The sequence below is a fragment of the Notamacropus eugenii genome, chromosome 1 (genome assembly GCF_028372415.1).
Source record: "Notamacropus eugenii isolate mMacEug1 chromosome 1, mMacEug1.pri_v2, whole genome shotgun sequence".
Taxonomy (NCBI): Eukaryota; Metazoa; Chordata; class Mammalia; order Diprotodontia; family Macropodidae; genus Notamacropus; species Notamacropus eugenii.
The window spans coordinates 54,111,489-54,233,384 of record NC_092872.1 but is presented as its reverse complement, the minus strand read 5'-3'; the positions used below and the strand labels follow the sequence as shown (position 1 = coordinate 54,233,384).

Below are 121,896 nucleotides of genomic sequence, written 5' to 3'. Positions count from 1 at the left end.
CACATGTACAGAAATATTTATAGCAGCTCTTTTTTGTCATGGCAAAGAATTGGAAATTTGGGGGGATGCCCAGAAATTGGGGAATGACTGAACAAGTTGTGATATATGAATATAATGGAATACTCTTGTGCTATAAGAAATGACAAGTAGATTGATTTCAGAAAAAAAATCTGGAAAGATTTATGTGAATTGATGCTGAGCAAAGTAAGCAGAACCAGAACATTGTACACAGTAAGAGTAACATTGTTTAGTGATCAACTATGAATGACTTAGCTATTCTCCACAATACAATAATCCAAGACAATTCCAAAAGACTCATGATGTAAAATGCTATCCAGTTCCAGAGAAAGAACTATGGAGTCTGAATGCAGATCAGAGCATACTATTTTCACTTTTTTTGTAGTTTTTTCTTTCTCATGGTTTTTCACTTTTGTTCTGATTCTTCATTCATAACATGACTAATGAGGCAGAAATACGTTTAATATGATTGCACATGTATAATCTAGAACGGTTTGCTTGCTGTCTTGGGGAAGGAGGAAAGAGGGGAAGGAGAAAGATTTGGAACCCAAAATCTTATAAAAAAGAATGTTGAAATTTATCTTTACATATAATTGGAAAAAAAATACTATTAAGTAAGGGGAAAACACTTTAAAAACAGAGAGCAAAGTACAATTTGATAAAAAATTCACAGGATACTGTCAGAGGAACACAAAATTTAACTCCCCTAGAAATATCAAGTGAGAGCTTAAGTGAAAGAAAATCTTTCCAGTAATTGACATATTAAAAAGGTCCAGTTTGAATCATACAGCATTTTTCACTGTGAATGATAATTGAGGCTGAAATATTGAAGAAAATTTTTAACTCCTTAAAAATCTAAATTGTCCAAATCATAAAAGAGGTATTAAGCCTCATTAAAGAAACAACTCCTTAAAAATTAGAACTGGTCAAGTGGAAGCTAATGATTCCATGAGACATGAAGAAACAATAAAACAAAGTCAAAAGACTAAAAAAAAAATAGATGAAAATGTGAACTGTCTCATAGGAAAAAGAACTGATTTGGAAAATAGATCAAGGAGAGATAATTCAAGAATTACTGAATCACCTGAAAGCCTCGATCAGAATTTAAAAGTCATCTCTAAGTGGGGTAATGGTTAATCTGGCCATCTTTCTCACAAGCACGTTATTGTCATTGGTCATTTTTACCACTGTATTATGATTGATTACCTTGTTAATCAACTGCATAGCAAATAACTTTAATGTTGTTCATCTATGGAGATGAAAGGTTTTGATAGAAAGATATGCGCAACTGTTTATGAGAAAAGAGGTTTCTCTAGTTTGTTAAATAATATCTAATAAATTTGGGTAGGGACTCTGAGCTAACTGATAAATAAGAACAAGATTGCAATTTTATTAATTAATGAAAAAATATCTAAACATGTTTCTGAATTGCCCTGGAAATCAGGATAATGAGAAGGAATATGTTAAGGAGTCAAGTAGCAGGCTGAGAGGTGATCAACACATGAGGTTGCTCTGCCCCATGCACATGTTGTACTTCATTATGTTTCACTTTAAGAAAGAACTTCCTAACAATTTGAGTCATTCAAATGTGAGATGGGCTACCTCAGGAGGTAGTGAGTTATCTAATTCCTTGAGGTCTTTGAGTTGAATTTGTCTTATCCTTTTCTCAAGGAAGTTGAGGTTGTCTTAACCATTTTTCAAGGATGAGCAGTTCTGCTCAAGCATGAATAGTAAAAGATAAGAGTAACAACTCATAGTTCTATTGTGTTTTTTTTTTAAGGTTCAGAAAGTGCTTTTCTAACAAGTACATGAGGGAGGCAACGACAGTACCATTTTCACATGAAGGAAGAAATTAAAATTCAGACAACAACTTGCTTAAAGTTACATAGCTAAGAAACATTCAAGGGCAGAATTCAAACCAAGATTTTCTGAATCTTGTTTCAGTGCTCTAAATATCTGATGCTGAGATTTTTAGGAATAGGAATATGGCGTTAACTAGCTAGACCATGGCGGGGTCTAGTTCTGACATGGAGGTTCTAGGCAGGCCTGGAAGGATGCAACTGTACCCAAAGTGAGGTAACTGAGAAATTGCTACTCTTCTCAGATGCTACTGTACATCGGAAAGATTGTTCCAAATAATTAAAAATAAGAAAAATATAAATCAAAACAATGATGAGGTTTTACCTTCTGCCTGGCAAAGTGGCAAATGTGAGCAAAGATGGAAATAATCAATGTTAGGGGTGCTATGGAAATATAGGCACACTAATTCACTGCTTGAAGAGCTGTGAATTGGTCCAAAAATTCTGTAAAAACAACTTGAAATTATGCTTTAAAAAAAGCAACTAAAATATCTGTGTCCTTTGATCACACAATCCCGCTGCTAGGAATGTGCACCAAGGAGATCAAAGATAGAAAAGTTCCATGGCAACACTTTTTATAGTAGCAAAGATCTGGAAAACGAGATAGATGCCCATTGATTGTGGACTAGCTAAATTGTGGCACATGAATATAATAGAATATTATTGTGTTATAAGAAATAAAGAGTATGAAATCTTCAAAGAAACATGGGAAGACTGGTTGGAATTGATACAGAATAAATTAACTAGAACTAGGAAAACATTGAAATCTTCAAAGAAGCATGGGAAGACCGACTGGAACTGACACAGAATAAATTAACTAGAACTAGGAAAACAAAGTAAAGATTTCATATTCATTATTTTTTATAATACAATAATATTCTGTTATATTCATGTACCACAATTTAGCTATTCTACAGTCAATGGGCATCTAATTATAATGACCAGGCCTAAACCTAGAGATGAGATGAAAAAATGTCTCTCACGTCTTTGAGAGGTAGAGAACTATGAGTGTGGAAATTTGCGTATACTGTAAGACTTCATAGTTGAATAATTTTACTTTCTTTTTGTGTTTCTTCTTATAAGAGAAAAGATAACAAGGAAGAAAGGATACATTTGGAAATGCCGGTCATGTAAAAACAAAATCCTAAAATTAAAAAAAAAAGCTTCAGATGACACATTTCTTATGGGTTTGGGGTATACTGCATCCCTACCTATGAGGCTTATAACATGAGGTTTTTATTTTTGCCCACAAGGTGGTCTGCTAGCGTATCTCCTACCAAAGTCTCTTCTCAAGGTCTCCCTCCACTGCAGGTCCTCACTTAATCAAATTAATCTTTAAAAATTGATTTGTGTTTGGAGAGGGAATTTTCTTGATTCTTCCCATCAGAGTGGGGACCCAATGAGGACAGGGATAGGTCTCCTATGTCATTTCTTCAGAGATTAAAGGGCTCTGTGGCCAGTAGTTGCTTTTTAAAAGATGTTGGCTAGAGGGCATGAGTTTTGTGGTACTTTCTCAGTTGTCAGTGGGCCTGGTGTTAGGAGGGTATTAAAGACCCAGAGAAAGGACCACCCTTCTTCACAAATTCCCATTTTGACACTAGGTGGCACCAAATAACCACAGAGAAGAGAGTGAGCAGTAGTTGGTCCAGACCAATCTTTCCTACAGCGTCTAGCCCTGATGCAGCCTCTTTCTCCTCTCCTATTACCCACACTGAGAAAGACTGTGAGAAGAATCTAAGAGTTTCATTCCAATGCATTGAATAGAGCGTCAGATTAGGGGTCAGGAAGACCTGAGTTCAAATACTGCCCTAGATACTTAGTAGCTGTGTGACCTTGGGCAAGTCACTTGTCCTTGGTTTCTGCACCTGTAAAAATTAGGATTATAATAGCATCTATCTCGAAAGGTTGTTGTGAGGATCAAATGAGATAATATTGTAAAGTGCTCTGAAAATCTTAAAGCCTGAAATATGGTTACTGACGCTGTTATTATCCCCAAGATCTCAGGAACGACTGAGCAGCAGTAAAATGGGCATGCAGTTTTTGTATGAAGGTTGGGGATCGAGGGGGAAGGGGTCAGAGTATAGTTGTGGGAATGGGTGCCAGCCAGTAGCTTCTGATCCCTGGGATTTACATTCCAGGGATTTCTCCCTCAGTCATCCTAGCTTCAGCTTCACCCAGTCCTTCCTTCCTCCTCTCCATCCCATTCTATTCTCTCACTCCTGAGAGGGAGGTGGGAAGATAGGTCCTAAGAGCCACATGGATGAGAAGGAAGGAGAGAGCCAGGCTTCCTTCCTGTGACTGGCCAGACCCTGCGCTTCCTGTACCTCTGTTTTCCTGTTTGCAAACTTTTTATGATGACAGGACCCTTTCCAAGTTACAGATTACAAACCACAGAATATCAGAGCTGGAAAAGACTTTAGAGATCATCCAGTTCAACTCCCCTTATTGTACAGAGGAGGAAATGGAGTCCAAAGACAGCAGTGTCAAGTCTAATTTGACTAGAATAACATGAAGAGATAGAAATGAGGCTAGAGCTCTGATCTCCTATTTGTTAGGCTAGGTCTCCTTCTACTTTCCACCTTGAAGGCAACAACCACTGTCCACAAAGCTCCTTCATCTCTGGAGAAATAACACAGGAGATTTGGCCCTACCCTTCTAGTGCCTCTAGGCTGAAGGGAGATTCAGGGCATACTCATGAAAAAACTAAGAGAATTCCCTCCCCAAATACAAATGTAAATCAGATTGGAACCCAAATCTCCTGACCAAGTCCAATGTACCTTTACATTATAAGTGATTTCCAACCCTTTTGAGTAAGAGGACAGGGTTTTTAACATCAAAATTTTTTGACATGTGTGCCCCTACACATACAAGAGTAGTTATGCTACTAATTTCAAATGACTGAAAAAAAAAACCCACAATGACAAAAACCTACTTTGATTTCAGTAACATTTTGAATCTGTATTTTTCTGATGACAGCATTTATACATGTTTGGGGAAAAAAGTAATATTTGTATGTGAAAGATGTCTTCAGTCTAAAGAAGTTATCTTTTCTTATTGGTGGATAAAGGTCCCCTTGCAAAAAAGAAAGAAAAGAACAGTGATTTTTAAAAGTGAGTTACAAAACTACAGAACTTCAGATTGGGAAGGGAAATTAGTAACCCTCTAGTTCAACCTGTGCAGAAATAAAGAATCCCCACCATATATAACACACCTGAGGAGTTGTCAACCATCCTCCAGTAGAGGTCAAAGACCTCCAACTCATTGCTTCCTGAGGTGGCACATTCTACTTTTGGATAATTAAAGTTTTTCTTTAAATCAAGCCTACATTTTTCTCCTTGCTCCTAGCTCCTAATTCTGCCCTCTGGAGCCAAAGAGAACCAATCTTTCTAGTAGTCTTTTCTTCTCCTAGCTAAACAGCCCCAGTTCAGGAAAGACTTTTTTAAAGGAAGTGAGTTTTGAGTAGGTTTATAGAAGGAGATCGGAGACTGTTGGGAGAGTAATTGAGATGGAAAGAGTGCCTGGAAGTCACCTATGAGTAAGGGCTGAGCAACAGGTCATTCTTATGTGAGCTTACCTGGCTTCTTCCGAGTTCAGGAGGGGTTTATCTGGTTTAACCAGCTTCTCTGCTTTAGGGAGGGATATGAGCAAGGGGGAAGGGGAAGAGGGAAGGTTCAGGATGAGGAACTGGTTTCTCTAGTCTTGAAACCCTTGAATAGGGTCAAGTCAACAATATGAATCAATTATAAGCACAGACTACCTTCCTAGACAGTCCCCTTTTCATACTCTGATCCAGCCATCTCTGCCCATTGACTTACTCTCTAATTCAGCATTCTACCTCCACTCCCAAGTCTTTGTTCAGGAGGAAAATAGTCCTTCCTCACTTCTGCCTCTAAGAATCACTGGCTTCTTTCAAGGTTCAGCTCATGTGCCACCTCCTACTGGACACCTTTCTTTATCCCTCTAGGTGTTAGCCCTCTCTCCCTCCTTCTCTTACCTTACATTGGCTTCTCTGTTCACAAGTTGTATCCCAAGCAGAATGAAGACAGGGACTGAGGGAAGGGAGATTTTGTTTTTTCCCCTTTTTGTCTTTCTAATCATTGCACATAGTTAGACCTTTAGTAAATGCGTTTTTAATGGCTTTAAGCCATCAAATAACTGTTTAATAGCACTGACAAGTCTCCCAACTCTCTGCCTTTTCACTGGCTGTCCCTTATACCTAGAACACTCTCCTTTCTCACGTCCACCTCATGGGCTTCCCTGGTTTCCCTCATGACTCAGCTTAAATCCTACCTCTTTCAGGAGACCTTTCCCAGTATCCTTCTCTCTGAAGTTATGAGATTACCTCCTCTATCTATATATCCATACACACATATACACACACACACACACACACACACACACACATATATAGTATATGTGTTATATGTGTGTGTGTGTACATCTCACATATGCATGGTTGTTTGCATTTTGTCTCTCCCATTAGAAGGTGACCTCTATAAGGTCAGCAATTGAGTTTTTGACTTTCTTAGTATTCTCTAGTATTTTCAGCACAGTGACTGGCTTGTAGTAAGCCTTTAACAAATGCTTATTGACCGGCTGTTTAATTGAATCATTGAAACAAAGGGGTAATAAAGAAGACAAACAAAGAAGCAACTTGGCCTCGCTCTTGTGTGGTGGCCTCAGGCTGCCAGGACTTCCCAGTTCTAGTTCCCTGCCCAATCTTTCTATACTTGGGCAGTATTCCAGGATTCTAGTCTGAGGTTGCGAGGTTCGGTGGAGGAAAACCTGGACTAGGAGACAAAAGACTTGGGTTCTGGACCTGGGGGTGCTGCTGCTGTTCGGTCGTGGTCTACTCTTTGTGACCCCTTTTGGGGTTTTCTTGGCAAAGATACTGGAGAGGTTTTGCCATTTCTTTCTCCAGCTCATTTTACAGATGAGGAAAGAGACTTCTCTTCACTCTTTCATTGCCCTCTAATGGAGGCTATGTCTGCCTGCTCCCTTGTGAAGGAACAGCTTAGGTGGCCCCGATCCCAGGGGGGCCAGAGGAAAGGATGACAACTTCACTTCAGTCCATCAAGGCAGCAGACATCATTTTATTTTTTAAATATGTAAATAAAATTGTTTGCACCTTGTGATTCCTTTTTCCAATATATAATCCTCTTTAATTGGGTCAGAAAGGTAACCATACATCTAGGGGTTTTAAAGGGCAGAAGAAACTTCGACAATGTTTTGATTAAGTAGTGGGCCAGTCAAGTAATGGATCAGTCTGATGGTAAAAAAGCTCTAGCCAAGAGTATTAGGAGAGATAGGAAGCCAAGGAAGGAAGCAAGCTTTGAGAAATACAACCCCTTCTACTAGAAAACAGTATTGGTTATGGGATTTAGAGAGGACTCTTGGTAACCAAGAGCTGTGAATTTAGTGACCCTTTGGTCACAGATGTTACTGTCCCCATGCCTCCCTATCATTGTTTCAACATACTCTTCCCAAGGACCTCCTGTGTATATTTGTGAGAAAATGTATTTCACACCTTTGAGAGAATTCTCTATGACACCTTAATAAATGCTTTTTTCTAAATACAATAGGAGTGAGAAGTGTAGTAGGAGTAGTCCTGGAGGGGATAGTTTCCCTACTCTGAGGGAAGTGCCATCCCTCCCTTCGAGAGCTTCTGCCTTGTGGATAGTAATGATCAGATCGAGGGCCCGGGGAACATACCAATTATTGAGTACAGCAATTTACTCACATTGCCCCTTACTAGAGCAGGTGAGGCCTAGGACAAGAAATATATCACCTTCTTCCATCCCCCAGGGAACTGGCCCTAATACCAACATTAAAGACTTTGGTTCTAGCTCTGTTTGGAGAATAAGGTCTATCCAAGCCTAAAGCATTTGATCTATATACTGAAGGATCCCTGGGAACACAATCCTCCTTCTTAATCCCCCTTGGGTCAGTGTGGCACTCTCTTTTTGTCCTTTTTCCTCTCTCAGGTTCCCTTGCTGAGAATAGAGCACATTAAAAGTATGAGGGCAATACTGGCGTCTCCTTCCTGGAATCTCTTTGGGACCGACTCCAGGAAGGAGGGACTTTTTTTTTTTTAACAAACATATAAGGGAAGTGGCCCCTCAATATATCTCTGATTTCCAGTTTGCCTCTCTAGAGATTTCAGAGAATTTCCTTTCGGATGAGATCAGGATCTCTCTCTCTCTCTCTCTCTCTCTCTCTCTGTTGAATTCTTCCACCAGAAGAACTTATTCCCTCTGTGTATTTTCTGGTATATTCTAATCTATATAAATTCTCTGATTTCTGTTTGCTCTTAGCTTAGATAAATGGGTTTATTTGGTAGTAAGGGACCAAGCTGGAAGATAAAGCCTGGCATACCCTCCCCTTAAGGGAGAAAGTGCCTTTTTATTCTGAATCAATCCTAACTGTAGACTAGCAATATTTAACAGGTCAGGTAGATATATTTCTAGTTCATGTGGCCCCTTAGGTCCTCAGGTGTGGCCCTTTGAACCCAAACTTCACAGAACAAATCCTCTTAATAAAAGCATTTGTTCTGTGAAGTGTGGATTCAGCTAAAGGGGCGCACTTGAGGACCTAGCCTCGAGGCTGAAGGTTGCCCAGCCTTGTTCTAGCCTGTTAGCCCTCTCTCAGAGAAGAGGAACATTGGGACCACAATGTTAAAGTTAATATGCATGAAAACAACCAGATGGGAGTCATCTATTCACAGTTTCAGATACAATCCTGCTTTCTGGCCTTCTTTGTATAGCACATGCTTGCTTATCGATGCTTTTCTAGTTACAATGACAACATTTTTTAAAAAGAGGACAGGAGGTGACCAAGGAGGCAGGAGGAGAGAGCGGGGAGAGGGGCTAAAGCAGATGGGGCCTGAGGGGGGTCTGAGGCGGTGAAGTTGAAGGGGCTCCTTCTGAAGAGGCGGAGACGGAGGGCAGGTGGGGACCGGGCAGGGCAGGGGGCTGGAGGCTGGAGGCTGGAGACACGGACCGGGCCAGCCCTCCCTCAGGGCAGAGTCCAGGGCAGGTCATGTCACCAGGCCGGACGCCAGGTCCTCCTCTGCAGCCAAGGACGGACACACGCGCAGGACGTGTGGAGTGAGGTCTGAGGAGGAGGAGGGCTGAGCAAGGCTGATCTGTGCGGACGGGGGAGGAGGAGGCGGAATAGGGGGGCTGGGAGGAGGCAGGGTGTCCCCGGGCTGGGGCAAAGGGACAAGGGACCGTGAGCGCCCAGAGGGGGCGGGGGGATCCCCGAGGCTAAGGAGGACTAGGAGGGCCTGGGCAAGGGAAGAAGTGGGGAGGTCCTTGGGGTGGAGATGTGGGGGTGCAGACAAGGCGTGGGGAATCCTTGAGGCAACCAGGGCCAGGAGGGTCTGGGGGGGATTGAGAAGGGAGGTCCCTGAGGCTGAGGTGAAAGACAAATGGTACATAGAGGGGCTAAGGAGGTGGGAGTCCATGAGGTGCAGAGACGGGGGGCGTCCCTAGGGCTGGGGGTGTGGGGGCACTAGGGAGACAGGGGGCGTCCCTAGGGCGGGGGGTGTGGGGGCACTGGGGAGACAGGGGGCGTCCCTAGGGCGGGGGGTGTGGGGGCACTGGGGAGACAGGGGGCGTCCCTAGGGCGGGGGGTGTGGGGGCACTGAGAGGCTAGGGGGTGTTTGGGGCTGGGACGAAGGTGCAGGTCGCTGAGGAGGTGTATGGGGAGGGGGAGTCTTCGGGGGTAGTCTGAGACGCTTAGGGCAGTCCTCCTCGCCCCACCCCCCTCGAAGAGCATCCTGGGGCATGTAGTCACAATCCCACCACACGCACTCTTTTCTTCAAGGTCTAGCCCCGGACAGGCTCTCGGCCCCTCAATTAGCAACATGAACACCTTGAGCTCTGAAGTGGGATGGAGAACATCCATCCCTACTTGGGAACTTCCAAAGACAACCCGCCACAAGAACAACTACAACTCCCAGCATGCCCCTGCACGTCCTGGGATGGCCCGCTCCCCAGCTTCCGCTCCGGCCTCCTCCTAGCTTTCTGGGACTTGTAGTCTCAGCGAGCGATTCACAGAGCCGCTTTCGCTCCCGGCACGCCGTAGCCGCCGGACCCCTTATGGGGGGCTACGCTACGGAGGCGGCGTAAGGCCGGGTTACTGGACTCCCGAGCGCGCTCGGCTGGGCTCCCCAGGCTGAGGCAGAGGAAACAGTTTCTAAAGCGGCCGGGCTAGCGGCACCGAGCCGAGCCGAGTAGCAGCGCGGGGAGGGAGGCGGGTGGGCGGCCGGCAGGGGCGGCGCAGCTCTCCCGGCTCTCTCCGGAGGCAGAAGTTGTGGCGCGGCGCCCGACCGCCGGTGGAGGGAGGCCCGGGGGTCGGGGCCGGGCCCGGCTGGGCTGGGGGGCCCGGGGCCGCGGGGCGTCCGCAGGCGCCTCGGGACCGCGCGGGTGAGTGCGTCCCGGAGCCGGGGCTCTGCGGGCTCCAGGCAGGGCCTCGGCCGCCCCCCTCGGCTCCCCCGGGGGCCGCCGAGCCCCGCCGAGCCCAGCCTGGTCCGCCGCCGCCGCGCGCCGGGGCCGGGCCGGGGAGGAGGGCGGGAGGGAGGGAGGGGATCCGCACCGCAGCCAGGCCCCTCCCCTCCGCACCCCCTCCCCGCCCCCGGCCCTCCCTCCGGCCGCCCGAGCTCCGGACCTGGGACCCGGAGGAAACGCGGGCTAAGTGAAACTGTTGCAGCCCCGGCCCGGGCCGCCCCGCCCGGCGCGAGCTCCGTCCGTCCCTCGGCCCGGCCGTCCGCCCCGCCGCTGCCGGCGCTCCTGGGCATCCCGAAAAGTCGGCAGGAGGTAGTGCTCGTTTCTTTACCGCCAGAGCCCGTCGTTACTGTTGCTGTCGTCTTCCCGAACTTGCCCGTCCGATCGGGAGGGGAGAAGGATGCCCCGGGGATGGTGGCCGGACCCCGCAGCCCGGGGCGGGCTCCGCTTCGGGGACCTGGGTCCCTGAGGATGGAGCGGATGCTCGGTGACCGTGGCTGGGGAGCGGGGCAGGCGGCCAGCCCGCCCTGGGTAACCCGGGGGCTTCCAGGGCACGGAGCTGGGGGGGCGGAGAGGGCTTGGAGCCTGGGCCAGAGCAAATGGCCAGAGGGAGGACCTCTGTGGCCTCTGGCCAGATGTCACCTGGAAGGCTCCGGGGACCAGCCACAAGGCGTTCTCCCACTGGGGGTTCTCACCTGGTGCTGTCCTTGCTTGTCCTTATTCCTCAAGTACTGTTTTCCTTTATTAATTTATTCCTTTTGGGGGAGGGGGAGGGGAACCATCGTCCAGATTTCTAGTTCCCCAAGTCAACCTAAGAGGAAGTTTGAAGCCTTCATTCCACATCCAGACCCTGTGACTCAGGAACTGTGGGAGGCCCCACAGGCTGGGGGCCCATCCTGTGTGGGGGCTTCCAGTCCTTCCTCTTTTCTTATTTCCTGGTTTGTCTTTGGGGACCAAGGGCACCTTGCAGTGTTTCTGAAGAACTTAGTATTGATTAGAACAACGTTTACCAGGGTCATGGGGCTGCTGCCATAGCCCTTGGACTTCAGAGTCCTTCCGGGATAACAGCATAAAAAGACCGTTCTAATGGAGAGAGGGAAAGAATGAACTATCTTTGTTTTAGGAAGGGTAAATCAGGCCTGAGCCTGACCAGATCTGGGAACCCAACTGGAGTAGCGAGATCCAGTGGTTTTTGCTGTAGACAGTAGGACCGAGTAAGTGGTTTTAGGGACCCCAAAATGAACTCCTGGTCTAGAATGGCTTTTCCTGAAAGAGTTTGGAGTTTCAGTGCTGCGACTAGTGAGGTTTTATGTAGACATCTGTGCTAAGCAGGGTGAGGGAAAGTATACTCTGTGATCTGGGTCATTGATCTCTATGAAACTGGGTCTCTACGGCAGAATATCTCATTTGTGGGAGCTCAGAAGTAATTTATTTAGTGGCTACTTCTGAGTGGTGTGGTGGAAAGAACGCTGTATTGGGAGTGGAGAGACTTGTGTCCAGCTTCTGCTACTAACCATTGGGGTGGCTTTGGGTGAGTCATTTGACCTCATTGAGACTCCTATTATCTTTGAAAGGTGCCCTACTTGGATCACGAGGTTTTATTATTTGTTTGTTTTGGGGAGGGATAAGTAAAGTGTTTTATAAACCATGAAGTCCTGAATAAATGTGAGCTGCTATTAGGATTATTGTTGTTAGAGCCAAAGTTGACCATTCCTTAGCAAGTGTGGAAACTGCCCCTGTAAAATATCAGCCTGGGGTATTAAGCCAGTTTGGATTGTGGGGAGGAGAGTGTACAGGAGAGAATAGGGGGAAATTTTCTTTCTTTTTTTTTTCCTCAGTTCTAAGTGACTCAGATGGAAAGAGGGTAGAGAACAATATTATCTTCTGGTGCCTGAGTCAGCAGAGAGAGTGAATCCATCACCCAATAGTTGCGGTTAAGATGACTCCATAATGAACAGATGACTGGTGGAAGCTGATATGGCAAGGACAGGTCTTAGGGTCGTGTATCCCTTTGTGTTTCACTTGTCCAAAATTCGTCGTCTTCTTTCCCTTCCAAGCCTGAGAATCCCTCAAGCTGCTTATCTTTCCAACTTCCTTATGGTTGAGAAGACTGGATTGTATTATACTTTGTGTGTGACCTTGTAGAAGATGGACTTTTTATGGAGAAGCAGGACATCTTTGGTTCCTAGATCCAAGATTCAGGGGCTGTAGGATTTTAAAACAAGACATCTGTGTTCTTCAGCTTCTCTTTAAAGTAGTACCTGCTTTTGTTCTTCTAAGACTCAGAGTTTTGGAGATCCAAAGCCACCCATTTTACAGAGGTGCAGACTGCAGCCCGGAGAGATAAAATGATAGATATGTCAGTGGTTGCAGAGCTAGAATTAAAAATCATGTCTCTCAAATCCCAGCCTAAAGATCTGTTCCATTGTACCTTGCTGTCTTGTAGAGATGTTGGAAAGACAAACAAAGTCATGTGAAAGTAATTTGAATTCAAAGGAAAAAAATAGTAATGAATGGTAGTAGTATTATTACTGACCAGTGTCTGTTAAACATCACACCTTAGTTTAACTGTCTTCTGACCTTGGTATGGCTGAGATTGCTGGAAGGTAATTGCCCAGTGATACGATGGCAGGAATATTATATGCTTCCAAATTCCCAAATACCTACGACAGGCACATAGTAAATCTTAACTGAGATTTGTTGAATGAACAATTCACTTCTTGCCACCTGTTTGGTCTGGTTATCTCTTAAATCAGAGGGAATTATTCTTTAGCAAGATGAATTATCCCGAATAATTTGTTCCTCCTCCTCATCTAGGGTACTTGAAATCCCTCACTCCCTCACCTCAGTGCTTCCTCTTACACACAACCTGCTATGATCCCCTCTCTTTGCAGTTACTCGGTATATATTTTTGTATTTGTTTACTTAAACACATCATAGTGTAGTAAAGAGGAGGACTTAGAAAGTCAGTAAATCAGGAAGAGCAGAGTTTGAGTCTTTCCTTTGGTGTTTAATAGCTATGTGACCTTGGGCAAGTCACTTAACCGCTCAGTGTCAGAGTTGAACTGTATGGTTCCCTTTCAGCTCTCCATCTATAATCCTATGATTTTTGGACATGTTTTATGTTCCATTAGAATGGAAACTCCATGAGGGAAGTTGTGTTTTGTCTTTGTATCCTTAGTGTCCAGTAATGCATCTGAATAAACATTTGTGCAATTGATTTAGCATTTGTGGAAAGTGTGGTGCCAGGGAAAGAGCTTAGAGTTAGGAATCTAGTCCTGGTCATATCATTAATTGTGTAATATTGGGCAAGTTAGGTCACCATATGGGACCTTTATGGAATGTTTATTTCTTCCCCTATCCAAGTGAGGTTGCTTCCAGCTTTAATGGTCAGTGAACTTCTATGAATATGTTACACATTTCTGGATTGTAGTAAATTATTGGAGGGAGGGGTGTCTATGGATAACTGATTTTTAAGTGATTTGGAATGCTAACTTTCTTATTCTTTTGGGATGGTTATCTCTTTTTTGGAACTCAGGGCAGATCTGGGCCAAGCAGAAGGCCATTATTTTTGGGCTCATTTGTTGGCATGGGAAGTAGAAGGGTAGGAACCCCCCCCCAGCCCCTTGCTCTGAGAAAAATAATGGAACATGCCTGTCTTTTCATCTCCTAGGATAGGGTAGACATGTCTGAGTTGACTTTGTTGTGCCCATCTTTTGTCCTTCCTGCCTTATTGTGCAGTTACTTCTAGGTCACTTGTCTTACCTGCTGTATTGGAGCCCCAAAGTGAATGAAGTTGGTGATGGATAAGAACACAGATGCACAGTGTTGCCTACTGGATGCATAGATATCAGTCTACCCCTTTTATTCCTTTCAGGAAATTGCTGTATGTTGCTTTTTACTTCTACAAACAGTCAACTGAGTTCTAGGCCTGGAGTTGCAAGGGCTTGGTTTTGCATTCTGGATTCACCCGTTTGGATCAGCAAGAACCCGGCATACACAGAGGACCTGCTGTACAGGTTCTTGGATCTGCTTTTCTAAAAGGAAAGCAGTTTTTGAGGGGTCAGCAATCTATTTTAATCAAGCACATGTATCATTCACTTAGTTCAGGGGAAAAAGTCAGCACCCTCAACTTCAGGGAAAATACAAGCAGAAATTACAAATAGAAAGACCAACAGACAGGGCTTCCAGTTGTCTGACCATAGACAATACATACATCATTACCAGAGAGAGAAGCACCAACATCTGGGTTTTCAAAGCCAGGGGCTTCTTAAAACGGCTGCCCAGCGTCTCATGAGGCACTCCAAAGCCCCAAAGCAAAACCCACCTCAGAGTATATGTACTCTTTTCACAACTTTCATGACCCAGTGCCTTATTAGAAGGCCTGTTAATGGGTGGGAAGATCTTTAACTGTTCCCCACCCACCATTACCTTTACATTAACCTTATACCCTTACTGACTGTGTGACCTTAGGCAAGACACTTGACCTTTCCAAGGCTGAGTTTGCTCATCTGTAAATTGAAGAGAATACCCCTCTCACAAGCTTCTGCTATGGGTCAAATGAGAAAGCGCTTGACAGTCATAAAGGACAGCATAAAAATCAGCTGCTGCTGTTTCGGTGCCGGACGTGGTGCTTTTTAGTCTGTGGCAGTTTCTTGGGTTCTTCCAGTTGGTGTTGAGATGCCCCGTGTGCTAAACAGGGCTGTTTGTTCTTTGTTCTTGAAGAGGACCTTGACCTCAGGAAGGTGTTTTATGATTTACTAGTGAATTAGATTTAAGTGAGAATGAACTGTGCAGAATCACCAGCCTCACTCTTTCCTCCAGAGCCATCCGGGCCCAGTGACCAGATATAGGTCATAATGACAAGACATGGTCCTGGATGCGTTGGGAAACCTTGGCCTTTTTAAGCTAAGGTCTTCCCAAGTTCTCACGTTGAGTGAGAGTTAAGTAGGGTACTGAGTGTGGAGAAGCAAGATCAGATAGAGGAGCCCCCTGCAGGGCAAGGATTTTGCTTGAGGTGTTTCATTGTTCTTTGGCCTAAAGCTTTTATGTGATAGCTTCTAGAACTCCCTATATTGTCTGAAAAAAAATGTAGACCTTTCCCAGGTATGAGGGTGTTGCAATAATGGTGTTTTGGAGGAGGAGGGGAAATCTAGTTTGAAATTGCTGGGGGAGCATATCTAAGAACAAAGATATGCCCAGAAGCATAAGAGTTTGGGTCTGTTAAAGCGTACATCTTAAATGTTCAGCTAAGCCTTCTTGCTGTCTTGTCACCATGCAGACTGCTCTGTGACTATCATCTTCATCCCCTCTCACAGGAACCTTGGACTCCACCCCTGGGAGCCCTCCACACAATCCTGATAGGTGAACTTTTGCCTTATTTTGTCAGGGCCTAGGCTTTCATGTTACTTTCTGCTGTCTCTTCATTATATTTCCTCTCCAAGGTCTCCCCAACACTTCCCAACACTCCTCTGTGTATCTGTCTCTATATCTAATTTTTATAAGATTGAATGAAAATTTGCCAATGATCTTACTCCTTCAGTCACTGTTAATTATCTGGCCATTTTATCCAGTTTGGTAGACTTTTCTAACTCCCTAGCAGTTGAGAGGAAGCTATGATGACTGCTGTCCCACCAACTCTTTCCTCGGGATCTAGGACTTTGACGTGGGTTAGTAAAACAATCAGCCTGAAGGACATGCTTGAATGGGAGCTGGAAGATATCGAAAGACAGACGAGTCGATAGCACTTGTTTTAAAATGTCACTGGTGTGTCTGCACTCAATGGAAGACAATCATTGCTGGCTTCCTGGTTCCTCTGACTTTATGACTCTCATAAAGAGTGGCTGAGTGGTCATTTGCTAAGGGCACCTTTCCTTCTCTTTCCCTTATTCCACATTTCTCAGGAACATTGTAAATTTCCCTTCTCACCCTGAAATCCCTCACCCCCATGTTTCTTGAGCTTTGAGTTACTTTGAAGATACTGACTTTCTTTTGTGGTTTAATGAAAACATTTTAGCACTTGATCTGGAGAGGGAGTGAGAGGAGCCTTGGACTTGGAGCCAGTGCCCTAGCTATGACTACGCTGCCCTATTGAGGTCATAGAAAAAGCACTGGACTTGAAGCCGGGAGAGCTCATACTTCATTTTTCTTTTGTCTTTAAATTGTGTGGCCCTCCCTGTATTGGACCACTATGTGGTATGAAGCAGAAATCTCAAGTTCTGTCTCCTACCAGAGGTGGGGAACATGCAGCCTTGAGGCCGCTATGTGGCTCTCTAGGTCCTCAGGTGCAGCCCTTTGACTGAATCCAAATATTACAGAACCATTCCTTTTAAGGGGATTTGTTCTGTGAAGTTTGGACTCAATCGCAGGGTCTCACCTGAGACCAAAGGGCAACATTCGGCCTCAAGGCTACAGGTTCACCACCCCTGGATGTGGATCTATATCTTCCTTTAACTACTTGCTGTGGGTTGTAAGATTGTAAGAGAAATTGTAGATTGGTCCTGTCTACCTTACAGATTTTTTTAGTCATTAGCAATTCTAGACCAGTAAAGCAAAGCTTCTGTCAGCTCCTCTGTGTCTTCCTTCACAACTTAGGACTAGGTTTCAAGTTTCATTTTTGGGCTTCTGAGAATGCTTTCCCTGCCATTGTACCTATTATTTCAAAGAGACCTATTTCCTCCTGCTTCCCTGGCACATAAATCCAGATGACTCAGTGAATGAATTGAGAATCCCCTGCCAACAGACGTTGCCTGTGGGCTAACCATAACCTAGAGAAATCTCAGGCTCAAAGAAATACTTTGAATAGAATTATTTTAGTACTGCAAAGAATAGTAATTTTACTGGTATGGATGCTCCCTCCACCAACATAGATTGCAACCTCTTCTCACATTAGTAGATAATTTTGGTGAGTTATTGTGGCCAAAATAATCATGCTCTTGCCAGCTTCTCCAAAAGAAATTGACTTATTGTCAGACAATAGATAATAGCCTTCCATCTTGGTAGGACCTACTAACATAGCCTTTAGGAGACCAAGGTCACCTCTTACCTCCATGCCACAAAGTGCCAAAGTGGACTTGAGTGGAGGTTAAAGATGATTAGAAGATTGAAAACTGATTCTGAGGAGGTAAGCTGAATGTAAGGAAACTTCAAACCTAACTTTGAGTACTTAGCTTCACTCAGGCTCTGAGATTTGGAAGGAGTTCTGGTTTGACCCATTACCTTAAAAGACATGGTAACTCACGGCACTGAGTTTTATAGTGTTTCTGGGTCACAGTTTCCCCATCTGAAAAATGAGATTAAATAGCACTCATGTGTTTGCAAGGAGACATTAATGATTGTAAAGTGCCAGGCCAATAAAGACAGCTATAGAAATGCCAGATAACAATGGTGATTGTCTTAGAACTTGTTTTAGCCCCATCGTCAGTTGGGAATCTTGAGGATTTGAGGGTTTGGATGCTTCTATTCAGGTTTGCTAACATAAAGTGCTAATTAGTTGTGTTTTTCAAAACCACAGCCATCAGCTTTTATTCTTTCATTTTGATCTTAGGTAACTAGTTTTCATTTCTCAGCAAAATCTCTCCAATTCATTCACCAGAGGTCAGAAGTTGTCAGATGGTGTGATCTTCCTAGCATTAGAAATAAACCATTAATGAGCAGTGCTTCCTCATAAAGATATTCTGTCCAATTTATCATCGGTGTTTTGTATCTCTAATGATTCCTGTACAGTCTTGCACCACCCTTGTTTGCCTAGAGTGAAGGAGATGTGGCACCAAATGAAGAGATGGGCTTGAAGTATCTCCTTTTTTTTTTTTTTTAAGGAAGGAAGTAGATCAGGAGCATAGTAAGAAGCAATGTATCCTCTTCCAAACTGAACATGAAGCCACTCCTGCTTTTATTTTGTTTAAAGACCCAAATAAAAGAAAAGCCACCCTCATCCGTGAAGTTTCACTTATCATCATCAATACTGTAATAAACCTTTGACCCCAGCCAAGATCACTTATGTTTTTTGACTTTATCTACAGCATGCAGTTAAGTTTTATTGGTACTCTTTGTTTTTTATATCATGTTTTTTTCCTTTATTATTATTAATTTATTTGATTTCAGTTTCATGTTATTTCTAGATATTCCAAAGCCACCAGTAAGTACTCTTTTGTAATAAAGAAAAGCAGACAAAACCAACTAACACTGACCTTAGCTGAAAATGCTTACCACATTCTTCACCCATAGTCCCAGACTTCTCCAACAAAAGGAGAGAATGGTGTGTTTCATCATCTACTGTGCAGGTCCAAGATCGATAATTATAATTATCCAGAGTTTAGCTGCTTTTTGTTGTTCTTTTTGTTTAGCCATTATGTGTGTTATTTTTCTGGTTCTGCATATTCCTCTCACCATCATTTTATTTAGAACTTCCCTTGTTTCTCAGAATTACTTGTGCTTGTTATTTCTTATGGTGCAGTAACATTGTATATCACTTACATGCCACATTTTGTTCAGCCATGCCCCAGTCATTGAATACTCATTCTGTTTTCAATTTTGGGGGAGTTCTCATTTTTAAAAAATGTACTTTTTGTGGGAGCCCTTGTTTTTGTTCCTTTTTGTCCATCACCTAGAACCCATAGTGTGGTCACAGCTGGTACAATTCTCTCTGTCCTCATGAGCTTTGTCTGTTGATCTTCTGGGGATGGTTTATAGATGTTTTGGCAAATCAGTTCTGTTGGTATTCATAGACCTTAGATTTAGAGGTCATGTAGTCCAATCCACACCCAAATCATAATTCTGTTATTGGCACTCACACAAGTACTCACCTAACCTCTGCTTAAAGACCTCAGAATGATTTGGACCTGATTACCCCTAGTGCTCCATGGCATTGAGTTCATTTGTTGTCCAAGGCCCATTATTCCTCTTCTTTTTTTTTTAATTAAAATTTTTTTCAATTATCAAGCATTTATTTTTTCTTCCTGCTCCTTCCCTTCCTCAAATTCTCTCCCATTCCCCCAACCAAAAAGAAAAAAAAAGGAAGAAATGTGCAGCATATTCAGGCAAAACTATTTCCATATTAGACATGTTGTGGCTCTGCTTCCTGTAGGAAGAGTGAAGGGTACAGCCGTATTCTCTTGAAATTTATGAGACCCCTCCGATCTTAGAAGCTCACCAAGCCCCTTGTACTAATTTAGAACTTTGCCCTTGATCTTTCTGGACACTGAAATTGTGTGAGTATAGAACCAAGGTAGTCTATTTGGCTCTTAAACAGAGGCAGCTGTGTTTTCCTGGATTGGTTAAGCCAATGCTGCTGCTCTTCCTAACTACTTTGTGTTCCCCTTGGCTTTCTAGTCCTCTCTGGTTGGCTGAGGACAGATTGAACTTCAAAAGACAAAGTCCCCAGGAGGGCATGTTCAGCTTCAGTTTTGCGTATCTAAACGTTGCTCCTTTCTTTTCATGAAGCTCATTTACAATGCCACCCTCCCCATTTTGGCGTATGAGTGAACTGATTAGGTTTTTTTGAAGCATACACTGTATCAAATCTTTAGATTTTTTTCTGAAGGAGGATCTTATTCATTGTGCTAACTTGTTCCACTAGTTGAACACCCCATCTCCCAGTGTCTCTACACTGGCCCCCCTACTGTCTAAAATGCACAGCCTTCTACCTCCTCCTCCCAGAGTCCCTTTCTTCCTTTAAAATGCAGCATGGGCATCTTCATGAAGTCTTTCTCGATCCCACAATGGCTAGGGCTCACTCCAGACTACCTTATATTTAATGACTTTGCATATATTTGTATTTATTCATTTTATATTCATGCCTTTTATGTACACATTTAGTACGTATCTGTTATCTCTCCTATTAGAATGTAAGCTTATTTTGAGTAGGCATTGCTTCATTCTTTGCACTTGTATCCTCAGAATGTAGCGCAGTGTGTGGCAGCTGGTCGGTACTTAATAAATTCCTGTTGATTAATACTTTAAAAATTATAAAAGGCTGATGGATATTGCGCTGAAATTTGTGCTTTGCACTTTTGGTCATTTCAGTGGGATTGGAGGGGTTCTCCCACAGGACCCTTTCTCCCTCTTATTTGGATCCTGTACGCCCTGCAGCATTGTTTTGCTATCAGTGAAATTTACTTTGAAACATTCACTAACTTTTTAAGAATGCACTTTTTAAGTGATTAACCTGGGAATTTAATGTTTCTGTCCAGAGCCAACCCTGTTTCTGCAATAGGTAATTGCTTGCTAAGGTGTTCCATGCCCTTTCCCTTAAGTAAACATGGAATGTGTTAGGGGGTGCAGAAAAAAAGCATTATATATGCCTTATAGTATGTATAGTATGCAAAAAATCAAAGCCTTCCACACACATAAATACAAAATGATTCTTCATATTGAAAAATAATCCCAGTTTTTTTAGTCGGCTTCTTAGTGCATTTCAAATGTTTTGATTTCAGAGTGGTCCAGGTAATAAAATTGGCTATTAAAACATTCTTCTTGCTTCTAGCTTCTTTCTTCTGATACCAAATTAATCTTAAAGTACAGGTCTGATTTTTGACACTCTACTGTTTAAAGAACCTCAGGGGCTCCCTGTAGTCTGCTATATTAAGACCATACTGCTTTACCTGATATCCCAGGACCACTATAGTTTGACTTTAACCTAGTTTTGCAATTTTATCTCATACCACTTACCTTCATTAACCACATACTTCATCTAAATTGATTTGCTTATTGTTCTAAAGACACCTATTGCACTTTTCTGTCTCTGAAATCTTGTTCCTTTGACTTGACCCTCCATCTACTTCTATTGTAATTGCATCCATCCATCCTTTAAGAAGATATAAATGAAATGATACTTCCTCAATGGAATTTCCTCATCCTCCCTACTTCAGAAATAATCTTCCCTTTTTCCTTGGAATTATCAGAGCATTGTTACTTTCTTTTACAGACTTACTTTCTATTTTTTTTACTGAAGCTATTTATATATGTTTCTTCTCTTTCCTATTGTCAACTCATTGAGGGCAGGCACTATGTTTGGTTCATCTGTCTCCCCTAGTAACTGACAGTGCTCTGTACCACACCTGCCATGTGGCCCACAACACTCTTCGGTGTTGGAGAAACCACTTATAGTGTAATTGGGAAATATTTAACAAAACAAATAGAAATACAGTAAAACTTGGATAATAATATATTTTAAAATTAAGTCAGTAAGTGGTCTCCAAGGATTCTTTTGTACAGATTAGTGACCATGTTCCCCTTTGAGTTTTGACACCACTGCTCTGCACTATACAGTTAATTTGTTTATTGTTGAGTTGATAGGAATTACACCCTGATAACCTACTTTAGCATTTAATGAAAACTTAAACAGCATTATCCAGCATCTTCTTGGCTGCTCTGCTGTTGAGAGACTTTACAGGTAGCTTATTCTAGATTAACTTGCAGTGACAAACAAGGAAGTCGTGAAATCCCATTCATTTACTAAGATGTCACTTCTCCTCTGTTTTCCCCCTTAAGTTTTTGTCTTCTTTGTATCACATTGCTAGTACATGTTTAACTCTGCATGATACCACTAGCATTTTCAACAGTTGTTTCCCTTTTCTCCTCTTCACTTCAGAATGCCCCAACTGGGCCCCATTCCTTGTTTGCCAGATTCCTTTCCAGCTGTTATAGTTTTTAAGACCCCCAAGTGAATGACAACAGATGGTGCCCCCACCCCTAGCCAGCTTTAAGAAACAGGTCTCGTAGATTGAGTGCAGGCAAATAAGTCAAGGGACATGGATTCTGTTCCTTACTCTGCCACTGACTTTCTGGGTGGCTTTGGACCAGACTTTATAACCTTTTGGTGCCTTTTGTAGAAGGCAGATTCTGCTTGTATCCTATTTCACAGGGGTCCTGGAAGAAATAATTAACCGAGAAGTGCTTTGAAAAAAAGTACTGAGTTACCCCTTGTGGCCCTGCCTCTATCCTCTCCTGCTGGTTGACTATGTATGTACCATCCTTTCCTTCCCACTCCATTACCTTTCTTTGTCAGGCTTGACAGCTTGCATCTCCAACAGATGCAACAGACTCTTGGGGTGAGGTTGTAAAACCTTTGGTCTAGGTGGCATCAACCAACCCTTCTCTGACAACATACTCTTGCCTTCCCAGCCAGTATTGCATCTTCCCAGCAGAACATGAATTTTGGGAATGTGATTTGGATCAGAGGAACTGGGCTAAGTTGACATGTCCCCAGCCTTCTTTCCAGAGTTGCCTTTTGGCTGTGATTGGTTGTTAGTAGATCGGGTGGAGGGGGAATGCTTAAATAAGTGACCCTAATTATGTGTGCTGCCTGTTGGGAACAGGTAGAAAAACCCTAAGGAGAAGTTCTAGGAGAGCATAAGATTATGAACTGGGTAAAGCGTGATGAGATTGAACAAGACTCTGAGGTTTGACCTCAGACAGAAGCTTGGCATGTGTTAATTGGGCCAACATGGGAGGATGTCAGCAGGATCCCTGGAGAAGTCCTGAATAAATCCTAAAATTCTATCAATGTTATGCAAAGGAGAGGACTTAGAAAGTTCCTTTTCCTGTGAATGTTGTCCTGATGTTTCTGGTTCCTTTGAGGCCTGCTGAATTTAGGGCAAAACTTGAGGGTCAGTCCATATGGTGATAAGAAAATTACTATTTTAGAATTCTCTTGACTCTCACACCAACGGTACATAATTATAATAGCTTTGTACTTCCAAACCTCTTTCCTCACTTGCCACTCTGTGAGGTGGGTAGTAGAAGTACTAGTGTTCCCATTTTGCCTATGAGGAAACTGAGGTTTAGAGAGGTGAAGTGATTTTCCCAAGATTACACCCTTGATCCTGCCAGTGAACACACTAGTGCTTGATCCCCTATGCTGGGCTGCTTTCCTATACAATTACAATGACTCACAGGACAGAGAACATTGGAAGTTTACAAACTAGTATTCCCAAACTGTTATTAGGCCATGGCCTACATCTTTTCCCATCACAGTCTAAAAAAAAAATTAAAGCATATTGAAGATACTGTGAATTTGGCAGAGAGGGAATGGGCATTTTTGGCCAGGACTGAGACCCTAGGGCTGAGGGGAGGAACTTTGAGCTTGAAGTCTGTCTTAGCAGCCTGAGTAAGGCACATTTTATCCTTCTCTAGCTTCTCTCCTTCTCCAAAGTGGAACTTTGTGTGGGATGGTGAAAGCTTCATTAGTATTCCTGAAGTCATTTGGAAACATAAATGTGATTACTAATTATTGTTGTTGTGACTTTGGCGGTGGGCTTGTTATTTGATAAGGAAAGTAGCTTATAGAGTTAGTCCTGTGGACAATGAATGGCATGTTTTGAGATTACAGGGCTGTGCTGCCAAAAAATTTTGCAGAAGTTAATTGTCTTGATGTCATTGACAAGCTTTGTGTGAGATTGAGTGTTAGATACTAGTAGTGATGTAGAAGTACTTAATGGGAGCCTCTTTCTACTACCATCCTTGAATGTATTGGAAATAGACTGTGGGTCTCAGCTTTAGTTCATTTAGAAACTGTATACTTGATAATGTCTCTCTTTTTTTCCATGAACAACTGTTCTTTGGGTGGGTTATATTTCTGCTTTCACAACAAAGCATTTGATTCTTTACAGGTACTGAGGTATCAATGAGTTCTCATGTTCTTCTTGAATCCATTTTAATTAACACCTTGAACATATGCCACAATGACTGTCCTGCCTCCGTATTTACTTTAGTCCAAATCTAGGCCACTGGTCCTATGAACAACTAGGGCAGTGACTCCAGAAGGAGGGCATAAAGAGGAGCATTTCAGGAAAGCACTGGATTCTGTGGCAGCAAAGAGACTTTTCTATAACCTGAAAGCTCACAATGCTCTGTAAGTCATAGCTTATGGTCAGCAGTTGAGTCTCTCCTAAAGCAGCCAGAACTCTTGACTTTGGCAACATAAAAGGCTACTCATTACATTTTGAATGATGGAGCACAGACCTGAGCATTGACAGCCCTGTAGGGTAGAGAAGAGTATAGCCTTTGGGTAAGATGGGTAAGAAGTGCAGTACAGTGGGCTTCTAGACCAGGTGGTTAGGGTCACTACTCCTGAAAGCTCATTCTGCCTAAGGAGACTTTCTCATATGGAAATTATGAGCATTGAGCGAACTGCTCCATCTTGTAACTCAATTCTGAATCTAGTTCAGTTCCTTTTCTGTTCAGTTAAGGGTCCAGTCCAATTTCTGTCTTGTGAGAAAACTTTATTCCATTATGGGAATTGTGAAAAAACTCTTTATTGTGTTGTTTGAACCTAGCCCTGTGTGGCTGGGAAGCTGGATTACCTGTTGCTTAGAGACCCTTAACTCAGAACCTAGATTTTGCTGACCAGAAACCCAATCAGATCAGAAGGTTGATACATGAGGAGTTTTATCACAATTATACATCTCAAGTGACCCCTGTATACATGTCGTATCTGAAACCTGTCCCCATTCTGGTCAGTCAAGTACTGTTTTCTTGTATCTTTGATAGAATATAGACAGTTGGGGGAAAGTGGAACACCTCGTTTTCTGATATTGGGGAATTGCACTTGTTTGCTCTTCCTCTCCTAATTTAGAAAGTCCCTAATCTCTCCTCCAGTTAGAAATTAGATGACCTAACCTTGTATCCTGGTTTGTATTCTGTTAATTATTTTCCTTTAATGCATAAAAATCTGCCTCCCCCTATATTCAGGGCCCAGTTCCAAGCTGAGGAGTCTTGGTCCCAATTTGTTATACAGTTGGCATATATTGCTTAATAAATCACTGTGCTTGGAAGCCTGAAACTTTAGACATTTTGATCACTCATCACACTCAATTTCACATTTGAGTGGTTGTTGGCCATCACTCTCATATCTGTAAGTGGTATGAAAGGGACCAAAACCAGTCCAAAGAACAGAAGTGGGTGTACACGCATCAAAGCATTTCTCACCTGTGCCTTCCAGGCAAGGTACAACTTTGGAAGATTTTGTTCTTTAATTGGTTTTCTTAGTTAAATAAAACTTCTTAAGAAATAGCATTGAATGACATTAAGAATCTTCTCTTTGAGAGACATTGTGCTAGGCATTGGGAGAGATATAATGATAAGGCATATTCCTTTTCTCAGGAAGCTTATAGTTGGTACAACATGTACTCAGATAAATATCTGCATTATAATATAGTTTGGCTTCTGGAGGGTATCGTCTGCACATTGGTCTACAAAGGATATTAGTAACCATCTGGTTGCTGAGAACTGATGACAGCCCCTGACCCTGCTGGATGATGAGAGCTGTGCCTTTGCAAGAGAATTCATATTGATTGGCTTAGAGATAAAACTCTTATTTGGCAGAATTGCAACATAAATGTTTTATTTTTCCACATACACACACTTAATTTCATTTAATATTTGTACTAAAGCATGTGCATAATGCATATTTCTTTTAATGTCCCTTGTGTATTGATTGCTTTACTAAAGTTTGCCGTATATAGAAGTGACTCTGAATTTTCAAGGTTTACCAGCAGGGAGAAACCTCTGGTAAATCTTAACAAGCTTGTAAGGCTTGAATTGTGTTCATCAGAGTATCAGCCCAGAGAAGTTCAGAGAGGCTTATCAGCAGGTTGGGCAACCAGTAATGATTTTTTTTCACCACAGCACTTCATGAAGATGCCAGGCTAATAAGGTGTAGAGGGTCTCTAATCCATTTCAGCAGAATGAATAATGCATCATTGAAATAATGATTCCATTAAGTATCAAATTCTGCCTTAGGTTAGGTCACTAGCAGTGACCTAACTGGTAGTCAAAGGGTATGTATCTTATGCTCTGTCTGAGATCATATGCTTAAGGTTAACATGGATGGTTTTTTAAGCACATACTTGTGGGTATTGAACACTTTTTGATGATGATCCCATGACTCTTAGGGATGTCTTTTGAAGCTTTGTGAGGCTAGGTGGGAATGCTGTTTGGTTAGATGGGGAATAAAAGTGACTTCCTATTGGTACAATTTTTGTGAAGTAATAGAATTGTTCCTACATGGTTATTTGCATGTTGTCTTCCCCAATGACAGTGAACTCCTCAAGAGCAGGGATTCTCTTTTATCATTCTTTCTATTTCCAGTGTTTAGCACAGTGCCTGGCATATAGTAGGTACTTAATAAGTGTTTATTGACTACCTGGATACGATTTTGAAGGAATATTCTAGTCAATCAGCTTGTTTTCCCATAACATTCCATCTAAATTACCTTGACCAATGTGTTTTTATCTTATTTTTAAAGAATCCGTAGAGGATTCCACCATGACCCCTCATAACCTGCTAAAATATTGAATAGTTTTCTCTGTCCAAGTTTTCCCTTATTATCTGCCCTAAAGAAATACATCTTGTTCTGTATGCTGTGCTGTATTAGTGCATATGGAGAACAACTTATTTCTATTTCTGCATGAAAGTCCTTCTTAGACCTACAACAGTTAAACTTTCCCACTTCTCTTTTTCTAGTAAAATAATCTCAAATCTTTTCCCCTTTCCCCAGAGGTCTTTCTTCGCAACTCTTTAATCATCTTTGCCACCTTTCTCGGAGGCCTTGCCAAATTTTCTTTTTCATTTATTGTAGATATCTCCAGCTTGCTCAGAACAGGTTAGGTTCTGGGATACCAATCCTTTTAGAGTGAGTCTCTTCTCAAATGTATGTATTAAACTCTGACTAAATAATGGTTGTTTTGAGTCTGAAGTAAGACATTTCCATGAGTGGTCTGAGAGGTAGACCAGAGCAGAGATTGTAGAAGAAAGCAGATTTTTTTAAACTTAGCATAATAAAGTGCACATTTCTGTACTAACTGGTACAGTGCTTGGCGCCTAAAAGGCACTTAATAAATGCTTGTTAATTGATTTTTGTACAATAGGCCAGAAAAGGTGCATTATTCTTTCAAGAGTTTGTGCAGACAAAACTTTTCGCATATCACACCACTCCTGTACTATCGTTGGAGAAATCTGATGGATATTATTGAGGATACTCTGCAGCTGCATTCAGCAGGCATTTGGCCTCTTTATAGGTCAAAGTCGACAGTTACTCAGCTTGTGACCGAGCCTCCTGTTCTCTCAACTGCGTGTCCAGACTTTAGGCACTTGTAGTTAAAGAACTTTGAACAGTTATCCTTCCTTAGGCAGCCATAGGCTCACATCCATTTTGCAATACCTCATTGCTTAATATGGACTGCAGTGGTGCCAGTTTTGTTTCTAAGTCTTAGCTAATTTCCTGTCTGATTTATGGCTTTGAATCTGATTTTTAAACCCACTTAAGCTGTCTGGCTGAAGACCATGCTCCCTGCACTTCAGCCATCATCCCTCGAACTGGACACTTGGACTCTGCCCCGGCATCTGGGTTGTCGTAAGTGAGTTTTTGCTTTATCTTGCCTAGAACTGAGCTGTGATACCGCTTTCCAGACATTTCCAAACTATAACGCTACATGTGTACCGTGCCCACCTTTCTAGCTTTTTTGGTTGTTCCCTGCCCCTTATCCCTTTAGAATGTAAGCTCCTTGAGTACCTGGGCTGCCTTGCTCTATTGTCTCCATGTCTTAATGCTTAGTACAGTCCCCTAACACATAGTATGCACTTAAGCTTGATTGTAATCACCTTCCTCATCTCTAAAAAACCACAATGGGGAGAGTCCTCACGGAGATTGCTGTCTTGTTTTCCCTGAGCCCTAGGAACATTTCCTTGAGCTTGTATTTTTAAGAGACTCTTCAAAGCCTAATTCTCTGATTCAAGCCTTTTTCTGAAATATGAGCAGGATAGAAAGGTCTCTTTTTGCCTCTCCACTCAGCAATTGAATGAGTTGGGGAGGAGGGACTTTTATTTGTTGTTTTAAAAACTGCTTTGAGGGGTTCTCGGACTTTTTACTTGAGTATAACCTTGGGATAAATCATAAACCCCTCAGAATCAGTACCATGCCTTTTATTTATACTTTAATGACTAGTAGCAGGCTATAGTGCACAAAAATGTTTGCTTGATTAGCATGATAGAATCAGCTGTGAAGTGACAATTGGCTTTTCTCTTGTAATTTTCAGAAGGCAAAAGTTTCATAAATCTTTATTTCCCAGTATTGGAAATAAAAATAGTGAAAAAAAAAAAAGTTGTTTTTCCATCTTCCTCTTCTCTTAGGTTGCCTTCAAAGCTCTCTTCCTGGTACGCTTCTTCTTCTTTTTTTAAACCACTTGAAAGTGGCTGCTCCATGGAAGAATAATGCAGATGTCAGTTATTTAACTGTAGTCAATTTAGAAAGAATGGGAGTATAGGGCTGGCCTCCCACATATACTAGGCATAAAAACATACATGCCCCAGGAAGATGAGTAAAGCAAATTAAAGAAATTCGTTAAAAGAAATTCAAACGCCTATGTATTTTTTTCACAATTGAACCCTGCTTCCTGACTCTAGAACTTTTTTGTTTCTTGGACCTCTTTTGCAATCTCATGAAACTTGAAGATCCAATTTCAGAATAATGTTTTTAAATAATTAGGAAGGAAATGCTAAATTTCAGGTAGAAGTTAGTGAAAATAGAGATGTAATTTTTTCCATCCAAGTTAATGAGTACTTTGAAATCTATTCCTGGAGTCCTCTCCCAATTCAAAGTGAAGAATCCCTGCTCTGGATCATGATTCTTTGCTTGCCCCTTGGGTCTGTTTTTGGTCTTGTCACTAACTCAATCCTGACACTACTTTTTGCCTCTGATGACTCAACTCAGCTCCCTGTATCCTACTTACTGATTCTAACCTATTGAATATATATGTCAGGGCTTTACTTGCCCTGGAACTTCCTGACTTTGGCCTTTCCATGGTCTCCAACCGGAAGTTTCATCTTGTGCACTGAAAATTCTCAGCTTTAGACCATGTTAGGTCATGGGCCCTTTGGGGTCAGTTGGAAGGAATAATATCTTTCTCAAAGTTGGATTGGATAGACTGGTCATATTTAGGTGTTACCTTATTTTGAATAGGGCACAGGACTTCCTTTCTAATATAATGCTGTAGGATGAGAGGAGAAATTTGATAACAGTTCATCAGAGATGGTTGGCAGCAGGGATCTGAAGAAACTCATGCTATGACCTAACAGTGATCGCATCTGGGGCACATGTGTGGAAGGTGTTCACTGGGTGACCTGGCTCAAAGCAGGAAATACTATTGTATTATACCTTACCAGCATCTAGCCCCAAAAGGGACAACTTCTTTAGCAGTAGAAAGAGAGAACACCAAGGCTCTTGTGTCATGTACAAAATGTGAAAACTCCTTTTTTCTTATAACAGGTTAATCATACCAAAATTATAGTAATTTTGTGTAACACATTTTAATGATTATAATTAAATTAAAATTTATAATAATTTTTTGGATTGGGACTACTTAGTGATAGCATGGAAAAGAGTACTGGACTTGAAGTTAGAAGAATGGAGTCTGAATCCTTATTGTGACATTTCCTAGACTTCAGATGAATGTGGATGAGTCCTTTAACTTCTCTAGGCCATCAGTTTCTTAATCTGTAAAATGGGAGTAATGATAATGATGTTTGCAGCTTTCTACCTCAATAGAGTTTTTGTGAAGAAAGGACTTATGGAAGTATGAGCTGATTTTTTTATTGATTTTACTGATTTTATTGGGTCCTAGGTGGGATGACGTGTATGAGATCAGATTACTTTACCACATTTATCAGTTTTCTGTTGCCCTTCCCACAGAGCAGGGACGTAGTAATTAGTAGTTGTAAACTTCTTGGGCAGGCTATCTTCTGTCCTGCTCCGTGCTTAGGACAGTGTCTTGCATACAGTAGATACCCTATAACTATTTGTTAAATGGATGTAATGATGCATTGATAATCAGAGAACACCTTTTCAACTTCGGTTTTTCAGGGATTTGGCCTCTGTGATAACCAAGACTTTGTAATGTCCTTGACCTTTCTTTCTTTGGCTACATGTTTGGTCTAGCTATTGGTGAAGCTTTGGTTTGTGGTTTGCAGTAGTCCTAGATTATTTGCAGCAGACCCCTGAGACACCATCTCAACTGGTCCAGCTAGTTCATCAGTTGTTTCAGCTTTGATTTAGGAAGTAGGATCATCCATAACTCAGTCAATAGTATTTATTACCTCCCAGATGTACTTATCACATTTTAGCTTGTATTATTAGTATGTATTTTATCTCCCCTATCAGATTGTAAGTTCTTCAAGGTCTTTTTTTTTTTACCTTTTTTTCCCCATCTTTGAAATCCCAATACTTATTGTAAGTGTACGTAGTTGAATTGGATATCCTGATCGTATTTAGGTGTTACCTTATTTTGACTAGGGCAGAGAAGTTCTTTCCAATAGAATGCTGTAGGATGAATGGAGAAATTTGATAGCAGTTTATCAGCGATAATTGGCAGCATGAATATGAAGATACTCATGCTTTGATCTAACAGTGAAGCATCTTGATCACACTCATGAAAGGTCAGGGTCACAGATCCTGTTTCCAATTACCTTTTCAAGGAGAAAAAGAAAATAAGACAAAACTCCTCTGAAGCTGCAGAATGCACCCTTTGATCCAGGCCAGTGGTTTGTGAAGAGGGTGGAACTGTAGTATGCAAATGTATCATCATTACTGAAAAAGGACAACTGAGAAGGAGCACTGATCTGGGGGCTAGAAGAACAAAGTTTCATTCCTAGCTCTGAAACAAACTAGTAGTAAGACCTTGGGTAAGTCACTTCCCCTAATCATAGCCTTACTTCCCTCATTTGCAAAACAAGAGAATTGAACTAGATGCTCTCCAAGACTCCTTTCCTCTTAATCTAAATTTCCATCCATTTATGAGACATGGAGTTTTGAAACCCTGCTGACCCATCTTTTTGACCATGAGTTAATAGTATCATCTTATAGAAAGGAGAACATCTTTTTTTTTCAGTGCTTGCCTGTATGGAGAGGGTTAACTATATCTGTAGCCATAGCTATATAATTTATTTTCTTTTATTTTGCAATGATATTTTTATTGACAAGCAGTGTCACAAAAGATGTTTTCATAAGACAGAAAAAGACAGAAAGTGTGGACAAGATAATATAAATTAATATTTCTCACCTTCATCTTCCCCCTCAATACTATCTGTTTGAACCTCTTCATAATCCTTTCTAAGACAACCATGTCCTTATGTGCTTCAGAGCCCTATCCCCTCTCTATCCTTTCCTCTACATGCTGTTGAACAATGGTATGGTTGGCATACATCAAGTTAAACTTGTGGTCCAAGAAAGCCCAGGTCTCAACAACTGAAGAAGAAGTGTTGTTCAGCATTCATACATCCCTGATACAGTTTGGCTAGGTCTACCAGGAAACCTAGTGCAAGGATGGTCATCAGTGCCAACTCTGAAGTCAGTTGGGCACCAGTCCACAAACTGGATGCCATGCCTTGCCTTGATGGTGGCAGTAACATTTTTGGGGAAACCACATCACTACAATATAATAGTCAGTAAGCCATGTCTTTACTGTAGTGTGGATTATACTTCACCATGTGGCTAGCTGGCTCAGAAAAAGCATTAGTGATCTCTTCTACAGTCAGCTACTCGTGGGAGACTTTCTCAAGCAGAAACAATTGGAGCTTCTGTGGCCAGGAGAAAGTGAATCTTGGGATATGAGATTGGTCTGGAATTCTGTCACATTGAGATTCAGGACACAAAAATCAGAGAAAAGCAGTGATAGAAGACAAAATTTAATTAAGGTGATTCAAGTTAGTATAACTTGAGTGTTTAATGTTTAGGTAGCCTGATCATCTATGATGAAGGCATAATCAGTGCTTCGTGTTGGTGTGAGTGATCAGAATGTAGCTGTAGGGCTCAGCTATAGCTGTGGAAACCTGGGTCAGTGGAGAAGTCTAGTTTTCACTCTGTGCCATAATGAAGAAACAGCAGACACCTGAAACCAGAACCAGTCCTCCCATGAAAACTCTGGAAAACAAAGAAGCCTTGAAGACCTCCACACAGATTAGCAAGCTTCTGAATCCTTTCCCAAACAAGGTCAATGATGCCAATAGTGGAGGGACCTCAAGTATGGTCATTAGCAGCATCTTCCTTGTTGGTGATCAGCTGCTCAGGTTGGAAACTAGCAGGAGGTTCCAGTATGAGCTTCATCAATGACGGTTGGTTCTATTTCTGCAAATACTGCTCTGGGGACCTGTTTATTAGAGCCTGTTTCACTGACAATGCTGAAGGAATCATCTTCTCCCTCAATGGTCTTGTCACATGGTATCAAACCATTAGACTGAATATCATTTTCCAAGCAATACAGCTTCCAGCAGGCATCACCAATCAGGACAGGTCAGCCCATGTATGGAGATAGTCCCTGCATGGCCTTTGTCAGGTGAGCAGAGGGCCTGCAGAGACAAGAAGAAGTGGAAGGGAAGAGAGAAGCAACCCTGTTGGAGGGAGGAGTTCTCAGAAAGAAAAGTTTGTGAGAGCTATCTATCTATATTTTCCTCTCTTCCTCTCCATCCCTCTCCTTTTTATTTTTCCCTCTATATATGTGTGTGCATATTTACATATACATACACACATGTACACATAAGGCCCAATTTAGAAACCTTTAAATACTGCTGTATGTATAATTTTGGGGGGGGGGTGAGGGAGGGTGGTGGTGTTGGACAGACCTCTGACTTCATTGCTGTAGGGAATTCCTCGTGAAGCACATCCCTTCTATCTCTGCTGATTGGCAAGTGCTTTGCAGCTAATAATTAGAGGAGTTTCAGTGGCCACAGAGAAGTTGATTGATTTGCCCAGAATCAATGGCCATTATATGTCAGAGGTGATTGATTCTTGAACCCAAGTCTTCCTGCCTCTGAGGCAGGTTGGACACTCTGCCAGCTGCTTCCCCAACTTGTTACATACTTACAAACACTCAGGCATATATCTTCACTCTAAATGCATGTGAGGATTAAGAGGTATTCATATGGTACTACATGATAGGGTTTTGTGAGGGTGTTATGCAGTTGAAATTGGTTTCAGTAAATGGGGAAAAACCTAAGGGTCCTACCCAGCTGTCTCTAAGATGTAGAAATTGAATTGATAAGTATTTGGAAATTAGAAACCTGGATGAAAGTTTATGGTAATTAGAGCACTGTTGCCTGGTATATTGGGGTTTTTTCTTCCTTTTCTGTGACAGCTTTTATGATACTTAGATCTTCCTAATGAGGCACATCACACCAACCCACACTTGTTTTTGTTAGCACTTTATACAACATTCAGATGCTGTAGGTTAACATTAGAAATGCCAGTACTCTTTTTATATTAGCATTTTCTCCTGATGACCTAAGTGTCTGCTGGGTTTTTGAAGTGTTGGTCTTTTAGGTCAGATGCAGTTGCCACTGGTTAAACTCATCTGGCCAAACCATGGTAACTTTATGTGTACCACAGGGGAGAAGCTTTCACATTGTTATTCTTAGTAGAGAGAATCTTTTGTATTTCTAGAGACATTGATTTGTGTGAATTTGCCAAGTATATAATGTTCTTTTTAGGTTTCTCCTGGGAGTGCTCTACAAGGCTCATTCCAGACCTGACAATTGTGTGACTGTTATAATCACCCTTGCATTGGACAGGGGAGTATACAGTTGGTGAAGATCTGTAATGATGAGCCAAGGTGTACGCTTTCAGGCTCTTTGTTGGCTTTTTTTGGAGTAAAATACCTGAGTGGCCTTTATGCACGCTGGACATCTATCTTATTCATGAATCGATTTGAATGGTGACTTCCAGAGAAATCCTCTGTTTTAATTACCTTTCTGCCTTGTGCTTCTATAGAGGATATTAGACTGTCAACCAAGCATATGAACCTGATCATAACATTGAGAAAGAAGCCGCTGTGGACATCTAAGAAATCAGTAGTTCAGAATTAAAAGATTGGTGATTTAGCACTCATCTACTGTTAATTGGTTGTTTAAGAGCACGAGAAGTCAGTTTGTACATGCTTTTATCTTCAACCCCACTGTCTTTGTCCTGAAGTGTGTTAGAACAGTAACTTTCTTCTTTGGCCATTCTGGTTCTCCAACACTTAATCCAGTGATTTAAAAAAGACTTTCCTCCTCCCTTCTCCAATGACATTTAGTGTCATTCAGTGTCTACCCTTTGTATCCCCAAGATTTGCAACACAGGATATTTGCTTCTATGGATATTGTGTTGTTGGGGAATATGTAGACTTTATGGACACTTTCCCAAAGAGTATGTTCATGGACTTATTTCTGTAGCCCTAAGGTTAGAGTTTTGTTGTTACAGACATCCAGGAGAGTGAGTGTACGGAATAAGGAGTGCCTTATCTCTCTTCAGACAATGGATTTCCTCAGCAGGCTCCTCTAAGAAACTGGAAAGAAAATAGGAAGTATGATTCAGTCTCTAAATAGGCAGTGTGGGACTGATGAGGGCTGCAGTCCTCCACCATTTCCAAACCTCTTAAGTCTTAGACTTGACAATACAGTCATCTCATTTGTATTTGTCAGTATTCTTTATATGTTTCTTTCCTCTTCAAAGCCCTTCTCTGCTTAACATAGCAATCTTTACCTCTGATCTGTTTCAGGAGAAGGGCACTGGTGGAGCAAATGTGGGTGTCTCCTGTAGCTCTAGCTGTATGACTGTTCAAAGCAAGTGTCCTCTCCTGGAGGTGACAGGTGTCATTATAGAAAGGGTTGGTGAGAAAGACCCGCACATTTCTTTGGGGCAGAATCTTCTTACCAAATGAAAACCCTTCTGTGAAAGAGTTGTGGGGCTTGCTGCATCATGGCGTAGCTGCCTTAAATTTGTCACATCTTGTTTGTGGGCATTGGCTCTATTTATCTTTTGGAGGGAGTGAATGTTATCTAGAGAGGGGAGGATTTCTCTTCTCTTTTTCTAAGGGAGATAATGAGGTGTCCATAGTAAGGAGCTCTATTGTTTGGCTTCTGCTGTCACCACAGACCAGATTTTTGAGATGACAGTTGTGTTTGTGTGTATATGTTTTTTAACTTTTTAAGGAAAGGGCTTTGGAATCATCTCTAATTGGATTTTTTTTCCTCCTATGTTTCTGACTGAAACATCTCCCTCCTCTGCTTTCTTAGCCAGAAATCTCCTTTCCTCTATCTTCTCTCTGAGTTCTGGTAGAAGATATTTGGTTAAGTCTGCAGCCTCAGAGAAAGCTTAGTTGGTATGGGGCCACTTAAACCATTTCTCTTCTGGGAAGTGGATTTAGGAAGATTAAGCATCAGTGTTATTCGTAATAATAGTAATAACCCAGATGTCTGTAAAGCCTTACAAAGTACTTTCCTCACAGCAGTCATGTGAGGTAGATAGTTCAAGTAGAGTAGCATTTCCCTTTTATACATGAAGCAACTGAACCTGCAAGAGACTAAATGACTTGTGTGTAGTCCTAAAGCACATGAGAGAGAGTTGGAACCAGGATGCAAATCCAGTCTTCTGATTCCACTGCTCATTTGTCCTCCACCAGCTTCAGGGGAAAGGTTTTGTGTTTCGCTGGTTTCCCAGAGCAGTGGGCTGTGGAGGTGGAAAGGGCATGAGGACCTGGTGAAAGAACTAGGAGCAGCTATTGAAGCCTGCCAGGGGGAGAGAACATTCCACTCCCTAAGACACCCATTTTGCTTCCCACTTTCCTCCTCCCACTGAAAAACAGGTCTAAGCTTCAATTTCTTTCTCTAAGGAGGAAGAGGGAAAAAAAGTAGTAAATTACTGGAGGCTTGAAAGTGAGGGAAGGATAAAATCAATTTCTTATTTGGAAAATAACATTTCAGAAGCAATTAATGAGAACCTGTGAAAACTGGTCATTATTGTGTTTAGAAATGATAAAAGAAAGGAACGTTCCCTATTGGTTTGTTGTTCCCCCTTTCTCCCCCCATTCTTTTCTTCCTCTTTCAAGCCCTCCTAGAGCCTTCTTCCTGCTGCCTCCTGCCAGGGATCCTGCCAAGCTGGGGCATTTTGCTGTTCACCATTTATGTGGTGATTTGTTGGAGGAGGTGGAGTGGAAACTGGAACGTGCCCACCCGAACCTTGCTTCTCACTCTTTCTTTCCCACTCCATTTCTGCTCTGAGATTTTTGCCTCCTCTCTTGTTAAAATATAACAGTGCTGTTTTTCTCTGTTGGGAGCAACCCTCTGCTTCACATAGGGAGGGAGGGAGGAGGATGGGAGAAGAGATGCTTCCTGATTCGGGAATTTTACAAACCAGTGAATGTGAGGTGCTTCAGTGCAAAAGCTGCCTTGGTTTTGTTTTGTGAGAGGCAAATTCAGGTGATGAGTTACTCTCGCTGGTTCAGTTTTATTTTAACCCATTATTCTCCAGCAGCCTTAGGCTTAGGGAGTAACTGAATTCTGTGCAGTCCCAAGTTTGTGGAACAATTTGGCTCATTTATTTGTAAATTTGAATTATTTTTCTCTTGAAACAGACCGCATTCATTCGGTAACATTTATTAAGCATCTATTATGTTCAGCATGCTGTGCTGAGGATAGGAGGATTACAAAGAAAAATAAAGATATCTTGAGTTAGGGAACATACAGTTTGTCAGCTTCCTAGAACAGTCTTGTTGCAAGATCTAGACTGATCAGAGATAAGTTCCATTGACCAGAGAGCAGTCTCTGTTTTACAGAACAATTGCTGGTGTGAAACTCAATCTGTCCCAAGAGTAACTCCAGCTTAACTTGGGTTATCCTGTGTCTATTTATAGCTCTCCTTCCACACCCAGCACTGCCACAAGCAGAATTTTGTTCCTAAGCAGCCTTAAGGCGAGGCCTCCTGGCCAGTCTTTTTCTTGGCTGGAGTAACTGACTTTTTTTTTTCCCTCTTGGATTGACTTTGTAAAGACTGATGGTCAAGAAAGGCAAGGAGTGGGTGACTAGGAGGTGTAGAGGAAGGGAACAGAGAAAGATGAGAATCAGAGAGGAGCCACAGCAGTGTTTGCCGGAGGGGGCCACATCTATTCAAGAGATCTTGATCCCCTGGAGTCCTTCTTTGCTTGTTCCTCAGCCCTGCAGTGTGAGTCCTATAATATGATACTACTAAAGACAGTGCCTGGAGCTCGAAGTATAGCAGTAGTCTTATATTCCTAATTTTCAGTCCAATTCAACAAACATTTATTAAATTCTGCTAAAGCGCATGTGCTCAAAGATGAAACAAGGCAGCCATTCTCAAGGAGCTTACAGTCTATTACAGGAGAACTAGGACATGTCTGTGGATAGCTGCAATACAAATTAGAATGTGGTGAGGGCAAAGGAAAAGTTCAGACAAAATATTAGGAGAGATCATTCCCAACTGTAGGGGTGGAGAAAGCTTTCTGCAGGAAGTTACCTGGGTTGGTCCTTGGAGGAAGGAAAGGATTTCAAGGGAGGTTGAGGGGAGGGGAGATGTGAAATGGAGGAGATCCCTTTTTAGACATAGGGGATGTCATTAACAAAGGCACAGAGTCGGGCATAGGGCAGGAGGAGGGACAACCAGAAATTCAGTTTGGAATGTAGAATACATGAAAAGGTATAGATATGTAAGTCTGGAAAGAGCTTTGAATGCCAGATGAAGGATTCTCATTAAGGGAATAATGAAAGGGCAGTGTTTTGGGAGGGGCTAAGAATTGACTTATTTTCAAGAGGGAAACATCAAGGTACCAGATAGGATGATACTCTCCTCAGATTTTATAATAATGAGAACTACTGAGTTTTCTCACTTTGATCAGCTACGCTGCTAGAAATCCAACTCCTTTCTACTGTAGAAAGTGGTAACTAAAGTGATGCTTTTCTAGAAAAGAAGGATGCGGTCCTTTTCTTACTGACCTGTGATATTGTACCATTTTTTATTAGAATTTTTACCCCAGATGCGTATGTGTGATGTGAATTATTGTATATTTTCAAAGAGGAAAGGACACAGTTATCTTTGGTTCTTTCACTTTTGAATGAAAAGTACCATCTGTTTGCTGTCAAAAGTGAATCAGAGTAGTCTTCTTTGTCGCTTTCCAGAATTGTGAAGCTTTACCTGAGAAGTCTAAGGCATTTGCAGCCTGCTTAAGTCTGTTAACTTTCTTTAAATCTGTTTTTGAGTTTATTTCTATTCCTTCCTTACATGTAAAGTAAGGAAGTAAGTAGCTTTCCCCACTCGTTAGTCCCACCTTGGCTGGAAATCGCCAAATTTGATGATTAAATGTTTCCTGGGCCTTGAGGCAACAGGACCACTGGAGGTTTGGATAGTTTGGGCATAATGAATGTTGTCAAAATTGTAAATAGGAATTTGTTCTCTGAAACAATCGATAGCTCCTAAAGTATCTTCAGTTCCAATTTTTATTCTTAAGTTATTGCCCATTACAAGATAAATAAACTACCTATTTGATAATTTTACATTCTAAAAACTGATGGTAAGAGAAGAAAGTCAATGGCAGATTTTTATTTATCACTTAGATGTAAGACTCCATTCAGTCAATTAATTTTGAAGGAATAATAAACCCCCTTCCTTATTTTATTCAGTCTCTCATTCTAGCACATGGACTTTAGAGTTTACTAAATAGGGAAGGGAAATCTGGGGAAAAGAAATTACTTTCTAGTTGTTCGAGAAGTTGAGGTGGATGTTGTCCATGAACCTTACCTGAATACCTTGGCCACTAAGCAGCATGACTTATTGGGAAGTACGTTGGGAGGAAGAAGGCAGGAGTCCTGGGCTTGATTCCTTGATCTGATCATTTATTAGCTTTCTGAGTAGGTCACCTACTTTTCTGGACCTCAGTTTCTTCACCTGTAAAGTAGTGATTAAAGGCTGCTGTCAAAAAAGTGCTTTGTAAAGTGTAAAGCATTCTATAAATGGAAATGGGTCCTCTTAGTCACACGAGTAATAATCTGTCAGCCTTCCCGACCTCTCAAGCCACATGCGAAAGAACAGACTGACATCCTTCAGCTTCTCACTCTTGATCCCTTGGATCCAGCCTGACTCTCAAGAGCTGCATTTTCCATGGTCTTTGTCTCTTTGAATGCATGAAATAGATTCTTCCTAAAGGTCTTTCTGAATCATGGTGGGGAGGTGGATAAGCTCAGCTATGCTAATTTTTACCTTTGTTTCTCCTTTTTAGCTCAATTATATTCCCTTGATCCTTTATTCTGTCATAAATCTAAATGATGTAATTCCTTTTCCTCCAATCAGAAACAAAAGTGTTGGTTTATTTATTTATTCAAACTCTTTGTATTTACCTGTTCAGAAAGATGCATGGCTGTGTTAGAATGACAATAAGAGAGAATGCTGTAGTTCTTTCAAGGCTTGCAGAGTACTTTATCGAGACCATTCATGTACAACTGGACAAGACCTTTGAGTTCAGTCCTCCAATTTAATAGATGAGAAAAGTGAAACCTAGAAAAGGGAAGTGACTTTCAAGGATCTGAATTAAAGTCTTCTAAAGCCAGTACCTTTTCCCCTGTACCATACTGCCTTTATTACATATGCTGTATTATCTAATCTGGTTCTCACAACTTTGGAGAAAGCATGCTTTGGAGAAGCAGCATGGCATAAAGAAAGCTGGCCTCAGTGTCAGGAAGGCTTGGATTCAAATTCTGTGTCTGATCCATGCTGGCTGTGACCTGTGCAAGTCACTACCTCTCAGTGCCACAGGCAACACTCTAATATTATGAGTTGTAAGCCAGTTGCTGGTCTCTATTGGTAGAGTGAGTTTACTCATTCTCCCTACAAGGATGAAATCATAGATCTAGTAAAATAAATACCATCTCTCTCTCTCTCTCTCTCACTTTCTCTTTCTCTCTCTTACACACACACACACACACACACACACACATACACACACACACACACACACATACACACACACACACCACATACATCAAAACCCTTAAAACTTCCCTGTGAGGTAGGTACTGTAGGTATTATTTCCCCTGTTTTACAAATGAAGAAATTCAAGATTAGTGAGCTTACATGACTTGCTTGTCTGTTCTCTGTCATGTAGCTGGTAAGTATATGAGCCAGGATTGAAACCCAGGTATTCTGAGTTCCAAACCCTGGGAACTATACCATGCTACCTCCCTTCAAAACAGACAATGAGAGGACTGGGTCATATTTTTTTATGAGAAAGGGTAGAGTAAGGGGGTGGAGAAATTAAAATTCTTGTAATTTTGACTTTTCCTGGAGATGAAGGCAATGTCTTCACTGATTTGGAAGCATTGTGTAAAATGCCAGGTTGAGTTTGGTTGGAAGAGTTGTGTGTGTGTGTGTGTGTGTGTGTGTGTGTGTGCACGTGCATGTATGCACACACACAAATGCACACACATACCCATATGCACATATATGTATAAACGTGTGTACACATACATGTATATATTGTGTACCAATTGAATTGAAATAATAATGTCATTACATTGGCCCTACTGCCTCTACCAGTGCTGGTGTTAGTCATAGGAACTCATAGCATGGAGGCCTATTGCTCTGCAGTATGACTTACGGACTATTCAGGACCCCTGTGCCCACCCTTTCAGTTACATGCCTTTATCTTTACGACTCCAAATCTTAAAACTTTGACTAATCTGGTTACCCTTAGTATGCAAGCATGGTCCCTTCAGAGAATTCTTCATGAAGCTTCTGAAAACTTTATTCATTTAAATCATACTTTGTTTCTTTTCTCTTTTTTTCTTCTTTTTTTTCTTTTCTCTTTTTTTTTTTACTTTAATCAGAATCGACCTCCCTTTCTCCAGTGTTGGAAACTTTCTGCCTGTCCATGCCTCCAATCCTCACCCTTTCCACCTGACTACACACGCCTGGACCTAATCTGGGATAATTCTTGGCTTGGCCCAGGTTGGGGGTAACATGGGGAGCTCAGCTTCCTCGTTGGCTGCAGAGACGGAATCAGACCATGGCTTCACTAGCCCATCCTATCCCGGGCACCCGGCTACAGGCTGGTATAGGAGTAGCCACAGTGGTCCTGTGTGGGAAAGTGCCCTAATAACACGGCAGCATCAGCACTTACATCCCAGGGCACGAAGGTAAGAAAGTAGGGGAAGGAGGCTTGTGACATACCTCTCAAATGGTCCCCCACCCCAAGACAGTGGCATAGCAGGGCTGGAACCAGCTTCAGCCCTGGGGGAGGGGATCTGTTCCCCAAAGGAGACCATAAAAAAAGAAGAGGAGAGATTCCTCAGAACAAACCCCTCACGAAGGAAGTTTTTATATTTTCCTTTGTGCTTCTTTTTATTCCTTGTCATCAAAGTATCTGTAGATAAATCGTATTCCTATTTCTCCAGAGCCTTGTGTATTGACTTATTTTCAAGCACCAAGATCACTGGTGCATAGTTCTCCACTGTTATTTCCATCTTGCCCAAAGGAAGTCTGAGAACTCCCTAAGAAACATACATGCTGTTTTTTTACTGGCTGTTTTCTTAGGTTTTTTCCCACCAGAGATGCCTTTCAAGTCTTACCTTCCATTAGCTTACTGGCTATTTTAAGCCTTTTCTGCTTCCCTCTTTCCCCGAACTATGCCATTTGGGGAGATTGGTTCCTGGAGGTTGTCTAGCCCTCTCTTTCATCCCAGGCTAGTTGAGAGGTATGTTGAAGGCATTTTAATATGCTGGCCCTTGCTGCTGAGGCTGCCATGTTTGTGCTCACCATCTGTGGGGGCTCGAAGAAATGCCTGCCTTTTTAATACATGCTTACTTCAAGAGAGAGAAGACTGGTTCTACTTGGATCCGAATAGTGGGAATGCTTTTTAGAAATAGCAGCTCGCTTTCTCCAGGGCTTGGGCACTGGTGTGGCCTTGTGTGGAGACTGCTACTGTCACTGTGGGAGTGTTCTGGCTGGACTTGTCTTGTTGATGTAGCTGTTTTGCCTTTTCTCTCAGCTGCTGAGGTCATTGCATGCTAGAGCCTCTTCAAGGGTTCACTGTTTGGACTTGATCAAATCTATCTCTGCCTTATTTCTGTGAAGAAATATTTTATTTAAAGATTTTAACCAGTGATGGTTAGGGCCTTACATATCCCACTTTCTCTTTTAATTGGTAACTTATGCCATTCATTTTCATCTGTTTACTTCTTTGTAAGGACAGCTGGATTTATGCTTTTCTAGATTCTGAGATTTTATTTCAAACCTTGGGAGAAAGCACAGACCATTAGCCCTCACCCCATTTGAGATGTCTGATCCCCATACCCCACAGACCAGGCCTGAGACCAGGTGAGAATTGCCTGGATGAATGCTCCCATAGCTAGAATTGATCAATTAATCAACAAAGATTTAAGTGCCTGCTCTGTGACAGGCACTGTTCTATGTGCTAGGGATGCAAAAACATAAATAAAACAGTCCTTGCCTTCAAGGAGCTTATAATTTATAGGGAGAGACAACATACACACACACACACACACACACACACACACACACACACACACACACACACACACACACACACACACACACACACACACACAGTAATTGGGAGGTGCAGCTACTAGCAACTGAGGGGATCCAGAAAGGTAGTGGTTGGTATTTGAGCTGAGTTTGAAAGAAACGAATAATTCTTTAGAGGCAGAGGTGAGGAGAGAGTCCATCAGTGCCCCAGAGCACTGTTTTGGGGGAGTTTTCTCATAGCCCCTGAGTTTGATCTTATACCATCTGAATTAGACTGTGCTAAAGAGAAGAGTGATGTTGTTTGGAGTATGTTAGAATTTCTGAAGAGGGCTCTATTTTCTTTCAAATCAGGGGTTTTGGATTTCTGGGTAAAGCTACCCCAAGACAGCTTGACCACAAATTCTCTGCTGTGATCAGGGGGAGAGAAGATGCCACTGGATTGCATGTCATTTCAGAACTCCAGAGAAATGCAATGGCTTTTTGTTGGGGAGTGTATTACTCTCCACTGCTGTCTCATCAGCAGATCAGAACTGGCCCTGCGCTCCCACCATGGACATTGAAGATCTTAGACAAGTGAGGGGAAACCGAACAAAGAGCCCCTGAGTTTCTTATCCTCTGTTCAGCTGATACCTGACTTCTCTTTGGAGTAAAGGATACCGAGTGACTTTTAGAAGCGTCTGCAGTGCGTGTCATCTTTTCAGCCTATCTATCAAAGAATTTACTGTTCTCAGGTGAAACAATACAGAATGAAATTTCAGGCAAACCTGTGTTCTGTATTTGGAAATACGTAGTTGTGGGTTGTTTGTTTTTTTTTTTTTTTAAGTTAATAGAGAAATGTTCAGCCCTGTTGGTTCTGTTAGCTTGGCCCTGTGGCCTGCTAGTCCCTGGGGCCCATTGAACAGGAAGGAAGTGGACTAAGTTATAGTCAATTTGAGACTGCTGCAGTGTTCAGGGATTGATTTGACTTTTCCTGCTGATTTCCCGTCTGTGTACCCAGCCCTCAAGATAACATTCCTGCTGATCTTTCCAGTGGTTCTCCAACAAATTAAGTACATGCTTTTTAGTCTGTCATTCAAGGCCTTTGACATTGTAACCCTAACCTACCTTTCCTCATTTACTACTCCTTTCAATGTACTGTATAATGTAACCAAGCTAGACTACTCACTATTTTATTAATATGTCACCTGCTTTTTGAACTCTGTGCTCTTAACCTGTATCTTTCCTTGTGCTTTACCTCTGCCTGTTCAAACTTTCCCTTATTCTTCAAGGTCCATCTCAGATACTACCTCCTCCATGAGACTTTCTCTGATCCCCTCCTAATTGGCAGTTAATCTCTCTGTCTTTTAACTATTTTTATATATATATATATTTATATATTTAACTATTTTCTTACATACCTAATTACTAGGTCCTAGCACTTTGTTTACTCATTTGTCTTATAGTCTGCTCAGAGGACTTGAGTTTAAATCTTGGGTCTGTTGTTCACTAGTTATGACCCTGGATCACTTGACCTTTCTGGGCCTTGGTTTCTGCCTTTGTTTGGACTAGGTGCCTTCTTCAGTGGTTCTTTCCATCTCTAAATCCTATGAACCTATTTTGTTATGTTTATTATCTGTATGTATTATTTCTCTATTAGATTAGATGTTTTTGAACACAAGGATTATGTCTTCCTAAAGGAGTTGTCTAAAATTAGAATGATCTGTCTATAGAAATAGTAAATTTCCCTTCTCTGGAAGTCTTCAAACCAAGGCTGGATGGCCATTTGTTGGATCTGACATAGAGTGGTTCTGGGGTTGGATATTCGTTGGAGTAGATGGCTTCTAAGGTGCCTTCCATTGTTGATGTTCTGGGATTCTCATTCATCCTGTCTCCTTCAGAATACCTTGCTTCCATGAAACAGACACTGGGTAAACATTAAATGTTTGTTGAATGAATGAATGAATGCTGTGCTTCACTCTAGAGTCCACATCTCTTAGGAAACACAAATAGTTTAGGGAAGGGATTGGTCGTGTGTATACATATTGGCTTTATTTTGGACTCTAGGACAGAGTATTTTAGGGGGTAAGAATTCATTGTTCCAATGTCCTGAAGATGTTCCAGGGTGTTGGGTATTCTTTGCTGGATACCCTGAGCACCTGCCTTCTCAGAAAGAGAAGGAGAAAAGAACACTCCCCCATTAAAAGAAAGAACGTGAGGATCTAGGCAGCTCCTGAGGCCCTGTCCAGCTCATTTGACAAGGCATTGGTCAGAGAGAACAAGAGTGCTCTAGTTCCTGCATCTTTCTGCAAAATTTCCTGGGTCTGCAAAGCTGAAAAGGTGACGTGGGGATGCTTGGATTTTCCATTGCCATCTGACTCCTCTTCCCTCTGTCACCAGCTATTTTCCTGAGCATCTTTGAGCCAATAAGATTCCTTGTGTTACTCTGATTAGAGAAAGTGACTTATGAAGGGAGGGGCACTGGCCATGCTCAGGTCACTTTTCGGTGTCAGGATTGGGGTGTGAGCTCAAAGGAGTCCCCATGTAGCATCATTGTGCCCTAGGCTGAGCAAAGCTTACCAAGTTGGATGATGATGATAACACATTTTTACCTTTTTAAAATAACAATTCTGTAAAGAAAAGTGATATCAGTATCATTAACTCCATTTTTAGATGAGGAAACTTTGAAAGGTAAAGTAGCTTGCCTATAATCACAAAACTGTCTGACATGATTCAAACTCAAGTCTTCTGCCTCTGTTATGTCATATTGCCCCAGGCGGAAGGTTAAATTGAGTCACAGTAAAGGAGCAGAAAATGCTCTCTTAATTTAGTTGAACATCTGATCATGTATTCATTGAGATAGTATTGAATATTGATGAAGATTCTTCTCTTATCACTGGAAAAAAGTGAGATTGAGGGCTTCCTCTGTACAGGTGAGAGCAGAGGTTAGAAGGAATCTAGTCACCTCTTCTGTGTAGAACTCAAAGTCAACCTGGCTTATTACATTGAGTGCTGCTCTTGTAATCCAAGATCTGGATTCAGATTCCACTCCAGATAATTAACTCTAATATAGTCATGGGCAAGTCATTTCAGTCTCTCAGAAGCTCACTTTGTAAAATAGGGATATAATATTTATACTCTATATAGTGTGCAAGCTCTTTAAGGTTAGAGACGTGTGTTTTTGGTTTTTTATCCTCATAGATATTTGTTGAATTTTTAAATACCCGAACTTCATAGTGTTGTTGTGAACAAAGCACTTTTTGACTCTTAAAGTGCTATATAAATATGAATTGTAATTAATGGAGATAGGGAACTGTTTCTGCTTTAGGCATTTCACTGTAGTCCTGAGGTAGTCATTCAGAGGTTGTACTAGACTATAGATAGATGGCAGGGTGCTGGCGAGGCTTGGGGAGTGATGGGGGAGGTCTGGAAGGGAAGGAGCTCATCTCTTGCCTTAGAGCTAATCTTGGATTTGGGGAATAACCCTGATTAAGGCAGAGAGCATGGAAAGGGTAATCCAGGATTTTCATTCCAGTTGGAGGGTCAGTTTAGGTCAGAAGATAGGTGTATACATACAAACACACGCATATGTACGCACACACGCATATGTACGCACACACACATATATATATACATACATACTAAGACAGATTTTCAGGTAACAACATTGAAGTAACTATGACTTCTCACTAGTAAGATTTCTTTTGTTACTTGTGTCTTGGTTTGTTAAATCTTAATTTAGGTTTCTAAAGTAACAAGTAGATTAACCTTTGAATTCTGAAAGCTTTTATTTGCTACTTGAAATAAAATTTTTCTATACATACACACACTGTATACACACATATGTGTATATTTTATATGTGTAATATATACACATACATATATATGAGCTATAGATAGTTAACAGTAAACAAACAAGCATACATTACATGTGGTGTTGAGAAACCATCAGAACTGAAGAGGAAGGCCACAGTAAAATAACTACATAGCCATTGTGGCCTTTGTAACTTTGAAAGCTGTCAGTAGAAAGGATATCATAGTAAATGTGTAGCCTTGTAACATTGAAAGGCTCTTGTTCATGGGTGCATATTGAGGTAAGTGGTTTTATGTCTGGGCTGATGATCTCTCTCTTTCTGATTCACTGACTCTCCGTCTTCTCTCTCTCACCCCCTTTTTTCTGTCTCTGTATGTCTCTCTATCTGTCTGAATCCTCCCCACTCCCCCAGCGATATCATATCTCTGATTTAATTATCACATCTCTGACTGAAGTCCAGGTGTCACACAGGCCATTGACAGCTTACCAAGCAGCTCTGCCAGGCTGCTGTTCTCCTGGAGGCCATGGTAGTACCTAGTTGTGCCTTTCAGAGATTCATTTACCCATATTTGGCACAGTTCAGCATAACCCTGTAGAATATCCGAATTAGGGCATTTCTGGCCAGTCAGCTGATGGAACTCCAAGTGGCAGGCCTTGACCAATCCAGCAGGGCATGAGAGAGGCAAATGCCCAGGGGGAGTTCTCCCACTGCCTAAATTGAGTGTGTGAACATCAAAAAACACTGAAGTAATAAAATATATAAGATAAACATTAAGTGTGTGAGATCCACTTAATTTATCTGTCCAATACAATTTCCCAGCTTGTTAACAGGTTACAAGCGGATTCCCTAAAAGAATCTGAGCACTCTTGAGACGCCTTTATAGGGCAGACCACCTGAATTCTACTTCAGACTGCCTCCGTGACTTTGAAAAGTGGGACTGAGAGAACCACCTTGCCCCTTAGGATGAAGTCTCTGTTTCTGGAACTCTTTTTTTGGGTAGGACTTCCTAAGAAGCCAGTCTATCCATCCCCTTTACTTGGGTGATGAAATCTAACATTAACATTAGTTTTAGTCTCAACTCTGCCACTGAACACTGGACCTCAATTCTTTCACCTCCAAGATGATGATAGCATGTCATTTAAAGCTGCGTGCCTGCCACAGCAGTAGGGTTGGCTTTTCCAGGCTGCTTGCTGGAGCCCTTCTCTGTTGCCAGGGGTCAGATAGGATATAAAGTAGAAAGAAAACACATCTTTCTTGGTGCTTGAGAGACTGAAGTTTGGAATTTTAAGCCAGGTAAAGAAAAGTTTGTGAAAGAAGTAGAAGGGAACTTTCAGGGCTCCACTGGATATAAAGGAGCCTCTTTTAGAAATATGACTTGATGAGACCTTCTTTCTGCCATGCTTCTGTTGGATGTTGGATTAGTAGAGTGATTCAAAACCCTGAGTGAATATACAGGATCATGATCATGTGCCCATCTTCATTCCACTGGGAAGCAAATGATCTGGGAGCATCCTTCTACCTATTATACATTTGTGGAGATGGGGTTATCTTAGGAACACTTAGTCACTTAGTAATACAACTCAGTCTCTGACTTTTGGCTCCTAGACTAGTAGGACCAGGTCCTTGCACCATGTAATTATGATTTTCCTTCAGTAGAGTCAAGAGAGAGCATAAACAAAGCAGAACGGGGCGAGTATATGGGAACCTTTTGTTATCACACTCCTCAGTGCTATGGGAAGTCATAATGGGGAATAGGGACTTCTGGTAGAACCATGGCCTAGGGATGTATAGAGATAGAGAGACTGTTCCCTCTGAACACATGCCATGCACCTAAGTTCTGATGCCCTCATGGGTACATGGACAGCTGATGATGGCATTTTAGAGAGATTGGTGTTTGGCTCATACCATCCTGCCTGCTGCTCCTTGATGGGATGTTGGATGATGGGACAATGTCATGATAGGAGTCCAGCAGTATGGAATCCAGAATGAGTCTGGACAGCCTAGGCCTGTTGGATTCTCCCTTGCAGCCAGGGTAAACAAGCTTTTAGTTGGTTTTCTTTTTTCCTTGCATGCTGACAGCTGATGTTGATGTAAATGGCAGTGTTACTGGATTTTCTTTAAGCACAATAGGTTTTTTGGTTCAAAGTGCCCTAGGCATGTGTCATGTGAAGTAGAACCAGGTCTGAGTGGAATACAGGAAAGATAAGTAGCTAGAAATGTCTCTGGGTTATTAGGTAGAACCCTGAGTGATTGGAGCAGACGTTTGAGGAGTTAACGCTGCTACCAGTGACCCATTTTCCCCTCTTTTTCCCTTGCATATTTTGTTTAGCAACATGACGCATTTCTCCTTTAGTCCCAGCAGAGCTAGAAATAGTCAGCAAGGATAGCCCATGTCCTTGTTGCCAAGGCCCCAGAGCCAATATATGCGCCTTCTTGGACTAAAGCCAGAAGGTACCTGGTTATTCTCTGTCATTTGAGAGACTCCCCACTTGCCGTGATTTCTGATCTTCTGACCACTGCTCCTGCTTTGACTTGGGAGAACAACACTGCTCCGTCCGTTTGGCTGGCCACACATCTGTGACCTGCCTGTCACTTTCAGGCCCTGACCAACTCAACAGATGATATTTTCTGCCTCCAGTTCTTCCAAGTCTTCAGTTGTGTTATTGTCTTCATTCCTTTCTCCCCATTCAGATGTTGAGTAGACATACAAATGGACAGGAAAAAATAAGGAAGAGGGGGTGTTAGGAGCCCGGAGCCCAGATCCAGAGATGGGGTCATCCTCATCTCAGAAAGTGTTTGCCTCAAGATCCAATTTTTATTTGATGTCCATTGATGCAGGGGTAATAAAAGTTCTCCATCCCTGGGGATTTTCCAGCTGAGGTTGGTAGCTTGTCGGGAATGTTGTAGATGAGATTCATGTTTCAGGTAGGGGCTGGATTTAGGTGGCCCTCTGAGAACAAAGATGACTCAACCCCTGCTTCTCTGTTTGTTTCAACTTGGGCCAGTCATTTAATTCTCCCCATTCATAAAACAGAGCTAGAAGTATGGGCAGGCATAGGATGAAAAAAACTGCAGGCACTTTGCAGAAGATAATGGACGTTAACAGCTTTGGTAATAGTGCCACAAAATAACAAGTGATGGGGGCTAGCAGGAGTGGTTCTGGGCAAGAAACGTTGGCCGATGGGATGCGGTGACTCATGGATGACTCTCTTAAAGCTTTTTCCATTTCCATTTAGTTGTGGCAGTGAACCATATGTCCATGTTATTTAAGTAAAAATTATGATGTCATTTATTTATTTGTGTTATTTAAAGCTAAAGGAGCTTCCTTGGAGCTCCTGGGAATTCACTCACCGTAAAAAATGGCTTATGTGATGTGAGGAGAGGGGAAGGGGACAGATGCTAGGTTTGTGCCTCTTTAGATGTTGCTAGCCACCTGGCTAAGCAGGGCTTTGTCTAGAGGCAGTGGATTTGATCAGAGAGGGGAAGGATTGACTTTCTTTGGCAAGTACTTTTTGAAAATATCCCATCATGGCTGGTGGCACATACCCCAAACCTGCATGGTCTGCATGGTATATAGGGAGTTGTCTGTAATAGGTTCACGTGGCCTAATATAGAGGAAAGAATAGAGGGAGTAACACCTCATAAGGGCCAGGTAATTAGTCAGGCCCACACTACCTGGCTGATGTTCAGGCTCCGAGATCTTGTCAAGTCGAATGAAAGGGAAACCTAATTGAGCTTGGCACTGGTTGAAGACGGTGGAGAAAGGCGTTTTGAACATAAATGTGATTCCACCTGAACTGAATCCTCTGATTTATCAGTGGTACTACCAAGTGACCTGGAGATACCACTTCTTCCCAGACTTGTGTTTGAAGAACTTAGGGCTATTAAAAGTCCATGTATATTCTGCTAACATGTTCCCTCCTCTTCCAGAAATAGTCATTGATTGGCTTTTTTGCTTTCTAGCCTTTTTCATGCAGTTGTTGAGACAGGTGTCATGTCCTACTCCACAGGTGGTGACATTTTGGGAAAGCTGATCAGTAGGCAGGTGGATCCTGATAGATGTTTCTCTGACAGGCGCTATCCTTCAATATTTATCGAGTACCCACTGCTTGCAAGACATAGAGGAGGAGGTTGGAGGAGAATCTTCTGGGGACTGCACATTTAAACAGAAGGCCCAATTCATGACCTTGAGCAGACTACTTGAATGAAACTAACCAGTACTGTTAAAGATGAGGAAAAGATCTAGGAGAGGATAGAGGACAAAAGGGGGTAAATGATAGAAAGCAAAGAATTGGAATGTGTGATGGTAGTGGGGAGGGGGATCTGTTACAGTTCTCCAGCTGCCTGGTCCACCTGCTTTATTTCCATTATATTTTGGGTAGTCTCTGCTACAGAGTATAGCAGCTCCTGACTTTCCTTTTGCCCAATCCTTCCTCTGCCAAATCTCCGACCTATTCACTGAGTGAGTCAGAGGGAATTACCAGTGGTTTAGAAGTTTATTTGTTTGAATATCCTTTTGCCTGTGCCTAATCCTGGAGTATGAATCTGGAGGCATTGGGTTCTTCAAGCTTCCTTACATCAATGTTGTTTGTGCTCTGAGACTGTCCATTAAATTTTGATGTGTTAGGTCCTTGGCTGTTGTTCTGCTACTTTTGTAAGATGAATTAGAAAAGGTGATAAAACTCCTTGGAGAATGACCATGTGTAAGTACATAGTGCTCTGCCATCTTCTATCTTCCTGGATTCTATTTCCAGAGCTTTATTTTCTCTTCTTTCACTTCTTCTGTCCCTCCACCCCCAGCAAAATAGTAATTGCTGTACGAACAGAGCTGTCTGTGGTTTATTGATGCTTCCATAAAGGCAGAAATCGGGTCTTTTGCCTATTGCAGCCCCTGTTGCACACTCTACAGGAGTCTAAGAGCATCTACCACATGAGGGCGGGGAGTGGCTCTTGACTATCTCTTCCCCAGGATCAGCGGCTCACTCATTATGCCCCACCATTACCCTAGTCCCACTGAGCTTCACTGCTCTTGCCACACAGAGTGCGAGATGAATTTCTTAGTTGCTAGTTTGCCTCACTGCTAATTTGGCCTTGACGTCCATCCTGTTTCCTTGTAGCTCCTGCTCTAGTCTCATTTCCACTTTAGTTGTTTTTGTCTGTTCCTAATGCTTGGTGGTTTTGAAAATTGGTTAGTGGTAAGGGGAAGTGTGTGATTTGGAGCAGGTCACTTCCTTTCTGAAGTCCTCAGTTTTCTCTTTTATACAATCAGAGAATGGTACGGAGCACTTTCAGTCTGGTCCATCTAGCATTTATTAATCACTGCTTTATGCCAGACAATGTGGACAACACTGGGGATACAGAGACAAACAACCTGTAGTATAGGTATAGGAAGAACCTGAGTCTTGGAGATTAAACCTGTGGTCACACAACTAATTAGTAAGTTTTGGGGACAGAACTAGGTCCAGTTCTTGCCTGGATCCCAAGCCTGCTCCACTTCTCTAACTACACTTCCACCTCCATGTCCAGAGCTTCCTTTCCTTTTAGCTCTGAAGTAGACTGTAGAAATTCACGGTTTACTGCTAAGACTTACATGAACTGATGCAAAGTGAAGTCAGAACCAGAAGAATATTGTATACAGTAACAGCGTACTGTATGATGATAGACTGTGAATGACTTAGCTGTTCTCAGCAATACAACAATCCAAGACAATTCCAAAGGGCTCATGATGAAAAATGCTGTCCACCTCCAGAGAAAGAACTGATGGCATCTGAATGCAGGTCAAAGCATGCCTTTTTCAGTTTTTTTTTGGTGGGGGAGGGATCTGTGTTTTCTTTCACAATATGATTAATATGGAAATGTTTTGCATGATTGCACATGTGTAATCTATACCAAATTGTTTACTGGCTCAGGGAGGGGGGAAGGGAAGGAAGAAGTAAAATAATTTGGAATTCAGAATTTTAAAAAGTGAATGTTAAAAATTATTTTTATGTATGATTTGAGAAAAAATAAAATACCATTTTTTAAAATTTGTAATGTAGTAGAAAAACATGAAAACATGGAGCTAGTTAGCGTTCTTTCAGATCTTAGTATCACCACTTATTAAATTGTGGGGTAGCTAGGTTGTGTAGTGAAGAGAGAGCTAGATTTGGAGCCAGGATGACATGGTTGGATCCTGCCTCAAACACTTTCCAGGAATCTTAAGAAAGTCACATAACCTTCGCAGCCTCAGTTTCCTCATCTCTAAAATAGGTTAATAGCAGCTACTTTATAGGATTGTTGTGAGAATCAAATGAAATAAGAAATGCTTTGCATGCCTTGAAGTATTGTATAAATGTTAGCTGTAGCTGCTTGTTGTTATACAAGTCATTTCACTACTCTTAATTTTAATTTCCTTATGTGTAAAAAGGAGATAATATTTAAACAACTTATTGACATCACCAGTTCTCTTATGAAAGCAGGCAATGTCCCATGAGTGATGAAGCATTATGGAAAAGTGGATAAAGCTGTGGGCTTGAAGGAAGATTGGGAATCCAGTTCCAACTCCAGTCCTTCCTCTCTTGTGCCACCTGAAAAAGCGGTTCTGATGAAAGCATTTTGGAAACTGTCAAGTACTTTGTGAACATGTGTACCAGGTACTAACAAAAACAGATGAGATTGGTCCTTGAAGAAGGTTTTTCTTGAGAGATATGATGGTCCAGCATGCTCTTTAATTCTAAGCCTTTTTGGAGCACAATTTCTATTCTTTCTAGGATTAGCTCAAATGAATACATATGAAAGTATTTTGGAAACTAAAGGACTCTAAAAAAGTACAAGGTATTAAAGGAATTAAGGAGTGAGGGAAGGGAACTGAGTAGCCAAAGACACAGCTGTGAAATATCTCAGGGAATTGAAATGGGACCAACTCACATAAAGCCAAATTTCGTCAGTTTGAGTGATTTTCTTCTGTGGTTGTTGATTATGGAAAACCATGGGCTTAGAGTTGACCTATTCACTAGAAGGAAAATTGTCATAGGTTGTTGAGGCCAGAAAAAAATATAATAAAATTCAGTAGGGAGGTGATGAGTAGGGTCTCTAAGGCATCTATCTATCTGTGTCTACTGATACTGCCTTCTTCTGGATCCAGACCAAGTTACAGAAGTCCCTGACATTTCGTATTTTGTGTAGAAACTCAACTTCAGAAGCTTGAGCTTTTTTTCATCCAGATCGAAAGCCTGTGGTTCAAGACAATAGTGTAATGACTTTGTTTCCCTTTGGGACAAGGTGAAGGCATGAGATCTGGTTTTTTATATGAAGATGGTGTGAGGAAGCACACATTGGTGAAGATGGAGATAGTAAGGCCAAGAGAAATAAGAGCAGACTGCTTGTTGTATCTGTTATAGTTGCTAGATCCTTTCCATGCAATTAAAAAAGTCTCAGCCTCCCCACTCTTAGGAGTTGGAACTGAATGTTATCAACTCCCATGTAATTGAGGGGAAATCCAATGTTTTTTGCCCAGATTTTCTGATCTAATCTTTCTCTGTCCTTTTCCATCTCGGCACCTCTATGCGTGCTATCCTCCGTCTCTAGAATGGTCTTCCCCCAACACCTTTTTGCCTGTTGAAGTCATTATTTCCTTTCAGGATCAACTCAGGTGCTATCTCTCCCATAGTGTCTTCCCTGATCCAAGTCCTCCCCTGCCCCAACTTGTCGCCCATTGCTTGTAATTTATTCTGACTTGCTTTGTATTTATTTCTCATCCATTTATTAGATTGTAAGCTCCTTGAGAGAGGGAACTGTCTTGTTTCACCTTTATTATCCCCATTACCTGATGCACAGTGTATTGAACAAGGCACTGAATAAATGTTTATTAAATTGAATAATTGCCTCATTTTTCCATTTGGTTTAGCCTTTGTTTTGCAAGGAGACACAGACTGGTTTCCTTTTGTAGTGTATTTCTATGTCTTGAAAAACCTCATGACTCACAACTGATCTGATTTTTTTTTTTGTAATGTCAGTGTATTAATGTACCATTTCAGAGCATTTGCATCAAAAATTCTGTAAGCGTATTTGCTGACTCCTCTGTAATGTTGATACGTATGTTGTCCAGGTTCCTGACACGGCATTTTCATCGCCAGATTTCTGCAGCTTCATTTTCTAGTCTGACCTCAAATGTAGACCTGTGAATGCTTCAAGGAATTTAACTTCTCAGTACTCCATCCAAATGTCTCCAAAGTCCCCCCAGCTCCCACATTTTGTCAGAGAGACAGAATGAGACTTTATAGGATTTGAAGCAAATTCAGTATGGAAGATGGTAGGAGACATAAGTTGGAGAACAGTAACATGATGTTTCTTGAAGATTTGGTGGTGGTGGTGTGGGGGTGATTTGGTAGTAACTTGGTTCTATAGAACTTCCTCATGCTACTTTGTTTGGGAAAGCAAACTCTTTCTCAGACTTAGAACTGTGGTGTTCTGTCTTTTCCTTTTGTGTCAGTCATATAGTCACCTGAGATATCTGATTGAAAAATTTAACTCTAAGTCCCTTAGTCTACTTTATTTCATCTATCCCATTCATGTGTATGGTATGATTATACCAGAGAGCTTTCTGAGGTATTAACCTTATTATCACAACTTACTGACTAATAGTTGTAGTATTTGCTGTTAAAAATTGTGAATTGAGTCTAATCCAACTCTCCAGCCTTATCTCATCTGTAGGGCCACACATGGTCTTGCATCTCTGCACCTGTCTTTATTTGTAAGCCATTATGGAAGCCTTCTGAAATCTTTGTGGTTTGATGAGCAGGAAATTTCCTTCTACCCAAAGCCAGTCTCACTGGCCATATTTTTCTATTTTCCTACTGCCAAACTTGATTTATTAGATTATTATTTTTTTATTCTTAATCTTCCTACCTTATACCATTTCAATTTATTTTCTAAAATAAGTTTTTATTGATATCCTCTGTATCTTATGTCATCATAATTATCCTAATATCTTTTCCTTCCACCTCTAGCAAACCATCTCATGTAACAAATAGTATTTTTTAAAGAGGAAAAAAAGTCAGCAGAACTCAATGAAACATTTAAAAGATCTGAAAATATGGGCGTTGTGTGACACTTATTCTCTTCTCGGGGCAGCTAGGTGGTGCAGTGAATAGAGCACCAGTGCAGGAGTCAGGAGGACCTGAGTTCAAATCTCACCTCAGACACTTGACACTTACTAGCTGTGAGACCTTGGGCAAGTCATTTAACCCCAATTGTCTCATCCTGGGTCATCTCCAGTCATCCTGATGAATGTCTGGTCACTGGATTCAGATGGCTCTGGAGGAGAAGTGAGGCTGGTGACCTACACAGCCCTCCCTCTTTCAAAACAAAGTCAAGTGCAAGTCATGTCATCGTGTCTTTGATGGCATGGTCTTAGGCAACAAAGGCCCAACACATGTGCGCACGCGCCCACACACACACACACACACACACACACACACACACACGCACGCCATTCTCTTCTCACTTCCCCCAGAGGTGATTGTTTTGAGTGCTGCTTGGTCTTTGTAATTTTGTTAGATTCACTTTCAGTTCTTGTATGTGGTTCTTCTCTCCATTAATGTTGTTACTGTTTTCTTATTTCTGCTTTCTTCTCTATGTACCAATCCATATTTAGATCTTTCCATGCTTCTCTGTGTTGATCACGCACATAATTTCTTATAGCGCAGTATTTCTCAGTAACTTTAATGGACCACAGTATGTTCAGCCATTTCACAGTGAGAGGACATCTATTTTGTTTCCAATTCTTTGCTGTCACAAAAAGTGCCACTATAAATATTTTGGTGTATGTTACTTTCTTCTTATCAATGGCTTCTGTGGGGTATAAGCCCAGTAATGGAGTCTCTAGTTCAAATAGTGTGAATTCTAGTCCCATTCCTTGTGTAATTCCGAATTGCTTTCCAAAATGGTTGTGCCATTTCGTAGCTCCAACAGTGTATCACTGTGCCTGTCATTCTGTAACTCCTCCAACGTTGACTGTTGCCATTTTTTGCCATCTTTGCCAATTTGTAAGTTGTGAGGTGAAACTTAAGAGTTGTTTTGATTTCCATTTATCTTATCATTAGTGATTTAGAGAATTCTTTCACGTGATCATGAATGCTTTGCATTTCTTTTCAGAACTGTTTTTCATATGCCTTGACCACTTTGGTCAAGTTTTATACAGTTTTGTTGTTTATATATCTTGGATATCTCTTTTCAGAGAAATTTGACACTAAGATTTTTTTCCGCATTTAACCACTTCCCTTACTATCCTAGATGCATTAATATCTGTATAGAAGCTTTTCAGTTTCATGTAATCAAAGTTATCTATTTTATCTTTTGTAATTGCCTCTGTCTCTTGATCTCCTACCCATAACCTCCTACTGAGGTGTAGATCATCTGCTTCTCTTCTGATTTTTTTATGATACGATCTTTAATGTCAAGATCCCATATCGGTTTGGAATATAGTACAAAGTGTTGGTCTAAGCCTGTTTTCTGCTAGACTGTTTTCGAGTTTTCCCAGCAGTTTTTATCAGATAAGGAGTTTTTCCTAGTTAATTTGTTTTCCATTTGTATCAACTTTCTCCACTGAGTTATTGAGTTCCATTGTTACTGATTCTCCCATGTCTAAGCCTGTTCCATTGATCTCTCTTTTAACCAATACCAGATGGTTCTGATGACTTCATAGTGTAATTGTTTTCTAATATGTGATTTACAATATAGCTACTTTATAATAGTGTGAGCTCCCATGATATGCTAGATCTTTTGTTTTTCCATATGAATTTTATTATTATTATTTTATAAAGTTCTGTGAAGTACTTGGTAATTTAATTGATATAACATTAAAAGTGAAAATTATCTTTGATACTATTGTCATGGCCTAGCCATGAACATTTATTTAATGGTCCTCTAGCTATTTAAGTTGTCCTTTATTTTTTTAAAGAGCACTTTGTCATTGAATGTATACAAGTCTTTTGTAGATTGATCCCCAGATATTTTAAGCATTTTGTAGTTCTTTGGAATGAGACTTCCCTTTCTATTATTGCTTCTTGTGTTTTTGCATTTATTACATAGAAATGAAATTGATTTTTGAGTTATAAAATAGCTTGTAATTTTGCTGAAATTTTTTCAGTTGGGGAAAGAGAATAAGCATTTATATAACACCTACTATATGCCAGGCATTGTGCTAAGCCCTTTTTATCAGTGTGATCTCATTTGATTCTCACAACTCTGAGAGGTAGGTACTGTTATTATGCCCATTTTACAGTTGAGGAACTTGAGGCAAATAGAGGTGAAGTGACTTGCCTGGGGACATACTACTCACAGTAAGTGTCTTAAGGCCAGGTTTGAACTCAGGTATTCCTGACTTTAAATCTGGCACTCCATCCGTTGCACTACCTCGCTGCATCGGCAGCATTAGCATTTTGCTGATTCCTTAGGAGTTTCCAAGCATACCTTCATGTCATTAGGAAGGAGGGACAGTCTTATCTCATCTTATTTATCTTTACGTGTGTAATCCTTTCTCTTGTGTTATTGCTGTTGCTGGCATCTCCAAAACTGTGTCAAAAATGAGGAAAGTAGACATTCTTGTTTCACTCTGGTATTTATTGTAAAAGGTTCTGGTATATTCCCACTGCATATGATGCTTGTTTTTGGTTTTGGACAGATACTTTTTGTTATGCCTATGCTTTGCAAGGTTTTTAGCATAAAAGAGTGCAGTATTTTGTCAAAGATTTTTTCATGATCTATTGAGATAATCATGTTATTTGGAATGTTTTTGTCTTTAATATGATTGTGTTGATTGGTTTCCCTATTGTTGAACTTGCATTTCTGATATAAATCCCATTTGATCATAAATAATTTCTTGGTTAAGTCACTTTTTGACAGGATTTTGAGTCAGATATGAAAATATGTTTTGCATGACTACACACGTATAACCTATGTAAAATTGTTTGTCTTCTTAATAAGGGAGGACAGGACAGAGGAAGAGAATTTAAAGCTCAGAATTTTTTTAAAAAAATGTTAATTTTTTTACATGTAATTGGGGGAAAATAAAATATTAAATACGAAAAAGAAAAAATAAATTTTTGGGTCAGTGTTCATAAGTGATGTTAGCCTATCGTTTTCCTTCTGTGTTTTTTCTTTCTCTGATTTGAATGCTAGGACTGTATTTGTCTCATAAAAGGGTTCTGTTAGGGTGCTTTCTTTTTCAGTTTTTTATGATAATTTGTGAGTATGGGTACTTATTGGGGTACTTATTACTCTTTAAAAGTTTCATAGAATTCTTCTGTGAATTCATCAGGACCAGAAGGTCTTTTTTCATTTGGTAGTTCCTTTACAGCTAGACCTATTACCTTTTCTAAGATTGGGTTAAGATCTCTATCTGTATCTCCTCATAGTTTGGGTATTTTATAATTTTGAAAGTAATACTCTATTTCTTTTGTGTTCTCAATTTTGTTGTCACATCAATGTACATGATATATTCTGAATATTTTTATTTCTTCTGGTTTTATTGAAATTTCACCTTATTCATTTACTGTTTAATTAATTTAATTTTCTGCCCTCTTCTTTTATCAGATTAACTAATGGTTTATCAAATTTTCTAGTCTTCCAAAGGACCAACTTTTATTTATTATTTCTCTTTTCTAAGTTTCCAGTTTATCTATTTCTATACTTTTAAATAACTCCTCTTTTGTACTTGTTTTAGGTTTATTTGTTGGTTTTCTAATTTTTAAAATGCTCATTCAGTTCATTAATTCTCTCTCTATTTTTTAAATGTATGTTTGTAGGAATATAATTTTTTTCCCCCTGAGGACTGCTTTAGCTACAACCCAGAAATTTTGGTATGTTGTTTCATCATTATAATTTTCTTTAACATAATTATTAATTATCTTATGATTTGTTTTTTGACTCATTATTAATATATCATTTTTAAGTCTCCACTTGCTTCTATGTCTTTTGTTTGTGTTCCCTGACTATTTTTTATTGTAATTTAGTCTATAAAGAATATATTTAGTATTCCTACTTTTTAACATCTTTTTGCAATCTCTGTGCCCTAATACATGGCCCCCTTTTTTTTAGTTACATGTTGTGCTGAGAAATATGTATATTCTTTTGCAAATCTGTTTAGAAGGCACTGTAAGTCTTTCTCTAGTTTTGCCAACAATTTGTTCAGTTCCATATTTCCCCCTTTCTTTATCTTACTGCTAGACTTAATGCAAAACTGAGAGCAGTATTGTCACTGTTGTGTTACTGTCTTTCTTTTTGTAGATCATTTAATGTTTCCTTTATGTATTTGGGTGCTAAGACCTTTGGAGAATATAAGGTTGTTATGTTTGTTTGTTGGATGTTTTTTGTTTGACTGATACTGGTTTATTGTCTATGGTTCCTTTTAGCATAATGTAGTTCCTTGTTTATGCTTTCTGATTTTTGAATGTTTTTACTTTGTGACATAGCAAGATCGCACCTCCTGCACTTTTTAACTCACTTGATGCATAGTAAATATTTTTCCATCCCTTCAGTCTTATTTTGCTTATGTCTTTGTTTTTTAGATGTATTTTTTGTAAGCAACAGACTTTAGGGTTTTCTTTTCTTACCCAGTCTGTTATTCTTTTTCATTTTGTTGAAGTGTTTAATATAGTCACATTTAAAGTTATGAGAGTTAGGTTTACATTTTCTTCCATTTTGGGTTTTTTTTCAAGTTAAAATTTTTATCCCCTCTTACACTGTAAACACAATTCTATTTAGTCATTTTATCTTAATCTTTTTTTTAAGATAGCCCTATTCCCACTGACTTCTTCCCCTTACCCCCAATTGTCCTTTAGAGTTTTGTTTCTTAATTCTTTTTTAGTTCTTGCTTTTATCTAGTTATTTAATTCTTCCCTTTTTTCCCTCATTTAATCAAGTAGATTGCCCTTTCTTCTCTTTCCCTTTAATTCCTGTTCCTTAGGTGTTTTTTTAATCTCATTTTTGCACCCCTTTCCAGAGAAGATTTCTCTTACTTTGTTATCCATCCTCTCATTCTGTCTATTCTAGAACCTCATTCTCTGCTTCATGATGCCTATAATGGTCAAGTTCCTCTCTTTTCTCCATATTCTATATGGTATCGAAATTTGCAGGGTGGTCTATGTAGCTTCTGCCACCGCCTCATGGAGCTTTTCCCTTGGATTTCCTTTTTCATTTTTCCTCACTCTCCAAACAAATCCAGACTCATACACCGCACACTCATCCCTGATTGTGCATCACATCACAGATTTATACCTTGCTCTTGGTTACTTTTTTTCCCCATTTGCCTCAAAATCTCCTCCCTGGGTCCATGCCCTCCCACTCCCTCGGGTATCACTTGTTCCCAGAAGTTCCAGCTCCCCCTCTTCCAAGGTAGGACAATTTGTCTTTTTTCAAGCCTCAAATCTCCTAGACAACACCCAGCACATGGTCCACATTTCCTTTTCCAGAATATCACTCTTGTCCCATAGGAATACTCTTCAGTGGAATCTCCTCCTACCACCAAAGCAAGTCCTTTTTCCTTTTCTCCTTCTTTTCAGTCTTTTCCCCCTTCCTCCTCCGTAGGCTTTTCTTTTCCTCAGAGACAACAGGGGTCACCTTCTCATTGATAGCCTTTGATTTGACCTAGGCACACCACACACTCCCTTTATCCCCATGTCTCTTTTCCTCTTCATACACACTCCCATTTTTGATTCTATGTGTAGGCAGTGTCACCAGAGTCTGTCCATAATGGACAGAATCTTCGCTGTTTCTTCTCCCTTCATCCCAGTCTCCTTGTGGACATTTAAAAAGCAGTCTCTTACTATCCTCTGCTGTTACTCTGTTTCCTCTTGGATGCTACATCCATTCACTCCTACAATTCTGTTGTTTGGGGTGTTCAAAAAGCCAGTAACTTCTTCACTTTTGGTTTTCTTTCTAAGAATATTTCAAACACCTCTCTATTATTAAATGTCCATCTTATTTCATTTATGGTTCAGCTGAGATTTTTTAGGGTAGATCATACTAGGCTTAATTTGGCAGTATTTATTCTTAGATACCTGAACTCATTTACTTGATCTGGGTGTATTATTTCCTTCTGCTGCTGATGTTTTCCCTATTGATTGAAACAGTTCAAGGTCTTTGAGTTTTCTTCTTCCTAAGACCTTCAGTAATTTCAGTATTCCCCCTCCCCTTATTTTTCCCTCTTGCTCAATTTCTGACTCCTTCCTCTCTGATGGTGGGTTCCCTGGGGGCTGAATCCAAAAGATTTCAACCTCCTCCAACACTGGGCAATTCATGGTTCACCAGTCTCAGTTTCTATCTCATGTGACATAATAAGATGGAAGGGGGCCCAAATTGGCCCCACCTGATGCTTGGCTTCTACATCAGGTTAGGTAGAGCTCCATGTAGTCCTCTCTTACTTGGTGTCTTGTTCCCTGCTAAGAATGCTGCTCTGCTGGTTCTGTGGGGTTGGTTTCCATACTTTAGGTCTCATTGGCTTTAGTACAAAGGGGATTGGGGAATGGGATTAGGCCCTATTTCATGTGCCCAGTCCCCTTCCCTCCACTGCTCTGCAGAGATTAGTTGCAATGCAGAATGATGCTGTTACAGCTCTCAGCCTAGATCTCCATGGTCTTGGAAAGAGGGTGGGGGGACCAGGCTGTAGGCATGGGTTTTATTGCAGTCCTCTGGGTCTGATCTTTGGGCCACTTAGTATGACCTCACTGCTCATCACATGCTGGGTGGTTGGGTGTGGAGTGTAGAGTGAACTCAAAGAGGGAACCCTTTTTTAACGTTCCTTTGGATTCTGGATGTCCCAAACCAGGAAGACAGCTAATATTGCTTTATTTTTGACACATGATTTCTGCCTTAGAGAGGTTTGAGAGGTCATAGACATCAGAGAAAATGTCTCATCTACCATCTTGTTGGTCTCTTCCCTCACTTCCCACACCACTTGTTAAAACTGTGTGGATCTCCTTGTACTTCAGCACAACCACAAATTATTACCATTTTATAATATGATTTCACATTCAAACTCTTACAGGAGATCAGTGAACACATTATGCCTTGAATTCAGCTACATCCTGGGAATGGAACTTGGTATGGTGTTGATTGCCAAGAACTAATGAATAGTTCCCAAGCTTCCCATGCTCTCAGAGGTCTTGTGGGCACCATTCACCAATTTGTCCTGCACTGACTTGCACACAGTGGGCCATGCAGCATTAGTGCATTTAAACTGATAACTTAATAGTGAATACCATATGTTGCATGGTAGCTGAGGGAGCCTACTTTAGGCAGTTACTTTGCATTTCCTGTCTTCACATTGCTTTCGCATGACAGGTTTGCGTGCTTTTTAAGTGTTCTTTTAAGATATTTTACCAGTGTTGTCCAGTTCATTTTCCCTACACATTTAAGACCTCAACCTGTTCTCACATCTTTATTGATCAGGTTAATGGATGATAATAATCATTTAAAGCCACAAATAGTTCAAAAGCCTTGCTTTATCCCATAGGCCAACATTTTCTTTCTTCTAATTTATTCAAGGCAGCAGATTGTGAAAAAAGAACAGTAGTCTTGATTCCAGAAGATCTGAGTTCAGTATACGGTCTACTACCTAAAAAACCTTATGACTAGTCAAATAAGTCCCTTAAACAGTCTCTGAGCCTCAACTTTCTGTTCTACAAAATGGTAATGGTGAAAATAACATATTACACACATGCTAGGGGAGTCAAATGAAGCACTTTAGAAATTTGAGACTGTTTTTTGCTTTTTTACTTTTTAGGAACAGAATTGATTAATTGATCATTTTAACTTTCAGTTCTCTCCTCTCCCCTACCTTCTGGTAAAAATGGCAAGGAAATGGTGGCCAAAATAATAACTCCCATTTATGTGGCACCTTAAGATTTACAAAACGCTTTGGAAAGAGTCTTGGGATGTTCATAAACTGGATTGTGAATCCTGAGGCAATTGAAAGTTGGCATTAGTTAGAATGAAGACTAGTAGAATTGAATCCTATCGAAGAAATTGACTTGGAGTCATGGAGGTCAGGATTTGAACCTAGGTCCCTGACTCCTGAAGTCAGTACATACACAGCATCAAACTTAGAACGTGGCTCTTCCATTCAAGCCTGCTCGGTTCTTTCAGGAAGAGCATGGTGAAGAGGAAAGAGAATAGTTTGGTATTTCTCTTCTTTGCCCGTTTTCTGCCTAACCTGAAATTGACTCCTGGGAAGCTGGAATCTGAAAGGCAGTGATTCTGTTTTAGAGCTTCATAATCCGTGGGGTTGACCTCCAAGATCTTTTGTTGGACCGCAGGAAGGGAAGTGATGCTAGTCCTATAATCAATAGTCCCTATCCTTGTTTTCATCTCATTTCTCTTGGGACTCACCTGGCCCTTGTGGGAATTATGGGAAGACCTCAAGAGCCACTGCTGTTTGTGCTGAGCTGATAGTTCCCAAGGCTTTTTATTATCCAAACGTAAATCACATTTTCTACCCATGCTAGTAGGTCTGCAGTGGAATTTGGCTGTTGATGACTGCGCATTGAGTGACCTACCCCTGAGGACTGGAGATCCCTTGTTCACAATTGATCTTGCCACAGTTCCCAGGAAAATAAGTGACGTCCTTTGAAAGTTTGGGATCCTCTTTGTGCTCTCCCCAGGAGATACTGAGTGCATTTTAAATTCAGTTTGATTAATATTTATTGAATGCTCTTGGGGCAATAGCATTTTACAATATTGGTTGGTGAAAAGGAAATCCATTTTTAATTCTAAGCTAAAGAAGAGGTCACTAGGAAAATTTAATTTTCCTTTAGTATAGATTCCAGTGTTGTGGCTGGATTTTTTGTTGTAAGAGGTGTGCTTTAAGAGGTTGAGACTTCTACCAGAGATCAGAATGAGACTGCTCATACCATAGCCCCAGGGGATTTCCCATGTCCATAAGTGAAGTGGATGTTATTCCGCCCCGCCCCCCCGCCCCCCCCCCAGCCCCTGTGTTGAGAAATGTCTGTTGAGTTTCTAGGCAGGGTTGGGCCTAGTAGCCACTTTCTGTTGTGCCCCTTCTCCTAGTAGCCACTTTCTGTTGTGCCCTTTGCCTAGAAGACACTCTCTGTTGTACCCCTTTGCCTAGTAGCTGCTTGGGTCCCCCTCTCTGTTGTACCCCTTTGCCTGGCAGCTGCTTGGGCCCCCCTCTCTGTTGTGCCCCCCTTGCCTAGCAGCACGTAGGAACCCCTGTCAAAACTGTTCTGTGAAAAATGTGTGCTATTGGAACTCAAGGCTGTACCGAGAAGTGCTGAGATGCTTAAAAGGCACACACACCTTTGTTTGGGGCTGCCTCCTCTGAGGACAGCCGCCAGCTAATAAAGACGCTCCCAAATTCTCAATTGACTCTTGCCTGTGCTTGTCTCGGTCCATCCATTTCAATAAGCTGTACCAGGTAAAGGGTCTTTCAGCATTAATTGTTTTTTTACTTTATTTTTTGTGTATAATACTACTGGGAAAATTTATTGGCATTTAGGAAAATTATCCAGGTAAAGCCCATGGAGAGTTATTCACCTAGACCACATATATTTCTAGTTGAGTTCTAGATTAGTGATGATGTTATTTCCATAGACATCCAAAAGTAAATTGTTGAACTAACCAAAAAAGCACATTGTAGCATTTCAACAGTAGAGGCTTTTGCTTCAATATAATAACAAGGATGTTAGTTATAAAGATATGATCCTTCTTGTTGGGGTAATGTGGTGGTGAGGAAGTAGAACACCTCAGATGTAGACAGCCACAGCCAGATGTTGACTATTTCCCATGAACCATCGTCATCTCTTTCCTGTTGAAGAGCTCAGGAGGGTTGTGAATTTGTATTGGGGTGAACTTATCTTGCTGTGTAATTTAGTGTCAGGATATATTTGTTGTCTTTTTTTTTTTTTTAAGGCTTTCTGAATCTTTTTGCTCTGCAGATTATTTCCTGATTTTAAGTCTTTTTGAATGCTTCTCCTCTGAAGATTATTTCCTGATTTTTTTCTTTCCTCTGTTTCCTCTTATCTGTTCACTCATTTACTGAGTCACCAACTCAGGTTCCAGAAATGTATGGCAGAAAAGAGACTGACTCAAAACCAGGGCATGAGGGATGCCAAGGCCTGTCCGTAACTCTACCAGTCCTACAAAGATCCTGGAGCCACAGCCTAGAAAGAGATTTGCACACCTGTCTTGGGACTTGCCAAGGAGTGCGTCTCAGCCTAATTGGGGAGCCTGAAGTTTGGGCCTGGGGAGGTTTATCACAGCTGGTGGTCTGTCACAGCTGTCCACTTCCTTCTGGCCCCACACACAGTTCTGCCTCTATCCAATCAAGGTTTTCCCCATCCTTCCTCTCGAGGATGGTGGTTACACTGAGTGAGGCCCAGTAATGGTTTGCAAAGCCTACATGCAGGAACTTGGGACTCAGGGGAGAGACCTGGACACCAAAATGGTTGCTCTTCCTGTTGTATCTTAGGCTTCAGCAAGAAAGGGATTATCACAGAGGTTTGGTCTGGAGCTCTGGGAAATAATAGAGTCTTGCTTGAAGGAAAAGCAAGTGCGATTTTTTTTTAAGAGACAAGTTTTCTTCCTTTGTGAACCAGAAGGATTTGGCTGGAATGTATTGTTTTAGACAATTCAGTCTTCATACCTTGTTAAGAAGAACAATTGATTTTTTCACCAGAGAGAGTGACTACAACAGATTGAAAGGATGTTTTGAGGTATGGAAGGCCTTTTTCTCCCCTTTCTCCTCCTCTCCCTATCCTCTTACCTGGATTTTACTATAGAAAATAACACAGAGAATCATCTAGCAAAGTCTGCCTTGCTCTAGGCAACCATACATTTTGATATTAAAGGTGGGAATCCCCTAATTTTAGATTTACTCCCCTGAACCCCCTGCAGTTCTTTCATGGTTCACCCTTTTCTCACTCTGGTTATAAAACTACATCTTGTGAAAATCTGTCATGTTCCGGAACTGTCTTGGCAAAAAGTGTATTTGGCCACCTGGTCTCCCAGTAGATTGTCCTTATCTATAAAAAAGTCATGAAGTGTGACACTCCAACCCCAGGAGAGAACTTTGCCCTCAGGTCCTAGTGGGTGAAGATGGTGAAGAAGTAAAGAAAAGCATGCCCCATGCTGAAGAGAGAAAAATTAACTTTACCTTTTCTTGTCTCTGAAACAAGAAAAACAAAATTCCCAGGAGCTGAACCAAAGGGCACAGCATGCCCCCTAACTGCCCATAGCTCCCCTATTTTCCCAGGCATTTGAGACCCTCGGGAACCAGCCTGAAGGTCTTAATTAAATGTTATGGTATGCTTATGATGAATCTCTGTAAGCAATACAGCTGAGCTGAATATTATTTTCTTTTCCCTTGGGAAGTGAAACAAGGTCTGCCCTCCTATTGCTTTACTCCTGGCCCCCCACCTCATCCTATCCTCTCACATGGAGGCAGTCTGTTCTGATTGAGCCAAGGGTATTTGTGGATCTTGACTTGATTTCTCTTTTTGTACTATTTTTTTCTATCCTCCTCCATCTCCTGCTTGTTAGGTTTTCCTGATGCATGGCAAGACTCTAGAGTTGTGTGGCATTCATGTTGAAATCTACATCTTAGCTTGTCATTTTCTCACACTGGTAAATGTTTTAGTCAAAATAAAGTTGCCTTCTGAAGTCCCTGTGGAGTCTAAGTCAGAATGACCAGGACAGCTCTCAGCCAGAGATTCCGGAGAGAGAATGTGGACTTAGCTAGATTGAGTTGTTTGTTGTCACATCATAATATTATTTCATTTGCTCTAGGATGTGGCCCCCATTGAGGCTCTGTCTTTCCTTGTTTACTCAAAAGCTTCTCTGATTACAGTACCCTGATACTACCCTAGATCTCCCATGACCTCTGAGACCACAAGGAAGAAATATATTCTCAGGAAGAAATTTAATCTTAATTCCCCAGAAAATTCACTCTAGCCCCCATTTCCCATTGGATCAGTATAAGCAGAGAGGTCTTATTCCTTCTTGTTTTCTCCTGCTTTCTAAGTGACTTTTGTAACCAAGTGCTTAGGGCCTGAGCAAGCAGTAGTTTTATTCAGAGAAGGGCATAATTTGAGCTCTGGACACCTTCTGAAGTTGTATCAAAGCCGTTAACACATGGCTGCATGGCTCCCTCCCCTAAATCTGCAGTATGTTCCTTCAGTATCTTCCCTTCTGCATCTTCAGCCTTCTCATTGCCTCAGAAAATAACAGAGCTTGAACACAGCTTCAAAAAATGTTGGTGAATTAGGCTGGCTCCTTGGGCCCTGGAAACTAGCTGACCTATAAGGTCAAAAGTAGCCATTAGCCATATAGGGTTCACCCCAGTACCTCCTCTCAGACTGGAGCCCTATGAGGACAGGGGGATATGGCGTCATAGAGTGGAGCCAGATGTAAAATGATCCAAAACCTACTGCTGATTTCCTGTGAGACCTTGGACAAATGATTTGATTTCTCATGGTCTCAGTTTCTTCCTATGTAAAATGAAACTAACAATCCTAATATTACTTGCAGAAATACACTCCAGTGGCTCTTTGACCTCATCAGTTTACAGTTCTTTCACTGGTTCAGATTGTAGCTCATCCATACCTTCTGTCATGTGATTCTTGTCTTGTGTGGTTTCATAGATCCTGCAACCAGGAACCACCTAATGTGTTAGAGGCTTTCCTCTACATCTTTTTTCATTTTGAGGATGCCAGTGGAGCATTTGGGCTAGACATCTGTTATCCTTCACTTGAATCTCATGACTGTTTCACCTCCTTTTCTAATTGTACATTTCTTACACCTAGATGACATCACTTGGACATGAGACGCAGTGCAGGGCATTGGATAGAGAATAGGCCTCAAAGTCAAGAAAACCCAGATTTGAGGTGATCTCTGACGTATGCTGATTTTGTGAATTGGAGCAAGTCATTCAGCCTCTCAGTCATTACCTCTCTAGGTATTCCATTAAGGCTACAAATTGCGGAACAGTTGCCTCAACTCCATTGGTAGAGGAAGTTTCCTCCTCAGATGCTCTGTGCACCAATGAAATTATAGATCCAGGAGAAAAAAAGTCCCTTATTCCATTTGTGAAGTATAGGCAATCACTGAAAATATTCTGTAGCACAGTATTTTACACACACACATTATTGTAAGTGCTGTGCAGTTTCCCAAATGCTAGCTTACTCTTTTTCTGGTATTCAGTTCGACTATCTGTAATGCATCTCTCTGCTGTCCAGCTATGTACTGATGTCCTGATTCAGCAAGCTGACCACTCGTAGGTATGTCACAGCTTAGCCAATAGGCATTATACATCCATTTAGTTGGTTCTGTATAAATTATTGGGTAATCGTTATATCTTATCATGGGGATTCTTTCATGTTCTGGAGCTCAGTGCCATCAGAACAGTATTCACAAACAAGAAGATCTAAAGGTCACCTAAGGGTCATCCTCCTCCTCCTTTTGGATCTTTGTAAGACATCATTCATGACAGAAGTAAACACCTTTGGTAAACATACATATCTCCATTTTATGCCTTCTTGATGTTAAAGAGGGTCACTGAACAGAGGTCATTATGATCTTCCTCTTCTGTCCTGTACTAGTCAAGGTGTTCCAAGGACCCTGAGAGGGAATGAGCTTTCTTGTGAGGCTGGATAACCATTTTTCAAGGGTATGGTAGAGGGTATGGGTTGTACTCTTCTGAGGTCCTTTCCACCTCTGAGATTTATCTTATTAACCACTGTTAGGTAATAGGCAAGTCTAGCTTCCCTCACAGTAATTCCCTTTTTATTTTTCAATAGATCTAATATCTTTAAGGGTTCCTGCCTCATCATATATCTCTAGGCTTTCATGTCTATCTGTCCCTAGCAGCCACGCCTTGACCTTAGGTCTATAATAGTTCCTTACCCTTTGCCCGTAGTTTCTTCAACTCATTCCCCCATATCCTCAGCTCCACTGACCTTATCCCCCTTGCCACCCCATTCACTTTATATTCCCTTTCAGTCTTCTCTGTGGTGAGAGAGGTGGAGAGTGGGAGATGTTTTGTACATCTTTGACAGTGGTAATTCTCCCACCCCCACAACTTCATCAGAGCTCATTCACCATCAGCCTGGAGTTGTGATTTAGATCAGAACTTTTGCAATAGGTTGTATATATTGTTTATTATATAAGTGGCCAATACCTCAAGTCACAAAGGCATATATAAAAAGCCAACATGCAAAGTAATCACAATAATGTCACTGATCACTGGCCAGGGGATTTTCTTTATTTTAAATATTTGTGTCAAGTGTCAAGAAATAAAGGAAATTCTTTGGTTCCACAAACCAGAAGTACTTGAAATGAATAGCCTTCCTATGGGGTTGCTAAGCAGCAGCTTTGTGTTCTTGAAGAGAATAGAAGTGGTGAATTTTGTTTTCCCTCATTCTGCCCTGAAGAAGAGGAATACTCATCAGTTTTTCATCAGGTTTGCCCAATCAAGGACCACTCTTGAAGTATATATGCTCAGTAAATGGGCCCATATAAGGAACTGTCTTAAAGCTTTTTTATTTTATATTTCCACAAGGAGTGAACCCTCATTTATCTCTCTTCATCTCTCTCTACAAAAAATGCATATTATTGAAGAATTAAAACTCCATTTTGTCACTCCCATCCATTAAAGTCCTGTTCCATTGCTTCATCGTGGTTATAAAAGTAACCATGGGTTCTTGAAGGCTATGCCAATGGAGCACTAGTTCTGGAAAAGCTTTGGGTATAGATTGGGCAGGAGACAGTGTGCCTGTCATTTGAGGACTAGTCTAGGTTTATCCTCAAAACTATCACTAGGATGATGAGAGTCTTCTTTACCCTGATTAAACAATTACCAAAGACCATCTACAATATTACAGTCTGCTCAAGTTCAGGCAATACCCACAACAGTGAAATTCTGGATCCCTCAGTTCCTGAAATTTCCACATGCACTGTGGTAAGGGTCAGAATGGAACCATGCAGACTCCATTGTGTCCATTGCATTCCAGTTTGGGAAAGAGGGCATGAACCAATCTTTGTTTGTTCTGACTTAGCCGGTGCTGACAGCACACTGGACATTTGTATTTTTATTCAAATAGCCATGCCACTGAGTCACTCCATCAAGTCTTTTCCCCACTCCCAATTAGCTTTTTATGGTATCATGGGATCCAGTCTAGCTTGAACATCCCACCCTCCTTTTTACATCCCCCACTCACCTCTTTCTGTCCGAAAGGCTATCTGAAATATATCTGACGCTTCTGATCTGTGACGTGCCTCATTTGCAAGTGGTTCTCCATGTCATTTTTTTCTGCTGTGCACTTGTTGACTTCAGGATTCTTCCTTTCCTATTTTGTAAAAATGCCTGTGGATGAAGTTACCTTACACTAACTTTTAGAACTAGCCATGACCTTTGACCATAGAATGTCAGAGCTGGCCATGACTGCAGAAGATCAGAGTTGGAAGGGACCTTAGAAATTATCTAGTTCAACTTCCTTCTTTTACAGATGAGAAAACTGAGGCCCAGAGAGAGGAAGGCATTTTGTTGAGAGCTTAATTCGTTGGGTACAGTTGGTCATGGTGCATTGACAGTTGGGTTTTGTCGTCTTGGCTCAGCAGGAATATTACCCTGCCAAGAAAAGCATAACCGCCCAGGAGGTCATTATGATTGCTGTGGTGTTATCATTGTTTATGGTTAAACATTTACCAAACATCGGTAGTCAGCTAACTGCCCTGTAGAATGTAGAATCAGACATAGCCCCTGCTTGGGGGGTGTTCATTGACAGGGACCTCAGAATTCATCTAGTCCAATATCCTTATTTTACAGATGGAAAGCAAGGCCCAGAGACATTAAGTAACTTGCTCAGTGTCACTTAGGCAGTGAGTACTTGAGTCAGGATTCAAACTCACATCCAGTGCTCTGTTCACTCTGCCATGCCAGTGGGAAGATCCAGGGAAAGAGAACCAAAGGAAAAGGAGATAGGCTGAATGGGACACCAGAAGGATCCAAGAAAGGTAGTATGATTTGATGCAAAGTTCCAAATATGGAGTTAGAAGAGCTAGGTTTGAGCTCTAGCTCCACCACTTACTTGTATGATCTTGGGTAAATTATTTCACCACTGAGTCTGTTTCTTTATTTGTAAATGGGAGGAGATACTTTCACTTTTCCTGCTTCATTGGTTTGTTCTGAGGAAATCAGTTTATAAATATGAAATTATTGATGTTATCTTTGTGACTGGGATTTAATGTGACATTGTGGTCACCCAGCTCACCCAGGTTGGAACCTTAAAGCCATCCCTGGGGCCAAGGGTTTGAGTGAGAAAGAACTGGGGAAAGGCCTCAAGCAAGAATATACGTGTAGGAGTGGGAGCAGATTGAGCAGGGCTTCTCCTCGGGGTGGCAGCTGGGGCACATCCATCTCTTCCTCTGACTCCTCTTTTCTCTTTTTTTTTCTTTTTCCTTCCTTGTTCCCCCACTTTGGGTTTCCCTACTTGTTCCCTTTCATATCTCTCCCTTTCTTTGCCTCTCCCTACATAAATTCACCTTCTCCTCATTGCTTCAGCCTACTTTGATCTGTGAGTCAGTTGTAGGACCTTCCTTTTGCTTCTCTGTCACCTCTAGAAAAACCTCCTAGGATCCACAGTGAGGGCATCATAGACTGTCTTGAGGGGTAAGGTGAGTGAGGACACTGAGGGAAGAAGCAAATGGCTGCAACTTTGGGGAGGCTGGTGGGCCTCAGAGGAGAGTGTGGAAACTCTCTTCAGCCCCTGGTCACTTTAGAACAAGATTCTCCCAAGAGTGGGAGAATCATAGATTTATAACTGGAAGGGACCATAGAGGCCTTCAAGTTCAACTGAGGCACAGAGAGGTTGTGACTTGTTCATGTTCAAACTTCTAGTAAGTGTCTGAGGTGGGGAAAGTGAGCAGTTGGATTGATTCTTAATAGTCAGACGATTTAATCACAAAGTTGGAAGGGACCTTAGAAGTCTCTCAGTAATCTCCCTCGCCTCCCCTTGTACCTAGAAAATGATCATTCATCTTTTCAACAATTCTGATATTGAGTAAGCACTTACTAAATGCTTGCAAATTAATTGATTCTTAAAGACCTCCAGTGACCAGGGAAATCACAATCTCATCGAAGCAGCGTGTTCTGCTTTTGGATAGTTTAGTGGTTAGGCAGTTTTTCCTTAGATTGACCTGCCTCTCCCCTGACCATCCTCCCCCCAAAAAACCTTCTGCTTGTTGATCTTAGAGTTTCCCTCTGGTACCATGCAGCACAAGGGCAAACTTCACCCAAGGCTATAGTCTCTTCATCTCATTGGCCCCTTTCTTCCTCTTGAAGTGAATCAGGTCTCCTCAACTTTCCCACTCCTACAGCATGAATTGAGTTGGAGACAGCCCTAGGACATCTTGGACACATCTGGATTCCTATACCCTCAGAATCTGTGATTGGAAGGCAACAATAGGCCGGGGACCTAAGTTGTTCACATTCACACCAGGCACTTATGCACTGGAAATGACACCTGTCCCTTCTTTTGCAGCCACACTCATTCGCCTGGTTCTATGGCCGCAGTCCGGGAATGGTCCTGTACCCGGTGCACTTTCTTGAACCCTGCCGGCCAACGCCAGTGTTCCATCTGTGAGGCCCCCCGACAGAAGCCTGACCTTAACCATATCCTGAGGCTTAGCGTGGAAGAGCAGAAATGGCCCTGTGCCCGCTGTACCTTCAGAAATTTTCTGGGTAAAGAGAACTGTGAAGTATGCGGCTTTACTCCAGATCCATTGCCAGGGACGTCCCCACTACCTGTCATCAATGGGGTACTCCCCAAACCCCCCACAATCTTAGTGGAGCCGAAGGGGAGCTGCAAAGAGGAAGCAGTGCTAAAGGTGGAGACCAGGGAGTCAGGAGGAAAAAGCCCTGAAGAAGTAGAGCCACAGAACGGGTGGGCGTGCCAACGATGCACCCTCCACAACACTCCTGTCGCCAACTCCTGCTCTGCCTGCGGAGGTCCACGAAAACTCTCACTGCCCAAGATCCCCCCAGAGGCCCTGGTGGTCCCTGAGGTCATCACTCCTGCTGGCTTCCATGTTGCCCCTTCCACTCCACAACCCAGCCTGCCCACGGATCTCCCTGAGGCTGACTCCACCTCAGCTAACCAAGATCCAGCTGCTACAGAGCAAGAGCTCCCCAAAATGCCCTCATTCAGTCCCTTTTCCCCTACCCTGCAAAACAACCCAGTCCCTAGAAGCCGCCGGGAAGTACCTCCCCAGCTACAGCCACCGGTGCCTGAGGCTTCCCAGCCCACAGCTACCCCTGGCCCCAAGGGATCTCCCCAGGGTCAGGTCCGAGCACCCACCACCACCCGTTTCCAAGAAATCCTATCTACCAAGAGGCTGAGTGTCCTAGAGGAGGAGGCAGAAGCCAGCTCACCTCTATGGAGGTGCAGCTCCTGCTCCCAGCATAATCCATCAGGCACCTCTAGGTGTGAGAACTGTGGTGCCCTTCAGAGCAGTGATGTCATTGACCTGACTGGTGACACCGTCCGGTTCACCCCTGCTAGCCCCTCCAGCCCTGACTTCACCACCTGGTCATGTGCCAGATGCACCCTTAAGAACCCCACCATGGCTCAGAAGTGCAAAGTGTGTGGCTCCTCCAAGCTGCACGGATTCCAGGAGCATGGCAGCGGGGCCTGCGCAGGGGAGCCAGCTACTCGCTGCCCAGACTGCAGTGCTGACAAGCTTGGGGACTGCTGCTGTAGCCGGGCCCCCTCCGCTCGTAAGGCTGCCCGTCTCTTTGCCTCACAGCCCCCTCCACTCCCTGAATGGGCCTGCCCAGCCTGTACCCTACTCAACGAGGTGAAGGCCAAGCACTGTGCAGCCTGCCACACTCCGCAGGGCTGCTTGGCCCAGCGCAAGGGAGCCAAGCCCCTGACGCGCAGGGAGAGCATGCACGTGGAAAAGCGGAGACAGACCGACGAAGGCGAGGCCAAGGCTCTGTGGGAAAACATCGTTACCTTCTGCCAGGAGGCAAGTATGGGGGGAGAGAGGGAAGCCAGTGGGCTGTGGGCTAGGCAGGGGAGGGTGCTTTAGACCCCTCGCTCCATGAGAATCCCTCAGCTGTCCCTTCTCCCTTAGATACAGACCATAGTTCAGTCTGACCTTCTCGAGACCCTTTCCCCCCCAGTCTTTCAGCTTCGCATCAGACATTACCCTGCTTGTTTCCTCTTTGGACTTAAGCTTTTCCATCCTTTGTCCTTCCTGCTTCCTCTTTCTTCCTCTGATCTTCTCTTTTTCTCACTTCTTCCACCCTTTATCCTTCCCTCACTTCTTCCATCCTTACTACTTCTGTCTCTTCCTCACCTTCCTTATTCTTCTCTCTTTGTCTTCCTGGGTTCTAGCACTTGATGCTACAGGATGGGACTTTGCCCTGTCATTTCACCACATTCTAGCTTCAGAAGGTGCCCATCTTTTCTTCCTTTGGCTCAGAGAAATGCCTGAGGTACTGGGCTAGGTCCGGTGCCACTTTCCAAAAAGCAGAGCAATTCTACATGTCAAGGAGGGTGAAGGAGAAACCCTCATGTTATTCATAATAGATAGAGGCAGCATGTTGACTTTTTTTCTGTACTGAATGTCTAGTGTTGATTTCCATGTATGAAAAGTAAGCTTTGAGTTTCTCTGGGGCTTTTCCCTTCAGGTGCCCACAACGCACATCAGGCATGTAATATCTTCCCTCACCCCTGGGGATGGTGGGGGAAAGCTGATTTAGTCCCTTAATCTCCCCAATCTCCAGTCACATGGAATCAGAAAGAGAATCGTGAGATCAAAGGAAATTTAGGATGGGGTGGCCTCCAGATCATTTCAGCCAGCCAACCCTCAGCCAATCTTTTGGGGTAGAGGTCTTTACATTTCCCTAAAAGTCAGCCCTTGTAACAGTTGCCAAGCCCCACCAATCCTTCATTTTCAAGTCATGCAGCTGCAGCAGAGTTATTTGAGTGCACAGTCTGCCTTGGGTTCAGCTCTCCCCCTCCTGATCACCGCTGCCACCTCCTCTTACAGGGATGAACCTAAGAGAGCAGTAGCATCTGTCAGTAATGCACATGCTCAGAATCGCTCCCCACACCCTTACTCACATTTCCATGGAAACCAAACCAAAGGGGAGTAGAAAGGAGATGCAGAGTATGTTTGTCATGAAGTCCTGTGAATGATTTTTCATGAATCTGACTGCTTAATTTCCACTGGCCTTAAACCAGCTATCCCCTTAGGCCCTTAGCATGTCAGCCAAAACTCAGTGTGTAATGGCTGGTCCACTCTCTTGGTGAAGTCCACTGTAAGTCCCCAAGGCCTCTCCCTGGAGAAGAAGTGACCTGACTGCCAGAGTCACTGGGAAGTTGGGTTTGACAGGAACCTCTGGTGACGAGACCTGCCCTGCTCCTGATTGGTTTCTTTCAGTGTTTGGCAGGTGCAGTTTTGCTTATCTGCAACCTAAACGTCATTCCCTTACAAACTGATCATTGCAGCAATTACATCAGGTAGGGCTTGTTTGAGAAGGAGCTGTAAGATTGAACACCAACAGCTGTTGGAGTCAGAGTGAGCCCCTAAGCCTGGTTATTTTTTCCTCACCATCCTCAGACATCAAAAGGCTTTTTTGTTGTGTTTTATATTTGTTTTTTTCTGATGATACTTAATGATTTACTTGCAGATTAGTGATATTGCCACCCTGTTGGTAAGTCAAAATCATTGCCAAGAAAAAGAGCTTTGAGGAATCAGGGTGCAGTGTCAGGAAAAGCCCGAAGGGGAGGGCATGGGCACCTGGTATGACCAAAGGGCTTTGGCCAAGGTAGAAACCACTTAGGAAGCCTGGCAGGAAAGCAATTGAAATCCTCTCAGTCTGCCTGTGACTTTGTTTATTGTGCTAAGAAGGGAGTCTGGGGAGATAACTTGACATATGAGACCTGTGGGCGTGGGCAGCTTCACTCTCCTGACTCAAGACCAAGCTAACTTGGCTCTTGGGCATCTTGGGCATTCGTGGCTCAGCTTTGACAAAAGGTAGGTGTGTTTTTGTTTTGTTTTAAAGCTGTATTGGAGAAGAGAGAAATATCAAAGAAAGAGACTGTGGTTCAACGACGTGAGACTGTGATAACAGAAAAAAAGACCGACTTGTTCAGCTCTTAATTTCCTTATGTATTCTATGCCAAAGACAGTGCTCTTCAGGCTGGAAAGGTTAAAACAAAGATGGCTAATAGGAAATTGATGTCAAAATAAGTATAGATTAAGGCCCAAAGGAGCTACATCCCAGGGGATAAAAAAACTGGAGGATGTGGTTAATAACTCTATCTTGAATAGATCATGAGAGGGAAGTACTACAGGACTGAAGGAAGGCAAATGATAGCCCAGTTTAAAAAAAAAAAAAAAGAGGAAGAAATCTAGCTGCAAACCATAGGTTATTGGGGCTGACTTCAGTTCCTGAACAAATTCTAGTATATTTTATTAAGGGGATGATTAGTGAACTTATGGAAAAGTAGATGGTGATGCGTAAGTCACTGTAACTTCAACAACAGACCACATGCCAAACATCTCCTTTAGCTTTTCTTTTTTAAGCAAGGTTACTGTGTTGTACTTTAGCCAAGAATTTGACAAGGTCTCTGGGAAAAAGCTGGAGGGATATGGGTTAGATGATAGTACCATTAGGGTAGATTTAGAATTGACTGAATAACTGGACCCAAAGAGTAATCATAATGGTGCAGTGTCATTTTGAAAGGGGGTCTCTAGTGAGGTGCCCTGGATTCATGGTTGGCCCCTGCTGTTGAAAATGCTTATCACTGATTTGAGTGAAGGGATGTTTGGCATGCTTATAACATTTGTAGAATAATACAAAGCTAGGATGGAAAGCTATCACCTCTTGGATGGTGGAGTCAGAATCCAAGAGATCTTTATGGACTAGAACATTGGAACAAAAGCAGTATGAGGGTGGGCCAGGTGTTGGTCTTGGAGGACTCAGGAGGACCAGGCTTCAGATCTTGCCTCAGACACAGAGCAGCGTGACCTGGGCAAGTCCCTGACCTTGAGCAGGTCAGCCTCAGTTACCTCTTCTATAAAATGGAAATAATAATAATAGCTCTTCTCACAGGGGTTGTTGTGAAGGTCAAATGAAATATATAACATGCTTAAAGCACTGTGTAAAGGTCAGCTATTTTAAATTAATAGCAGTAAATATAAAGTCTTACACTTAGGTTCAAAAAATGCAATTTCACAAGTACAAGATGGGAAAACTTGGCTAGAAAATAGCCCATCTAGAAAAATCTGGGTTAGTTAACTGTAAGTTTGATATAAGTCAGCAGTGTAATAAAACATCCAGAAAAAGGGAGTACAATTTTAGGGTGCGTTGAGAAGGAGTAATCACTAGGGAGGTGATAGTTCTGCTATATACCTCTCTGGTCAGACTATATCTGGTGTGTTGTGCCAAGTTCTATGTATCCCATTTGAGAAAAGGATATTGACACCCTGGAGAATGTTCAGAAGAGAAAGAACATGCTGGTAAGTGGCCTTGAGATCTTGCCATATGAGAATCCATTGGAGCAGTTGAGAATGATTTACCTGGAAAAGAGAAGACTTAGCTAGGTATGGGATGGCTATCTTCAGGTGTCAGAAGGAAGGGCTGTGATGTAGAAAAGGTATTAAATGTGTTCTGGTTGGCCCCGGAAGGCAGAATTAGGAGCATTAGTTGGGAGTTACTAAGAGGCAAATTTAGGCTTGATGTGAGGTAAACTTTCCCAACAATTAAACCTGCTGTAAAATGGAACAGGCTGCTTCGGGAGGTTGTGGGTTCCCCCTCATTAGAGGTGTTCAAACAAAGATCAGATGGCCACTTCCCATGTACGTTGTACAGAGGATTCATGTTCAGACACAGTTTGAACTAGATTGCCTGCTGAGTCCCTTCCAACTTTGAAATTGTGTTTCTTTGGAATACCACATCTGAGATTCTATCTCAGAAGAAAGTGGATGGTAGGCTTTGCTTGAGAATGTGGGGAAGCTGGAACTCATCAAGCTACCGAATATTAATGACCCAAGTGGGGCAAGGTCACCTGGACTCTGAGGTTCTTCACTCAGCCATGATGCCAGGCATGAAGTGCTGGGCACATAAAGGGCCTATCTATGGAATGATTTCTCTTACTCTCCAGAGAACTTATTGAAAGAGGAACCTACCATTATCGGTCTGACTTTTGCAAGGCACCTTTTCCTCTGCTCCCAGGCAGCTGCCCCTGTGGCATGTGTCCTTGCTTTGGGAATTGGAAGGGCAGTAATAAAGCCCTTCAGTTATTCTGCTGTGTAGTAGAGAGGAGATATTTACCTCAAGCAGTGGAACAAGGAGTATTGGGAATGGTTTGTAATGGCTAGTTGGTGGTGAGCAGGTGCCCAAGGATTTCTACACTTCTTCTGTCTCACCTTTTGCTGTTTGCTCAGTCTTATTGGAATCATGTTGGATTATTGGAATAATTCTGGGCATGACATTGCACTTCCAGAATACGGCAGGGTGTTAGCCCAGGGTGCAGTAGCCCTTTAAACTTTGAGAGCCTCAAGTGAGGCTAAATAAGATCCATGGGGATCAGTGTGATGAGGATGTCCTAAGCAGCGAAAAAGAGAATGAGCAGAAGGAGACAGAGAAGCAGGAGACACAAAGATTCTGAGAGAAAAGAGGGGAGGAGGAGAAACAAGGAAAGGGGAGGGAGGAATGAGAGAAGCAGCATGTGGTAGGAGATATAAGTGCTAATCACCTCAGAGGCCCCAAGTGGATTACTTATTCAATCCGGTAAACATTTATTAGATGCCTGTTGTATTCAAGTTGTGTTAAACACTGAACATAAAAAGACAAAAATGAAACAGTCTCTCTTCTCCTGTCAAGGAACTTATTTTCTGCAGGAGATGATATACGTATGAGTAAATACAGATTACTTTCACAAGAGGAGATTGTGCAAAGCTTGAAGAGGGATTAGGTTCTTAAGAACTTGTACTCTGCTCTGAGATGGTGTGACTGCATTTGGCCTATGGATATCTTTGCCCCAGATGAGGAAACTAAGGACCAGAGAAAGGAAGTGACTCACCCAAGGTCATTCAGAAAGCCAGAGGCAGAAGAGTTAGCTATAACTTTACTATGCACCCATGGCTAAAGGACTGCTCTCCAGAATCCTGTAGCTTCTGAAGATCAAATGGGGAAAAAATCTCAGTATCATGTGCCCATGATAGCAGTCCTTGTTGGGGGTAAGGAATGAAGGGATTCCTGTTTGTGATCTTGTGCTACATGAATGTCAATAAAATGTCCCAGATAATAAAAAATATATATATTAAGCTTTATCTGAGTGGTGGCACCCAATCTGTGCTTTGAGGAAGCTAGAAATTTTTTAAGAGGCAAGAGGAGAGGAAGGAGTACATTCCAGATATGAGGAACCACTTCTTCAAAAGGAATGGAGGGAAGAAGCAAACTGCTCTGTAAATTAGGGAGTACCTAGTAGGCCTGTTTGACTGGAATGGAGAGTAGATTAATAATGATAATATTGATGACATCAATGATGAGAGCTGACATTTACTTTTTGGGGCTTCTGTTTCCTAGTATCTAAATTGTAGGGGTTTGAACTAGATGATATCTGAAGTCTTGTCTGTCTCTTAAGACACATGAAAAACCCGAAAGAGTTTCTGGGTGATTAATAATTAATTTATTAATTAGGCTAGCTGGTAATCAATAAATTGATGGTCAGTGGTTTCAGTAACCAAAGACAAAGCCATAGGGGTCACTGAATGCTTTGGAAAAGGAAGTGCCTCTGACAGGTGAAAATCAATCCTGATTGGTGAGCAGTTAATGAGGGGGTGAACCAAAGTCTTCAGCTCTTCCTGCTAAGAACATAGCTAGACCCAGAGACTCAGCTGCCTCCAGCAGTCTGGACAAAGGAATCCATTCTACCCAGACCACTCTGGTTTTTTCCTTTATAAACTGGGTTACCTCTGATGATGGAGAGGTACAGTGACCTGAGTTTATTTCCTAAGGGCAAGAATTCACCTGGTCTGGATTCAGTTTATACTCTAAACAGATGTAAAGTCTCCTAGTTGGGTGGGGTCCCACACAAAATCACAGAGTATGTACCCAGGGGATTTGGACAGTCTTCTCTATCTGCAATGTCCTTCAGACTGACTGGCCTACAGGGGCTAGTCCCTGAATGAGGAAAAGCCTTAATCCTAATTTAATAATTGTTTATTAATATAATAGAAAATAATTTCTCTCACTCTAAATCCCATTAACAATCTTAAAATTTGGGGGCCATATAGATTCATCCAGTTTTTGAAATACTGTTATGAGAACTTGGAAAATCTTCATCAGATTTATGAAGAATATTTGAGTTCCATTTAAATTGAGGAGATTGATAGTTTGTATTCTTGCTCACCGTTTAATTCATCAAGCTCTAGGGCTCTGTGTTCCAGTGGTCAGTGTTCTCATAAATTTTTCTCCTTGTGCCTCACCTTTTTTCCATTTGCAAAATGCAGCTGATAACACACAGGAGGATTGTGAAAAATTATCAATAATCAGAGGGCTAAAGTCCTTTGCAGTTACTGAGCGCTCTAGATGTGCTGAAAAATAACAACTTCCTTGTGTTCAAGAGGCTGTTAGAGCCTGCACGAAAGATTCCCTAGTAAGGTGGGGAAGAACGCCCTGCCAGTATCTGGCCCACACACGACACACACAGGCTAATCCAAGAAGGTGGCTCCCTTGAGACTTCTGGGAAACTGAATTCTCCAGCCTTGTTCACCCCCAGAATCCTAACAGGAAGCTTCACATTCATCCTCACACCCCCATGAGCCCAGGGGTGACTCATGTTTCAAGACCTATTTTACATGTAAGTAACCTGAAACCTGCTGAGGGAAGGTGACTGACTCTGGAAGAGATGGTGACAGGGGTATCCCATCTCTGAACCCTCAGGTCAGTCGCTAGTGTCCCTTGTGGGACTGTGGCCTAACTGTAAGAGGTTCCTGATCAACTAATCACAAGCCAGGAAGATGGGTTACATTCTTACCTCTCCAGGACAGCTAATTGTGTGGTTTGTCTCCACCACCACCGCACCATTATTCTCTCTTCCAGGACTTCTTCATTCAGCCCCGCCCTCCACTATACAAATTCTCTGTCTCCCCACCTATGAACCTGTGGTTTGCCCCTCAGGACAGTGGCAGTCTGACCACAACAGCAGCTGTTCAGGTGCCATTAAGAAAATCCCTCCCCCCACTGCCTACCTGTCCCCCACCTCCCAGATGGCCTTGCTCATGACTCCTCTGAGAGCAGTGGACTTTAGCTCCACCTTCTCACTTTTTATTTGGGGTGGAAAAATGAATTGTAGAGAATAAGCAGACATGGTTATGTGGCAATAGACTTGCAGCTCTTAATACATTATCTTTAAATTTTTCTTCCATGCTTCCTTGTTTTTGTGGAGGCCACCACCATCCTTCTAAGCACCCAGGTTCTCAAGGTGCCATCTTCAATTCCTCACTCATCTTCATGTCTAAAATGCAGTCAGTCACCAAATCTTGTCATTTCAACTTTCATAGCATCTTCTGCATCTCTCCGCTTTTCTGCCTTCACACAGCCATTGTGCCAATTCAGGCCTCATCACTTCTCATATGGATTATTGTGATAGCCTCCAGTTTTTCCTCCTGCCTCCACACAGCTACCGCAGTGATTTTTCTAAAACACAAGTCTGTCTTTCCCCTACCCATTAAATTCTTTTTGTTGTTTTTGAGTTCAGTCCTGTCTCACTCTTCCTTACTCCATTTGGGGCAGAGGTGCTGGAGTGGTTTGCCATTTCCTTCTCCAGCAGCTCATTTTACAGATAAGGAACTGAGGCAGAGTTAAGTGACTTCTCTGGGATCATACAGCTAGTAATGTCTGAGGGTGAATGAAAAAGCATTTATTAGGCACTTAATGTATCCTAGCCAGGGCAGCCAGGTGGTAAAGTAGATAGAGCAACCAGCTTAGAATTGGGAAGACCTGAGTTCAAATTTGACTTCAGAAATGTCCTAGTTATGTGACCTTGGGCAAGTCACTTAACCCTGTTTGCCTCAGTTTCCTCATCTGTAAAATGAACTGGAGAAGGAAATGGCAAACCACTCCAGCATATTTTGTGAGAAAACCCCAAATGGGGTTACAGAGAGTCTGACATGACTGAAACAACTCAACAACAACAAAATATTCTAGCCATTGGACTAAGTGCTGGGGATACAGACATATTTAAAAAAAAAAAAAAGACAATCCTCATATTCAAGGAGCTCACATCCTACTAGGGGAAGACAACATATATGGAGGAGCAGTGGCCAGGGAAGGGAGTTTTGTTCTTGGGGAGTCACAGAGATGATGAGTTTATTTATATGATGAAGTAATGGTACTGTTGATTTAATTACTGTTCCCAGAGCAAGAATTAGAAAGTGGGGGAGGGGGTAGGAGTGACCAGATGGTACATATGTGGTGATGGGTCAGTTCTGCATGCCTGACTGGGATATGAAGATAAAATGTGGGCTGATATCCAAAGCCAGCCATGAGATACTATTGACTGAAAGGGTTCGCTCCCATTTTTCAGTAGTCATCTGGGTTAGAACTCCAGAGGTGAGTAGATCACTCCCCCAGGGACTGGGGACATGGACTCTGGAGGGTCAGGGTGTTGTGCCCAGATCCACATGGAAGATGGTGGTCCAGATACAGAGAGTCAGAGCAGCAGAGACAGGCAGATAGGAGGGTGACCTGGGTGAGTTGGAGGCTGAAGTACATGATCTCTGTCTTCAGATATCTGAAAAATTATAATAGCCCACATATTTATCACACTTTATGGATTACAATTCAGTTTAGCAAAGGAGGGAGAAAAAATAAGTACATGTTAGCTGAAAAAAAATTTTTTACCAAGTGTCTTTACTATGTGTTCCTATGTGCCAAAGCATTGTACTCTGCTGTGTGGATACCAGAACAAATGGGATGACTCATCCTCAGGGAACTTCCCTCTTCTCATAAGTAAAATAGGAAGTGATCTGAGGAGGGAGAGAGCACCGGTCACTTGGAGGATCTGAGAGCCAGGAGGTGGCCCTTGATCTGATCCTTGAAGGAAGCGAGGGACTCCAAAGGAGAGGTGGACAAAGAAGTGGATTCTGGGGCTAGGCCCAGCCCTACATGTTTGGTATCTTTTGTCGGAAGGGTACAATTTGCTGTACTTTCCCCTGAATGACAGAAGTAGAACTGCAGGTAGAACAAGACAGTTTTCTGCTTGCTGTAAGGAAGAACTTGGAGTGATGTCCAAAAATTGTATGGCCTACCTCCAGAGGAGAATAGTAAGTTCCCTGTGTCTGGAGGTATTCAGATAGAGCCCAGATGACTGCCTTCAGGAGACATTTTAGTGGGGCTTCCTTATTTGATTAAGACAACCTTTCATGTCATGTTACACCTCTTAAAGAGTCGATGATTTTAAGTAAGTTTTTGAGTGTATCTAGTTTTATAGGCAAACTTCTTTTTTCTTACCTGAGGCAGAACAAGAGGCCAGGTTTAAATTATGTTAGAGGTGAGATTTAAACATTAGAAAAATTGTTATGAAGAGGCAGACACCAGAATATATTCCTAAAAAGCATTGTGGCAGTTCCAGGAAATGTTCAGGGCAGACAGCTTGCTTGAGATGTTTTGAGTGAGCTTTTGTCCTAAGTTTGAGGGGAATCTAGATGACTTCCCAAATCTGAATTTTACTGTATCTCTTTCCGCATTTCATGCCCTCGGGTGCTTTGACCATGTTTTTTGCACTAAAGGTTAAAGAGGCAGGTTAACTGAGGGTAGGTAGAGTTTCAGACCTAGTTCCTCAGGGCAAGCAAAGCCTTTTTAAGGCCAAAATCTCATACTTTTCTCTGCCTCTCCTGGTAGAGCAGTCATCATCCCTGCTGCAGCTTTGCTGCCCTCTGGATGAGGGAAAACTCTGCACAGCTAGGATTGTTATTCTAACTTTATGAATCAGCTTTCCCCAGGGAGCAGCCAAATCTCTGTCATCTCAGAAAGCTCTCTTTGAAGAACGTCAGGCAGCAAAGGGAAGAATGTCCTCACAGTCAGGGTTGGTAGCTGCTGGAGCCAAAGACCAAAGGAAAGTATGTAAGTCCCTTTGCAAATCTATACAAAACAAGAATGATTTTCATCTCTTTTAAGTAGGGCCTTGCTAGGAGGCCAATGATGTGAAATTACTTTTAAAAGTCCTTCTAGAGATTTTGAATCTATGACCCTCACCCCTGAGTTCTTTGAGGGAGAAGCTTACTTGGAAGGCGGAAGATTAGGGTACAAATGGGTAGGATGGAATGAGGCACAGGGACCCCTTCGTCCTTGTCGGTAGGAGCAGCCTATTGCTGGAGGCCCGTAGCTCGGAGTAGAAAAGTAGGATGTGAGCTTAACAACTGTTATCCCCCCAGTAGGCTCTATTAACTGTGGCTGGTCTAGCCAGTATTGAAGCTGTTGACCAAGCTGCAGGAAATGAAACTATTTTCATAGTGACAGATTTGGAAATTTTCATTTGGATTTCAGCCAGAAATATTATCTTCCTTTTGCTTCCTGCCATTTGATTTCAGGCTCCTCTCTTTGTACTGATTACCCCCTGAGTCACATATTTGTAGCTGCAAAGAGAACTCATCTTCGTCTGATCACTTGTGTCCAAATTTTAAATTTCTGGCTTGTGATATTGTGGCATAAAGGGTCGAGAGCTGGCCTTGGAGCCAAGAAACCCATGGTTTAAGTCATACCTCTGGCGGTGACTGACTGAATGACCCAAACAAATCACTTAACCTCACAGTGCCCTTTTAAGAATATAGTTTGCAGAGAAGTTGCTGGCCCACCCTTGAGAGTTTCCCTGTCAATTAAATCCAACACTTCTCTTTCTGACTTCCATTCTTTGTCCCAGGCCTCCCACTTGCTCCTTAACACCCATGATGAGGAGTAGAATGTGTAGCATCCAGGAGCAGGCCTGAGTGAAAGTAAGGTGAAATGAGCCTGGGAAAATAGGTTGATGCCAGATTGAGTGACTTTAAACGGAGGACGTTTGGCATTTTGTCCTAGAGGGAGGAAAGAATCATTGAAGCTTCTTAAGGATATGAGGAAATTAGAAAGAGGTAAAGCATGGTGGTGGGAGGGAAGGCAAGAAATGAGATTAGTTTTGGACATGTTGCAGTGATTACGAAAGATCAATTGAAAATGCCCATCAGGCATTTGATGATGTGGGACTAAAATTTGGGAGAGACTGTGGCAAGATAGACAGACAGATCGATCGATCGATCGATTGATCAATAGATAGATAGATCTGGCAGTCACTTGCATAGAGATGATAGTTGAACCCATGCTATCTTATGAGGTCACTAGCAGTATCATAAAAACCCAGAAAGAGGAGAGTATCCAGGGGAAGGAGGCAGTCTGCAGTATCAGATACTTCAGAAAGAGAACTGAAAAGAGGTCATTGGATTTGGCTATTAAGGCATCATTTTTAACCTTGGAAGGAGCAGTTTCAGTTGTAAGGTGTAGGAATACAGATTGCAAAGAGTTAAGAAGTTTGTGGAAGGTAAAGAGAATGAAGGTAAAGAGGGCAATCTGTTTTTTCTAGAAGGTCCGTTCTGTAGAATGATCCTGTCAGGCATCTTCTGCTCCAGCACCACTGCTGCTGCCTTCTTTCAACTTCCTGCTTTGTCTAAGGAAGGAAAGGTTTTTAGGACAGTAGCTTAAAGAGATGGTAAGAAGAAGTGATTATTTTTTTAAAGGATGAAGGACATTGGAGCATGTGTATAAGCATCAAGGAAGGAGCCAGCGGATAAGGAGAGACTGAAAATGAATGAGAAAGTGGATGATTGAAGTTGTCTATTTGTGAGCTTATCAGCTCAGATAGGAGCAAGGGTATTTCCAAAGAAAAGGGTCCCTTTTTCCTCCAAACTTGGAGCAAAGGGGAAGAGAGCGAGAATTGATGTAGAAGTGATCTGAAATATAGAGTTAAGGAAAAAAAGTGAGCTTTAGAAGGATGGCCTCAGTATTTTCAGGGAAATATAAGGCCTATAGGGAGAAGCAAGGAGAGGGAGAGGTTTGGGTAGATTGAGAGAAAAGAATATGAAGAACAAATGTTGAATATAAGAGTCTTTCTCTACCAACATTCCCTCTATGAAATGGAGATGTGACTTCTCAGTGTAGGACTAGGCCTACTGAAATGCTTCGAAGACTTCTTCGAACAGGTAGCATAGTCTCCACCCCCTGCATCTCATGCAAAGGGAAGAACACTGAATTACCACTGCTAACTTTATGTGTAACTTCAGGCAAGTCATTTAACATTTTTGCATCTTACTTTCCCATCTGAAAAATAGAGATAATATTTGCAGTATTGTTGTGCTTAGATGAAGTTGTGGATATGGCACTGCTTTGGGAAGTATAAAACTGTAAATACAAGCAGTTATTGTTTTGGATCATCCCACAGACATTTTTGGATTCAAAGTTTTTATTGACTGCTTATTAGGTGGTAAGTGCTGGCAGCTTCCTCAGGATATCCGTCAGCTCTGAGCTAGGAAGCCTACTTCCTCTCTGCTCCCCCCCAATATCCCAGGGCAGAGATACTGCCTACACAGTAGAGGAAATATATTCAAGGTGCTGTTTGGCAGAGGCTGCTTTGTTTCCCAGGGCATCATATCTAGTGTCAGGTCTTACCTGGAATTCTGGTACCCAATACTGGCAGCCCCTGAGTGTAGTTGTGTTTGTGTTTTATTTTCTTTTTTCTTCTCAGAACAAAGTGAACTTTGTGGATGACAGCTTCCCCCCTGGTCCTGAGTCTGTGGGCTTCCCTGAAGGGGACAGTGTCCAGCAGAGGGTAAAGCAGTGGTTACGACCTCATGAAATCAACTGTAGCATTTTCAAGGACCAAACAGTCGGTTGGTCAGTGTTCCGGACGCCCAGACCCTCCGACATCCTGCAGGGCCTTCTGGGGAACTGCTGGTAAGGATCACCTTCCAGATGGTCCATGATATCGGAGAGGGTTGCTAGTGCTATCTATTCCCACCCCTCAAGGCAAAATAGATCTTTCTTACTACATTAGCTCAAGGTTTGTCAGGGTTTGTGATCATGTGAGATGAATTATCACATCTTAAGGAAGCCAGGAAATTAAGATAGCTTTTACTGGGAAGCTGGAATCCCCCATGCTGGCATTGATCTTCCTGTTGGCACTGGGGAGTGAGGGGTCCACTTTCTCTACATTACGGTGAAGAAGATTAAGTCCCACTTACCAGTAATCTGACTCCTACCCAGCTCACCCAACAACATGCTCCCATTGGGAGTAACTAGCTTGGTAGTCTCTCAGTGTTGAAGTAGTATGGTGTAAAAAGCACTTGGAAGACCTGGCATCTTGTCCTGGCTCTGGGACCTTGAGCAAGTTATTTGACCACTCCAGGACTCAGATTCTCCTTCTATAAAATGAGGGGAATTGGATGGTCATGAACATCCCTTCTGCTTCTGGCATGTTAGGATTCTAGTCTGCATGCTAGAGGGTGCTCTTTCCTAGAACCTGTCTTCCCTCCACCCCTAAAGACTTGCTTTTATAGCAGGGACTCAGAGACAGTGCTCCAGAGGCTGTTTGGTTCCACAGCTTCTGGAGTTCACTTGGCTCTTGAATTCCTAATCTGAAGAGGGAAGGCTTCTTAACTTGTCATCTGTGACCCTAAGAGATCTGTAGATAAATAGATTTCAGGGATCCCTGAATTTGAATGGAAAAACAATTACATCTTTATTTCCACTAACTGAAATTTAGGGCTTCCTTCAATTAAGAATGTCTTTTTAAAAATCTTATTCTGAGTAGAGGTCCTCCATAGGTTTCTCCAGACAACCAAAGGGTCCATGAGTGAAATAGGGGATGCTATGGTTTGATCTGAAGAGTCTAGGGCCCCCTTGCTTTGGTCTCCTCCATAACCCACCCACTTATACACTGGACAGAGCCTGCTTCTACCCTTGAAGACAAAAGAATTGGTTCAGGGTGGGGACAGGGCATGTGCCCAAGGCTAGAATAGTCAGGGTTCTGCTTCTATTCTGAGGGACAAGGGAGTGGGCTGGACAGGGTGATCTGGCTTGAACCATTCCCTTTTGACAGGTTCCTCAGTGCCCTGGCCGTGTTGGCTGAGCGTCCAGACCTGGTGGAGCGGGTGATGATCACCCGTACTCTCTGTCCAGAAGGGGCGTACCAGGTTCGGCTGTGCAAGGATGGCACGTGGACCACAGTGCTGGTTGATGACATGCTGCCCTGTGACGAGTGTGGGTACCTTCTCTTCTCTCAGGTCAGTGCCCCCCTCCTTTCCCTTTCCTGCCAGGCCACTGGGTTCCTACAAGCAGAGAAGGCTTCAAGGGTCAAGATAGTAAACATGAGGAGATGCCTGGCACTCACTGGGCAGGAGGTAGCAGAAAGGGCAGGTGAACATCATCTTTGGAGGCAAGCAGTGGGAGTCTCATGGCTACCAATTAGAGGGGATTCTTTTGAGGTTAGGGGAGCATGGTTGAGAGAGGCGAAGCCAACACTTTGGCCCGTGCTATGCCATTAAAGTGCCTTCACACTCATCTTTCCATTCAGGCCCAGCGGAAACAGCTGTGGGTTGCCCTCATGGAGAAGGCTCTGGCCAAGCTGCATGGCTCGTACTTTGCCCTCCAGGCTGGGCGTGCCATTGAAGGCCTGGCCACACTCACTGGTGCCCCCTGCGAGAGTCTGATGCTGCAGGTCAGCTCCACTAACCCCCGGGAGGAGCCCATTGACACTGACCTCATCTGGGCCAAAATGCTGAGTTCTAAAGAGGCTGGGTAAGAGGAGGTGGGAGGGGCTGGGTCTCGGCAGTCAGAAAAGTTGGGAGGAGAGGAAAGGGGACACAGGAGGACAGTAGGCCCCTCCTGACTCGGAGAAGCTAGAGTGACCACCCCCAAGATCTCGAAATCTGGACGTGGCAGGCATTTTATGAGTTTTGGCAAGATGGCCCTTGGACCATGTGCATGCATGAGAGAGAGAGAGAGAGAGAGAGAGAGAGAGAGTGTGTGTGTGTGCGCACGCACGCGTGCGTGTGTCTTTAAGAATTACTTTCCTTTATTTGCATTCTTAACACATTATTGATATCTTTCCAACTACACTGAAGAAACAGATCAAGGGGAGGTTTTAGAAAGAGCCAGTAGTGCATATCCAGGAGCCAAAATGAGGGCTTCCCCAGCTGGAAGATCATCCTCTTACCGGAGTGTGGGCTTGACAAAGCCCCTAGACTGGGGGGTGGGGGGGAACTGGCATTGCTTTAAAACCATTGATGGTGCCCCCCACAAAGACAGAGGTCAGATACCTCACCGGGGCTTGGCCAGGGCAGCACAAAGGATACAAGCTGATGCCTATAGTGTAATGGGATCAACAGGAAGGAATGGGCTTCTTCCCCCATTCAGGAAGCTTCTTTTCAAGGAGCAATGGGAATTTTAGTCTTTATTCCCGTTTCTGTCTGTGAAATCTCAAGTTAAAATGCAGAAAGTTCCCATCTGGTGAGTTTGCAGAAAGCAAAAAGGGGAGATGAGAGTTGAACTTTTCCCTTAACGGGGGTCAGGGGGCAGGGAAGGGGTGCAGCCCTGCACTCACTTATTTCACTAAACATCTGGTGAAGGTCTCTATCCAATTTGTCAGGGAGTTGAGACACTTGGATTGGATTTAGTCCCTCTTCCTCCTGGTGATGTGTAGGGATTGAGTTTTTCTGTCCCTCAAGGCCTCATTTCTGCAAAGTATTAAGGGGAGCAATCCCGGACTCCTCGCTTGAGGGCTCTGGGAGCAGGCAGCCCTTCCTCCTGCCTCGATTTCTAATTCTCCCCATGTTTCCTACATGAACCAGAGCAAGTTGCGTAGTTTCTCCAGCATTTGACTTTCTTTGGCTGCAAAATGAGGAGAAACTAGCTTTTGTTGAAGTATTAAGGATCTTCAGTGACGTTCATATCCAGTCCACACAGGGCTAGGGAGAAGGGTCAGTAGGGGCACAGTCTGCCTGAGCAACATCACTGCCATCTCCCACTTTCTTGCTTCCCAAACAAGCTTGGTCTTGGAGTCGCATAGCCATGGGAACTGTCCTGGGCCTGGAACTAGCTTCATGACTACAACATAACTAGTGCTATCTTCTGGCTTGGGGGTAAGGGACCAAAACAACAGCGACTCTCTGGGCATCTGTGGGGCCACCTCCACTCATCCCAGGGTTGGAGCCTGTATAAAAGGATTCCTGAGAGTTCTTCTGCCTCTGAATCTGGAGGTTGGCAGTCTTCATTCTGGAAGCTCTGGACGTTAACAATGAATCTTAGAAAACCATCTGAGAGGGTTGGGAAAATGCCAGCTATTATCATGCTCAGCTTGTGACATAGAGGTTAGAGGAGCATGTAGTAACTATCTAGGTGCCACCCATAGACCACACAGTGCTCTCTCAGTGTTAAGATTACAATACAAATGGCTAGTCTTGTGGAGCAGCACAGCATCAGAAAGCCTTCTTTTTGGTGCCTTCTTGGGGCTGGGGGAAGGTAGACCAACTCCCACTTTGGGGATGAGAGAGCTCTTGATCCAAGGGCCTACAGTCCCACTGTTCCTCAAAATGCTGCAGTGGGGCAGGGGACTTGGCAGTCTTAGCTGTGATGTCTTGGCTGAACCTGGCACTGCCCCATCAGCATGGGCTGTGCTGTGTCCCTGCTTATAGGTTCCTTATGGGTGCTTCTTGTGGAGGAGGTAACATGAAGGTAGATGATGCAGCCTATGAGAGCATGGGCCTCCGTCCCCGTCACGCCTACTCCATTCTGGATGTCCGAGATGTCCAGGGCTTCAGGTGAGCACATCAGGGGACCCTGGCCCTGCTTCATGATGAAAGAAATGACAAGATCCCCATGAGCCTAAGCCTTCAGAGGGTGCCTGAAGGGGCTAGAGATTCAGGAATACTGAAGGCCTCCTGAATTCTATCACCAAGGTGCAGGGAGGGGGAGAGGAGCTCACTATCCATAATGTCCTGAAGACCAGAGGGTACAAATGTGCTCTCTGAAATAGCCTGTCTCTAGAGCCCAGAACTTTAATAACTTATGACAGCTTCTCAAGACCTGCTGCCAGGGGGGGTGAGTGTTTCAGGTGGCTAACAGTCCAGCAGTCCTCATCTGTCACACTCTGCCTGCTGCAGGCTCCTCCGACTTCGAAACCCTTGGGGGCGATTCTCCTGGAATGGCAACTGGTCAGATGAATGGCCTCACTGGCCTGGACATCTGCGCCATGATCTGATGCCACATGGCAGCAGTGAGGGGGTCTTCTGGATGGAGTACAGTGACTTCATGAGGTAAGTAAGTGGCTGCGATGGAGGAAATTTGTGTCATATTGAGCTGGATGACATGAGGGTACCACAGATGTTGGGAATCGTTACCTTGAGAATAGCAGAGTGCATCTCCCTAACTTGTGCTTCACCCAGGCTTGGGGGGGTAGGGGAATTAGCGTATGTGCTTAATAAATACTTTATTGAATTGGCTAAGTTGAAGCAAAACTTTGGGAAAGCCTCCTGTTGTCTGTGGAGCAGGTTCATACCCCATCTGAGGAGTAAGGGCCTACCTGCTCCAAAAAGACTGGCCCTGTTTTTGAACTAGCCTGAACACTGAGCAGCAGCAGCTTTTGGGCAGAGACTTGAACTGTGATTCAGGATGGGCATGGCTACCAGTATTCCTGTTTGCTCAATTAAAATAACCCTGCCATTTTCTTTCTGCCTACCCTTAGAGCCTTGTGAAGGAGTGAGTGCCCAGATAGCTTATCAGAGCCTTTGGTAAAAGGTTGCTTCACATGTTGTCTGGTGCAGAGGATGTCAGAGAATAGACAGACCCTCTTCCAGTACTGTCCTTAGGTGGATCAGGATTGGAAATGGTACCTCACCGGGTAATTTGGGGACCTTGGTCTCCACAGGGCATCTCCCCATCAGAACAGCAGCTCTTAGCGCAAGGTCCAAAGCTCCCTGCTTCATGTCTCGTTGGAGTTTTGCGAATTCTATGGGCCAGGGCTATTTGCTCCAAGAGTTCGTACTTGCACAGCATACTGGTGCCAATACAAATTTTGAGTTGGCTGAGAGCAATACCTCCCTTTAAGAGAGCTAGTAAAGCTGTTGGTGCCATGAGAGGAATCAGGCAAGCCATGGTAGTAGCCTCTGTCTTTTGGGTAAAAGCTGCTAGCCAGAGTGGGAAGTCCAAGCCTTTAAGGTCTGGGACAAAGAAGAGGGCACTGGGCATTCTGGGGGTGGGAGGGTCAGAGGACTCACATCTGTATGGAAGGTCAGGTGTTTGCCAGCCAAAGGGTGGTTCATATGACTGAGTGGAGCCCATTGGCACCCACACAGCAGTGATGTTAAAGGAGGGAGTTGAAACCCTAGATCCATTTGGGCCAGGCCGTAGATTCCAGGTCAGAGTGACTGGATTATTATTTTTCCAGCTTGTGGAAGCTCTGACTCAGTCAGACACAGGAGTGAAGAAGGTGAGAGCTTCAGGTTCCCATATGGGGTGAGAGGGAACCAGGGAACCGTGAGGCTGTTTTCTTGATCCATCCAAGTGAGGAGCTCTGTTCTCCCTAGGGTAGGAAAACACAGGCCTCTGAACTGCAGGCCACCAGATGGGCAAGTCTAGATAATGAATCAAGGGCACCTGGCAGCAGTTCTCCCTTTCATCCCCCATGAGGCTTATACATGGGGTCCTTGCACCACCTGGTGGTGAGTGGCAGCATCTGTAAGGGACAAAAAAGACCCACATGTATTGGGCACCTGTCCTCTACAGAAGCCTGGCCTTGAAGCTGGTGAGATAGAGGAGGATAGGTAAGAATGGGGCCTAGCTCCTGCCTCCCTGCAGCTTGTAGTCCCCACCTTAGCATGGAATGCTTTTTACAGCCTGGTTCTAGGCTACCTTTCCAGACTAATTTCATAATGTTCTTGTTCATATATTCCAGATTCCAGCCAAAGTTTCTGTTTCTTAAACCTTTAATGTTCCAACTATAGCCCCCATGCCTAGGGGGCACTCCCTTCTCCACCTCTTTCAGTCCCTATATTCCCTTAAAGGATCAGCTCCTGAGACCCTTCCTCTTCCTCATCTCCCAGTTATTGCCCTTCTCCCTTATTGTTTTTTGTTTACTTATCTATTTGCAGGTTACAGGTCCCATTATAACCAGTGTAAGCACCTGCAGGGCAAGAGCTGGTTTTCATATTTGTTTGGACAGCTCCAGCCCCTAGCACAGTGTCTATACTTAATTAATGCTTATTGAGCTAGATTGAGAAAGAGGGTTGTAGGCCTAGCTTCTTACCAGTGCCCAGCCGGGTTAGGTGCTTTTGAGAAGACAGGAGGAAGGAAAGAGACATAGTCCCTGCCATGAGAAAGCTGAGAATCTCCTTGGGGAGAGGAGTCAGAAGCACAGGAACCGAAATTAGCCTGGCATATCCAAGAAGCAGGGCAGGCAAAGAGACAAAGGCAGAGAAGGATGGGGCGGCTAGGTTGAGGATTCTGGAGGAAAGAATTTTGCACCTAGAATCACAAGACCTGAGAGAGTTTGAATTCCACTTCTGATATTTCCCAAGCACATGGCTCCAAGTGCCTTCTTTTTCAGGCAGGTGTTGGACTGTATGACCACTGAGCTTCCTACTGACTTTGAAATTCTGGTGGGGGCAGAGAGGAGATTCTTATTCTTTGACTAGCAAGTCCCTTAACATCCTTTTGCATCAGTTCTTCATCTGCAGAATCAAGGTTGGACAACCTACCTTACGAAGTTATGGAGGAAAAAGTGCCTTGTAAACCTTAAAATGATGCTGTATAAACATGAATTAGAATAGTTGGGGAAGGCTGGGTTATAAAGGGTCTTGAAAGCTAGGTGGAGGAATTTGCACTTGGAAAGCCATTGAAAGTTTAAGTAGAATGAATAAGTGAGTGAATGAAAAAGTATTTATTAAGTGTTTACTGTACACAAAAGACTGTGCTAAACCCTGGGAGTACAAACCAAAAATGAGATGGACTTGGCCCTCAAGAACCTTACATTCTAATAGGAAGAGACATCATATATGAAGTGCTGTTCAAGGAGGGATTTTTGGATTTGGAACGTCATAAGAATGCCTTTTGTAGCCTTTGGAGAATATATTGGCACATTCTTTCTAGTAGCAAGAGCTGTATTGATTTGAAAAGGGAATTGGGGAGGAGGTGCAGGAACCGAAGGTATGCATGAGAAATTAAATGGGCGACATGTGCAACATTGCTTAGAGGCTGTTCATTAGGTAGGGGGTTGTTATCCTGGTATGGCTTGGATTAGACTGGTAGCAGGTAGAATGGAGAAGAAAGGGCAAATCTAAGGCCTCAGTATTCTGGGGACTCCTGCTTCCCAGGGAATAAGGGGTCTCTATGGATGGCATTGTCAGGAACCTCTAGGCTGCCCTCTCCACACTTTCTGAAGTGCCTGAGCAGAGTCTCCAAAGGGAGAAGAAACTCAGATGGGGAGCTTGGAACTAGAGAAGTGAGCTATACTGTCATCTCCATGGATGGAAAGGCCAAAGATCTTTGTGGATTTACTGTCAAGACTTGTGAGCTGCTTGGTCAACAGATTAGCCTCCCAGACAATTTTACCTTCTCCTAATCTCACGCTCCTTTCTGCAGGTACTTTGATTCTGTTGATATTTGCAAGATCCACTCTGACTGGCATGAAGTGCGGGTGCAGGGTGCCTTCCCCAATAAGGCAAGCGGGCCCATCATGGTGACCTCCCTGACTGTGCTAGAACGAGCCACCCTGGAGTTTGCTCTCTTCCAGGAGGGAAGCAGGTAGGTGCTAGGCCAGGTAGTGTGAAGGGAGTTAACGGGTCACCAGGGAGCTGCTCTGTAGACATTCTATACTCCTGTTTCTGTTAACACTTACCCTTGCTCAGGGTTACTACATAGCACTGAGACTAAGAGTTTAAGAACAGAGTGAGGATATGGGGAAGTGGAAAGACTTCAGATCTTGGCCACCTTTGATTTGACTTTTGGGAGTTGCAAGTTAGAGTATCTAGGGAGACTTCAGGAGAGGAGAGAATATTGAGAGTAGCCAGCAGATGGTAGAATGAGCTCTGCTCTGAGCTCCTGGGACATACCAAGATGCCTCTAAGGCACAGCAGGTCCTGTTTGGTGAAGCATTCTGAGTGGGTTTACCTGCAAGATTTCTTCCTCATTGTGGGTGGCATCATTATAGCCATCCCTCCATTATGACCTTCAAGTCAGCCCTGATTTGCCTCTCCCTAAGCCCTCAAGCATGGCATTCTCCCCAGGACAGATGAGGTTTAGGATCCTGACAAGAACCTCTCCTTACCCCATTCCAGACGATCAGACACTGTTGACAGTCATCTCCTGGACCTTTGCATCATGGTGTTCCGAGCAACCTTCAGCAGCGGGAATAAGCTAAGCCTAGGCCGACTCCTGGCCCACAGCAAACGGGCAGTGAAGAAGTTTGTGAACTGTGATGTGATGCTGGAGCCAGGGGAGTATGCAGTTGTGTGCTGTGCCTTCAACCACTGGAGTCCTGCCTCAACAGCTCAGGGTAAGGATTGGCCTTGGGCAGCCTCCCAGCTCAGTTTCTGCCATGACCTGGGCAAACTCAGGCACGAGGCAGCCAGGGAGAGGGCATTGAGTGGTGCAGGCAAGAGAACAGAGAAGACATGACAAGAATGTGTCAGTCAGGAATAAGTACATGGTGACTGGATAACCTTGGTCAATTTATTTAGCTCTTTTGTAAAATAGACCAATTAGTCTCGTAAGGTTCCTTCTAGTTTGAAAATTCCATGATTTTTGAGGGAGATCCACATGGGTTTGAATCTAGCTTTCCTTCTCACCAGTTTTTATGCCCTTGGGAAAGTCATATCCTCTTGAGTCTAAAAAACAGAAAAATTCATTTTTCACTGCCTCTCTTGCTCTATAAAGCATGAAGTGCTATATAAATGTGAACTGAAGTCATGATGATGGGATGAGCGTGTGTCAGATCCTGCGTTAAATGCTACGTGAGAATCCAAAGCATGGGGAAAACCCATTTTAACCCACATAGGGAACCCTGGTTAGACCAGGGGACATAGGGTGTGTGACAATATCTACTGGTCCAAATGACAGAATTTTGAAATTATCACATTGCCAGCCATCCTTGTATCTGTCTGCCTAGAATTTTCTAGAGTGATCAGAGCCGAGGAACCAGAGAATTACCTTTTAGCATACACACCCTTCCTCAAGGACATGTAGGTGACCTCCAGAGTCCTTTCTAGGCCTCAGTTAGTGATTGGAGGTGGTTGAAATCAGGAGTTCTAATCTTGTCTGAGAGGTTATTAGGATTTATGATAAAGGCCCAAGAAAGGGGAGTGAGGTGATCTTGGCAGTGCTCAAGATCCCAGCTGGTATGGACCAAGGGGGAAAGAGAGAATCTGGAATCTCTCTTTTTAGAGACACTACACTCTTTGCTTCCCTTTTATTCCAGCAGAGTAGGTGGACTTAGGGAATGGGGGCAAGGAGACCTTGACCCTGAGAACAGCAGTAAGATGGGGAAGGTATGCAGGGGATGGAGATGTCTGCCTTCACTCAGGCCTCTCCCATCACTGCTTTGCCCCTGCCCAGTTTCCAGCCCGACAGGAGTAGGGCGCAGTGCCCCAGAACCTCCTGGGCACATATTGGCTATCTACAGCTCGAGACTGGTCATGGTGGAGCAGATCGAAGCCCAGCCCACCACTCTGGCCGATGCCATCATCCTCCTGACGGAGAACAAGGGTGAAAGGCATGAGGTAGGTACTGGATGCAGGGAGGGAAAAAAGAAGAGCCCTGGAGCTGGGCCAGGGTTGCCAGTCTTTTCCAGCAGCCTCTCTCTCTCTTTCTTTGTGCCTCAGTAAGCCGGGGCTGGCTCTCTGGCAGGACCTCAGGGCACCTTCTCCTTTATGGGCGATGTCTGGGACGAGCACTGGGGAGCTGATGGACCTGGTTTCACATCCAGGCTCTGCTCCTTCCACACTTTGTCCCCCCCTTCTCTGGGCCTCAGTTTACTTATCTGGAGAGTTAGGAAGGAGGACTTGATGTAGTCTAATCTCTCTTAATGGTCCTTGCTTTCTCTGGTTCTGCTCTCCTTGGATGCAGCTCTTCAGAAGGCCAGTAGAGGGCACTGACTGAATAGCATGGACTTGGGTGGTCCTTGCAGAGCCAGAGCTGCCCAGGCACCAGCTTCATGTCCCCCCCCTCTTCTGTCATCTCTTGGGGCATGGGGTGTAGGGAGGAGAGGAGGACTTACTGGTATGGGAGAAATGCCATCCCCCCTTTGCCCTAGGGCCGGGAGGGCATGACTTGCTACTACCTGACGCATGGCTGGGCAGGCCTGATCGTGGTGGTAGAGAACCGTCATCCCAAGTCCTACCTGCACGTGCAATGTGACTGTACCGACAGCTTCAATGTAGTCTCCACCCGAGGCAGCCTCAAAACCCAGGACAGTGTCCCACCGCTGCACAGGTGAGGCCCCGCTGGCTGCCAGCGTCCTGTTAGACCTGGGCCCCTTCCCTGAAAGGAGGCCTCTTGGGGAGAGAGGTTATGGACGAAGATAAGGAGAGCACTTTCTGGGCTTATGTTCTAGTGTCCTCAGTGGGTTGCTTTTCATAGTCCCTCCTCTTCAAAGCAAACTGGGCAGCGTCAGCCCCTGGTGCTGACATGACTAGAATGAGGGCAGGGACTTCCTCCATTCTGTCTGGCTCCATCACCTGGTCCTTCTCCTTCAGGCAGGTGCTGGTGATCCTATCCCAGCTAGAGGGGAACGCTGGCTTCTCCATCACACACCGCCTGGCTCATCGAAAGGCTGCCCAGGCCTTCCTCAACGATTGGATGTCCACCAAAGGGACCCATAATCCTCTGCTGACCCCTGAGGTTGCCGGGCTCCATGGTCCCCGGCCCCTATGACCCATGTTCTGCCCTCTAGGGGCTCCTCCCTTTGCTCCCCCATCCCAGCCTCCCCTCGCTTCAGGCCTTCTCGGTTTGTTTAGGTTCCCAGCCCTTTCTGCTCTTCGTTGCAGCAGAACCCACCAATCTTCTGACCTCGCTCTGTTCCCATTCCCTCACCCACAGCCACACTCTCGTCTTCTTGATTACTCTAAGGGTTCTTCTGGAGTCTCTGCCTTGGAGCCAGCACACCTGAAGTGAAGCCCCATGCCCTGGGTCTTTCTTTCCTGTCTGTCCTAGGGAGGACTGGGAAAGATCAGACAAACTGGGCTTGGGATTCCTATCACTTCCCCTCCCCCTAGTTGCATGCACTTTATGAGGGAGACTCGGAAGATGTAGGGGGCAGGGACTTAACAATGCTTGAACCTTAGAAATCTCAGGATCCCCACCCAAGGGACATAGTCCTGTAGCCTGAAGTGGGCATTACCAACCTCCTGATTGTGACATCCTCCTGCTTTTATCGAGTGGAGAGCTGAAGGTGGCTGGCCCCAGAGGCGTGACGTGGTGATGAGCCCTCATGGTCCCGGATCCAGCCACGGCATCAGCTTCTGCAAAACAAAATACCTCTAACGAAGACACTGCTTGTCTCCACTGTGGCCAGTCCCTGGGAAGCTGCTGGAGATCTAGCTGGGGACAGAAAAGAGGGGATGAGGGCCAGGGATCCAGAGTGGGTTGAGGGAGATACCCCTCGGAGCCCCTCTTCTAGGTTTCTAATGTCGTGGGAATTTGGGGCTCCTTCCCCTTGAAAATTTTAGCCAGGATTTCCAACCACAAAACCAAAATACTCATGGCAACAGGATTGGAGGCATTTCAATGTTGGTGGAAGGAAGGCCTCCAGTGAAAGTACCTGGCTCAGAGCTTTCAGGTCCAAGTTCACCTCTCCCTTCCCCTTCCCTGGTTCATCTCCTTTCAGGGATACAGCAGCCATCTCCCGCTTCCCACTTCCCAACCTCACCCAGGTAATTGGAACCTACTACCCCAGTTGGAGAGACTAGGGTCCTGAAGGATCCTGGTTTTTCACATGCTTTGTGGGGAGGGCTTCTCAGCAGCTGAGCAGAAAGACAGAAGCTAGGCCCAGAACTGTGTTTTGAAATTTTTAGCGAAACAGAACAAAATTATGTCTAAAGGAGATGGGAATAAAAAATGGGGAGTCCAAAGGCCTGGATTTCAATGGAAGGTCCTCTCGCCTCTCCTCATGACCCTTTCCCCTCCCATTCCCATCAGCGATACTATGCAACTCCTGGAGAGAGCAGTGCTAGGATAGAAGCCATGCCCTGAAGGTGGAGAGACGGGGCCTCCCTTCTGCTGCCACCTTCCCTGTGGTGAGAAGAGGCTGCAATGGCAGGGAATTTCACTTTCACCCCTTCATGGTAGTTCTAACTATTCTGTGTCCAGTCTGGCCTAAGATAGGGGTGGGAGGGGAAATGTCCGTAGAATCCCTAAGTGGCCACATGGCCAATTATGGATCATTTTGTTTTTAATGAAATTCCTTCTCAAACCTTTAAGCAAACTCTTCTGCCTTGTGAGCCCAGGATGTTAGGGCTGACAAGTTTGTTCTGACCTCCTGGGGAAAGGGGTAGAATGGAATGGGAGATCTGTCTCATTTGGGGAAGAGGCCAGTAGGCTCACTTCTCTGGCCCCAGAGACTCTTATTGCAACAGGTATCTGTTCATTGTGGCTCTGGAACTCAGCTGGGATCATTGAGTTCTAGCCCATCCCAGGCTTTCCCCCCAGCCCCCAACATTGGCTGCCCAGGGCTGCAGCCACTAGTGCCAGGCCTGTCTCCAGCTTGGAACAACCTGCCATCCCAGAGTATCAGGGCCCTCATTGTCCTAACCCCATTTTGATTCCTGGAGAGTCTTGAGGGCCCTAGAAACCCATCTCCCTTTTGGAAACACAAAATCAATAGAGCCATGAGGTTTAAAGTTTTGTACTAAGTGAAACTAGCACTTGTGAAAACTAGCATCCCTCCCTTCCACGACTCCATAGGTGCTAAGTTTTTAAACCCAGGGCCCTCTCTGGGGGTTGTATCCCAGCAGCAGGGGTGAAGGAAAGTCCAGTTTGAGTCATTGTTCCCACTTGGCTCTGGCTCCAACTGAGACCAGCCAGCCTGGCATCCTGTTGGGCAGGGGCCTGATATAGTGCCAGTCTCAACAAAGACTTCAGAATAATAATTCAGGTTTCAGAAAAGTACTAAATAGAAGCATGTCACAGTGTAGCATAGCTCCCAGCTTCACGCATTTGAATATCCCCCAGGTCAAACCCCATCCTCACCACCTAGCCACTCCCAGGAGCCAATCCTAGTACCAGGTGGATAGCCTGGTACATGTTATCTCATACCCAGCATACATTTTGCAGCGGGTCTTTTGCTATCATAAGGTTACCAAAATTCTCTCTCATGTACTCAAGCCCCAGCTCTTTTCGGAAGCCCAGGGTGAAAATCCAGCCTCTGGGGTAGGGGTGGGGATAGTCTCAGACTCGGGGCCCATGTGGCTGGTAGTGCCCCAGCAATTGCTTTCCCCACCACCCTCCCTATTCCTGACCCCACAGATGTACCCTGCCCCCATCATTCCCTGTGCCCCCAATCCCCAAGTGGGGTGCAGCAGGGGGATGTTTAATTCTTTGGTGTCTGTTTTGTGAATGTCTGAGCCCGGGCTCCCTGTGGGAGGGAGGAGCGGGAAGGAGGCTCAGCACTCCTGGTGCTCCTGCCCCTGGCACTGCCCCCCCCCCTGCAGGCCCCCACCTCTGCACTGCCGCATCAGACCTGCTGCCCCCTCCCCTGGCAGCAGGGAGCCAAGCTCATCCGATCCTTTGTTTCTGTGGTTCCCTTTTTTAAAAAAAATCTGTCAAAAAATACCTAAAACACTATAATCTACCCTTCTTTTTCTCCTTTTTATTTCCTTTTATTCTCTGAGCTGTGAATATTTTTAACCCTGTAAATACTGTCCAGCTCTTATGAAACATAGACTATTTTGTCAATTGTAAATCAGAACTGTAATCCCTGTATGATACGAATTCTCCATGGGTGGTTTTCAGACTCAGGCTCCAATGGACCAAATAAAAAGTTTTGTTTTTTAATGAACTCCTGGAGTCTGCTCTTCTTTTCAGCCCTACCCCAGCTAGAGATTTCCTCCTATCACTAACTCAGGACAGAACAGCTGGTGTGGTAAGAGGGAAGGAGACAAAACTTGGGAGGTCTCGGAGGTCTCGGAGCTCTCCCGGAACCCATTTCTGCCAGGGATATCTCCAGCCCCTCAGAGAAAACTCCTGAGGCAGGCCTCCTGACCTCAAGCCTGGGCTGAGGAACCTCTCACATCACATCCAAGGCCTCTGGGTGTCCTAGTGGCCTGAACTTGGAATCAGCAAGACTGGATTTGAATCCTGCTTGTGACCCTGGCCATAGGACCCTGGATGAGTCACAGCCTTTCTCACTCAAAGTGCTTCCCAGGGTGACTGAAGGGCTCCAGTGAGATAACAGGTAAAACACTGTGAGAGCCTTTAGCTCTCCATAAAGTCACCCTGGCTTCTAAGTAGCTCCAGCTGTGGGGAGTGACCCTGCAGCTACCATCCTAGCTGCCACTGCCCCAAGCTAAGCTCCTAGTGCTTTCTGTACCAGGGAAAACCTCTCCCTCTTCACTGCTGGCTGAGATCTGAGAAGCATCACGGTGCCTTGGAAAGAGCACTCAGGGGAGCTCAGTGGACACAAGTCCACTTAATGACTCTATGCCTTTGGGCATGTGGCCTCATATCTGTGGGCCTCAGTTTCCTCATCTGCAAAAGCAGAGGACTGGACTAGGTGATGGCCAAGGTCTCTTCCAGCTCTAACTTTGATCCTGTGTTATACCGTTACACTAGTTGTGGGGCCATGAGCTTTGGTTCCCTCTTCGATCTAATGAGATACTAATGCACTCCTCGCCTCACAGGATTGACAGGAGAATCAAACAGGAGCTGCACTCAGACCCAGGGGCACAGGGGCCACCGAACTCCCTGAACACTGTGGTTCTTCTTAGCTCCACTCCCCATGACACAGAGGTACTCTGGGGAGGGAACTTGCTGAGTTCTAACTCTGGGGAGCCGAGACTGGGGAAACTGAGACAGTATCTCAGGGACCTTGCAAGGCCTTTTGGAGCTGCTGTAAAAAAGATGGTGCCAGACTTGAGGAGCATTGCTGAGGCATCCAGAGATCCAGAGATCCTATTTGGGGATAAGCAGTGGCATCCCCGGGGAGGCTTGCGTGCCTTTCCTTCCTAGAAGCTGTGTTGCTGAGGCAAGGTGCCAGCTGCCAGCACCAGAGGGAAGAGTTCAGGCTTCTTAGCCCTGGGAACCCCTCACAGGCCTAAAGGGAATGTTCTTCCCAGCAGAGAAATGGAGGTGAGGAAAAAAGGGGCCACCCCTATCTCCTATGGCTGCACAAGACTTTTCTACCGATTACGTGGAAGGCACAGGGTAGTGCCCTTACAGAACAAAGACTGTGCTGGCTTTAGTTACCTGGTAGAGAAGAGAAAGCAGGAGTTGCCGGGAGAGGGGAAGGGAGGGAATGGTGGAGAGATAGGGAAGGAGTCAGAAGGGCTGGCCTTGGCCTGCCCCTTGACTGGCCTGGGGCAGGAACCTCAAGAGACCTGTACAAAGAGACAGAAGGAGAAAATTTCTGTCTTTCTCATAGCAACTTGTAATAGATTTTTCCAGGCAAAACATCTTTGCATTCAGGAGGCCTTGTCTAAACCTATCAGAGTCACCCAGGAAGGAACAGATGGAAGGGGGTGGGGACAGGGGGAGAGATGTGGGGGGTGGAGAAAAGTTTTCCTCTTTATCCCCTCCCCCATTGCTCCATCCACCCCCCGCCTCCTGTTTTCTTTGCGAATTCAATATCACTTCTCTAACAGAAGAAGCGTATAACAGGATACCTAACTCCCGTCTTCTGCCCTCCGTTACAGGTAGGGTAATATTAACCAGGTAGCTCTACAATGGCATCAGAGAGGCCTCCTTCCCATGCCAGCTTTCTTCCGAATGTGTTCTTGCTGGGCAGGGCATGTCCCCATTCTTTGGGCTGCCCAGGAGGGAGAGAAGGAGGCAGCATTTCATCCAACATGTTCTCCCCTGCTCTGAGACCCCTGGGACGGGAGGGTAGACAGGAGACTTGCACGATTCACCTGGTGCCTTGTGGCTTTTCTCAGCTGTATCCTAGGACTGACTAAAGGGGCTTCTGGTGAACCCTAAATAAGCAACTTCTATCTAATGGGACCTTTCCTCCTTGCCCCTCCCCGACATGCATATGGTTGAGGGGCCACCTCTAGCCCCCACTCCATGGCCCCAGGAACTAGGCAGTATCCTGACCAAGGGAACACCACACGCCCTAAGCAAGGTATTTTCTTTGGTTTGAGAGCTCCCTTCGTTGAGACTCAAAAGGTGATTTAATCTGATGTCTCCATGAGGATGGGGGCTTCAGGCTGGGGATGGGAAAAGCAGGGGTCAGGCATTTCAGCTGAAGATCCTCTGTGTCTCAGGCATCCTTGATTCCCTTCGTCCTGTCTCTAGCATTCCTTCCCCCTTTTCTCCCCAGCTCAGACCATCATCCCACCACCACTGCATGCCTCGGAGACTTCTGCTGCAGTCTTCCCATGGTTCTGAGGTCTCCTGGCCTGGCAGTTCTGTTAGTAGGGGGTGGACAAATAGGAGGGCTAATGATCCGAGTGTGGGGTCTGAGCTCCCAGTTCAGTGCTGAGAAGGTGCAGGCAGGGGGCTGAGTTTGTGAGGGTGAGATCTGGGTCATTGGGGACTAAGAGTGAGGGGTGTTGATGTTGGGGTGTTGGCATGCCAGGTAGAGGGGGAGGGAAGCTAAGTTGGTGGGAGGAGGTATGGTGTCTGCACTCTAAGGAAAGGATCTGTGTGGGGAAGCTGGGCAGAGAGTAAGATATTAGGTAGAAGAAAGGTAATGGGGAGGGAAGGGGGCAGAAAGTGGTGGGCTCTAGGCTCTGGCAGGAGTGGGGGGTTCAGGGTCCAGGTGAGGAAGGGAGGGGGCTGAAGGCCAGTGGGCTCCTCTGCAGCTGCTCAGCGGGTGGCACCGTGGAGCCTGTCACGGGCTGGGCTATCGAATCTGAAAGCAATTAAAGCCATCAGCAGTGTTCGCTCCGGGCTGGCTCCAGGCAGCGGGGGACCTGCCATAACATATCAGGCCCTGTCTGCTCCCCTCCCGAGGACCCAGGCACAGCCACACACCCCGAGTCCTCCCCCTCCCCCTGGCCCAGGCTTCCAGGCCCACCTGGACTTCTGCTGCCCCAGCTTCCTCCTCTCCTCCTGACACCTGGCACCCATATCCCCTGAGTGAGCTGGCAAGAAATCCCTGGGGACACTGAGGCTAGGGCAGCAGCTCCTAGTGCCTTCAGGCTGTGGTGGGTCCTCTCACCCCTTAGTTCCAAGGGTGCCTTAGGCTTACTCTCCGCCCATGTGTCTCCCCTGGGGCAGCCAATAAGCCCCTTTAGTATGGTCTGGCCTGGAATTTCCCTTCACTCTTCCACAAGTCCCATAAGCCTCTAGCCCTCCTTGGTTTCCCCTTTATCTTCCATCCTCCTATATCCCCTTCATCCCGTTTCAGGTTTGTCCTGAATGTCCAGTCCCTTCTGAGCCTACCTGTCTCCAGGTTCTTACATGGAGACCCCCAGCCTAGCCCTTGAAAAAGGGATTCAATGCATCCCCAATATTTTGACAGAGGCCAGCCTATGGGGTCAGAACCCTAACTAGTCTTGGCCCAGCTGCACAGCTGGACCACTTGAGGATCTTGTGGTGGCTCTCTGGGGGAGCCTGTCATTGGGTAAGCCCAGTAGGGTATCTCACTCAGGTAACATGGAGTTCTAACGTCCTCCTCTCATCCCAACCCCTCTCTGCGCCTGGTGTTCTCCTGTTCTCTGGCCCTTCCAGATTTGGGATGTTCTGCCTGACATCTCTCCCTACTAGGCCTTTGCCAAACCTCCTTAGCTCATTTAATAACAGGTCTGCCATTCACTGCTTCTGGGACTTCGGACAAATCGTTTCACCTCTGAGGTTCAGTTTCCCCTCTGTACAATGAGGGTATTGAATTAGCTGATCTCTAAGCGCCTTCCCTGTTTGAAGTCCTGCCTTCTTACAGTCACAGAAAGAAATGAGCTGGAGTGTAAGAAATGGAGGTTCAGACGTGGGGAAGACCTTCCCAGCAGACAGACAAGGTGAAACTGAGGAGACAGGGATGAATCAGATGACTTTCCTTTATGTTGGCCCCCTGTTCCTCCAGGACTACCCCCCAGCAGCCATAACTTGGATTCAGGCTCCCCACCCCTGCTCTAGACCCTGGTTGCCAACTCAGTCCATCCTCAGGTCGTCACTTATGCTCCTCATGTATGAAGCGAGGCTCCCCTTCTCTTCCATTCATGTGCCTTCACATCCCGGCCAGTCACTCAGCCGTCTGGTGAGTCCTACTATGTACTTAATACAAGGAAAAGCATCTCAGAAACATTAAGACATAGTCAAGAAATCTCCTGTACAGTTGGAGAGACATTGAACATGTAAAAAAACAATCATACTCAATTCCAATACTGTGGAGAAACACTATAGAAATTCAGAGAAGAGGCTACAGAAATAGGAAGGTTCACGTAAGAAACCTGATAAAGCTAGTTAAATGAAAAAAGACCTGGACGTTTAAATGGACCCCAAATCCAGCAACCAAAAATGTTCGATGATCTCAGGGGGATTGGAACTGGAACTGGGATTTCATTGGAATAGAGAATTTCCCTATAAGAAAACCATCTCAACCAATACAAGTAGGTGCCCTTCACTACACAGTTACCTAGAGCATTGAAAAGTTAAGCAATTTGTCTAGGGTCACCCAGCCAGTGTATGTCAGAGACAGTACTTGAACCAAGGGCTTCTGGGTTCCAAGTCAACTCTGCTCTGCTGTGCTGAGCTATGTATGAGCTTCAGCTCCACGCAGAGAAGTAGGACATCCTGGATGAAGCAGGTTATGGTCAGCTCCACCATCCTCTGTCTTCATTGGACCACATCTAGCATATTGTGGAGAGTTCTGGGGACAACACTTTGTAAGGAATGTTGATAAATTGGAACATGTCCAAGGAGGGTGATGGGCACTAGGCTAGATGGTCACATGATAAATAGATGAAGAAACCAGGCTTGGAGGAAAAGACTTAGGAAGACATAATCATTATTTTCAAGAATTTGAAGGCTGGTGAAGTGGAAGAAAGAATAGACATTCTTATCTACAATCACAGGATTATAAAGAACCTTTTTTTGATGTCTAGTTGTTTCAGTCATGTCTGACTCTTCATGGCCCTGTTTGGGTTTTCTTGGCAAAGATACTGGAGTGGTTCACCATTTCCTTTTCCAGCTCATTTTACAGATGAGGAAACTGAGGTAAACAGGGTTAAATGCCTTGCCCAGGGTCACACAGCTAGAAAGATTCTGAGGCCACATTTGAATCCAGGAAGATGAGTCTTCCAGATGCCAGACCCAGTGCTCTGTCCACTGTACTATCTAGTTACCCATGCAGACCTTAACATACCATATAAATGAGTTGTTAGCATTATGAATAGCTAGGGTTTACATAGCACTTTAAAATTTGCAAAGCACCTTATAAATATTATTTTATCCTCACAGCCACCCTGTAGGTAGTTGCTATTATTATCCCCATTTAACAGATGAGGAGACTTGAGGAGATGGATTTTGTTGTGAGCTGAATTTTGGTTTGATGGAGGGAAATATTTTAACAGTGAGAGCTAACCTGTGGTGGAATGGATCCTCATGAGATAACAAGCCTTCTTTCACCGGGAGTGTCCAAGTGCACATCAAGGACAAAGTCGGAGAGATTCCAATGTGTTTAGAGTGGCTCTCTAGCAACTCTGTGATTCTTAGAGATAGGATTTGAATCCTAAAGGAGGAGTAAAATTTGGAGAGGCAGAAAGGAGGAAATAAGCCATTCCAAGCTAAGAAAACAGCATGAGCAAAGGTATGGAGGCAGGAATGAGCATGGCATTCGAAAAGGACAAGCAGTACTAGATTGTATTCCCTGGATGGCACACTTCTTGCTAGGAAGAGCCAACCATGCTATAATAAGAATAATAGAATATAATTTACTTATATATAATTTATAATAAAATATAATAATTATAATCACAGCTGGCATTTAGGTAGTTCTTTAAGTTTGCAAAGCATTTTGCATACATGGTTTCATTAGATCAGGAATTCTCTGGAAGCACGTACAGAAGGAGATCTATTTCCACAGAAGAGGAGCAGTATTGGCTACAGGTAAGAGACACCTTCCAGGTCTGGAAGTCATGAGTGTCAGGTGGGAGCAGTCTTGAAAGAGAGACATTAAGCAGCCGGAGACCTGGGAAAAGGCCTGCATGGCATCTGAAGGGAAAACGCTAGCACTGGACAGGGCTGCCATGCTCTGTGCTGCTCTCGAGTGATTTGTGCAGAAGGTCACCGTATTCAGGCACCACCATTGGTTCCCGCATCTCTTCCTCCAGCCCACCCCAGAGGATAGCAGCTGTGCCCAGATGAGTACGTTGAAGGGGCCGTAGCAGAGGGATGGTGCCAGGGTGGGGAGAACTACTGGTGCAGCACAGAATCACAGAACTAAGGATTGGAGGAATGGTTGGAACCAAGGAATGAAGGAGTACAGGGCTACAACATGGAAGAGCAAACCAGGTTCTTGTCCCTTCTCTGGTCTAATGAATCATGTGGACAGTGCAGGACCATCGCAGGAGGAAGAAGTTCTCACAGATCTGGCACAAGGTTTCTCTGAAGATATGGCTTATGGTTCTCCCTAGGGCTCCTGGGGCTCTCTTCATTCCGAACAGAGCATCTCTGAAAGCTCTGGAGTGATGGCATCATGGGAAGGGATGGAATCCTGCTTCAGTGAGTCTACTTGGTTTTCCAGCTCTGAGGTGACAGGAGCCAATGATCTAGGAAACAGGAAATTTTTATCCTGGAAGCTTCCAGTCCTAGAAGATCTAGGCATGAGCATTGCAAAAAAGATTAAGAAAGAGAGAGGAGGTAGCTGATAGGAGATGGGGAAGTGGTGGAACTTGCTGGACAAGGAAAGCACTAAACCAGGAAAAAAAAAATTTTTTCTGGACTACAATAAGTAGTATAACTCAGAAAAACTGTCTGAGTCCCAATAGGAAATGACTTTTCTTGACTGTGTGGATTTGGATGTGGGTCCTTTTCTGTTGTCCCTGTGGAGAGTTTCCTTGATTATCTCTGGGCTTGTGTAGGAGGCCTTTTTCATATAATGGGAGCCTTTCTCCACTTTGGAGTACATACAGTCACCATTGGTGCTGACCCTATCCCATCTGAGTCACACATGGCTCAAGTACTTGCAGTAAGAGATGACAGAGAGTCCCCTAACTTGCAGCTGATGACTCAGGGGACCTTTTAAAAGAGGAGAGCATTTCCACCCCCAGCAGCCTCTAGGCTGCAGTGCTCCAGATGACAAGATGTTACACCAGCCAGTGATGGAGGATGGCCCTTCCTTGTCTTTCCTGGTATAATGGCAATCCCATTCGCATGACAGTGTTGGGGGCACTTCGCCAAGTGTGCTTGTGCAGGGCCTACCTCTCTCTGCCTGTCTTGTGTCTGTCACTGAGTACCTGACCTTGTGAGTTTCAAAAGGTCTGGATCCCAACAGCAGTGTTACCTCTTGGCATGGTGATAGTGAGTAGCCATGGTCGACAGCAAGGAAAGGAACCTCATCAGAGAGGAGCCAACTTTGCTGCTTCACTGTCAGGATGATACCAGGAGATTGCCAGGCCAAGGTGAAGTGTAAACTGTCTGCTCAGCAGCTTTTTAAACTTTTTTTTTAAACTGAAGACATAAGTCTTCAGGAAGCTTAACTCCAAATCTCTGCAAGTTGTAACCACAGTTCTATGTTTCTGAATTCTGTTTAAATCTTTTTGTTAAGTTATGTTGTGATCTTCCAAATTTATAATTACTTTCTACGTAGGAAGAAGCCAGCCTTCTGTCCTACAACCATTTTATGTTATATACAGAGTACCTCCTTTCCTCCTTCCTCCTTGGAAAGTCCCAAGACTTGAGCCAAAAATCACACTGACCCTACATGGGGGTATTAGTGAGCCAAAGAATGTGAGAATGGGGAGCCTGATTTCTCTTTAGAGGATGTTGTTCAGTCATTTCAGTCGTCTCTGACTCTCCATGACCCAGTTTGAAGTTTTCTTGACAAAGATACTGGAGTAGCTTGACATTTCCTTCTCCAGCTCACTTTACAGATGAGGAAACTGAGGCAAACAAGGTTAAGTGACTTGCTCAGACTCACATAGCTAGTGTCTGAAATTGGATTTGAATTCACGAAGATGAGTCTTCTCAATCCCAGGCCTGGTACTCTATCCACTGTGCAACTAGCTGCCACCAGGTGTTGCTATTAATGAGCAGGACCTCATATCTGGGTACAGGATAGAGAGAGGAACAGAGCTTCTTCCCCTGAATATCCCAACATTGGCTCCTGTATGTTAGATGTAAATTTTTCTAGTGTAAACAAACCTTTTTTCCTATGTTTAATACTTTTGTTAGCCTGAGTACTTGCCAAAAAGCTAAGTGCCCTTTTGGGGAAGTAAAATGAGCCAGAGAATGAAGTTCTTGTGTTTCTCTGAACTGGGGCATGAGCAGTGATGTACTGGTAAAAGTTTAACAATCAGCTGGAGGGAGGGAGGAGAATATACACATGACACACTTTTAGTTTAATGATCATTATTAATATTTTCCTCCATCACTCTCTTAAGTCTAGACAATCATGAAAACAATAAATCAACCCCCGATGTGTATATAGTGTTTGCCAATTTCTGAGATGTCAAGCTCACACTGAAAATTTAACAATCAGCTCTCCGAAGTTGGTTCAATCTGGCTGCAGTATACCTTCTGGCATGAGCCAGATATTTTCAACATGAGACAGATATTAAAGTTATCAGGGTCTTTCTGAGTGGGCACATGGTCCAGAGGGATTTCTGTGAAATGCACAGCCAACTCTGTACCCAGGTCCTCTGGTCAGGAAGGATTTAGAGATGCCCAGATTTTATATCTAGGGTTCTTAAAGCCAATCCTGGCTTTATATATCTTTGGGCAAGTCACTTAATTTTTTTTCCAAGTATTTATCCCCGAAGGATGCAAAACTCTTAAGAATGGAACTCGCAAGTTATGAACAGAAATGACTGATTTCAATGAGGAGGAAAAGAAGAATTTCTTAAAGAGACCAATATGCCTTAAAATTTATGATGGACTCTTGGCAAGGGATGGAATGCACCTAATGAGAGCAGCTAAAAATATGTCTGAGTGGAGTCTTGCAAATTTAATCAAGCAGGATTTAAGCTGAAAAGGAGCAGGGGGGAATAAAACTACATATATAGACCTAACAGGACTGGTACCACACAGACAGTGGCAGATACAATATAGGAAGGAGAAAAGAAATAGAAACAGGAAGTTAGATGGTCCAGGAGATAGTCTTGAACTTGGGCATCAGGTTCAAATCTTACCTCTGAAACTCACTAGCTGTGGGACCCTGGGCAAGTCACTTCAACTCAATCTTCCTCAGTTTCCTCATCTATAAAATAGAAATAATAACAGAACCTTCCTCCTAGGTGGTTGTGAGTATACAGTGAGATAATATTTGCAAAATGCTTTGTAAACCTGAAAGTGCTATGTTAGTGTTTGAAATTATTATAGTTGATGTTGATAGATGACAATATCAAAGAGGCATCACTAAAACCAGTGACCTCAGATATCCGTATATAAATGTACAAGCTATTGGTAAGGGATAGCATGACCTAATACAAGAAAGCAAATTTGACTTCAGAATTATCACTGGGACTTGGTGGGAAGGAACCGGTCGCTCAAATTTGGCTCAGAAAAGGGATAATTAATTGAAAGGGAATATGAAGCAACTAGGGGACAATGGATAGGTGCCCTGGATTTGGAGTCAGGGAGAAACTAGTTGAAATCCTATCTGACTCTGGACAAGTCCCCTAATCTCTTTCAGCCTCTATTTACTCAGCTGTAAAATCAGGATCATGAGGATTACCTGAAATAAATAACGTTTGTATAGAACTTTGTAAACTTTAAGGTGCAATATAGGAGGGGCTAGCTATTAAAAAGAACAGAACGTTGAAAGGGAGGGGAATTATATAACAAGAATATAAAAAAAATTTTTTAAGGTGACTAAAGTATCCAAACCCTTTGATCCAGAAACCCCACTGCTAGGCATATGCCCCAAGACAGTTCAGGACTCCCATCTAGATCAAACTATTCATGGTGGTCCTTTTGTGTGCATTAGAAACCAAGTGCATTCCCATTGACTGGAGACTTGCTGGACAAATCGTGGTATATGAATGTACTGAAATATAACCATGACATAAGAAATTCCAAATAAGAAAAAATCAGAGAGGCACGGGCAGATTACATGAGCTGATGAAGGGCAGAGTACATAACAATTTAAAAAATCACATTCACAGTAATTACGATAGTGTACACAGAAAGAACAAAAAGCAAAGTGGATGCTCCCTAATATACTTTCCTCCCTTTAGTTCTGATGTCGGAGAGCATGAATGGTGAATATTGCCTTATACTGTTAGACATAGTTGATGTGGTAATTTTGCTTAACTGCTTTTCTTTCTTTCTTTCAACTTTATTATAAGGGATGGCTTGTGGAGGAGGGAAGGGAGAAGTATATTTAAAAATGAAGATGATGTAAAAAATAGTATTAATAAAAATGAGATTTTAAAATAAGATTATACATTCATAACGATAGCTAGCATTCATATAAGCATCTTACTTTTTTCCTTAAGTATTATCTTGTTTTGTCCTCATAACAATCCTGAAAGGTAGATGCTTTTATTATGCCCATTTTATAGATGGGAAAACTGGAGGAAACAGAAACAAAGTAATTTGCCCAGGGTCACATAACTATTAAATGTCTGAGGCAGGATTTGAACTGAGATCTGAGTTCAGCATTCTAGCCATTAGACTACCTATTTAACTCTATATTCATGAAGGTAATTCCAGAACCTGGAAGAGAGGGAGAATCAAAAAAGACTAATAAAACAGAAATAATCTTGTTTAGGAATGCATTAGAAAGCACCTGGACAGAACGAAGAATTAGAGCATTTTTTTTTAAAACAAATTTGGTAGAGAAGAATAATGTTGTCGTGATGGGGTGACTTCAGCTATCCAGACAATTGCTGGTCTTTGCCCCACCAAAATCAGAGAAGCTGATAGATCTACGATTTCCCTTCATGATCATTTCGTCCTTTCAAGGATGGAGAAAGCAAAGAGGAAAATTGTTATTCTGGATTTAATTCTAATCAATAAGGAGAAGCTAAAAGTTGCCAAAGCAAAAATGATAGGACCTTTTAGGGCAAACGACCCCTCCATCACAGAGTTCATGACGGAAAAGAAGAGGAAAAGGCAGGCATCATCTGACATGATCCCTGAATTTGACGAGAACAGATTTCAAAGGGTTTCGAAGTGTGCTGGAGCTAGCTCTAACCTGCTTGCTAGAACTCAGTTGTTAATTTTCAGCTTAAGCATTTAAATCTCAGAAATCTCTACAGATCAGGGTTTGATTTTTTCTTCTGTTGATTGCCTAGACTTAAAATATTAATAATGCAAATTAAACTTAAAAGTGTGTATGCATATTTTCCTTCTCTCCGGGGCTCAATTGTTAAACAGTTACTAGTACAACCTTCTGTTGCTCAGTAAACATTGCTTGAGGTCAACAGGAATGTAGTAGAAGGGCCAGAGAATGAAATCATTAACAGACTGGAGATCTGATGACCTAAGGATAATTTAAAATGATTATAATAATATTAATAACAGTTGGCCTTTATATGGCACGTATAAGGTTTGCAAAGTGCTTTGTACCCATTAAGTCATTCGAACGTGATAACAACCCTGGCTTTAGTCCTATGAAGGCATCTTCCATGTGTGCAATGATGTGATGAGAGAGGGGTAAAAGGTATTAAGAATCACAGTTTTTAGATCCTTTGTGTAGCAGGAAGCACTCCGGCATGCACAGGAGGGCCTGCTGCACAGGTTCTTAGATCTGCTTTTCTAAAAGGAAAGCAACTTTTGAAGGGTCAACAGTCACTTTAATCAAACACATATATCAACAGGGAAAATACAAAAAGAGAAATAAAGACCAACAGACAGGGCTTCCAACTGTCTGACCATAAATAATACACACATCGTTACCAGACTGAAGGCATGACTTCTTGTGAGCCAGTGCCTTACCAGCAATCAGCAAAAGGTGTGGGCCCCCATACAAAACACCCTCCCCTAATCAAGCTTCTCTTAATAGCCCCACTTGAGGTCTATCAATGAGTAGAGAAGATTTTTAAACTCCTATTACACTTTGTCAGCATTAACTTAGCTGATAATACTGTCCATGTGAGAGTGTCAATCAGTGACCACTGAGTGGATCTCCCACTAAATCATGTCTTGACATGATCTATAACTAAAAGACAAAAAGAAAGTTAAAGGTAAATATTGTTGCAAATAAAAAAGTCAGCAAAGTTGGTTTTATCTTGCATCCGGAGGGAGCAATAAAATTCATATAATGGGTCCCCTGGTCATCTCATATTGCAGTGATCATAATGAATATCTGGGAAAAAACCATTGTGAATATAACTCCAATAGGAAGTAAGCTCCTTGAGGGCAGAGCCTGTTTCATTTTTGTCTTTGTACCAGAGACTTAGCATATAGTAGGTGCTTAATGAATGCTTGTTCATTGATTGAATTAATTGATAATTGCAACCTAAGCATCAAAGTCTATTGTGGAGGATAAAGGATAAATATAAGAAGAATTCAGTAAGAACTTCTAGCATACACGTAAGTACTTGGTGACTTTAATGAATAAATGGGTATAGGAGAAGACAGATCTAGATATAGACACACACATATATAAGTATATGCCCATGTATTTGTATATGCACAGGTATGAAATGAAAGAGACCAAAGGTTTTCTACACTATCAGAAGCTTCAATCCTATGTGTCAGGGATACTTTCTTCAAAAAGGGAGTCAACATGGCTTTACATGAAAATGTATTTTGCATGACTATACATGTATAACCTATGTCAAATTGTCTACTTTCTCAATGGTGGGAGTGAAAAGGGAGTGAGAAAATTTGGAACTCAAATTTGAAGGAAAAGTTAATTCCACATCCAGAGAAAGAACTATGGAATTCAGCCGCAGAATGTAGCAGGTCATTTTTTTGTGTGTATTGTGTTTTTCTTTGTTATATGATTTCTCCCGTTCTTTTTAATTCTTCTACACAACATGACTATAGTGAAGATATATTTAATGGGAATGAACCTATATAAAATTGTATGCCATCTCGGGGACAGAGGGGGGCAGTAGGAGGGAGAGAGGGGGGAAAAATCTAAGTTATATGGTAGTGATTGTAGAACAATGAAAATAAATAAAATTAATAAAAAATAAAAATATATCTTATGAAAAATAAATAATAAATTGACCTTAAAAAAGGAAAAAAAAGTTAAAACTGTTTTGCATGTAATTGGGGAAAATAAAATATTAAATCAAAAAGGGAGTCAAAAGGCACTAGATATGACGACCACTGAATAGTCTTCAAAAAAATTGAAATTGATTCTATTTTAATAGATAGAAGATGACTAGATACTGCTTTCTGAATGAGCTGTCTGTGTATAGTCAGAGCTCGTTAAGAGCAAAAACCGAAATCAATGCCCAATTAGAAGAAAGAATAAAATGAGATGATACAGTTCCATTAAGGCAACTCCAACTTGACCTTTTTAAGTATGATGTTGATGCTGAAAAATGGGAAATGGATAAAAGAGAAGTCATCAATATGGACTGTCACCATTTCCTAAGGAAGTTTAACCCACAATACATTAGTCAGTACTGTAAAAATCCCCAAAGAGTCAAGAAATTGCTTTAGCCTGCAAACCATTTGGTTTCCTTGCCCGATAGAGAGATATGGCAACCAAGTGTAACAGCAGTCTAGAATAGAAACCTGCTTATAAAACTTTATGGAGGAGGATGGTGGAAGGTTATCACTGGTATTGTAAATAAAACAGCAGGAAGAGGTAGAAGGAAGAACAGATGTGCAGAAAAAGACCCAATTAAACCAGCACATCCTGAAAGCATTTAAGGATGAAACTGGAAGGACAACAAACAGGAAGAAAATAGAAACAATTGCCAAGATGACTGTAACAAACTCTCCTCTCTATCAGTGACAGCAGAGCCATCATGTTTGGCATCTTCATCTCAGTCCCTAGTGCTGTATGAGGAAGCAGAGATGACACTAAGGAAAACAAAGACGGAAAGTCAGTCAATCAACAAGCTTTGGTTAATAAGCACTTACTCTGTGCCCAGTGCTATCCTAAGGGCTGAGGATAAAAAAAAAAGTCATTGCTTTCTAGGAGTTTACATTCCAACAAGAGAGATATGTGTAGAACTAAGTAAATGCGAGATAAGAGAGTAGATGGAGGGTCATCTGAAAGTGGAAGAAGAAACCAACCACTGGAGAGATCGAGAAAGGCCTTCTGCAGAAGGGGAGATCTGAGCTGGGTCTTGAAGGAGGCCAACGAAACTAAGAAGCCTAAGTAAGGGGAGCAGAGCCTTCCAGGCATGGGTAAGAGCCAAAGAACAGCAAGGCTGGATTGGGCCATCTACTACTCATGGAGGAGGTCTATGCAGAAGATGAGATCATTATGAGGCTACTGAGAGATTACATCGCAAAATCTCTTAAAGTGAGGAGAATGCCAAATGCTTAAGAAAAAAATATCAGATGCTATTATTATCCCAAAAAGGGCAATCAAGAAAACATCAGTAATTAACAACCTATATGCCAACTTTCCCATCTCTACAAAATTTTTATGAGAATAGCCCATGTATCTATTGAGAATGTCCCTGATGAAAGTCATTTTGACAGCTGTGTAGAGAAGATGATTTGGAGGGACTTGAGACAGGGAAAGCAATGGAAGGCTATTGAAATAGTTCAAGAGACACTGAAGATCTGAAGTAGGGCAATAATGGTATGGGTGGAGAAATGGGGATATGTGAAAAGATGAAGCTAAGAATGACAAAAATTGGAAACCAACTGGCTACTGAGGTGAGAGTATGGGATGCTAGGCCTAGAGGCCTGTGTGGGCTACCCGAGTCTTTCTTACCTCACCTCCGAGGTCTTCAGCTGGCCACGCCAGATGCACATATGAGAGAAAGGACGTTCCAGAGTTGAACAAGGGTTGAGCTTTATTTCAGGGTCTAGTTACAAGTGCAGGGGGGTCTTCCTTAGGAGGAAGAGGGGGAGATTTCCTAAGGAGGCTAAGATCTTAAGGGATTGGAAGTAGAAGTACAAGCGGGGAGAGAGGGGGAGGGGAGAGAGGAAAGAGAGAAGCGGAGCCTACTGTCCTCTTGGCTCCTCACGTGCTAAGAGAGCTTTCAGGCTTCCTCAATCCTACTTAACCTTCAGCAGCATAGTTTGCATCTAAATACCGTGCTGTTAGATAACAATAGTGTGCCCAGATCCGGGACGACCTCGAGGGCAGGGAGACTCCACCCATCACGTATCTCCCGGGGAGAGGCGGAAATACCCGAGCTAGCCGAGCTAGCTCAGTCTAACCTTCTCGAATCCCCGCTGTTCATGGAGGGCCTCGTAAGACTCTAAGATTTAGAAGTCCCACTTTTACCCGCCCGAGACCATCCACACGGATTTGAGCTTCCAATCCCAACAATGGGAGTCAAGGATGACACTGAGAATGACAAGAAGGCTGGCGGTGCTCTTGACAGAAACAGGGAAAAGGGGTGAATTTGGAGGGAAAGATAATGATATCTGTTCTGGACATAATGAGTTTAAGATGCCTAGGAGACATCCAGTTTGATATGCTCAATAGTAAGTCAGACAATCAGTCAATAACTGTTTCCTAGCCACCTCCTATGTGCCAGGCACTATGCCAAGTTCTGGAGATATAAAGAAAAGCAAAACACAAAAAAATTAAATAAAAAAAAAAAAGCAAGGGACAGTCTCAGTCCTTGAGGAGCTCAATGGGGGGAGACATTGGCTTGTACAAAGCAAGTTATGTATAGGATAAATAGGAAATCAATAGAGGGAAGGGATTAGAAGGAAGAGAAATTGGGAAGTCTCCCTGTAGAAGGTAAGATGTTAGCTGGGATTTGAGAGAAGCTGAGGAAGGCAGGAGGCAGAATTGAGGAGGGAGAACATTCCACGAATGAGGGATAGACAGTGAAAATGCCCAGTTGGGAGATGGAGATGTGTTGTTCAAGGAAGAGCAAAGAGGCCAATGACATCATATCAATAAGTAAATAGGGCAAGGGGAGGGATGGGAGGAGACTAGAAGGAGTGGGGTAGGTTATGCAGGACTGTGTATGCCAAATAAAGAATTTTATATGTGATCCTGGAGGTGACAGCCACTGGTACTGAGTCAGTGGATGACATGGTCAGATCTGTGCTCTAGGAAAATCAGTTTGACTCCTGAATGAGGAGTAGACTGGAGCAGGGAGACTTGAGGCAGGCAGACCCACCAAGAGGTCATTGCGACAGTCCAGGTATGAGGTAATGAGGGCTTGTACTAGGGTGGTGGCAGTGTCAGAGGTGAGAAGGGGACTTATTTAAGAGATGTTACAAAGGTGAAATCAATAGACCTTGGCACCAGTTGGAAACAGGGAGTAAGGAAACAAGGGTCACACCTCGATTGTGAGCCTGGACTAGGAATGTTATGGTTCCCTCAGCAGTGATGGGAAAGTTTGGAAGAAAGGGTTTGGGGTGGGGGAAGATTTTGAATTTGGTTTTGGATATGTTAAGTTCAAGATAGTTACTGGACATCATGTTAGAGATGTCTAATAGGTAGTTGGAAATATGAGACTGGAGGTCAGCAGACAAGTTAAAGCTGGATAATTAGATTTGAGAATCATTAGCTTTGTGGTATGGGAGTGAAGCTCAGGAGGGAGACTAAGGATGGATATATAGAGCTGGGAGCCATCAACATAGAGATGATAATTGAACCCATGGGAGCTGATTAAACCATTTAGTGACATGGTAAAGAAGGAAAAAGAAGACTTGGGACAGAGCCTTGGAGGCTACCCGTGGTTAGTGGAAGAAATCTAGCAAAAGATATTGAGGAGTTGTCAGAAAGGTGGGAGAACCCAGAGAACCCAGTGCCATAAAATCCAAAGAGGAGAGAATATCCAGGAGGAAAAGGTAGTTAATAGGGTCAAATGCTACAGAGAGGTCAGGACTGAGAAAAGACCATGGCAATTAAGAGATTATATATATATATATATATATATATATATATATATATATATATATATATATATATATATATATATATGACGGCAGCTAGTGGACATGAGAAAGTGCAGTACAGAGTTCTTTTAAGGATGATGAAGACTTGGGCATGTCTGTAGGCAGCAGCGATGGTTAAAAATTAAAAAGAGAACAGGGATGATAGTGGGGGAAATCTACTGGAGGAGAGATGGCAGCAATGAGATGATGGATCCAGGGAAGTTATTAGTGGATCAGGGAACGCTATAGACCTAGCTTATATGCTTGGATTTCAACACTGCATTTGACAAAGTCTCTCATGCTTATACTTGTGGATAAGATGGCACTTGGAACTAGGTAGCAGTACAGTTAGCTGCCCTTGGAAATCATTAAATAACCAAACCCAAAGAATTGCCTTTAATGGGTTGTTGTCAACTTAGTCTCTAGTGTAACTTCTCAGGAATCAATCTTTGGCACTCTTTTTCAAAAATAAATTTTTGTTGATAACCTACATTTCCCAATGGAATACACATTCCTGCCCCTTCCAGAGAGCCATTTGTTATAACAAAAAATAAAAAAGGAAGGGAAAACTAGTTCAGCAAAACTACCAATGTATCAAAAACATTTGACATCATGTGCAGTATTTCATACCCCTAGTCTCCCACCACTGCAAAGAAACTGGGGTTCTGCCTTATATATGAGAGCTCTTCTTTGAGGTCAAGCTTAGTCGTTATAATTTCACGTTCAGTTTTGTTGTTCTTTCCATTTACATTGTTATTGTGACATTTTTTATATATTGACAATATATGTTATATATGACCATATATAATAGGTTGATAATATATATCTTGTCAATATATGTTGACTATATGTTATATAGTGACTATATATTGCCATTATATTGCCATTGGCATCATATTGACATCATTGTTACAAGTAGTTACCCCCGTTCACAGGACTTCCCATATGACTTCTCTGTATTCATCATATTTGCTTCTTACCACACAATAATATTCCTTTACATTCGTGTGCCACAATTTGTTTAACCATTTCCCTAGCTGACGAGCATCTCTTTTGTCTTTTTTTCTTTACTGTTTCAAAGAGGACTGCTATAAATATTTTAGTGTATGTGGAGCCTTTCTTTATGTCATTGACCTTGGAGCATGTGCCTAGGAGTGGAATCTCTGAGGCAAAGGGTGTGGACATTTTAGTCGCTTCCTTTGCATAATTCTAGTTTACTCTGCAGACTGGTTGGACCAATTCTCAGCTCCACAATAGTGCATTAGTTTACCCCTCTTCCCACAGTCCCTCCAACACTGATTATTCCCATCTTTTGTCATCTTTACCAGTTTGCTGGATGCAAAGTGAAACCTAGAAGTTATTTTAATTTGTATTTCTCTTATTTGTCCTTTGGTTCAGAGGTGTCAAACTCAGGTGGAAGGTCAGAAAAACCCCCTGTTGGGGCCAGAAACATATTAAATGAAATTAGGAAATGTTTAACAAAAGAAATAAAATATATTACAACACAGGTAATGTCAATTTGTGGTTTTCTAAGTCAACATGGAGGGCTGGGGAGCAGGGATCCACTTCTATTTGAGATTGACACTACCATTTTTGAGCATTCTTTCATATGGTTGTTAATCATTTGTAGTTCTTTTGAGAACTGTTGACCACTGTGGTCTAATGGAATCCTTAGGATTGTGTAACATGTGGTAAGTGACTTGGATAAAGGCATGAATGGCCCACTTGTAAATTTTGCAAACTCCACAAGTCTGGGAGGGATAACTAGCCCTTTAAATCACATTTGGGCACCAAAAGATCTCAAGAGGCAAACAAGGCCCTTCTAACTCCTAAGAGTCTGTATATTTTCTAAGCATCGGTTTTGTCTATGAATTGAAAACATTTTTCTTGCAGTGTTGTTTTCCTTGTTTCTCAATGGTGGTGGGTGAACAGGAGAAAAAAAATCAATTTTTGTTCATTGAAAATAAAAATTTAATTTAAAAAAGAAAGTCATACACATGGACTTTTGGTAGTAGCACAAGAAGAGAAAGGAGAGGGAGATGGAAGAAGAATTTGCAGATATATAGCATTTGATTATCACAAAGTACTTTCGATAATAATAATTACATTTATTATTAACCATGGGAGTGGATGAGATCATGTCAAGAGAGCAAGAGAGGGAGAGAAAGAAAGAAAAAGAGGAGAAACCAAAGAAAGATGAGAGAGAGAAAAAATAGATGAGCAAGAGAGATGAGAGAATGAGAAAGTGATATGAGAGAGAAGGAAGGAGGGGAGAAAAGAGAGAGAAAGAATAGATGAGCAGGAGAGATGAGAGAATGAGAAAGTGATATGAGAGAGAAGGAAGGAGGGGAGGAAAGAGAGAGAAAGAATAAGTGGGAGAAAGAATGAATGAGAGAGAGACAGAGAGAGAAGAAAACTGAAGTGCAGGGAGCACCCAAAATTTGTGTGGGAAGAGGAAGAAAACAGAAAAAAGCTCTCCAAGAGGTAAAAAAGGAAAGCAGACGGCAGTGTCATAAAAATTGAATGAGAAGAATGTCAAGTAGAAGGGGATGATTAACAGTGTCAAATAACACAAGGTCAAGGAAAATGAGATCTAGAAAGGGCCCATGGATTTGGTGAAGTTAGAAACACTAGAGTTCCAATCCAACCCCAGATTCCCCCCAACTGTGTGACCTGGGGCAAGGCCCTTAGCTTCTGTCTGCTTCAGTTTCCTCATCTGTAAAGTGGGATTGATAACAGTACCTCTCTCCCTCAGTTGTTGTAGTCAAATGAGATAACACAAGTAATGCTTTTTTTCATTTTTTTTCCTAATAAAGATCTACTTCTCCCTCCTACCTTCTTTCCTTACCTCAGTTGAGAAAGGAAGAAAAATAAAACCTCTGTTAAAAACCTGTATAGGCAAGCAAAGTAAATCCCCACATTGGCCATGTCCAAAAAAATATTATATTTCCACCTGCACCCTATATCTGAACTTAAAGGAAGAAACTACTTTGGGGTTTTGTGGAGGAGTCAAGAACTTATTAGAAGAGGTAGACCATTTGACCTGGCCTTGAAGGATGGACAGGATTTGGATAGGAAGAAAGGAGATTAT

At 43.1% G+C, this 121,896-nt stretch overlaps 1 protein-coding gene and 1 long non-coding RNA gene across 7 annotated transcripts; one reads left to right on the top strand and one right to left on the bottom strand.

Moving 5' to 3' along the window:
- Positions 1-10,562: 10,562 nt before the first annotated feature.
- On the top strand, positions 10,563-101,553 carry CAPN15 (calpain 15). 4 transcript variants are annotated; one of them, XM_072601665.1, is made up of 13 exons: positions 39,372-40,203; positions 41,021-41,329; positions 73,003-74,488; positions 87,256-87,464; positions 88,609-88,792; positions 89,083-89,306; positions 91,202-91,327; positions 91,670-91,822; positions 95,145-95,306; positions 95,840-96,057; positions 97,116-97,279; positions 97,813-97,991; positions 98,255-101,553. In XM_072601665.1, exons 2-13 carry the CDS (start codon positions 41,154-41,156, stop codon positions 98,430-98,432), a joined length of 3,459 nt encoding a protein of 1,152 aa, XP_072457766.1. In that variant the 5' UTR covers positions 39,372-40,203; positions 41,021-41,153; the 3' UTR covers positions 98,433-101,553. The 4 variants fall into 4 exon arrangements, with proteins under 4 accessions (XP_072457775.1, XP_072457766.1, XP_072457757.1 ...); XM_072601674.1 differs by lacking the exons at positions 39,372-40,203; positions 41,021-41,329 and adding an exon at positions 10,563-10,696; XM_072601656.1 differs by having other exon boundaries at positions 39,372-41,329.
- Positions 32,047-39,400, bottom strand: LOC140499808 (uncharacterized). 3 transcript variants are annotated; one of them, XR_011965551.1, is made up of 3 exons: positions 38,940-39,400; positions 34,117-34,695; positions 32,047-32,722 (listed from the first exon to the last, which is right to left on the bottom strand). It is a non-coding gene; the product is annotated as an uncharacterized lncRNA (long non-coding RNA). The 3 variants fall into 3 exon arrangements; XR_011965549.1 differs by having other exon boundaries at positions 32,047-34,695; XR_011965545.1 differs by lacking the exon at positions 34,117-34,695 and having other exon boundaries at positions 38,940-39,381.
- Positions 101,554-121,896: the final 20,343 nt, after the last annotated feature.

Excerpts from the sequence above, each read along its gene's own strand:
- CAPN15 (XM_072601665.1), top strand. The coding sequence starts at position 41,154 with ATGGGGAGCTCAGCTTCCTCGTTGGCTGCAGAGACGGAATCAGACCAT. Across the intron at positions 89,307-91,201 it reads CTGAGTTCTAAAGAGGCTGG|GTTCCTTATGGGTGCTTCTT; the intron begins GTAAGAGGAGGT and ends CCCTGCTTATAG. Across the intron at positions 97,280-97,812 it reads ACAAGGGTGAAAGGCATGAG|GGCCGGGAGGGCATGACTTG; the intron begins GTAGGTACTGGA and ends CCTTTGCCCTAG.